Source organism: Carassius gibelio, chromosome B7 (assembly GCF_023724105.1).
Source record: "Carassius gibelio isolate Cgi1373 ecotype wild population from Czech Republic chromosome B7, carGib1.2-hapl.c, whole genome shotgun sequence".
NCBI lineage: Eukaryota > Metazoa > Chordata > Actinopteri > Cypriniformes > Cyprinidae > Carassius > Carassius gibelio.
In genome coordinates this window covers 18,087,741-18,231,919 of record NC_068402.1, presented here as the reverse complement: position 1 = coordinate 18,231,919, position 144,179 = coordinate 18,087,741, and the positions used below count along the sequence as shown (strand labels likewise).

Below are 144,179 nucleotides of genomic sequence, written 5' to 3'. Positions count from 1 at the left end.
TCAAAGCCATACACTTCCACAGGTCTTCATTCCACTTTCTTTGAGGAAGCCGGTCCGACACGCTGCACAATACAGATCACGGCACGGAGGAGCCGATACAGTGAGGCATGTTCACTCTAACTGGTGCTGAATGAATAGGAGAGTCTATCTTTCCTAACAGATCCAATGGGGCGGGACACAACGCCTCGATTTCAGCTCACTCAAACACAAATCCCCTCTCCGAAATAAGCTAGCATGACCCTGTTTCCTTAGTGTTTAAAAAACCACAGATATGGAGGGAAAGGGAGGGGAAGATGAGAGAAATAGAAAGAGAAAGAGCGAGCGAGTGAGAGGTTTGATGGGGGGGGGGGGGGTATGGGTGCTGAAAAAGGATGGAGGGATAACTTCAAAACCCCACATCAAAAGGAATAAATAATTGTTTCTGCTGGTTGTGTTGTTGTGATAGGGATCTGGAAGAGGGGTGCAGCAGTCTTTGATTGCAGGCTGCTCTCCTGGAGAGGCCTCCTTCTGTCTGCTGCTCCTGTGCTGAAGCAGGACCTGCTGATTAAACCCTGTTTGTTTTAATCTCCTCACAACCTCACGGGACCCCAGCTGAGGGAGGGAGAGAAAGGGTGGCAGAGGTGAGGTATGGATGGAAAGTGAGTGAAGGAAGTATAATGATATTGAGATGATAGCGATGGAACATGAGAGAGACAGACGAAGGTGTTACACAGGAGGTCTCTCAAGCAACTCATACCATTTGGCATAGGCGCGGGAACTGTTTTTTCTGTGGGCAACTGTAGGACTAAGTTAGGTTTAGAATGCACTATGCTTGTAACATGCTATGGAATTGGATGAGTAAACATATTAACTCAAATTGACAGTCATTGATGTCCACTCAAGCAATATCTTTGTTAATTGACTTTACTTTCATAATGTTAAAAAGGTTAAACATTTGAACAATGATACCTATACCTATGAAAGGCTAAATCAATCACATTTTAGTTTTAATTTTTTTTAGCAAGATAGATGTATTGATAGATAAGAGCCATTTAAAGAAATGTACATCTCTACATTCACCTATAACATTATTCGATTATGACAATGACATACAACTAACCTTTTAAAAATAAAATTTTTACACTTTATTTTAAAGTGCTTTTGTTACAGTGTAATTATACATTTAAGTTCTGTGTAATATTGATTAATTACATGTATTTACTATTTGGTTAGGGTTAGGAATAGGGTTTGGCTTAAGGTTATTTACAAGTGATTATGCATAATTTATTGTTATTAAAATAGTAAGTGCATGTAACGTCTAACAAGGACACCTTAAAATAAAGTGTTACCAATAAAAACATTAGTCTAAAAACAGAAGAATTTTATTAACTTTTGGTAAGAGTAGTTATTGCGAACATGATTTAAATGTTTATTTTTACCCATTATACCGACAAATACAATGTCTGAATTCAAAGTATGGCAAAGTAACTGGCAAAATAAGTCACATGACAGTTAGAACATGGTGCATGTACAGCTGAATTTATGTGTATACTAGTGATGCGCGGGTCGTTTTATAATCCGCAGGCCCTGCGGGTAACCTTCGGGTCAGGTTGGGGTGGGTTAAGAAATTGGGACTTTATTGCGGGGCGTGACACTAAAAACAAAATCCCTTTATTTTGCATGAAATTTAGTGGTGAAAATTTTGATTCTTTCAAGAGATTCATTGATTTTAAGTTCGTTCACCAAAATGATTTGTTCGCTGATTCATTCAGTGACCATTTCTTCATATTACACAAATACGCCAGCAGTTGGTGAAAAAGAGTGTCTTATGTGTTATGTCGAACGTATTTACTTGTTTCAAACTGATTTGGCTTTATTAAAGTGTGTGCATGATCACATTAAATAAATAGTCTAAATAAATTGTTCAGATTAACAAAGCACGAGGTTTAATCAGGGATTAAACGTGGAGTTATGTTCTGTATTCTAAATATGAAAACAAGCGTATATGTGCACCTATAACTGCGCTTTGTATCTGCTGATTGCTGATCGAGATTTACATGCTTGGCCGACTGACCCTGTATACTCTCATTCATTTAGAACGAGATCACGTATCAGTTCATTCAACTCGATCACGAACGAGAAGATCTTTGTAAAAGAAATTGAAATAAGTACTCTTATCTATCACAACACAAGAATATATAAATGTCTGTTTTCTTTTATAGTGCTTCAATCCACATAATTTCACCTTATTTCTAAAACGTTATGATATAGTAAATTATTTATCTCATTATATATTCAATTTAGACAAAGAGTTGGGCTCATGTGCTCCAACATAGACAGCAAGCCAAATATATTTACCATTATGAACATGCAAATATTTTATGATGACAGTTTCTGAACAAAATTGATGGATTATTTCAATATATAGTTCATGTATTCCACACAGCCTCTCTCTCTCTCTCTCTGTCTTTCCCCTCATGCTCACTTTTCAGAGCTGTGTTTAAATAGGCTGCTGAAACAGATGAAAAGATGAAGCACTTCAAAGCTTCAGCATTGTTTAGAGAATGCCTCCTGCTCAAACATGCCCCCACACCACATTCAAGAACACAGAGCGGTACAGCAATCCTTCTGCAGCTGACCTTGCCACAGAAATAATCCTTCTGCTGCTAAGGTCAGCTGGACCTTTAAAGTTGCTTATTTATATATTTATTTACTGCAAAAATAACAAGCACATTCCTTTCTCCCACATTTCTTTTCTTGTTCTATTGTTTTTTTTTTGTGGGCTTTTTTCTTTCTTCCTGTTATCTGCCTTTACTCTTTGTTTTTTGATCATTTTCATAGTTGTAATGCATGTACTGTAGAGCACCTTGCTATAATGACTGTGAGCTTCACACCTCACAGATTACTCAGATATCAGCACTTCTCTCTCCTTCAATGTGTAATTGAACTGTGTCTATGAATAATCAGTGTTGAGCAATTCAGTCACTTTCAAAGTCATCAAAGACCATATCAAATCATTAGGTTTGAAAAAAAAAAAAAAACTAAATTTAGTCAGACAACACATGAGTCACATGAGTCACACTTAAAACAAATGAATTTCAATGTAATTTGATGCCTGTTTTCTAAATTCTAAGATCGATGTGTTTGTTTCTTCAACTGAACAGATTTTGTGGAGTTAAGCAATACATTGCACCCCAATGGATCTAGTGCAGTGAATGTGTGCCGTCAGAATTAAAGTCCAAACAGCTGATAAAAACATCACATGATTCCAGTCCATCAGTTAACCTCTTGTGAAGTGGATAGCTTTTGTTTGTTTGTAAGAAACAAATCCACCAATAAAGCGCTTTTACTCCTGTCCATAATAATGCATACATAAAAAAAGCTAATTGATGGACTGGAGTCATGTAAATAATTTGTGGATTATTGTGATGTTTTTTATCAGCTGTTTGGAATCAATTCACTGCAGAGAATTTATATTGCTAAATTTCTATTCTGATGAAGAAACAAACTCTTTCCTTTTTACATTTTCTAAAAAATGTCAACAAATGTACATTTTTGGGTGAACTATTCCTCTAATTATGTTTCACTATGTTTCACTAACTTTTGACAAACAAACAATTGTCAAAATTATTTTTCTCCCCTTATTTTTCTTACCTTTTTGAAACCTGAAATGATCTTGCTGCATGGTTTACTTAAAAGGTATATGCTATTGTAACAATCAGAAGAATTTGTAATGCTTTTTATTGACATGAGCACCCACGTAGCTGATGCTCCAGCTCTATTTTAACCAAAAACGCTGATTTTATTAAACAATGATTAAATGAAGTATTGCATGTCATACCATTTCAACTAAAAGCAAAGCATTGGTGTCACTGCTCTCTAAAACAGCCTTCACTAGGAAGAATCTAGTTGATACTTTCACTTATTCTTCATTTGGGTGACACTGATAGGGACAGTGAGAGGTTCGAATATGTTGTGAAAGAGTTAAAGGCTGAGTCTGTAGCGCTCACAAACGGCTTACATTCTCTATAACACTAACCCTTCTCTCTTCTTTCATCTTTTAATCCTGCGCTCATAAGGTTGCTAGATAAGTGGCCATGACTAACACGTCTCTCTCTTTCTGTCTCTCTCTCTCAGCCCTTCTAATGGGAAGAAGGGGAACAGCCCACATAATGAGAGACTTTACCTTCTTTTGAAGACAAATTGGACTGAAATTCCATCTTTGATGAATCTCCTTTTCAAATGAGCAATGTTTAAAGACGGAAGCACTAGACAGAGTAAGAAAAAGATGAAGGAAGGAGAAGGACGTGGGATACATATACAGAGGGGTAGAAGGAAAGAATGAGCTCCGCTTCCTGCTCTGTTTCAGGCTTACATCTTCTGTTTGTTTGTGTCCTGATTTCAAAGCCTTCAGAAACAGTAAAGGCTAAACTTCATGCATCCTGAATGATAAGATTACTATGCAATTCAGGATGAGCATTCCACACAATGCAAAATACATTTGATCTATTATATGTAGGCAGGCCCTAAAATTAACCTGCCACTTGTGCATGAATTTAGTACCAACCATCAATAGCTCTCTCTAGACATAAAACTTTATTTTCTTAATCAAACGTATTATATATATAGTCGTTTAAAATTTAGGGTTTTATCCTTGATAGTCATGTTTTTTTTCTTGTATTTTAGTTTTAGTAGCTTAATGTGATTGTAGTTCCACAACTGGTCAATAAAATAAGTCTCTTATGCTCATCAAAGCTACACGTGTTTGATCAAAAATAGAGCAAAAAGGGTAATGGTAATGTTGTAAAATATTATTACACTTTAAAATAACTTTTCTGTTTCATTATATTTTAAAATGTAATTTATTGGTGTCATCAGGGTTTCTGCAGGATTTTTAAGATAGAATTTAAGACTTTTTAAGACCCATTTAAGACCTGAACACATAAAATTAATACCATATGTGCGGGGTAGGGCAATGTCTATAGTACCATAAAATTACTGTAAAAAGCATAATTTACAGTATTGTCACATGTCTGTTAGTCTTTTCCCCTGTGACCTAGATTTAATTTGCCTCATAATTGTCATTTCGTTCACCTGTGTTTGATTAATTAACTCATTAGTTATTTTTGTTTGCTCAGCTACAAATACTCTCAGTTTTCCTTTAGTCGGTGTCTGTTCTGGTTGATGCGATGTAGATTTATTTGCCTGTCTCCTGGATATTCTAATCAGGGCCGCTGTTGGCCAAATGGGTGCCCTAAGCAGGATTGTATTGTTGTGGTCCCCTTCCTCAAATAAGATGATGGAAAAAAAAAAAACCTACTATAGGGGTGAAAATTGAACTTTAATAAAATATAAAAGTACCTTAATTTCCTATGATCGCCAAACCCTTCATGATTTACAATCCACTGTCAGGGATATATGCGCTCGAAATCCGAATGGAGAGAAATTATTCTACATCTGGAATCTCAGCATTCCCAAAGGCCACTTGCCATGTTGGCTGTTCATTTCACCAGAAAAAATGCCATAGAAAACCAGCCCTGAAGAAATTACTCATGTTACTAAACTGGCTATGGTAAACTCAAGATCTCTTCATAATAAAACTTTCATCTTAAATGACTTTAAGTCTCATGACCTGAAATGTTTATTTATAATGGAGACCTGGCTTCACAATGGTGAGTTGGAGCCCTTAATTTAACTTTCCCCAAATGTCAGTTTTTTAGTTCGCCTAGGACTATGTGGCGAGGTGGAGGTTTGATGTCATTTTTTCGGAAACACTTTGTGCTGATTGCTGCCTACAGATGTGACGATAGGGGACCCAGTCAAATGCAGGAGATTTTAGATCCAATCGCAGTATGGGTTTTATTGGGTAAGCCAAAGAGACATCAAACAAGCAGGGGTCTAACCATAAATCCATCCGACAAAGAAACCAACAGGAAAGGAACAGGAACGGGAACAGGAACTCGGAAGACAAGGAAACTGGGTAGCAGAAGGAGAGGACTCCATGAAGACAAACAGGAAAAGACTGGTTAATAGAGGGAGGATAATGACTAACAAGTGCAGACACCTGAGTGCAATTTACAGGAGTGCAATTACTGTGATGAAGGGACAAGGCTTTGTGGGAATTGTAGTGCCTACGGTGAGGTGCCTATGGGGAAGTGAGACCACTAGTGGAGACTCAGAGAAACAGAGACCAGACAGCGTGACATTAGCCCCTCCCCCACCCGAACCCAAGAAGAGACCAAGGAACACAGAGACCAGGAGGGAGGTGGGCCAGCAGTGGATCGGGGGAGGGACAGAGGGCCAGGTAAAATGGGGAAACAGAGAGAAGAGGAGCAAAAACAAAAAACAAAACAACAACAAAACACAAGTCCAGGAAGGACATAACTTTCAGTCCCCAGGGCCGAACCGACAGGGCAGGAATCCAGAGAGGTGCAAGGTGGAATTGGAGCCCTGCTGTTGAGACAGAAGCCCACCAGGGCGGCGCAGAAGACCATTGCATCCGTGCGGTCGAGACAGAAGCCCACCCGGGCGGCGCAGAAGACCACCGCATCCGTGCGGCCGAGACAGAAGCCCACCCGGGCAACGCAGAAGACCACCGCATCCGTGTGGCCGAGACAGAAGCCCACCCGGGCGGCACAGAAGACCACCGCATCCGTGCGGCCGAGACAGAAGCCCACCCGGGCAACGCAGAAGACCGCCGCATCCGTGTGGTCGAGACAGAAGCCCACCAGGGCGGCGCAGAAGACCTCCGCATTCGTGCGGTCGAGACAGAAGCCCACCCGGGCGACGCAGAAGACCACCGCATCCGTGCGGTGCAGAAGACCACCACATCCGTGAGGTCGAGACAGAAGCCCACCCGGGCGGCGCAGAAGACCACCACATCTGTGCAGTAGGGTCAGAAGCCCACCAGGGTGGCACAGAAGACCACCACATCCATGCGGTCGAGACAGAAGCCCACCAGGCCGGAGCAGAAGACCACCATAGTGGGATCGGTGACACAGGAGAGCAAGGTTGGTTAGGCAAGTCTGAAACAGAGAACATGAACAAGTTAAGGGTTGCTTCCGTGGCGACGACAGGATCAGTCGAGCACTCAGAGAGTTCGGCTGAGATGTGACGAGGCTCTGGAAGTTCCGCATAGATGAGGAGAGACTCTGGTAGCTCAGCCGAGACGTGGAGAGGCTCTAGTAATTTAGCAGAGATGAGGAGAGACTTTGGTAGTTCAGCCGAGACGAGGAGAAGCTCTAGTAGTTTAGCAGAGATGTGGAGAGGCTCTGGTAGTTCAGCAGAGACGTGGAGAGGCTCTGGTAATTCCGTGGTGTTTAGATTGGATTCAAGAAGATCAATGCTGACTTGACTCTGCGCATTAAGACCATTGGTGACTTGCATTTGTTCATTTTCTGTAGCAGGTCCTAGACTTACCTCTAGACATTAGATCTGCGCCTTCCCTTCCTGTTTTGAAATCCCACCTTAAGACTTATCTGTATTCCTTGGCATTTGGAAGAAATGTATGTTTGTGTATGTTAATGTGTTTTTGTATTGATTATGTTTTGAGTCATTTATTTTTATTGTCTTAATCCCCATATTTAATTCATTTGTATATGTACAGCACTTTGGCATACACTAGATGTTTTTAAATGAGCTATATAAATAAACTGACCTTGACCTTGACCTAGACCAACTCCTGTTGCACGCTCTCACCAGATTTTATTTTACAGGTTTCTTTGATAAATACTTCAGAAGAACAGCATTTTTCTGAAATAGAATTTTTTGTAACATTATAAATGTATCATATTTTTTTTTATCAATTTAAAGCAGAATAAAAGTATTATCCCCCCATCACCCCCACCAAAAAAATAAAAAACAATAAAAAAGAAATTATACTTAGTCCAAGCTTTTGAATGGAATATGTAAATAAGTAGTATGACACAGTAATGTGTCTATGGGTCCGACACATGTCTTTTTAAAATATAAATCTAGCTTTATTCGCATTGGCCCATGGAAACCTCTATGAACACACTTGACTAGACTTGGCCAAAAAATAGCGGGTAAGATTTTTCAAATTATGCTATGTAGATAATATGCTGTTATAGACTATTTCATAGTAACTTTATTTTTTCCTTCCTTCCTTCATCATTTTCAAGGCCCAGACATTGGCTAAGATTTTTCTGTGTTTATTTTAGTGGGTCATCTGTAGAATAGTTTTGAACATGCTGATCAGCACAGTCAAATTAACTAGTTAAACAATATTTAGTAACATGCAAGAAGTGGAGAACTTTGGGAATGACGATTTGGCTCTGTGGAAATCATCAGTTCAGACCAGATATATATATCGATATGGTTCACTTTACAATCTTTCTGTTTCTATAGCTCTCGTTCCACACACATATATTCTCTCTCTTTGTCTTCGTGTCACAGTCTCTCTCTCTCTCTCTCTCTCTCTCTATCTATCTGTCTCTCTGGCAGAACAGTTATTTACATCTCTAATGCTTTCATCTGGTATTCCCTTTGTGTCGTTGTTGTGTACTCACAAACTCTCTAAAGTCACATCTTAGAAGTCTTCGCTGGCTTAACAAAGACGCCATTTCTGTTTTCACCGTTTTGATTTTCTCTTTCTTCCCTCATATCTCAAGTTGTCTCAAATGCATGATTATGGCAATGGAATGATTACAGACTTTATGTGGAAGGGCAAAGACCCCGGTATGGTTCTGGTCCAGACTGCAGGCCTGGGCGGCACTCTGGGGACATCTAGATATAATATATTATAGCAAGGCACTTCAGAGGAAGTCACAGACGCCTGCTTGCTGTAGCTAAGCCTTTGAAGCTACTTGAAGTAGAAGAGCACCATTGTCCTCAAAACCCTGTAGGCATGTTGCAGGAGAGAGAGAGAGAGACAGAGAGCTTGAAAGAGAGATTTCAAGAAAGAGAGAGAGAGACTTTTGGAAGGCACTGTAAATGTCATCCCCATGTTGACGCAACACAAAATTCAATGGCCACTCGTGTCTCACTTTGTCCCTTTTGTCCTCTCTGAAGTACATACAGATATAATGTTTGGAGCTGTGTGTGTGTGTGTGTGTGTGTGGAGGATTTGTGATATGTCCGGCATGCACCTGTTCAGACTTAGACTGCTCTACCATGGCAGACAGATTAAAACCCTTTACCAGAATAGTGTAACAGAGGCTGGTAAGCTGCAGTAAAGTGAACTGTAATGACACTGGGTTATTCATAACTGTTTTTAGCAGCTTTACAGCAAGACAAAGACAACTGTGGGGAAGGAAAGTTTTTAGGTTGGAAAGAAGAAGAGTGCTTCTCATTGTGAACACCAAAAGAGAGAGATCATGATCAACAATAAAAAAATATATAGAAAAATTTTCACTCTAGTAAATTGCTAGTAAGTTTCACAATACATTACAAAAAAAAAAGCAAGTAACTCATTGAATTAAATTAAATATTTTGTGGTAGAAATACAGATTACATTTTCTAGTAAAATGTACATCTACAATCTTAGTTTTATGTACATCAGTGAGGTGTGGCAGAGAAGCGATCAGCTTGTGGCACTGCTCAGGCACTATTGATCCTTCAGCTCATCTGTGTTGTTGGATCAGCGGTTTCTCATCTTTATCAGAAAATTATTGTATCTGGCCCAGTCTTCTTTATGCACCAAGAGTTTGTAACATTCCAAAGAGAAAGGAAACATTTAAATTGCATCAAATGACCCCTTTAAAGGTGCAATAAGCTATTTTTGCCAAACAATGTTGAAATTTGAAAGCACCAAAACAAACACACCCATAGGCCAACAAGACCTCACCCTAATTTTGAAACTCAGCCCCACACATACGTACAGAACCATGGCAATGACTATCGCAGAAACAAGTGAAGATGACACACAATATTCAAACAAAAACCAACAAACATAAGTTATGTGAACTGAAGCCAAATCAACATTACTCACCTATAAAAAGAAGAAACAACAAAACCTCGGCACCCGCTTCCAAGCCTTCTCGCTCTTTGAGGTCTCTCCACCACTGGAAAGCTGCTCCAGTATTTAGGCGGGTCTGACCTCTTGCCTGACTGTAACCCTTCTTTCTTTTGTTTCACCGATATTTTCCTCTTTTTTATCTGTCATCTTTCTCTCTATATATAGGAGATATGCTAATATCCGTTGTGTGCACTCAAACTGAGCACTTTCTTCTCTCTGTCATTACAAGAGATGCCCTCTTACTGCTGATATGCTACAGATGTACTTTGGGACTTTTCAAAAATCGCTTAGGTTGGATGATTTTAAGGTTGATTTTAAGACCGATTTGCTGCTTCTCACAAAAAAAAAAAAATTATCCAAAAAATCCTGTATTGTGGTGTCATTACGATGATTTATTATTATTCAAGATCGAGACAGAGCGTCCCCGAAAGTAAATATCAAACATGTTTTGTTCTCTTGGCAGCCACAAACATGCCATGAAAGCAGAGAACATCACCCATATTCTTTTTTTATGCAGTACTTTGTTTTTCACTGTGAAACAGAACGTGCGCCAGGAGAGCCAGCTGACTATGTTGATTGTCCTCTATTTGCTTTTCTTCTCTAGTCACCTTATCTCACGAGTGTCCATAAGATCACGTGTCACTGTGAAATCGTTCCTACAGTCAACAAATGTGTGGTCTCGTAGTCTGGTCGAATCGTCCAGTGTGCGTTCAGAGGATAAGGCTAAAAATCTGTTGAACTGTTTTCATGTCTGTGGTCTCATGGTTTTGAAATCCTTCATGATTTGAAAATCATCAAGTGTGTGGTCAGCCTTAGTTCACCTTTAAGTCTGGAACTCATGGATCTCACAAAAAATTGGGTTTCCTCTTTTGTGATGCTTTGCTAGGCCTTTAGTGCAGCTGACTTCAGTTGTTGTTTGTTAGTGGGTCTTTAGTTTTGTCTTAGGTAATTGAAATGCTCAATCGGGTTGAAATCAGGAGATTGAATTTGCCTTTTCATAATATTCCACTTTTTTACCTTCAAAAACTCCTGGGTTGCTTTTGCTGTATGTTTTGGGTCATTGTCCATTTGTACTATGAAGCACCACCCAATAAACTTTGCTGACTTTGACTGTATATGGGCAGAGAGTATATCCCTGTACACTTTAGATTTCAGCCAGCTGCTTCTGTCCTCTGTCACATCATCAATAAACACCAGTGCCACTGAAGCCATGCAAGCTCATGCCATCACACTGCTCCACCATGTTTCTTCACAGCAGTTCAGTCAGTGTATTGTTTGAGTAAATGAATTACTCCGGGATATTGGTTTGTTTTAACTCAGAAGGAGTCTCAGCCACGTTAAAAAAGTTAACAGCTTAAGTCATATGTGGATTAATGCGTATTGGAGACGCGAACCATTTAAAACTATTCATTTCGATTTGGTGAACTGGTTCAAGAAGATCCGTTTATCCGAGTGATTCGTTCGCGAACCGGATATCATTAAACTGCAGTGAACGCGCTCACAACAGACCCGAAGAGAAGGCAATGCTGAATAAGTCGTAGTTTTTGCTACTTTTGGACCAAAATGTATTTTTGATGCTTCAAAAATTCTAACTGACCCTCTGATGTCACATGGACTGCTTTGAAGATGTTTTTCTTACCTTTCTGGACATGGACAGTATACTGACACACACTTTCAATGGAGGGACAGAAAGCTCTCGGACTAAATCTTAAATATCTTAAACTGTGTTCTGAAGATGAACAGAGGTCTTACGGGTTTGGAACGATATGAGGGTTAGTCATTAATGACATAATTTTTTTCAGTGAACTAACCCGTTAAATGCCAAATATTCTGCCTGATAACTCGGAGGTTTGGAAAAACATGAGGGTGAGTAAACTATGACAAACATCAACTAATCCTTTAACTGATCCTAATATGACCCATATGTGTATGTGTTTGTATAGGTATCAGATGTCTGACCACACACATGTTGGCACTGTGAGAGACCTGTTCAAATGTCTTTTACTGGCAATGCATTGAGCAGAGCATACCATTTGCTATATAAAATATTCACAGTCAGATGGAAAGAGGGAGAAAGTGACTATTGTAATAACTATGCTCCAAAAATTTTATTTATAAATATGCAAGATTAAAAGATGAATAGATAAATACATAAATTAATAAACTAGGTTCAGATTCTTTAAATTAAACGCAAAAGCAAGAAATGTTAATTTTGATTTTATTTATTTGATTCTGTTTATCTATTCGATTTCTATAGGGTTTGCAGTAATACAGTAATGTGGGTAATAGGAAAACATTTTTGAGTTTAATAAATGCAGGGTAAAAATTTAGAACATGCAATGAGATATTGTTATAGATTTTGAGAATAATGTTATTTGTAGTATTTCACAATCTCAAGGAATGTGATAGCTTAATATTCAAAAAGCATGGCTCATCTATTCTAAAAGTTATGTAATGAGACTGTATTCAAGGAATGTGTCATATGAAATATGACATAAATAAATATAAATAAATATATGCCATGTTTTCAGTTAAAATGCTGTTGCAAATCCTGTAATGGCATGTCTTAAAATCATTATAGATTGATTCAAGGTCTTATTTGTTTTTAAGGGTCTACATGGCTTGGCAGCACATTTTTCTTCCCTTTTACTATCAGGCTCCTTAGACTCAAAGGGAACGCAGTACTTCATAAAAACTAAGCTTAAAAGGTTCATTCACCCAAAAAGGAAAATTGTCATCATTTACTCACCCTTATGTCATTTTAAAACTGTATGACTTTAGTTCATCCATAGAAACACAAATTAAGATATTTTCTGAGATATTTCTGTCTCCTATTTGAAAGTCCATGCAACCAAAATTTCACAATTCATTCATTCATTCAACTTCACACAAATTCATTAAAACATAAACAGAATAGAGTGTTTGTTTTTATGATGAACAGATTTTAATTCAGGCTTTTATTCATTTATAAACATTGGTTGAGACACATTAATCAAAGGACAACTGTATTGATGCACAAGAACCATACCTCATTGATTCCGGCTACCATATTTTATGTGATGAATGTATATGCAATCAATGTTAATATATGAAAAAAAGCTTAAATGTAATCGGTTCATCATATAAATCAGTTGTTTGAGTTGTAATGCAATTTTACTTAAATGGAATTTAAATGGAGGGACTAACAGAACCTGATTTTATCCCAGTGTGATATGTTCCTATAGATCAACATCTTTGGTGAACCTGGAACAACATTGTGTTTAACCAGTCAGATGTGAAAAACCAGTTTGTAGTTTTTATGAAATTTAGGCTTTCAATCTGTGTGTTTGGTGCTTGTAAATCAGTGTCATTCATCTGTAATTTCCTCTGATTTTAGGTATTATTCATGGTTAAGTTATAAGTTTAGATGTAGGGGTATGGTCAAGGCTACATTTTTGCATTACAATGTTGTTCCAGGGTCAACAAAATATGTTTACCTAGGAACACATCTAACTCCCCAAAATCAGAATGAGTGGTGGAACTGCAGTCATGCAAATACTTTTCTGTGTGTGTTTGTGTTTTGAAAATGATAGAAAGCCTTATAGGACTAGACATGCTGGTGAGTAAATGATGGCAGAATTTTCATTTTTGGGTCAACCAACCTTTTAAATTAAATATAATTTCTTAATTTCATTTTTCAAATAAATAAAAGTTAATTGCTATAATTTCATTAACACGTTTTGACATTCTTCAAATGGGAGATTTGACAAACTGGGATTTGACGCGAACCATGGCAAATCTATCCAAATCAAAGGGAAATATTCAGCTTGCTGTGCTAAATGTTTTGGCTGAGCGTAAAAGCTTGGCATGGGCTAATTAACTTAGCTGTCATTTGCACAGCTGGGCGGGTAAACGGTATCAATATGACTCCAGACTGCTTTAGCCATTAGCCACCTGCAAGCACCGGCTGAGTCCCCATACCGCTGCTCTCCTTTCTACATACCCCATGATTTCAGCTTGCTGCTTTATGTTTGCTTCTCTCTTTTTTTATTTGATTTTGTTTGATGCTTGTTTTGCTGATGATAAAATATCAGCAAGAGCTGACCAATTAGCTGTCTCGTACTCACCAGGTGGTTGAGAGCATCTTAAAGCACCAGCTGCTTTTAAAGAGTACTTTGGAGAAGGAAAAAATAAATAAATGTGAGAACTAGTGTCCTGAACAAAGAGAAAAGAAAAAGAAGATGAGGTTCATAAAACACTTTTTGATTAAGTCTTAAAAGAAAGCAGATTCACAGTCCTCTTTGTCCTCGCTTTGACACGGGTCAAACAACAAGGCTTCAGTCCACACAGGCCTATCATCATAAGCCAAAATAATTAATATTATACAAATCCCCCACTTTGACAGCTGTAATGGGCCACTCTCATAGCACATCTATGAATCTGCCAGACTTTCTCTCAGCTGGCTGCAGGGTCAGACGGAGCAGAATATAATGTGGCGCTGGCTACCGGACAATCTTCTCTTTCATGTCTCAGAGGCTATGAAGAAACCAACAGAGTCTTACATCGGCCGAGAAACTCATGCAGCTTAAAATGGCAAAGGCAATGTTTTCCATTTGAGTTGCCCTTTCATTTTTTTCTCCCCACTAACCTTTTGATCTAAATCTTCTTAACTCATCTTCTTAACTTTATATTAAGTGCTGTGGCCTGCTTGAGGTCTTTCCAATCACTGTTCATCTGATGGATTCCAGCAAGTCTGAAAATGAAGCAAAAAATGTTGACTTGTGTAAGTTAAAGAACCTTGTATAAGAACACATACATTTACAAAACTCCAGAACTAAGATGTCATCAGTAGGATGTATTAGTATTTCAGTATGTATGTGTGAGAATGAGGCTGGGTGTTTGCATGTTTGCAGTATTGCTAATGACTCACCAAAAGAATGTTTTCTTTCTTCCTCTAATGTACGTTTTCTCTTTGTTGTTGTTCTGATGAACTTAGCATTGAAGTGCTATGGTGAGGTAACTGCTAACACAGGGACATAAAATGCATGCTATTCCTTGCAGGGCTCTGATAGAGGTCACGAGCTAAGGATGTCATTCCTCACATCAGGATTATTTATATCTGTTAAAGGTGCTGGGTCTTTGTTTTGTACAGAAGTACAATGCCTCTGTGTGTGTCTCCTTCTGTGTGATTAGAGAGATTTAAAACTTTAACTTTTTAACTTCCTGTGCAACATGATGCAACAGTTGCAATGAAATGCTCTGATATGGCTAAATGGAAGGTGCTAGCATCTGAGTGACTAAATGATAGCAATAGACTATTTGATTGCACACTGCCTGTCACTTTTCATTGGTCTTTGACTTAAGGACCTCAAAATCATTTATTCTTTTGAAAAAAAAAAAAAAAAAAAAAAAGTGAAACATCTTATCAGTAACTCATCTTAAAATATTGATTTAGTTTTGGAGGCATTTAGGAAGACTGTTGTAAGGTTCTTGCTAATAAATGTGTTCATAACAAACAATTTTTATGCTTTATTTTGTCAGTTATGTCTCTGTGTAGGTTTCATTTAGATCATATATTTTGAACTCGAGTATATTTTTTTTTTAGAAAGCATTATCTTTCTAACCACAGCCCTCCAGCCCAGGTGAGCCTTCCATTTCTGCCTGATCTCCATTTTCTTCTCGCATCCATCGGTTTCGGCATAAGAGTTATGCTGACATTGAGGCAAGTCATGAAAGCGGATATGAGAGGATTCCCCCTGTAGAAAGGGCTTTCTTTTTGTGGGGGAGATGTCCTCTCTTAAATCTCCCTCCTTGCCCCTTCAGGAAATACATCTCGCTTAAATGGCAAGGCAGGTCAGGCTGTGGATTCATTACACACAATGATGATGCTTCAAGCATATCAGTCTGATCTGCTAAAAGACCATGATAAAGACGAGGGCCTTTCTCTTGATAAGGTAGCCAAGCTGCGCCGCACCACAGATCCCTCTCTCCATGCTACCAAGCAGTCCACCTCAGCCATAGGCAGGACTATGGCAGCCATGGTGGTAACGGAGAAACATCTGTGGGTGAACCTGGCAGACATCGGGAAGAAAGAAAAGGCTTTCTTCTCGATGCTCAGGTTTGGCCTTCCGAACTTTCCGGTATCTCCGTTGAGATGGTAATTGAGATGTTCAGGGAGGCAAAGGCACGCTCCTCTGCTTTCCATGGAGGTCCAGGTCTGAGCCCAAACAACATAGTGGTCCTGGTCCATCTCTATCCAAGGATCAGAGATGGGCACAAAAGGCTAGTGTCGGGACTCGTGCTCCTCCACAGCATGCGGGTAGTGGTAAAAGGACTTGTGGGTCATGGGGAGGTAGGCAAGACCTGAGGGATGTGATCCAGACAAGGCATTAGTGTTCTCATCCGAATCAGAGTGATACTTAATATCAACTAGTTCTGTTTAGGGGTTTTTACATCTGCCCTTATCCTCCCCTTCCTAATTCCTCTGTAACCACCAGCTCTCCACCTTACCGATGGGAACTTCTTGCAAACAGTCTCTTATGCTGGACCTATGATGTATCGGTTGATTATATGTTCTTTACAGTGTTTACTAAACACTCGTCGGCATTATGTCCAACCGGTATGATAGCCCTGATTCCAGATACATGTTTCTGATATTGGGCGGCCAGATCACAGGTTTCTGCAGGAGCCTTCTTGATCATGAGGCCCGGCACGGCACTGCAAGGAATTTCATGGAAGTCTGGCCAGGTCACCCTGAGGGTCTTCCTGGCTGCTTGGTTGTTGCTGACGCATCAAGTGGGAAGTGGAGGTGGCAGTTACAGAAGTCTTCTTATATATGCTGCCTCAGGTGATGCTCCCCTCACCAAGGGTTTATAAATTTGAGCTTGCCTCTCCCATGCGGTTCAGTGTCTCTGTGATACTTAAGAACCTTTAGGTACACATGCTGAGCTGCACTCCCCTTTACCAAGAAGGGTCGCCTATGAGTGTGCTACTCTCATTCTGAATTCTGAGTTCTCCTCTCATGTGAGTTCTCTGTTCTTTCCACAGAGTGCTCCAGCACTATTTCCACAGATCGAGTTGATGACTCCCAAACATATTGTTTTGGGAAGCACCATTCCATTGCCACGAGAGCCCCCTGCCTTAGAACAGTATTTAAAATCCATGTTATGGTAAGTGTGTACGTGAAGTCTTTGTGCACTTTCTTAAATCCACACTATGGTAAGTTAGCACACTAGTGCTCTACGTTCCTTCTAAAATCCTATATGGTGAGGGCTTCGTCCTGTTGCTATGTGCCCTTTCTTGAGTTGGTAAAAGCCCCGTTCTTCTTGGGCACCACTCCACCTATGTATCCTCAGATACCTATCTAAACAGGATGTTGCTACTATGGATCTGTTGAGACAGCTCCTTCAGCAAGCTTATGCAAGAGCAAGCGGTAGCCCCTGTGTGTCAGGCAAGACTTAGTATAAAATGCTTGGCTCTTAGCCGTATCCCTTTAAAGGAATCTTTCTTGATTCCAAGCCTTCAGCTCTACTCCGGGCCGAGGCCCTAACAAAAAAGTTGGGTATGTAACCCAGGCCTTTGGCCGTAAGGAGTAATGTCACGGACAGCCGTCTAAACATCCCAGGGGCAACTCCCATGGAAATGGTAGAGTTGGTACTTAGTGTTCGCCATGATTCTGGCCTGCACTCCCCTCAGCATGGCGGTGTGGGTATACTGTTCCCCATAGCAACCCCTAGAGGATGTAGTTCGAAGTTCCCTTGAAAGGGAAGATCTCAGGTTACAAATGTAACCATGGTTCGGTGAATAGGGAACCAGACACTGCGTCCTCTGACTCCCTGCCATGCTTCGGACGCAAGTTTCAGACGAAAAAATTGTGTTTTTTCAATGTATGCTTCAGACACGGGTCACGATGAGGTGTTCCCCATAGCGACCCCTAGAGGACGCAGTGTCTCATTCCCTGTAAACCATGTTTACCTTCGTAACCTGAGATGTTTTAATTCGTCAACAATATTGCATTAAACATTTAATTATAGTTATCTTCACATAACCAGCATTTCCGTTGCATCTCGTTTGCATCACATGATAAAGTTTTGTTGATGATGATATTTAGTCATAATTTTCATTGACGAAAGCAACACTACTAATAGTGTTACTAATATAATACTAATACTAATCCTAATATAATCATACATTAGTTAATTCAAATTCGTCTAAGATTTCTGGAATCTGAAATTTAGATACTCAATCAGTGCATGTGCCTTACATCCACATGAGTTGCATTTGTCAGTCAGCTTCAGGACAGGTAACTCACAACAGATGCTTGAAGACTTCCTTTAACTGTGTCTGTGTGTGTTTTGAACTCCCACTGCAAGGCTTGCTGTGACTGCTCTTGACTGAGTGGTGTTAAATGGGCTTTTGTGTCTGATAGAGTGTGTGTATGTGTGTGTTTGTGATACTCTGTCATTGAGCTGTGGGTTCAGATGAATCTGTCTCTTTGGGATCGCTCACCACTCTGCTGCCTTTTCATCTCTAAAGCCACTTGGCCTGTGGACAGACAAGGAGAGAGAAAGAGCGATGGACAACAGGAGGACGAATGAATGAGCTGAGAGGGATTCCAGGCAGTGGAGGGATCGCTGGCTTCACTTCCCCTGTGATTGGGCCTTTTCTTATTTGTCCTCCCACCCTTGGCATTATCCGGCATGAATTCTTTGGAACGCTTTGGTACTGCTTAATTTACATGTATGCCAACAGGCTTTTAATGTATTTAAATCTTGGAAGATGTTCAAAGGGAACCCATAATTCCTCTGAAATAGGCCTTTTGAAGGTTTTATCTCGCTCTTTCTCTCTAGCTAATCTCACAGCCCCTCAGCATGCCACAGCAATTTTGCTAATGCCAATTAAGCTTTGCATTAGCATAAAAACAGCCTTTAAAGTTTTGCCCTTTTCATATGAAATAAAGAATAATATTGAATGCTTGACCATTTACAACTTAAAACAAATGTCTTTGGAGCTTTTCACTTACAGGCTACTTCAGGGAAATAAAGCGCTCTTTCTTCACTGTTTCCATCAGCTTTCCGGTGAACGAGGGAAAAGGTGGGAAGAAATCCCTTAATGAAGACTCAACAGATTTCCCTTTAATGAGCAGAAGCTGTTTTGAGACATATCAAATTCTTCTTTCTCTTCAAATGAAGGTAATGTTGTAAATGTTGTACATGCCGGCACACAAGAGCACACGGCTCTCCAGAAATGTTGTAATTGCCATGCAGTTTTGTTAGGAATCAATTAATTAGCATTAGGGCTACACTCCAAAGCACAGAGCAGCACACGGCAGAGTTTCATTAGCCAATAATGTGTAAATGCCACCCAGAGGAGACGCGCAAATTCTTTGCAAATTTCTTGCATGTTTGTGTGGAAGTTTAAAGCATTTCTTTTCTCCATGCCCTATTGTCTGGCTGGGAACATTCCTGTCTCACTCACTCTCCATTATTGTCTCTCTCTCTGTAAAATGGAAAACTGTGGGAACCAAGGACCGCTCCCAAAACACTCAAACCAAGTAAATCCTGCCCACTGTTTAAGTGTCATTTGTATGCTTGCATATACAGTATATAGGCATAAAGTTTTTAAAGGGCTCATTTGCCACAAGTTGATATGATTCTTTAGGGTCTTAAAAAATAATCGGTAACTATTTATTCTGTCAAAAACAGCTCTTTTCAGAGCAAGCTGTTTTGTAGCATTTTCCTTTAAATGTTAATGAGCTCTGCTGGCCCCGCCCCTCTCTTCCAAGCCGCTGTCAGAGAGACTGTTAACTTTTTAGCCACATTCATCGTGAAACTAGCTAGTTAGCACATTATTAGGAAAGGTAAGTTAGAAAAATTCATAAAAAAAAAAGTTGGTGTAACTGGATCACGAATGATTCACGCAAAGATAGATGCATTTAGGTAGATCAGGGGCACATTCCAATGTAATCCACTGCATCTTCAGCGGCTCAGATGTTGGGAATAAATGACGACTGTTATGTTCATTATTACATCCAACAACAAAACACCTCAATAGCTTAGGACCCATTCTTATCTACATCTGGTCTGGTGTCAAAACAATGGTGATCAACCAAAATATAGTGGGAGGGGCATGTCTGTGTGACGTCACAAAGACAGGAATCTTAGATCTGCTTGATTTGAGAAAGTGGTAAGGTTTTAGTAGAATAAAAAAAAAAAAAAAAAAAAAAAAAACACGGTAGATTTTTATAATTTTAGGGTAGTTACACACACTGCCAACACACATTTCAGTTGTAAAATTGCATGACCCTGATGACCCCTTTAAGAGTTTTCTTCATAATTTGTTTTCTCATCAAAGGAATTTTCTAAATTAGTGAATGAGGGATATATGGATAATTTAAAGCAGAAATATGAAGCTTATAATTGTATAAATGCACTTTTTATAAATGGTGCACGGTTTATATATTTATAAACCTGTGTGTTATTTGAGCTATATATTTTGTTCATCAATGTAAGACTTTACTTAAAAATTTAAAAAAAAAAATGAAGTAAATAATCTTACTGACCCCAAACTATTTAAATGATGTTAACATGTACAATGTTTAGGTTCTATGAAAACAGTGTGGATTTTAATGGACTGGCCTCATCCACTTCCATATTTTTAACTCACTGCAACCCAGACGACTTTAAATGAATTTTTGTGGAAATCCACATTGTCACAAGTGCTGTCAATACATCTTAACTTGCATTGAACATATACTATTTCTTTAATCTCGAGGATTGATTCTGAATATGTGTAATTTACTCCACCACGACAAGTGAACAATCTGTCTGGTACTTTGTAGTCCAGAATAAAGGGAAATAAAAGTGCTGCATTTGAGCATAAACACAAAATACTTTAGTCTCTAGTTTAAAAACGATGCACTTCGCAAATGAATAATTCTGACAAGCACAATAGGTTTTTGATATGTTTAAAATTGGGCTTCCAGAAAACTGCCAACCAAGTAATTGCCTTATAAATAATCTTATCAACTGAGGATGTTCCACTTTTTTCGCTTAGCTGTTGTCATGTAAGCACTTGTCATTATTTACTTGCGTTTACTGCAGCTCAGCGATGTGAAAAGAACCTCAAAAGCACCAAAGAGGAGAAAACAGAGAGCACAGAGGAGAGAATGAAATGTGCAACCTATTAGCAGCTAGTCACTGCGACTGACTGTCTGCATAAGGAAGTGATTTCAACAGCGCTGGCTGTCAGCTGGCATGGCAGCTCATTGCAGATGAGCACACTCTCTGATTTCTAACTCTGTGCTTCAGTCAGTATTGATGAAATCAGACAGACCCCAGATTCTTAGTATCTGTGAAGAAGGCATGGAGGATCAAAGCAGGCCAAGTGGCTCAGAATTACCTTGACCATCCAAAGCAGAGCGACTCTAAAGAAGGTAATTCTAAGCTGCTGTCTAGCGGTCGCTGAGCAGACCTCAGTTAAAGAATTCACATCAAAGAAGATTGGAAATCTTGTCCCTCTCCCTCCCTCCTCCGTGGGCTCAATTGAACATTTAGCCTTTGGGTTTTGCCTTTTCTCCTCTCATCCTGTTCTAATTCTCATTCTAATGTTTTAAATTACCCGTCCTTTTAAGTAAAAAGCTGTGCTGATGGAGGCCATTTAGATAAGTAACCTGCTCTTCTGTCCCTATAATGTCACTTCCTGCAGCATCACATGCTCTTTCTTATTTTAGCATTCTGCTGTACTAGAAAATTCCTTCTTTTATGTTTAATATGTTGCTTCTTATGGAAAATAACACACCACTCATGATACTTTGATATGAGGTGATAATTCCTGTGATACACACCTTTTAAATCTTTTTTTTCTCAGAGATTCCGTGTGTCCTAGCTATGATAGCAAAGATGCAAATAATCAACAGGATGAGTAATTTCAAGGCATATATTAGTATGCATTCTTTCACATATATTCTTGTTAACTTGTCACTGAACTGTTGTAAGACATGGTGTTTCTCAATGTGAGCTGTAGTGGTCCAGAACAAAGATTAGTTATGAAATAGTTTAACACTAAACCATGACTTCTGAAATATTAGAACAGAAAGTGTGTCTACACTTATAAACTCCTTCTCAAGTCTTTCAGTATAGTGTAATATACCAGATATAGCACTGATAATTGCTGATATCTTGGCACTGTCACCATATGATGGACCTCATTGGTGGCTTTTTGGCCAATTGAGCAAGTTGATTCAGCATTGGGCAGTCAGTGAGACAGATCACTCTGATTGGCTGTTCAGCTTAGCGAACAGTGCCCATGAAGAGTAGTGAAAGTGATGCAAGCAAACAACAAAGTCAACCAATCAAATCACTGCTTTGTTTATGGTTTGTATACTCACTAGGTACACCTTGCTAGTACCCGTTTGGACCCCCTTCTGCCTTCAGAAATGCCTCAATTTTTTTATGGCATCAGATTTAACAAGATGCTGGAAACATTCCTCTGGGATTTTGAAAAATATTGATATGAGAATATTATGTACTTACTGCAAATTTGTCAAATGTGACCATGGGGAAATTTACATAAGGGTAAATTTCTTGAAACTGAGATTTATACATCATCTGAAAGATAAATAAATAAGTTTTGCACTGCTGTATGGTTGTTAGGGTAGGACAATATTTGGCCAATATACAGCTTTTTGAGAATCTGGAATCTGAAGGTAAACAAATATTAAGAAAATTGCCTTTAAATTTGTCCAAATTAAGTTCTTAACCATGCATAGTACTTATCCATTATATATATATATATATATATATATATATATATATATATATATATATATATATATATATATATATATACTTTTTTTTTTTACAGTAGGAAATTTACAACATATATTCATGGAACATGATCTTTACTTAATATCCTAATGATTTTTGGTATGAATGAAAAATTGATCATTTTGACCCATACAATGTAATTTTGGCTATTGCTACAAAAATACTGGTTTCCAGTTGAGATGATTTGAGCTTTGTGACATGGCTCATTATACTACTGGTATTATCCATCACAAGATGGGTAAACTGTTGTATTAAAGGAATGGACATACTCACTAACAATACTCAGGTAGACTGTGGTGTTTAAACAATAATTTGGTACTAAGAAAATATCCCCCACCACCATTACACCAGCAGCAGCCTGAACCGTTGATACAAGGCAGGATGGATCCATGCTTTCATGTTGTTTACTCCAAGATCTGACCCTAAACATTCAAATGTTGCAGCAGAAATTGAGATTTATCAAATATAGCCACCTTTTTCCAATCTTCTGGGGCCGGTTGCATAAAAGGTTAAGACTAGTCTTAAAGGTTGGTCAGCTAATTTTTTCTTCAACACTGGTATATATATAATTTTCAAGTTTATGTCCACCCACTTTAATCTTCTCTCCTGTCTGGTTTGTTTGTCAGACAAAATGGCAGAGTCAACAATATGAGTGGTCAGTCAAGCTCCCTGCAAAGGGTCAATTTGGTGAAAAAAATGAACATATCTTGTGATGCTACTTCAAGCAGGATAATATACCATGTCACAAAGTAGGGCTGCATGGTAAATCGCATGCGATATTTAATGCGCATCTTGTCAGTAAAGACGGTTCTGTAATCAGACAAGCATTAACCACACAGAGCCGTTGTTCACTGACAAGCTGCGCAAAACATGCACAAAATATGATTGTCAGTGAACAATGGCTCTGTGTAGTTAATGCTGCTCCATGTGAAAGCGTGCAGGTGACTGAGATTTACCACTGATTACAGAACCGGCTTTACTGACAAAATGCACATTAAAAATCGCATTCGATTTATCGTGCAGCCCTATCACAAAGCAATAAGTTTACGAATCAAATGGCCTCCACAGTTACCAGATCCCAATCCAACAAAACCCTTTCGGGTTGTGGGGGAATAAAATATTTGCATCATGGAGGTGCAGCTGAAAAATCTACAGCAACTGCATGATATGTATGATGTCAATATGGACCAAAATCCCTGAGGTTTCCAGCATAATCTATGCCAAAAAGAATTAAGGCAGTTATAAATACTCAAAAGGGAGTCCAATCTGGTACTAGCAAGGTGTACGTAATAAAGGGGCCAGTGATTGAATTGTGATGCATGTGAATAGCAGTTAACTTGCTACTAAATGCATTAAACCAAATTCTGAGTATCTTTGGTTTAAAGTCAAATATTTGATTGCAGTAACCTGGGAGAAAAGTCAGAACAGTCTTGCATGCACAAAAATAGATACAACGCACTCAATGTTTTTATCACTAACAAAGCATCACTCCACATTTTAATAACCATGTATTAATTCTTGTAATCCTTCACAGAGGTCATTGTACTGGTTATGTGTGGTCTATAAACAGCCTGGCCTCGAGTCTGTATAGAGCTGTGCTTAAAAGGGTCCCGTGTTTGAAGCCGCAGCAGTGCCGTTCAAAGCTGCAGCTGTTTTGGCTGCTAGATGATGACAGCTATAACTGATGTTGATTTTGGCATTTATCTCCTGCATCCTCTCATGCAAATGAACCAGAGCATGGTGAAATGGGTCAGGGCAGGAACTGAAGAAAATATGTGCTGCACGCTGGGAGCGCTTGCATGACTAGATGCATGTGTTCATCTCCATGTTGCCTGTGTGTGTGTATTAAATGCCTGTTACAGTTTGAGCTCTGCAGTGTACAGAGAGCCTAATGAGATATTTAAATTTAAAAATCACTGAGTGAATAAAAGAGAGAGAGTCATTAAGACAGTGTTTATTGGTTCCCCTTAAGGTCTGCTCCACTCTGCTTAGTTGAGGGGGTTTGTCACATTAAGGGAATACCAAAAGCTTGGCTGTATGTACTAATTTTCTTCACTAATCCCACTTGTGTGTAGTGGAATAATATCTTGAATTAAAGTGAAGTATGTGGAACACAAATATCCTAACAGTAGCTGATTTACAGCCTCATGGCAGTCAAACATAATTGCCCTTAATTAGACAAGATGCTCTTTCCAAACAACTGTCAATTGTTGTGTAATACTCTACCCGACTGTCTTTTCAAACAGAGTAAGGTAGAGATAAAACAAAGTAATGCATCAGAGATGAGCTTGTTGGGGTTCCACTGAGACAATGAGAGATATAATAGAAGATATAGGAAACAATATAACCCTACAGCGAGAGTGCGTCCTCCCAGACATTCCGCTCTGCCGCACATTTCCCCATCACCCACAGACCGCCAGAGCTGACATCACTGTGGAAACACGCAGAGGCCACAGGCCCCTCATCGTCTGCTCTCAATTACACACACATTCAGTGAAAAATCCTCAGAACACTCATGGTTGGGAAATGGCTTCAGAAGGTTATTAAACCTGCTAGAAAGACCTCCTCTAAATAAACCTGCAGCAACAGCAGCCAGAGAACTAGGAGAACCTGGGAAACAGACCAAACACACTTTGCAGAATATCGAGAAGTGGAGTAGCAATGAGTACGTAGCATGTGCAATGCATATTGTCGTACATTGCAGTGTGGGGCTGTTATATTGAATGGATTGTAATATAGAAAAAATATTAATGTTCATATTCATGAACTTTCTGTTCATCATAAGAATTACTGAAACAAAATCATCACAGTTTTCACTGTGAAAATTTTAGATTCACACTGAAGGCATCAAAACTATGTGGAATTATATATGGAATTATATACATAACAAAAAAGTGTGAAACTGAAAATATGTCATATTCTAGGTTCTTCAAAGTAGCCACCTTTTGCTTTGATTACTGCTTTGCACACTCTTGACATTCTCCTGATGAGCTTCAAGAGGTAGTCACCTGAAATGGTCTTCCAACAGTCTTGAAGGAGTTCCCCGAGAGATGCTTAGCACTTGTTGGTCCTTTTGCCTTCTGTCTGCGGTCCAGCTCACCCCTAAACCATCTGGATTGGGTTCAGGTCCGGTGACTGTGGAGGCCAGGTCATCTGGTGCAGCACCACATCACTCTCCTTCTTGGTCAAATAGCCCTTGATGCCTTCAGTGTGACTCTACAATTTTCGTAGTCATGAAAATAAAGAAAACTCTGTGAATGAGAAGGTGTGTGTGTGTGTATATATATATATATATGATCCAATAAATGCACCCTTGGTGAGCATGAAAGACTTCAGAAACATTTCAAAATCTTAAACTCAAACATCTAAACTGCAGTGTACATTTTTGCATTCCATCACTTCTGCTTTAGCTGCTGTAGCTTACACTTGAAACTTGGAATTTCAGTGTCATGTATATTATTGAGCTGTTCATGATTAGTTATTTTGGCTAACAGCATTTGCTAAATCGATAAACATAATTGTAAAGTCACATGCAAGTGAGAAAGTAAACACAAAGAATGTACAACTATAAATTGGCCTTTATATGTTTACTGTGTTCTTTATTCAGTGTCTTTCAGAATACTTTGGAGTAGGCCAAAAATAATTATTTTTGTAGAAAAGTGCCAGCATTTGCCAGTAAGTTGTTTCCCAGTAGTGTAGTTAGCAAACTCGCTGGATCATTGGAATTCTGGGTGCAAAAAAAATAAAATGAAAATACCTTCATAATTCTTCTTGTGTTTTTCTTCCATTCTGCATCTCTTGGTCACATACTCACTCTCTTTCCTGCATTCTTTATTTTTAATGGCTGACTGGCTTCCATTTTCAGTTTGGCAGGGAGTGATGTTTTGAAAAGCATTCCTCTGATTGAACATAAAGTGAGAGGGTTTGAACTCATATCGGTATATTAGAATATTTATCTGGGATTATGGCAGAGTTAATGGGGAAGGATCAAAGTTCAGAAGCCTTTGAAAAGAGAGAACATACGACATTGCGGATAACTTGATGGATTGTTATAAACACTGGAAAGGTCAACTTCAACTGCAGAGTCAGTCATTACTGTTTTTTTATTAGTTCATATTATATACTGTTTCAGTAAGAGACCAAAACAGACTGCCTAAGATAGAGTTTAAAATCACTGTAATTTCTGTTTATTTGGCATACATAAAACTAGGACCATGGAGCACATTAGAAGTTTGGTCCTATACATTAATGCATGCATAGAATAAATCTGTGTGGTGACTAATTGTTTCTTTTATTTTATTTTTTAGTTTCCAGTTTTTTTGCTAGTTTTTTTCAATATTGAAATAGAAAATACACTGAAAATACCCTGATTCACTGGCTGACTGATTCTGCAAAAGGCCTGTTTTTTTTTTTTTCTCTCTGTTATTTCCCATTAGTTTTGGAATTCCTTTCGGTGACCATAATAGCACATAAATTACAAACTTCACCATTAAAATCAGATCGTAAATGGTTGATGAAAGTATTCAAAACTCTTAGACTATCCTAACTTAAACTTAAAATCTAACTACTTACAATGTTTCTGCCAATACCAACAATGTTGTTGATTCAGGAACATTTCATTCACATTATACATCATCATATCAAAGTCAGCTTTGATGCCAATTATTATTTCTGCTTAAGAGTATTGTGTGTGTGTTTGTGTGTGTGTGTGTGTGTGTGTGTGTGTGTTTGTGTTTGAACTAGATATATGTTCAGTATTTTCATTGGTGTTTCTGTTCTGTCTGATAAACAGCAATAAGAGAGGGACTGAAGTGGAGTGATCATGGGAAAGAGAAAAAGAGTGACAGTAAGAAGGAAGGAAACAGAGGAGGACCATACGTTCTCCAGATGTTCTCCTACACACAACTGAGACATGAAGGAGAAAAGCTTCACAGAGGCTGCTGACACACACACATACTCAAGCTCTCTTTATGGTAGAACACGGCTGGTTAGCATCATGTCTACCTTCAGAAAAAAGCTCAGAAAGCTCCTCTTTCACATGTGAAACCCTGTGAAATACAGACTTGCTCATTATTTCACATTTCATGAAGTCATCCCAAGCATGCCGGACTTACATTTTTGGTCTGGTATCAATTTTTTGGAGCATTTAATAATAAACCAACATCTGTATGAAAAAACAACCAGCTCTCAACATCTCAATAAACACCCATGCGTGCCTCATTTTGCCTTTCCATCCTTCCCACATTCCTTTCTCTTCCCCTCTCTCTCCCTCTCTCGTTTTCAGGGAATACATTGAATAGCATTGTTTCTTTGTTCAGGCTTTGTTTTCCCTTAGTGCAGGCACACACACTCTAACAAACACATGACCTAACACACACACACACACACACACAGAGAGAGAGAGAGAGAGACGCTGTTACACTCCGAGGAGCATTTTCCCAGGCCTTGAAGGGGCAACACAACACCAGCCTGATGCTAGGGTTCAGATGACATCATCAGACCCTTCAAGTAGAGTCCTCCCACACCTCCTCCCCTCCATTCACACGCACTTTCTCATGCATCCCTCCTGCCCTCTCACTAGCTATAAACACCATGCCGTTTCACTGTTAGTGGATCATCACATGTAGGAAAACCAAATCAATCAGTCTTCCAGCATCCTTCTGGATGAGAAATTATCTTCTCTCTTCTCTTCTCTTCTCTTCTCTTCTCTTCTCTTCTCTTCTCTTCTCTTCTCTTCTCTTCTCTTCTCTTCTCTTCTCTTCTCTTCTCTTCTCTTCTCTTCTCTTCTCTTGTGAGTGTATTGTGAGAATGCTTCAGGGAATATGTGTGTGTGTCCTGGAGGATTGCTCAGTTGGGTGTGCCCATGCTGGACATCAGGGCATCACACGGTGACCTTTCTTTCAAGGGTCAGTGAACCCTGTGTGTATGAGCGAGCTCATGGAGACTATCCTAAGAGCCTTTATAGAGAATGAGAGAGTATCTGGTTTAGAATATCTTTCATGTTCTGTCTGAAGCTGAACAAATGCAAATTATATCGGTGGAAGAATATCACGTAACCAGTTCAGCAAAATTGGTTTCCAAATATTGCACAATTAGAAAAACAAGCACCTATTCAAATTTGTGGCTGTTTATTTCTTTATTATAATTTTTTTGCCGTTGCTTTGGAAATGTTGCAACTGATGCGCAGACCAGTAAAGCACTTTGAAACTGAAAACTGAGAGAATGAGATTGCTTTTTCTCAAATAGGTGCTTCTTTTTATATATCTGAGCAGAAAAAAATCATGAATTATATTAGGTGGCCTTAACTACTATGTACAATTTCCTTATTGTGTTCATTTTGTATAGCAAAACACTTCTGATGCTATTGAGGTGACAGGTAAAGTTAGGGACAGGATTGGTGATAGGGGTAGGTTTAAGGGTGTGTTAAGGTTTAAGGCATTGGTCAACATTTTAATATAAATTTAATTACAGAAATTAATTACAGATGTAATTACATGCTGGTATTTTTTTTTAAATATATACGTACAATGTAAAAACATGTACATGATAATTGCATTGTACCAAATTATTAATTTAAATCTAAGTACATTATAGTTAAAGGGTTAGTTAATTATGTTATTAATAACTCATCCTCATGTCGTTCCAAACCCGTAAGACCTCCATTTATCTTCGGAACACTTCTTAATTAAAAATAATACTGTCAGCTTTTACATTTTAAACTGACTTGTTCCTTGTGATTTTATTTCTATTGTTTCTATCACTTTTAATTTCATTTTTTTCACAACAGTTCAGAGATCCACAATCAAAAATGCTAAATTTAACTTTCTGTAGAAGGTTGGGTTTTACGGTGAGCAGTAAAACTCTCAATCACATTCTGAAACATACAATGGGACACAAAGTATCATTTGGTTAGTTATTCATTATGAAGTGTCTGTTGTCCAATGAAGAACAAAACATGCCCTGAATGAATAATTCTCTTAGGCCATGAAACAGCTGGCTCACTAGACCATTACTTCCTCTAATGCTCATACATCTGTCTTTCACACCATTCCCTCTTTTCTCTGCTGTCTCTTCTGATTCTTTGACACCTCCTCTCCTGTTCTCTTCTCCCACTGCCTAATGTATTCCAAGGCTTTAGTTTTAAGAAACCATGAACTCCTGGGTTGTATTTAATGGCACTGTAATAATAGGAATTAAAAGATGTAAAGTATACTTTATATATCATATATCTGTATAGAAAAAAAAATGTTACTTGATTGTTACTTGAAGGGATAAGAGAGAGTGGATAGTCATACAAAACTAAATTATTATTTTACCTGATACAAGAAGTTAAATAACATTTGACAGAAAAAAAGTGTATAGTCCCTTTGACATTATGTTCTAGGTTAAAATTAAGAATTCCCTCTCATCACTGATGTTGTTCCCTTGCTTAAATGACTTTCAGCTTTAGAGAGAACTCTGTGCAGCTGTGAATAGGCTTTCACTTTGTAAAGCTATCAAAAGTACCATTACATTCAAAAACATGTCAAAAACAACTAGCAGAGACCTGTTTCATACATGTATTGATTATGGGTCACTTTAGATAACTAAATAAGATAAATAAATATACCTAAACTGCTACAGTGACAATGTACAATACCGTTCAAAGATTAGGATTAGGTTTTTTTATTTATTTATTTATTTTATTTTATTTTTATGAAATAAATTGATGCTTTTATTGGAAAAGGATGCATTGAAACAGATTTTTTTTTCTTCAACGTTAACAAAAAAAAAAAAGTTACTTAAGCACCATCTGACGCTGAATGTAATCACTTCTGAAAATTCACTTTTGCCGGAAGAGGAATAAAGAAAATTTGAAAATATGTTAAAATAGAAAATACTTATATGCAATGATATTTTTCAATACTAATGTCCTTTTAATTTAATAAATGCATGACTGGTGATAATTAGTGAGCATAAAAAACATATTTTTAAAAAAATAATTAGTTTATTTATTAATTATGATTTTGACAATTAATGTTCATTTTCTCTCTGATGCATGCATAACTTTAAATAATAAACCCCAACATAACAGTAAAATCATTATTATTTTTTTCCTGTTTTGGTATGCAATAGGTCAAGGTTTAGTTGTTTAATGTTGAATAAAAAAAAAAAAAATGTCTGGATATACTGGTGAAAAGGTAATGCAAAAATAAAACCCAAACTGGGAAGAGTATGTTCTAAAAAAAAAAAAAAAAGAAAACTATAACTATAACTTCTCTACAATGCTATTTAAAGTAGAAGAGCTGAATGTGCCCATGGATTCAGTGGAGTATGTCAAAGAGTGTACAGCCCAGGCTCCCTAGTGCGTGAGACTAAACCATGTTTTTCTTCCTCAATATCTTCTGAATACTCTCAGAGAATGCCATGACAGTACAGCATTTGCATGTACACACTCACAGACAGTCACACAAATAGTCAAGTGATTTATGTAAAGGGAAGGTAAGTCCACACGCAAGCAAAGGAACACACACATCTGCTGTGTCAGGCGGTGAAGGGATTCTGGGTAGAGGTGAGAGATCTTGCCAGGCGTTTTAAATAAATCCTAGAGGAAATTGTGACTTCCTCTTGCAGAGGACAAGGTCCCAGATCAACACACACACAAAACTAAGTGTATGCAACTGTATCCACCCTATAGATTATAGACACAAGTGGAGAACAAGTCAAACCTTACAGAAAGAGATGACAGTTTGAAATGCAGAATATGGGAATATATGGAAAATAAAGCTGTTGTATTGTAATGAAACGTTTAACATTCTGTGATAAAAAATAAATAAAATAAAATAAAAATCATTCTACCAATTTCCTACATCTTTGCTAGTTTCTCTTGTCACTCCATTATCTCTTTTGTTTTACCTCAAACTCAAATCAATATTGTATTTCCATATTTTGCTAAATGTAAGTGGGGTTGTTTTATCAGCTAGTGATTATCACAAAATTAATTGACTCTTTTATCATAATTTGCTATCCACCTTTTTCTTTGATGCAGAATTAAGCCTATTGGCGAGACTTAGGGTTCATTAGTCGCTATAATTAAATAATAAGAATAACAACATGCAGTAAATGGTAAAACTGTTTGCATGACAAACCAGTGTGTTCATAATTAAGATAATATATTAAAATAATATGGCAAGACAGGCCAATTTTTAATATCATGCAGCAAAATGAACTGTTTTGTACAGCTAAAAATAGCTGTTCGCATATGAGAACAAAAACCAGACCCATAGAATTTAAAATTGCCATGACCATTTTTACAGCAAGAAAAAAGTGGATACTGTATAATCCCTTACTTAGTTTCCAGTGACCAAATGTTCAATTTTATGTCCATTTTGCAATATTATTTGTCTTTGAATTATGACATGAAGACAGTGAACAGAGGTATTGGCAGTATGCTTCAAACTTAACTTTAAAAATTTGTTTCAAGCCACCACAATTTTTTGAGTTAGAAACAACTGAGCTATAGCCCTGTCCTGCATTGCACCAAAATGAGAAAAAAAGAGTTATAAATTATATTTTTAAGCATATGTTTAACAGTGTTGCTTGTAGTGGTATTACGCATGCAGAAATAGGCTTTCAGTTTTAGGCAAGGACTGTCTTGTCTGTACATGAGCTTTTTATTCTAAATGTGGTTCATATAACAAGTTAAAGCAACAATGCTGCCAGGATTACCATTTAAAGATTACAAAGAGCTCAAAAAGTCTCTTACTTAGTTTTTGTTTAATTTGTGCATTGATTATAAAATCATTGAACGTAAATTCAAGATCATTTGTTTAGAATGTATTACATGCTTTATTTTAAATCAAATTTCAGTGTTCAGTGAGTTCGTCAGATCATTTCACTTAAATCTGTTTCTCTTTTGCTCTGTTTGCTTTTCCTGCTATAGTAAGATCATTATAAAGACATTCAGCACTCACACGCTTTTATGAGGACATTCCATACACATAATTTTTTTTTTTCTGATGTACAAATAGTATTTTCTATCCCTTACCCTGACCCTTATCCCCCACAGAAATACTGACAGTATTAGATTTTCAAAAATCTTCATTCTGTATGATTTATAAGCTTGTTTCCTCACTGGGACCAAACATTTCCCCATTAGGTCAAGATTTACTGGTATTTCTATGCTTTTGGAGACGTTAGGTCCACATAACGCACTGTATAATACCAGATATTACATAGATGTAATGGTTTACACACTATACAAACTATTTTCTGTCACCTTACCCTCAACTTGCCCTTCACATAAAACTACTGACATTTTTCATACCGAAAATACTTCATTCTGTATGATTTATAAGCTTGTTTTCCGCATAGAGACCTAAAATGTCCCTATAAAGCCAAGGATTTTGAATATTTCCATCTATGTTGGGATGTTTTGTCCCAATAATGTATTGTATACCTGACTTATACACAATATGCAGTTTCCATGAAGTACAGTACACATAAATATATTATCACCTTTCCTCTTTTTCTTAATGTATCTCTTCCACACAATGCCTTCAAAGCAGTAAAAGGTTAAAGGTCAAATATTTGACTTCAAATAAACCATCAGACTGCTCACAGTAATACACAAACCTTTGATCACAATAGACATTTTTAGGCTTTTAGTGACTGTCAAGGCCCAGGTATACTTCATTTTCTGTGCAGATGTATGCAGACATAAGTATTATGTACTATTAGTTTAATACTATGAAGACATAAGATTAATCTGGTTCATTTCTGCTATTTGCAGATCTGTACAAACCAAACATTTTCTTAGCATTTTAGCAGTTTGTGTTTCTGTCTGAGTTTGAGTGCTGTGGATTTTCAAATATTCTCATTATGCATATACTTTTTGTAGTTTTTGTGCCGATCTTAATGTTGCATTTACTTTTAAGCTATGTGGAAAGATTCATGTCACTTCATGGAAGAATAAGCTCAGAGAGAGAGAGAGAGAGAGAGAAATAAGGCAGGATGCTATGGGATGGCCAGTGTTTGGATAAGGTGCAGGATTTGTCTCTGAAGCCTTGGTTAAAGGTTTACAGTGCAGCGGCCCCCAGGGAGCGTCTCACACTTTAAAGCCTCGATTTGTCTTGGTGGCACCTCTTATCTCAGGAAACTGTTTATCTCTGGCTTCCCTTTTTCTTTGCTTTGTTTCTTCCCTCTACCTTTGCTTCCTGTTTAGTCGTTGTTGTTGTTGTCATTATTTCTGGGTTTCCCTCTCTGACCATCTGCTCCATTCAAAATAACCACCAAACTCTATTTAAACTTGTACTAACCAACATTTAATTCATCATCATGTCTGTCTTTTTCCTATTCACCACATGCCGTTTCCCTCCAGGCGTCTGCAGTCTACCACTCACCTACATCCACCCACTATGCCATTACAGTAGCTTTCTTTCATACTCTGCCCTTCTCTTCCTTCCTTTCTCCTTTCTCTCCTCCTCTCTATGGCCTGTGACAGAAAGGATAATTAACGAGCATCATAAAGCGCTCTCTCTATTAGCCGTGCTGTGGTGAGTTTGCCAGCTCTGTCATTCTGAACAAAACCATGCGGCTCTTCTATTTGATCCACACTTCAAAGAGGGATCCCCACTGTTCTCCGCTCAGTGCTCTAATTGTGTCCTCATTTTGGATGGGGCAAAACCCCCAACTGCTTTAAAACCAGCCAGTGCAGGGCACAGATAGCACAGAGAGGGGACACACACTCAGATAACCATTTTGGAAGAAGTTTTACTTTTATGCTGCCCAGTGATCGATTTTGTGATTTACCTAGTAATGCTTAAAAAAAGTATTATATGCTGCAAAACTGGTCTTGGATCAGTAATATTTACTTAGTTCACACAAAGCACATAGTGTTGATTGTCTCTGTGACCCAAAGGCCACTGATAACCATGAAGGAGACATTCTCAAATGCCAACTTTTTAGTCAGATTAATGTGTATATACATGCTGGATAAAGCCATGTTACAATTACATTGTCTGTTAGTCCCACTTTACAAAAACCAACGCTCACAATACAATTTCAGTCAGACTAAAGAGTTTGCATGTAAAAAAGTCGAGTTATTGCTTCAGTCTGACTGAAATCCAACTTTTAAAGTGTGTATAAATGCATCTATATTATAACCAGAGTTGTGTTAAATGCTCTCAGCTGTGATGCCTGATTATGAGAAGCCCTACATGTGTTTGAGTATGTGTATGCGTCCGGATGTTTGTATGCTTGATCAGATAAAACGGCATTCTTAAGTGGGACACCACAGTTTCCCCTTTTTACACCAGGAGCCCTTAAGTTAAAACACCACATCAGCATCCTTTTAATTACAGGATGAACCTTTAAAAAAAGCTTATCCAGTAAGATGCTTTACTCCTAGAGCACAGCATACACTATATTGGGCTTCAGTGCATCTTTAATTATTTGTCTTTTAAGCAATTTTAATCAAGTCGGATAGGACAATTAAGGTTTATGTAAACTTTCTTAAAGGGATTATTCACCTCAAAGTAAGCAATGCCGACATGTCGTTCCAATTTTACATCAGTAAGAAGATATTTTGAAAAATGTCTCAGCCACCCCCCCCCCCACATATAATTACATTGTATGTAAAAAAAAAACGTTGTATAGGTTTGGAATGACATGAGAGTAAATAATTAATTAATTTATTTTTATTGAACTTTCAATTTAAGATTTTCTAAGAATTCTAAAGTAAATAATATTCATACAGGGTGGCTTGTTTTACCCATCACGTGAGAAGCCCGTCTTTGACTCTGTCTGCACTCATTGCACAACGGGGTCATGGTGCTAATCTAGTGGGCATACACACTAAACACATGCCAGCCTGCTGTCTCTCACCACCCTCCCCCAACACACACAACTGTCCCAGATCCCCCTCTTCTGACACACAGCATGCTGGGTCTTTACAAAGCCTCATTCTGCAGCCGTCCCAGGACTCTGCACTGTACTGCCGGACTGTTGCCCTCTGCCCTCTTGCACACCCAGCACTCTTTTGTCCCGCAAGAAAAAAGCAACGGTCACATGTCCACTGAAGACCCCACAGCTGCTGGCTTTGTGTTCACAGGTGATTTAAAATGCTAAAATATTTTGTATCATTCCAAGGACATTTTGGAATGTAACAGTTTTACTGCAGGGACATCATGAGAAGAACCACAGGATGTGTGGTGAGATGGAATAATTTATTTGATTAGCTATTGCGAAAGACAAAAACGTTCTCCATGCTACTTACGTAAATCATTTCAGAAAAGCAACTGATGAGCCATTACAATGAATTAATATCAGTACCTCCCTTCCCCCATACCATGTATACACACACAGCCTCCTCCTCACGCAGGCTTCAAAGGCGATGATGGGAAAAGCCATCTCTCCACTGGCCGCTTCAAAGCACAGGAAGTGTGTCAAAACGACTAGCTGGCTGGTTCCCAGCCCTTGCGTGTGTGTTAGTGTATGAGCAAGAGAGAGAGAAAATATGTGTATGCAGGGTATAAAACATGCTCATTTCTGTGCGTGTGTGTCTGGAAGATTCAAAGCCAGCCAGAATCCTCTGCTTTGAGAGGCAGGATGTGAAATCTGCTGTGGCATTGATGCCCCACTCTGGCATATCCACATGTTTGTTTGCATGTGCAAGATTTTTTCCAAGACCGCGGACACGCACGACTTGTCTTGGAAAAGGTTTTTCTTGAAGGGTGGAGAGTGATGCACCGGAATGTCTTTCCTCTGAACTCTCTCAAACCTCATTCAGCTTTCATTAGAAAGATTTTAAGGAGTTCAGTTGACTTGTTTGTTCGGGTTTGGCACCTAATATCAGTGCTTTATTCACATCACTCTTTGCTTACTTACGGCCAGTTGTCTGCACCTTCACTGGCTGTGAAGTGAAGTTCTTTGTAGATACAGAATTGCTGGATATGTTTTTCATGAGTACTTCACTGCATCATTTTAAATTATGGAATCCAAGTAATGGGTTTCCCAAAAGCATAATGAGCTGCACCACAAATACAGTTAAAGTTTAGATAAACAGACAGACAGATAGATGGATAGATACTTTATTGCTTAGAAAATGAACTTTACATTGCCATTAGAGTAAAATTACTAAACCTAAAGGAGCCTTATAAAAACTTTCATTATAGATGGAAATTTCAGAAATCACTTAGAGGCTTTTGCATCGGAACTCTTCATATGTTTGTAGGCTAAATACTGTCTGTGATGTTTGTTCACATCTAGCCTAGACCATTACTGTAGGCTACATAATTATTGCTAGCCTACATTACATAGCTAGTTAAAAAAATGTTTTTCAAAACAGTTTCAGCCTTACTAGAGAGGAGTTTACAGTTCATCTAGACAATCGTTTTTCACACTTTAATGTAATTCAGCTCTTGTCCAAAGCAGCGATTGGTGTCCGCTCGGCTGGACGTGTTTAGCTGACGTCCTGCTCATGGCGCCCACGGGGGACTTTGCGCTGCTCTTTTTATATTTGGAGACTCCAAAAGAATCCCGCTTCCCTTTCATGTGCCGCATCGGTCCAATCAGATTGTAGGAGAGGCGGCCTGCGCGAGGCGTCAATCACGCTCGCTGAGTGGCTGCAGCGCCTCGCGTCTGGTCCGCTGGAGCCGCAGATCACTCGATCCTCCACCGCTGCTGGATGTGTACGGACCCCGCGCGCTGTTCCTCACGGACGCTCACAAATATCGCGCTCTTTCTGGATTGTTTTTCATTTCTGATGTTTCTCACTTGCTCTCCGATGCAGAGAAATGGGTAAACTTCATTCCAAACATGGTAAGACGGCATCTCTTTGGTGTTAAACAGCAAGTCTTTGATTTTAAAGCGCTTGTGATGTAGTTCTTTCGAGTAGTCCATTTATACGACGTCTTTTTATTTTTTAAAGCTGCTATTTGTAAAGCGAGGGAGAGTCCTGAAGGTGAGTAACTTTATTTGTTATACAAATAATAACGCTTTTATCTGAAACGTTTGAACTGGCTAAATGACTAATAAAACAAAGCTGCATCTTTGAACATTTGGCGTAAACTAAAAGAAAAGCGCTAGGAACAAACTTGAAAGCTGTTTAATTGATAAATACACAACGGTATTATGTATAAATTGTAATTTCTTGCCCTTTTAGGCGATAGTTTTGTAGTTAACGCGTGTTTGGCGAGGAAAGGACTGGATGACTGGATGGTAAAGCAGAAGTATTACTGCCCGAGCTCTCGTGTAGATCAGCAGGACTGCCAGCAGAAAAATACCTGCGGACTGTCTCCACGGGTACGTGAACGTTATTACTGACTTCTTATCACACATGCATGTTAAATGTGTGAAGATTTTGGACTTTAAGAAAGTGAACTTGTCTGCGCTTCACCATTATTTCTTTCCAAGACTGTAGGAATCAACTGTTTGGGTTAAGTTATTATTATTGCCTACAGAAATGTTGCGCACTTTGAAGTAAGGGGTGCATGCATTTCGCTATTTAAAGCTCGGCCTTCAACTGATCAAAAACGTTGTTTTGTTGTGATAAACATCGTTTTAAAACCTGCAATACAACCATTATCTTTCCTTTGTTCTGCATGATTTCAGTTCATGGGTAGTTGACATGAAATAAGCTACACAAGCATGCAATGTCCGATGTGTGACGCGGTGTAAGTGATCTAAAACTATTTTAAACAACTATTTTATTCCAATTATTCTGTAATAAATCATGTTTAAAAATGTAGAGAATAAATTGAATAGCCTTTTTGTACATTTAAGAATTCAGTTGTTGCGTCACATAACTATTTTAAATGATTTAGTGAAGTCAAAAATGAGATTTACAATGGTGATGAACACGAAAGAAATGTTTATGCTTTAGAAAACATACATTTCTTTACCTATGCCTACATTTTAAAGTCCATGTTGAATAAAAAAGTTAAAAGTCACTTATTGGGTTCTAGATGAAAAAAAGCGTGTTCGAGGCCACACGCGCTTCCAGACCACCCAATTCACGCGCTTTGAAAACGAGCGTGCCATTGTTTTGTGACGTCACCACGAACAATAGTTTACACTCTGGAAACACTCTGTAGTTTGAGCCTAACTATAAAAGCCAAAGGCGTTATTACCAGAAGTGATTAAAGGAGAAACATTCTCTGAATACACGTTCCCCTTTAATGATGTCTGTTAAAACGCTCTCCACGGTTTCAGCTGCTGCCTTTGAAGCCAGAGGAGGAGATTTTGTGTTGTTATTCCTTTGAATGATAGGAAGAGGGAAAAGTCAGGTTTCCAGTTTCCAGTTTCCAGGTTTCCGTTCAGGCTGTTTATTTCTGGCAGGCACATCATTTTGAGAGGAAATAAATATAAGTAGGTTTGGGATCTTAAAGGCGGCATATGTATTTGAAAGCATATATTTGGATTTTAAGCACCTTCTTGCATGGAAAAAGTTATGCATCTCTATCTTGAATCTACCCAACAAGGAGAATGTTTCAGCAGTCATGTTTAGACAAAAGGTGCATCAACTTTTTCACTGGCGGCTCACATGGGTAAATGGTTTATTTGAACGTGGTGGGAAGAGCTGTGTGAGGGCTAGGAACAGATGCAAGTTCTCTCTGTAGGTAATAGATCACGGTGGGTTGAAAGCATTGCAGGCTGACAGGCTGGTGACAGCGCTGTATTGTGAAGTCGAGAAAGGGGTGGAGGGAGGGCCAGTCTGTCTAAGATTTGGCATCCTAGTAAACACATAAGAGCACTGTCGTTTAGGAGAGGAGGAATCCTCTGGAAATACCTCAGAGTAAGCCTCTTTTGGCCAAGGGCTGATGCAGTCTCAAAAGACTTTTTTGAGGGTTGGAGAGATAGTGAGAGATGCTGAGAGTGGCAGAAAAAATGAAAGGAAATCCAGAAGGCTGCTATTAAAGAGCCATCTCAAACAGCATGAGAATGCAGCCACAACTTCTTAAACCCAATCCTCATATGTGGACATCCAAACACAAACCTGACGCTCTTAAACTTTCAGAGTCCGGAGTGTTGCTGGAGAATTGCTGCATTTCTTTTCTAACTCTCTAAGAAAGTTGTGGCAATAAACCTTTATTTAGCATGTAAGATGCATAGTACTGCACTGCAAGTAAAGAAATTGTAACCACATTGGTGTGGACTTTAGATCATGTGATGTGAATGGGAGAAAATAAGTTTAAGGAGCATGAAACAGAGTTCTTGCCTGGTTCAAAGTTCACACAGTTTGAAGTTTATTACTTTTTTCACGCTCTGCTGTGAGAAGGAGGTTTTATTGTTGCTGGAGAGATCATAATGCACTGAACAATGGTTACAAAGTCTGAAATGACTTCATTGAGTTACCTGTTTTATATTTATTCAACATCATAAAGTCATAAAATTTTCCCTTTTTCTCTTTTAACGTTGCCTATATTACTTAAATACAATAATCTGAAGAAGTGTTTGTTTTAACACAACCTGATTGTTTTCCCTCTGATGAACTAATGAGGAGTTTAGAAACAACAGCAGTACTAAGGAAAGTGTGTGCGCGTGTGTGTTTTTCCAGTTGGTGTGAAGTGATTTGGCCAGGCTGGGAAAGCATCCCCATTGAACGAATTCAAACATTTGAACAGTTTTGAGTAACTGAATGGTGTGTGCTTAAATGGAGCATTGTGAGAATGAAAGAATGAGAGATAAATATTTATTTGGAAATAATCATTTTGTTTTGACAAAACATCTCTGGGACTATTTAATATTTTATGTAGTGATGAAATTTGAGGCTGGTTTAACTGGAAAGAGGATTTTCATCCCTTTGTTAGTCCTCCCCTTTTGGTTTTGATTTGATTGAAAGTGATTGAAACTATTTGAAGATGTTATTTTTATTATTCCATTGAGATTGATTGGATCAGTGTGTGGAGTCATTATTAAAAACATGTTGTTGTTTTTGTCTTTCACTTTATTCATTGGTTTTCTTGATCTTTCTGGAGTTTTTTTTTCTGGTCTTTAGTGGTGCTTTAGAGTAATGTTGATACTACATAATACACATCTTTTAAAACCAGCTTGTCACATGTTATTAAGTTAAACTATCTACTTTTCATAATTCAGATTTTTATTATTGAGAAAAGCCACTGAGTGGAATTCAGTGGAATTACCTCACTCCTTAAGCATGAAGAAAGCACAAACCTCCCTCGTAAATGCAGGCTGATAATACAGGGATTAATAGAGGCTACCTGGAGAGTTAGTTATTTATAGTGGCTGTGCGTAAGTTCGGACAGTTGTGTGTGTCTGTGTTGTAAATGTGGTTCAGACGGTATGGACAGTGGGAAATCTGAGTAAGGAATCTGTTTGATGAGCGTGTTTGTGTTGTGCTGTGTTAACTGGCCTTCACACACAAGACTTTATGTAGCACTGCCTATTACTTTTTCCAGTCTGGTTTGCATGGGTCTTGTGCTATTAGTAAATTACACTAGAAGTTCTTGTTCAAAAATAGGTAGGGGTCAGATTTGTGGCCTTGCTGTTAGCATGCTGCACTGTGGCTCTCACGTGGGCAATTCAAATTAAAAGTCTAGCTCCATCATTACCTGTTCTCTATATGAAGACTTCGGTTTTCCTTTTGATCGGTGTTGTCACATGGTGCAGTTTTGTTATTGAGTAGCTTACATCTGCAGCTGTAAACAGAAATCTGTACAATTGATGGTAAAAAAAATGTCAGCTGAGGTTGCCAGAATTTTGCTGTAAAACATATTTACATATTTAAATTAAATTTCCATTTAAAAACACTATATATTTTGTAACCGATATAATGTTAATATATAAAAAGGAATCCTGGGAATGTCAATTTATGGTTATTCACTGTAAATTTGACTTTAACTTTCTAAAAATGGCATAATGCCGTTAAATTACATGTAATGTCCAATACAGTTCAACTTATAGGGGGACTGATCATTAACTTATTAATAGGTTTTTACTATATAATTTCTATATTTCTGTAGTCTTTTACAGTGATCCCGGACGTGCTCTTGGTCAGGTTTGAACGTGAAGCTCTTTGTGGGGAAGTCATGGCCTAGTGGTTAGAGAGTTTAACTCCTAACCCTAGGATTGTGGGTTCAAATCTCAGGCCGGCAATACAATGACTTAGGTGCCATTGAGCAAGGCACTGAACCCCCCAACTGCTCCCCGGGCACTGCAGCACAAAAAATGGCTGCCCACTGCTCCGAGTGTGTTCTCACAGTGTGTGTGTTCACTGCTGTTTGTGTGGATGGGTTAAATGCAGAGCACAAATTCTGAGTATGGGTCACCATACTTGGCTGAATGTCACTTCACTTTATTAACTGGTTGTTCAGTTTGTGTTAGTCCCATTACATAGCTGTTTTGGACCTATGCCAGTATAGTCATCAGTCAATCTGAGATTGAACCTTCTTAAGCAATGTCCACACGGCATCACAGCTTTCAGTTAGTTCACATCAGCACTAAAACTAGTCCGAATTACACTATAAAAGAAGAAACTCAACATCATAGCGCTAAAATCAGTCTGAATCAAAGTGCCAAGACCAGACGTTGTTACTACTTTGAAATCTGGCTTTTGAAATCCACTCTGACACCAGTTGGCACAACTGTTCTAAACTAGGGCAAATCAGGCAACATCACAGCTTTAAACACAATCTCCGGCACAGTCAAAAGTGGCCAATAGGTCAACTATAAACCAGGCTTGATCATGACTTTGAAAGCATTCTGTATCACTCTGTGTGTAGTATCACTCAGAGACCAAACACTTTGAAGCCCAGATCAAATAGAGAGCTGTAATTCTAAAAATATATATTTTTTGCAATTTCAGAACTTTTTTGGGGGGGAATTTTTTTGCTTGCTATTTAAACCTTTACTGACAACCAACACACTTTTTATTTTTCTTGCTGTCTTTACAACAGAATGTTCTTTATTGTAGCACAAAGAGTGACAGTATATGCACTATATCCTTTGTCTCTTTTATTCCCTTCCCAATATCCAAAGTATTTCTTTCACTTTAAGCTTCAAGTGTGGTTGTCACACACTTACCCTCAGACTTCTTTCTCTTTCTGTTCTAGACGTCAGGTTTACCATGTCTCACCAGGGCTGGTTGAGAAAGGATGACAGAAAAAGATTGAAAGACAGAGGGTGGGGGCGGAAGGGAAAGGCTATGTTTCTCTCTAAAAGAGAAAGAAAAGGGAAGAGGGTGCCTCTGGGGAGTAGGACAGCACCTGGCTCCAGTGTAGGGCTGTTGAGGGGCTCCTATGAGAAAGGAGAAGAGGATAAGAGACGAGAAGGGAGGAGGGGAACAGACATGATGTAGATTGTTCTTCCAGGACAGGAAGAGTAAAGGCCTATATCAAGCAGTGAATGAACTCATTTTTTAACTCATTTAAATAAGTAGGCCTGAGTGTTTTAATTACTATATGTGTTTATTACTATATTTTTTTTCTTCTTTTTTTTTTTTTTTGATGAATATAAAGTTCAAGAGAACAGCAATTATTTGAAACTCAATGTTCTGTAACATTGTAAATATCTTTACTGTCGGTTTTGAATAATCTACTCAAAAGTATTATTTTCTTAAAAAAAACTGAATGATTAGGTCTGATTACATGCAGTCGTTAGTCCGACTTCACAAAAAAAATGGATTGGCTAAGTGTAATTTGGACCCGAGTATGGGAGCAGAGCGAGGAGTGGAGTGGCGTGATTTTGCCTGGAGCTAGGAGTGGATTTTTTGAAAGTCAGAGCGTTGAGGTTTTCACTCACTCCGAGAACACTCCTCTTCCTCTCCGTCACAAGCACAAATTATGCCAACTCACACATTAAACATAATTAGGGACGAGTGCGGGAGGTTAAAGCATGTTGTAAGTTTTACCGTTTGTTAATCTCCGCTGCATTTAGATCACATTTTATAAATAACTGTTATTGACTCAGTCATTCATCAAGGTTTTTTAAATGAGTCTGTATCCTGGAATTGCAGCACATGCACTAAATCTAAGTTGAGATAACCTGTAATAAGATGGGAAACTTGAAAGGCAGGTCTGAGGTAACTGGACCTTCCTCTCAAATTACTCTTGGTTCGTACACATGCAACGCTGGTTTGTAGTACAAACAGAAAGCACTGCAGTCATGTCAGTTGTAGGTGATTTAAATGGTCTGCCCGTGTTTTTATGTGTTTTTCCATTTAACTATGTGTAAGTATGTGTGTAAAAATAGTGCTTGGGTATGTGTGGCATGGGGGTGTGCTGAGGGCAAGGATGGCGCCTGGCTAGGTGCATCAGAGAGAGAGAGAGCGAAAGTGTGTGTGTGTTGTGCATTAAAGCACGTCTGTCCGGATGTGCTCTAGAGATCAAAGTGCATGGTGGGAATGTGTGGACTGAGTTGCCAGGATTAACAGCTGAGAATTGGGTTGTGTTTTCTAAATTTCCTTAATAAACACACACACACACACACGCGCGCACACACACACACACACACACACACACACACACACACACACACACACAAGCGCTCGCACACACACACAGACTCCACAAGCAGCAGGGCTCAGAACAGCGTTGTTCCAACCTCCTCAAAACCCTTATTTATTCAGCTGCTCTGACACATTTATGTTTCTTCTGTACTTCAAAGTGTATGATCGAGGATCTTGATTTGTTATATGTAAGTAAACATTAACTGGTGTGTGTGTGTGTGTGTGTGTATACACAGAAATGTTAGGAAGGATCATGTGACACTGGAGTGTAATGGCTGCTGAACATTCAGCTTAGCCATCACAGGAGTAAACTAAACTACACCTTAAGCTTTAAAATATAATATTTTAATAACATTTCATAATATTACTGAAATGAGTAATACATTTAATACTTTTAATATAAACTACATAAAAACAAAACCTAAAATATATTACAGATCCCATATTTCTTTGATAAATTGTATAATTTGTTAGCTCATCACATACAATAATAGAAAACATTTTAATTCATGTTTTTATCACTGTCTATCTGTGTTTTGAGTGCTTATTAATTAGTAATATTGAAGGATTTTGTAAATCTCTTACTTGATGTTTCCACAGATCTCCAGCTCTCTGTTACTCTGGTCTTTAAAGTCCTTCAGAGAGGAACAGGCTGGAGTTTCAAACAATGTTTGAAAAGTCTTTTCTCTGTATTTTTGGGCCAGTTTAGTTATTCCCTTTCTCTGCCTTTAAAGAGAAAAGGAAGAGGGGAAATAGGGAGAGGGTAAAGGAGGGATCACCTTAGGGGAAGAGAGAGTAGAACAAACGGGGAGTGCTGCTTCATTTTCAAGGCTTCAAAGCACTCTTTCACTCTGCAGCTTTCATGCTTTAAAGGTGTCTCCAGTAAATGAGAGCGTAGCCTCACCAGTACTGTATGTTTGCTTCATTTTATCTCAATAAGTGTCCTGTTGTTGCCTGCAAAGTGGTAAGATTGATGCTTTTATCTCTCACTAACTATTCTGCAAACAACCTCTTTCAGTTGAATGTGTCAGTGATACTGATACAGGATGGGTGTGAAGTGTATGAAGTGAAATGTGGCCAAGTATAATTTGTGCTCTGCATTTAACCTATCCAAGTGGACACACACAGTAGTGAACACACACACATACATTGAACACCCCCCATAGCAGTGGGAAACATTGTGTCTGTTGTATCTGAATCGGCTACAATATTCTTCCTTAAGCCTAAAGTCATACCCCAATTTTCTGTTTCATTAGGAAATACTGTTCTTGTTAAGCATTTTCATATTTATTTTATGCAATAAAATAGAGGATCAAACAGACTTGATAAATACAATCATGTTCACATCCAGTTTAATAAATCTGCATTTTGTTAAGCTTTTTGTTTTTATATTAATGAACATTATATTTGTATCTTTATAGACACAGAGAGTGTGTATGTGAGTGCATGAGAGGCTACAGTGCATGTGTGTGTGTGTGTGTGTTTTTCTATGGACAGTTAAGTGTGTGGTGACATCAGTGTAGAGCGCTTTGATGTGGATGAGGTAATGTGTGAGGAAATATTTGCAACGTTAATCTCATCTGAGAAATTACTACGGAACCTACACCGACACTGACACAAGCAGCTGCCCACACACACTTTAATGATTTCTTTATGTCCACCTTAAAAAAGAGCATAAACCACGTGTAAGTTTACAATCTAATCACCAGTATCGAGGATACCAGACACAACACCTTCTCCAAACACTGCAACTGCCAAAATGGAGCTGATATTAAACAGTATTTTGCAAATTGTTTGACTGCTTGGCCATACTCAACATCTATAAATCCGACAGAAGTGAGCTGTTCACATGGACACACTACTGTATAACACGCACATGCACATACTTTACTCAGTTATCGTGGATGTGCATACACATATGTACTTTATTTGACTTGACAAATCATAGACAACATAATTTATTTTTACTTACAACTGATTTTATCTATAAAGCCGAAAGTATACTTCAGTTTAAATGTGAACACTTAAATAGACAGCATGCATATGGCTGACACATGCATATGATAGGTCTAGTCTTGCAAAGTATACTGCATTTAACAGCTTACTGAAACACTGGTATTTATTGTGTACATGCTAAAAAGTGTCATCTTTGGTCAGTGTGTGCAATCTTCTTCAGATGTTATAAATGACAAAAAAGTATTTATACCCTCCAAACTAGAATTTTCTGTATCTCTTAAAGTACCCCTATTATGCTATATTTAAGGTTCATAATGTTGTTTTGTGAGTCTCCTACAATAGATTTACATGCATGGTCAAAAAATGCTTTCGTTTGATCAGAATATGCATTTAATATCACATCGTTTTTTTCAACGTTTCTCAAACGATTGGTTCAAAGCAGTTCTAAGATTCAGTCTCTCTAAATCCCTCCTTTCCCTGAGTCTTCTCCATTCTGACAACAGTCTGTTGGAATATGCTCATTGCTATGTGCTCATTGCCATAGTTACATATTTTGAACACTCTATAGAAAATAAACATCTATTATTTATCATACTTACAAGTTGTGATTCATTGGAGCCAGCTGGTCCAAATAAACTGGGTACTGAGCCTTCTTTCAAGAGCAAGCATTTTGTTGAATCCTGTGTTGAACTCTCCGTGATTAGAGAAGCAGTCATCAGTAAAATGGCTTGTTTGAGTCGGTGATAATAGCCTTGTGGGCTGCATGCAGATATATCACGCTGTTGCGCTACGAGCATCCTGAGTTCGAATCCTGCCTTGAGGACTTTTCCCGTTCCCCCCTCTCTCCCACTTTGCTTATATATATATATATATATATATATATATATATATATATATATATATATATATATATATATATATATATATATATATATATATATATATATATATATATATATATATACATATACATAATATATATATTACTCTGACTAGCCACAAACATCTTAACCCACTCTTAAACACACACATACACATATATATACATATACATAATATATATACATTATATATATATATATATATATATATATATATATATATATATATATATATATATATATATATATATATATATATATATAATATGTGTGTGTTTAAGAGTGGGTTAAGATGTTTGTGGCTAGTCAATGTAGAATGGTGGGAATTATGTAAATGTGTTACCCCGTGATGGCAAATGGGATTCAAATGACCAACGACTCATTAAAGTTGTTCTTTCTTTTGAGAGACAATAACTTTATTTACCATGCACTTTTGGCTTTGCAACTTAGCAGATCATTGACATTTACATATCGCTACATTACATATTGCCCGAAAGGCAATATTCGAAATGGCAAAATAGAGGTATTTTAACCATCTTGCACAAATGCTCATCAATGCAGGCATCCATTGTTTTTACTTCTCCAATAACCAGCAATTTTTCTTTGTGTGTGTAAATAGTCCCTCTCTCTTTCTCTAATCCGTCCGTTTTCTGTTGTGGCTGTTTGATGAGAGGCATATATTGAGACTAAAGTGATGTTTTCCTTCTTAAATAAAGACAACAATGATACATAAAATGCTAAACGTCTAATAATGCTCTAATTCTTCTATTATCTTTGCCTTCAGGCAAGCTAACCATCTGAACAGACACACATATATACAAGCTCATTCACTGCCTTTCTGCTGCTCTGCTTGACTTGATTTAGAAACCTGTGATTCAGTAAATTAGCAGCATGTGTTTGGATTCTGAATGCGTGGAATTAGCTTTTTATGCCAGGGCGGGTATACGATTATCAGAACTCGTAACTTTAAAATGCTTGAAATATTGAATCAAGGGCTATTTTACACACAATTACTAACAGTCCATCTTCTGCCAATCTCTCTGCACCAGATCATCTGGTTTCAGTCCAGCCAGAATGTGTTTTTTTTTTTTTTTTTACAGTTTGAGCTCACTAACTGATTGTTCCACTGACTTTCAGCCATATACCTAATCGTTCAAAGCAAATCGAAGTTTATGTGCATGACCGTGTCTGTCAGCAGGTGAGCATTTACAAACCCTCCGACTCAACTTCCTGCTGAGTTAATGGCCCAGCTGACTCTTTTAGGGGTTCAGTGGGATCTCATGGCTCTGGCATTGTCCACTGATCATATTCTTACCTCCAAATCGTGCTGAAGAAATTATGAACCATATTGTTTGCAACCTAACATGTACAAATCCATCACAAATGCTGTGTCACTGAGCACTTTCTTGGCATTCACTTAAACGTGAATGAATAATAAAATAAGAAAGAAGAATGTAAATCTTTTTCTCTGTGAAGCTGACAAGCGCTCCCGGCACACATGAGCATATACCTTCTACGGCAAGCCCCGAAGGGACAAATACACATCACACACATTCACAGGGTGAAGTCACTTCATGAATTACATCCTAATACAATTGGCTTCATTTGCATGGTGCTTCTTGCTTCGCATTGATAAGCTGCCAAAATGGGGTGTTGCAATACATGACAGGGAATCCGAGAGGAATCTCAGAGAGAGTTGTTTAATTTGTTACCTCTCTTCCTGTCTCTTTCAGTGAGCATGACAGAACCATAAAATTTCAGTTACAGCAGTGAGACTTTCTCTTGACTTTTTCGTCTGTGGAAGGAAGAGTGTTTTTGTTCAAAACGTATACTTTCAATGTATGGACGAAAAAAAAAAATCGTAAGGCAGAATAAAGTGACTGGTGTAGAAAAACATGAAGGTGAGTTTATAATGACCAAAATGTTCACTCTTTTTCAGTGCAACACTGACCATCCAGTCAGTAGTTCAAGTTGTCTGGGTTGCCTGTTCTGCTCATTATAAAGCATGAGGTGCTTATGTAGGTCACTGCACTCCGGACTCTTTCATCCTCACATGTAGGAAAGTATGTAGGGTACTGGGGGGAGTGTAGGGAGTCATTTTTGGATTGGCCCTGTAGCTAGCGAGAACCGGTTTTGACATCCTAGCATATACATCCTCTCTCCTGAGATCCTGCGCATGTAACCATATACGCTTAAGCAAGATAACAGACATGCAAGATTAAACAGGAATTCAGTTGCGAGTCTTTTTCTGTCTACGCTCGTGACTATATGTTCGTAGTTGATTGTCTGGCCTGTGAAATATGGCACCTGTAGGTGTATGTGTCTTTGTGAAGGCTTAAATTGTCTTAAAAATTGAGTGGTTCTGGTTGGCTGTGGTTCACAGCGCTGAAACCCTCCATCTTTCATTCCCTGTTTTAATATGATTAGGACTGTGGTCTGTGAGTGTGAAAACCGAAGGTGACAGAGAAGGAGAGAGAAGGCGACAGGGAGAGACGACAGTCTTAATTAGGTTTTCCCAGGTTTGATGACATTCCAAGGCCGTGGCCTAGTGAAGGCTTGGCGACCGATCGTGTCTGTGTGTTTTATGTGTGCGTGTCTGGCCCGTGATCATGCAGAACTGTCATCAGCGGTGTAAATTGTCCATCAGCCCTTGTGGCGTGGCGAGCAGACAGAAAATACAGACACTGAATTGTGTGGGACTTTCCACAACACACACACACAAACACACTCCCTTAGCCACATACATTCAAACGTACCGATACAGACACGCACATACCCTAATGACAAAATGAACAAGGCCACATTCATATGTGTAATTTAATTTAGACACACATCCTCATACTTAACTTGGTTGAGCAATCCCCCTGGGTTTCTCTTCGCATTTTTCGCTGTGCATTTTTTTTTCATGCTTACATATTAATGTGCCAAACACTTGGGGTTGACCCTTATACACACTTACAGACACTTGGCAGTGCGTTTAAATGTGTTTCCAGGTTTAAACTGGCAAGAACCAACATCTAATCTGTGCTCTTGCATTCGGCACACAAATCATTATCTTCAAGATGTGGTTATTCCTTTTAAAAACAGCTAGACCAAGCGTCTCCAACTCATGGTGGGCAGACTGGGCACTATACTAAAGCCAGGTGGTGTTTTCTGTCGTTGAGTAGTTGGGCAGTTTAAACAGAAATTAGTTAATTTTTTTATTGAGTTATATTTCCTCCAGAACTGCTGCTTGTTTATTTATTTAATGAGCACTAATTCATCCAGAACTGTATTTTTTTTATTTACACATTTTTAGATCAATGGGAGATAATAGTCCTATCAGAAAAGTTGCTGTGTTTTAGGGCTGTAATAATCTATTTTTAAAAGGTATGTAGCTTATATTAGATAATTTCCAGGCAGGGTTGAAGGATATGCAATTAACATCTGAGAAATTGCATGATACTGTTTGGCCTGCGGTACAGTAGTTGGAGACCCCTAATCTAGACAGGCACCACGGACTTGGACAAAAGGACCTTAAAATGAGTTTATAATGAAAGGAGTTGTTCAGAAAAGCTTGAACTCTATAGCATTAGGCAAATGCATACAACTGTGCACACAAGATAATGATCCGGCTCCTAGATGAATCAGATTAGTCCATTGTTTTTAAATGCTTTTAAACGTATTTTCATCACAGTGGCACGATATGAAAGTCTGTCTATCACTTAGACCAACAAAAAGCATCCTTTGTGAAAAGTCCTTCCTTGCTCTATGTCTCTCTCCTGCTCTTAGTTTGTTTTTAATTCACTCTTGTATTTGTCCTTTCATATTGAAAGATTCATTTAGGCTACTACCACTGATCACAGGGCCAACAAAAACATAGCACTGGAGTGTTTGATGTACGTGTTTATGTGTTTTGGCAAATCAGTTATGTTGCACTGGGTTCTGTGGGCATCCATTTGTAGTAAAGCACTTAAACTTCTCTTCTTTGCTGTTTTGGCTTGCGTTTAAACAAAAAGATCTGGTTGGTTTTCCGCAGAGTGTGAAACATGGTGTCTGGGAAAGAGTTTCTGGTTGCTGGCACAGATTGAGTGAAGCCCTTGTTTATATTTCACAGGCCTTTTCATGATGCTGCTGAGGCAAAAGACCCACAGCAGAAATGTCATTGTTCCATCTGTTATAAATATTTATAAACACAAGCCAGTAACAAATATGGGCATGAATGTGTTCATACGAAGAGTTCGTCAAAGGACGCAAATTCTCTCAGATGTTTTTTATTCTTTGTTTAAAATGTCGCTCACAAGACTTCATCTGTGAAATTACAAGATAATGCTTTTAATCAAAGACCCTATCCTTTATACGCAAACATTGTCCCCTTTTATCTTAGCGATATAAATGGCACTTGGTCTCCATACATTAGTAAGTGACCTGAATCACATGGTCACCCTCACACACGCTGAGTGTGTACAGATCCCTCTTCAGCCTCTCATTACACCACTGAAGAGAGATCAGCCTCTATTGATTACACTCCACACAGCCAATTAGCCTCTGATGTTATCTGGAAAGTGTTAAAAAACATGCAATTTAAAAAAGAGGGACCATCTCAGAGGTCAAGGTCACTGCAATGCACTTTCTCAGTGTGTTATGTAGTTTATGTTGCTAAGCACTCCTGTTTGAAATGTGGCTAAATGTCATTACTGAAAGTTAACATGGACATTTACCATAAATAGTCTTACTGTGCTTTCACTTCACCGCCATCAAGAGCGGCAAAAATTGCCCCTTTGCCGCACTGCCAACAACTCTGTAGAAAGCTTTGTAGATGCTCTGACGTAGATCAGATGCTTATCTTGTATTTCAAGTGGCCACAAAGCAAACAAGCTTGTTGATCTTGTATAGACTGACCACAAGGGGGGTAACGATATAAGTGAACCTCATTAAATATGGTTGTGGATTAAGTATTAAGATCCTTTACCTAATGAATGTATAAAGCACTAATACCACACTGTAAAAATACTCTATATTTGTAAAATACATGTAAAAGTCCTGCACTGAAAATGTTACTTAATTATATTCAGATATAAACATTACTTAATATAAGTATAATCAGGAAAAAAATATTTAAAGATTTAAAAGTTAACTGGGACTATTATACTGTTATTTATTATATCATTAGATAATTATCCCTATAACGTCAATGCACATCAGCAGCTCACCAGGACACCAACAATCTCAGACACTTTGGTCCATACATCATTTTTATTTATTTATGTCCCTTTATGCAAACAGGGACACGCCATAGTTTATTGGAAAATCCACCAAAGCAATAATCAACTTCTCCTCCATTGTTTTGGGGAACTAATGCGTTCGGAACCAACGTTTACAGGGTTGTGTTCTCTGGAATCCTCTCAAGCGGTGGACTTCTATTTTTCGATTCGTTTCTGCCCGAAATGCGTCATGGCTCATTACCATTAAGTTAACCTGATTTCAGCTCTTCTTGATGCTCTCAATGGCCAAGTCGCCGCCGTGCTGCGCCGCTGCATGATGTCCGCTTACATTGAAAATGAATGACTCTCTGGATGGTGGCAGTGTGAACGCACGGTTCTATATTTGAATTAATTTGATCTTTTTATGTAATGTATTTTAACATTTTATGTTATTCATTGTCATGTGTTTGATTTGTTCATTTTTTTAATACATTGTGAGACATTCTTGGGTTTGTGAAAGGCAATATTTAACTAAATATGTTTATTATTATGATTATTAGGGCTGTGTGAGACATTTTCATATATTGCAATGTGGTGGAGCCACATAATATATGGGGGTGGTTGGGACTCTATAAAGCTTTTTAAGAGTGACTGCGAGGGGTCGACAGCACTGCGGTGCTTGTGTTTAACTCCACTTAGAAGTGAAGTCCAGGGATTAGTCAATTTCTCACAGCCCTCAATGTCCTGTGCAGCAACACATAGCCACGTATCCATGCTCTCAAACACAGCGCACTCATTTAAAAAAAGGCCAAGTAGTGCTTTAGCCAAACTTGACCTTGAATGATAGAGAGAACAAAAAATAAATAAAAGAAAAATAATTTCTGCTGACCGATTCTCGTTTCAACCAACTGAGAAGAACTCATATTTTAAATGCAGCCCATCCATCATCCAGACAACACATAATTAGCTTGTTCCCCTCACATGCTGTCGGCTAACCTCTCGAGCATTATGGTGAACGTGTGTGTTTGTGTGCGCGGCTTTGTGTCTCTAGCGGCCAGTGTATGGCTTGAGGCACTACAGCAAGACGTTTAGTGCGGCTGTCTAATGTGGATGAAGACAAAGCAGCTCCTCATTGGCAGAAGCAGCATGTACACACATGCAGCTGCAGAGCATCAGTGGAAGCTGTACGGTCAGTCTGTAGGCCAGAAAAATTAATTGTCAGTATGCAGACAGCTGAAGCGTTGAAATTAGACAAAGGTAGCAGGTGTGTTGAGACAATAGTCTTCTTCTAGACTGATGTTTGGTTTTGAACTTGAAAGATGTGTTATAGACAGCTGCTTGTGTGTGTGAAGCATGGTTTAATATCTTCGATGAGACACTTCCAGTATCCACACCTGCTCATATTGTCTGTTAGGGGATGTGCAGACGGAATTGCGTCAATTTGATCTATTACTCTGTAGGATTTTCAATCTACTCTATAATGTCATTCATCTAGTCTTTGGAAATGTTGACACCCATTGTGAGGTGCTCAAGTAGGGAAGCAAGTTTCAACCCAGCCTGCATCGTATAGTCATACAATTCACCCTTTTCACTCTAATGTTCAGATTTTATAATATAAATCGCACAAACATTTTTTTTTTGTCTCAAATACGACCATTGCTTGTCTGAGATATGGCATTTTATCTTCTTAGTCTTTTTTTTTTTTCTTTTAAGAGGCCTAACTCTCTTTTCCATTGTCTCTGCAGGACCTGTTGGATGAAGGTTATGCTGAAGGTATCAGTGACGAACGTTATCGTTTAGAAGGTAAATTATCTCACTGTATCCCCCGAGCAACTGCTGTTCTCTTGCATGTAGTTCCTGATCTCTCCACTACTCAGTTTCATTATTTATTCTGTTAAATTATTTGCACAACCTTGGCACAGTATGATTTGTTTCTAGTCATTTTTGAGACATTAGCCTGTAAACTGAAGGTCATAATTTGCTAATTAAACTCATATTTGCATGTTAAAAGATTTATTATAAAAAATCAGATAAGGTTTTTAAGCTGATATTCCATCTCCTGTAGTTGTTATAATAGCATCTGGTTGCGGATCAGGATTCTTATCTAGGGTTTAGGCAAAAGGAAATCTAATCATTTGACTGTCATCATGAAGAGGCAGCAACAGGTCAGATTCCTGTACAACCAACATTTAATAGCTTATACGTGCTTGAAAGTGGTCCACTCATATATGTGTGGGTCAAAGGTCACTCAAGTAGAGATATGATTGGCTAGGTGTTTGAGTTGTTATTGTTGCCTCATAGTTAGAAGTTAAACTGTACCATGACTGGCAACTCTGGAATTCAATGTGATGGCTTTTTTAATGGATCTATGAAAGTGTAAAACAAAGATTTTTTTTTGTTGTCATCATTTGTTTACACAGACAGATGTCATAGCAGTATTTTTAAAGCAGCTTTTTCATTTTAATGGGAGCAAAATAGTTTTGTAGTTTCCACCAAACCTGCTGGATTCATCATCAGGATGTCATAAATGGCTCATTAAGCTCATAGCAGTATGTTAAAGGATTGTTTAGGCAAAATCCTACTTTTGAAGGCAAGGATGTAACATTTTGACCAAGGAACTTGAAATTGGATCATTTGTTGTTACGGTTATATTGCACTTCAGCCTGTACCAAGCATCCACACTGAGGAAACACACTCGGCTTTAGCTATTAACCAGTCACCACACAGTTTACTCTGAACTCCAGGTGAACCTTTAGATTCAAAGCCACGTTTGGGACGCTGCCAGGCTGCCCTCTGTGTTGTATAGCGTGGTTTTTAAGCTCTGTCACCGGAGCTCTGTAGCGGGTTTGGCTGTCTCATCACTCTGTGGGAAAGGACTTTGACTATTGCTGTGAGAGTTAGCACTTCCTTTGTGTGTATGGCGTATGTGTGTGTATAGTTTCTTTGTGACCATTTGTTAGTCCTCTAGATAAACAGCTCCTGTATATTGTGAGCTGGCTGGCATGCAGGCTTTGGCCCCGGAGCTCAGCGTTGCCTTTGAGTTTCTGGCCCTGATCAAAAGCCCTGATCTGACGCTGTTTCCCTCCAAAAAACCTGTAAAAGCTCCCTGGGACGACTACTCTCATCCTCTGGTGCTTTTCTTTTCTTTTTTCATCCTCCCTTGCCTCTCGCTGCAGAGGGACAAGACAGGTCCTCTTTGATCTAAGCGGATCAGCGGAGGAGAAGTGAATGAGAGAGAGAAGACAGAGAGAGATACTGTTGTGTCTGCCTATCCTTTTGGCTCGTACAACAAACACTGTTTCAGATTTGACTTTGCTTAATTAATTAGAGATTCTGTTTTACAGACGGACTGATCCTGGGCCAAAAGGTTTGAGAATGGAACTTCAAAGCACAGGGATTTGGGGCAGGGGGGAGGATTTAGCCTGCAGGACCCAGCCTGGTGCTGAGCCGTGTCCTCACTGAGCAGAGTTAGATCTGCTCTCGTTTAAAACATCTCCATCTTATTACCCAGAATACACAAAGAGACAAACTGCCTCTGAAATTTGCATATTGAGTTCAGGATTGATCCGGCATTCTCTACGTCAGAACGGGCCGCTGTTAGACTTCATCTTTCTCGGCGACTATAATGACTATGGCGACTATATTTCAGACATAAATAGGATATCAAGGATGTTTGTGAAGCCTGGCCTTAGAATGTGATGGCAGCAGCTAGGCCTGTTTACACACTTACTTGAAGCTTTAGCAAGGCAAAGTGTTGATTTACCATAGTCTGCTCTTAAAGGAACAGTTTCCTGAATGATTCTGTTGTCTTGTTCCAAACCTGTATACATTTTTTTTCTGTGAAAAAAGAAAAAAAGGCAGTTAAGCTCAATGTACAGACACTGTGAAGCTTCAAAGGTAAAACCGCATTATAACAACTCTATATTCCAAGTCTGACAATAGTTTTGTATGAAAAACAGGCCAAAACTCTCAAGTGGTTATTTACTGAAAATCTTGCCTTCAGCTGAAGAACCCAAATCTCAGTTGTGACATATTAAACTCAGCATGTCATAATCAGTGGCGTTTAATATCATTGACATCATTACTATTGATTTAAACTGTGCTTTCACCCCTGTAGATCTATTGCTTTGTTCCACAAACAGGGATTAAAATTATTACAGTGTTGCTTTTTATATATAGACAAAAATTGTTAATACAAGTCACGTGCGAGTAAACTGTCCTCTCAAGTTCCACGGTTTATTTTCCATAATTCCGCTCGTAGCCGTCTTCCATCAGGATGGAAACAGCTTTGATGGAACTTCCACAGCTTCGAGGGCTTATTGATGCATTTTTTTATAGCTGTAGTTTTATTAATTTAGCATTTTGAGCAGGAGTCACAGATTTTATCGGGAAAACATTGTTAAAATGCACCTAATACAAAGAGCATTAAGACAGTATTATAAAATGAAAAGGCGCTCTTTGATTTTGAATGGCGAAGACGTGCTCACCCATAGACATAGTCTACTGCTTTTCACGAAACTTACGTAATTATCCATTATAGATTGTGATATAACCTGGTTTGTTGGTCCGTTGGATCGGATTGCTTTCTCACTACAATCGAACTGAGACCACCTCGTTCAGGCAATCTCAGACTGATTGTTAAGTCATTAGGTATTAAACGTCAGCGATAATTTGCATGATATTCGTACAGATGTAAACGAGCCTTAAGAACACTCTTCTTTGTAAAGCAGCTTTCCGACAATCCATTATGAAAGTCCTGCCACTGCACAAAAAATGTATTCTGAATTGTGATGTGGAATCATGAGCTACTTGTGAGCCACATGTCCATCATTGCTTTCCAAGACTCTAACAAAGTGTGTAGAGGAACATGTACTTCTGAGGTTAATATTCAGGGTGTGACTGCAATTTTTGCCTGAAGGTTTATATCCCATACTATGAGACTTTATGAGTGTCTTCAGTGTAATATGTCTGTTTTAGTTTATATATGCTTATAAAGCTGCATTTCTATATGTTTTTCCTCATTAAAAAATTACTAATTAATAACAATTTTGAACAATGTTCAAAATGAGTTAGTCACATGAGATGAAGACAAAAAACATTTTTTTAAGTATGAATGTGTGCCCCCCTGCAGTGGCCCTGCCCCCTGAGAAGACTGACATCTGTAATGTGGAAGAGAGAATGCAGGACACTGAAGGCTCTGCCACTGTCGGCCCACACAAACAATTACAGTTTGAGGTCAGTATAAAACAAACAAACATATTTAGTTGGCTTTTTAAAGAGATTAAAACGTTTATTCTGCTAGGATTAAAGCATTAAAAGTAAATTGTTTAAAAGTCACACTAAAGACATAATGATACAAAAGATTTCTATTTCAAATACATTTCTATTCTGTTGAAATTTCTATTAATCAAAGAATTCTGAAAAATTTGCATCATAATTTCCATCAAAATTATGCAGCACAGTTGATATCCAATGACATTTTTAATTGATAATGATCATAAATGTTACTTGAGCACCAAGAAAGCGTTTTACTATGATTTCTAAAGGATCATTTGACACAATGGCTGCTGAAATGGCAACTTTGCTATGAACAAGAAAATGTATGAAAATGGATAAAATAGTTTTTGGTTTTTTTACTGTTTTACTGTATTTTGGATCAAAATACATTACTACTTAAAAAAAAAAAAAACATGGCCAAAATGTATGACCAGTCTTTTAAAGGAGTGTTACAGTGATTATCCATTGTTGTTTATTAATCAGGAGTTGGAGTGTGCTGTATCAGTTGAAGAAGATAACAGGCAGGAGTGGACTTTCACCCTCTACGATTTCGATAACAATGGCAAGGTCACACGAGAGGTAAGACTGAGACAGAGATAACACTAAGAGGGCATACTAAATGTCTTTTCTCTTCCACCGTACCACACAGTTCCTGTTTTCCTCCGCTTCATAGTTGCTCTGCATTTACATTTCATTTCCACATGCTAAATAGCCTCAGATGTATAGCATGTTTCATGTTTGTGCACACGTGCTCTCCACTGCTGCCAACATCTGTCTTCCCTCCCTGAGGCTAAGTAGACTCTGATTAACACATTATTATGGACATGTCTGTGTATGAATTATGAATAATGCATGTATCTTAGCATATATCATGTACAGGCTAACACAGCATATAAAAGACTAATAGACCGTCTTGTGTCAGTGAAGATCTCTTAATTTCATGTAATTTTTCCCTCTCTATCTCCCCATGTTCAGGACATCACCAGTCTACTGCACACCATATATGAGGTGGTGGACGCGTCAGTGAATCACTCCCCCAGCAGCAGTAAGACCCTCAGGGTGAAGCTCTCTGTTGCTCCAGACTCCAGCCAGAAATGGAGGAACTGCACCCAGAGCAACACAGGTACACAGAGAGAGTTTGCTCAGAACAACAGAAAATTAGTTGTTATCATTTACCCACCGTCATGTTGTTCCATACCTGAATGATTTTTTGTGTCCATGGAACACAAGAGGAGTTTAGCAGGATGTTGACGCTGCTCTTTTCCACACAGTTATAATGAATAGTAATGGGATCTATCAAATTTGTTCAAAAAGACATTAAAATGCAGTCAATATGATGAGAGATTTAGTGTGATGGTCAAACTTGCGATGCGATGTGTAATTGTTTTTTTTTGTTTGTTTTTGTTTTTACTTGACTGTCTCAGTTTCATTAGACAGGTACATCCTTGACATTTTGTGAAATACTACATTTTGTGTTAAATACCACATTATTTTGTGTTACATTATAAAAGAGAAAAAAAAATAAAAACAAGGATATGAGGGCAAGTAGAAGATGAAATAATTTTCAGGATTACAATTCTAAGTTCTTGTTATGCTGTCTCCTACACTATTGCCCTCCTCCTTTTCCCTGTCTTCCATGTCATTGCATCTCTTGTAAGATGAGTTCATAGTCAAAGGCAGAAGATGAGAGAAAGAAAAAACCCAAACCTCTGCAGCTCTGAGCTTTTGGATTCCTTTTGGAAAGTGCTATCTTATCCCTCTTTGCTCGGATAGTCTTTTGCTGTTTGAAAAATAAATAAATCCACATTTAGCCACTTTCTAACTGTGTTACTTGGTAAAAAAAAAAACAATGTGAAGGAGAACAGGAAGTACTCTGAAGAAACCGAAGTGTTTCTGTTTGTTTAGTGCTGTCATTTGAGCTATTTATACCCGTCATGTATTTGAAAGAAAAGAGCCTTTGAACAGCAGCTGTCTTCATGCAAATTCACAAGTGTGTGTTTTTTAGATTTATATGAGGCCTGAGTTTCAAAATAGAATAAATTAAGCATTGTTGTTTTTTTCTTCTTTTATGAACCTTCAAAGTAAATAGAAAGCAGGGAACAAAGGTTTCTTTCTTATTTTGGTTGGTCTTTAAAGCTGCTTCAGTATATGTGCATGTGTGTGATGCTGTGCAACTCAACGCCGTTCTCTTTGATAAAGACCCCCCTTCTCTCTCTCTCTCTCTCTCTCCCTCTCTCTATCACTCACTCTGTCTCCAGCAGACACTCCCCATCCCAAACATAAGGGAGAAAAGTGTATCGAGGACTCCAAGACTTCGGAGAAAAAGTCAAGAGCCTTTCTTAGGTACTTATGAAATTAAGCTACATAAACAGACCCCATCATATGTAAATCAATTTAACACATTAGTGTCCGTAATTGTTAGATAAAACTGCAATTTATAAACTTCGGAAGAACATGTCACAGAATCGTTAAAGCAATTAATGTAACGGACAATGATTGATTCAAGCCCCCTTTGTTGTCACAATCTCACAATCTCAGAGCAATGTACTTGCAGTCATGACAATGTGATGCTGTTGTGTTAGGCGTTACCATGCTGATCACCACAACCAGCAAGGTTGCCAGCGGCACTGTGTAGATGAGAACTTGGAGAGAAGAAACCATTACCTTGACCTGGCTGGCATTGAAAACTACACATCCCGCTTTGGAGCAGGTACAATCTTAAAGGGTTAGTTTACCCAAAAATTTTGATTAGGCTGCATTTTACTCACCCCCGAGGCATCCTAGGTGTATATTAGTTTCTTCTTTTAGACTAACTCAGTCGGAGCTTTTATCTTTCAAGCTCTATCATTGCAGTCAGTGGATGTTGCATCGCTTCAGTCCAAAAGACGTGAAATAAAAAGCGCCCTACCATAAAAAAAAAAAAAAAGTGTCTCACATGGCTCCGGGGGGTGAACAAAGGCCTTCTGTAGCGAATTGATTAATTATTTAAAGAAAAATATCCATATTCAAAACGTAATAATCACTTGAATCTAGCTTGCACTCACTTTTGTAAATGAAAGCACTTCTGGGGAAATTACGTATGAGGTCAGATTTTTGCATGCACCAACAAAACAACGGTCACTAATAAGAAATACAAAATGAGGATTTGTAAAGAAGAATGTAAATGGATTTCGATATAAGCCAAGAGGTGACTGGTTTTCCTTTGCTAAAGTAAGGAAACTTTGCTTCTTTTGATCCTGTGAACAAACGTTGGTTCTGGCGCATACGCACCGATGACCCATACGTTATGATCCCGGAACTGCTTCTGCGTATAACTGTTGACGCAAACTAGATTAAAGTGATTATTACATTTTGACTATGGATATTTTTCTTACAAAAACTTGTTTTTATTGAAGGGCACTTTTTATTTATCTTACTTTGGACTGAAGGAATGCAACACCAAGAAAAAAAACCCTTTATTTATGCAGAACCTGGATGTGCTGCATCTTGTTTGCAAGCAGAGGATTTGACACAAGCATCAGTTCTTTCATGAACAAGCAGTGAAGACTGACATGGAAGAGAAGAAATTATTGATTAGTCTTTTTTTTTTTGCTCAACAAAAAGTAGTCCTGTAGCTTCATAAAATTACGTTTGAACCACTGATGTCACATGGACTATTTTAACAATGTCCTTACTACTTTTCTGGGCTTGAGCGTTGTACTTGTTTTGCCGTCTGTGCAGGGTCCGAAAGCTCTCGGATTTCATCAAAAATATCTTAATTTGTGTTCTGAAGATGTTATCTTTTTTTTTGGTAAAGGCACAATTATTTATGTACTTATAAAACATATTTATAATAAACCTTAAAACAAATAATTTTGTGTTCCCTCTAGCAGCTCCTGCCGCAGAACCAGCAAAACCCAACCATACCACACGTTCATCCAATCAGACACGCTCACGTTCTCAGGAACCAGAGAATGTGCACGCATACTCTGTTCACCATCGGCGCTCACAGACCATCTCCACAGACCCTCCTGCCATCCTCTCCCGGCACACACACGCACTTCGTTCACCTAAAACGCACCGCACGCCATCCACACAGGCCTCTGCCGGTCGGGTGATAAGAAGAGGAGCGCCCCCTCCCCCAGCGGTCTCCAACCAGACCCCTCCGCACCAAAGCTCAGGCCCGTACCGACGACACAAGCAGAGGCCTAAAGAGGGCCTGCACTATCGGGCTCTTGGGCCGACCGTGACGTCTGGCCCAGTCGTGGAGAAAGAGCATGTGAGGGATCTGCCCAGTCTGGTGCTATATGAAGGAGGACTAGCTCAGGTGGTCCAACGACATGAGCATCATCATCATCACGAACATCATCATCACTACCATCACTTCTATCAGTCCTGAAAAGTAAAACACAGATGGGCTACAAAAAGGATCAAAATAAGAATAACAATGCGGAACATAACAATTGAATGATCATTGCATGGCCACATTGAGGCTGAGAAGGACACAAAGCATCATGTTCATGCCAAAGTGGCAGACAATATGTACACATTTGTATATATACGTGTGTGAGTGTGTGTGTGTGTGTGTGTGTGTGTGTGTGAGAGAGAGAGAGAGAGAGTTTGTGTGGGTCGGTTTGAATGTGTGCTGATGTATTCAGTCCTGTCGTTGGCAGCAGGAGAGGTTTACTTACTACGTAAGGGCTCTATCTTCCCCTTTTCTCTTCTTTTCTCTCTCTATCATTCTATCTGCCTCCTTTGTTTTTCTCTTTCCCTCTCTTCATTCTTATCCGATTGGTCTATTTGGTTGAAAAGGTGGTCAGTCCTGTTAAATGAAGAATTTTGATTTGTCAAACCACTTTTGAGGGAATACAATTCCTTGGTTTTGTAACTTACACTTTGTGTGTGCATGTGTGCACACAATCTGTGCATCTGTGTGCCTATGGTGTCTTTTTTACTTATCCTTTTATGTTTTCATTTTTCCACTGAAGACCACTTGAAAAGCACTTCTTGTGCCGTTGCATTCGAGACACTTTATTAAGAGCTTCTCTCTCCGAAACCACAAATCTGAATCGACACCTTTAAAAATGCAATACAGGACACATGTACATAAGAGAGCCAGTAAAGACACTCAAACCATCAAATCGGACTTTGTTGAAGGACAGTATGAGATCTACACACTACCAATCAACATGAAGAAAACAGAGCATCATAATCAGCTGCTACCTCTAGTATTATTATGATTATCGGTATTATTGACAATTTTATTCAGAATTTATGTTTTATTTGTCTGTCTGTTGTAATATGCCACCAATCTGCAGTCATGTTAAGGTGTATTGGATTGAAATCCATTGTAAGCTTTATTACTGAAACTTTTTGTTTTGTTTTTGGTGTTTTCCTGTCCCTGTAACTTTAAGCTAATTTCATTCTAAGACCACTAGGCATCAGAGTTTATAGTGTAATTATGTGTATCAGACAATATGAAATCTTAAAATAATCTTCTGATTATTGTAGTATAATGTTTTGAAGCTTGTTTAAAAAATAATTTATTTGAAAAACATATTCCTGTCAGGTTTATGGCAAGTCAAAATGGGTCTAATCAAATGATTGGAAAACAATGAATACATTATACCTGATATTATTGTATTTTTTGCTTGTTTAGTTGTGGTTTCAACTTTTTCTTATCATTTCAGTCAATTCAGATAATTCAAGTTTTAAAGTGTTAAGGAATCTATGCTGCCAAGGTAAAATAGTATTTTTATTTCTCAGGTTCATTTCACGTTTGAGTCACTGAGTCACAAAACAATGTTTTCGGTTTTGAAAGGAGCTGTGAACCACTGGACAGAATCACCCTTTAGAGTTTTTAATTTCTTTCAGAGTCCAAAAATATGTTCTCAGACTGAATTAGGATCTTTTAGACAGTATGTTAGTGCCTTTAGCTCGGTATTGGCTGAAGTGAGTTAGGTAATGAGAAAACAAGTCTGGTTAAATAGGAGTACATCTGTTCCCATGCAGCAGTTTAAAACAGCATTTAAATAGTACATTATGAATCTATTTTAGGCTCGATGTATCCCAAGTCACCTAGAGGGTGTGTGAGTGAGTGTGTATGGCAGCTGACTCATTCCTCTGGGGCAGGATGACCGTATCGCCGCCTACAAGTCTCCAGTCCTCCATAACTCAACGATACCCCACTGACAAGAGAGTTAATGCGTGCATGTGTATCTGAAACCAGCACCACTGAAGATTATGAAACAAAAAAACCTTCGTTCAAACTCAGCAAAGCAGGTGTGTGTGTTGAAGATCACAGCAGGTGTTTTAATACTCCACGTAATTGTTCTCATCCCTCTTTTTTGATGATTTTATACACACAGAGAGAGAAAAAAAACTTGTATTGAAAGTTATAAAAATGTACACTTGTACTTGCAATTTTGGGCCCCAATGAAGAATGAGAATTTTGTCAGTGATGGGATGAGTTAATTATGTTTGCTTAGAAACTGTTGGACTTTCTGATATGCTTAGAGTGAGATCAGCTGACTCTTCTGCTCAGGAGGCAGTGGAAATGTGAGGACATCACACTACACTAAACTCTGGAAAACTAACCCATCACAGCTTGTAAGTTAGCCTCATTCAGTTTTGCAGTTGAGTGAATGTGTTATGGAGCTTAGCTTTCCCTCTCATTCTCTTTCTGTTTGTGGTGAGATGTTGCCATTTTAAATGATTCTGACCATTTCTTAAACATATATTGCTGCTCAGAAAAAAACAACAACAAAATCTATGGCAACATGAGAAATTTAAAAATTTAAACATGCCTCATGTGCAAAACTTCGTAATGCACAGTAGATTCATTTGTTATTTTCTTATTGTCCCACAGTGTTCTTGTTTATCCTTTAAAGAATCATCACACTAAAATTGCTTCGATGTTTGATAGGTTCACCTGCCTGATGGTTGTAAATACATCATGCGCGGACAGCTGTGGGGATAACAGTATGTTAGTTGGATTCTTCACTATTTATCTGGAGGAATAGCTATTTTGTATAGTGCCATTTGTACTTACAACATTTCTTGATTTCTGTTGTGCTTTTGTTTAGTGTGACTGAGTGAGTGTGTAGGACAACACACTCAGGCTCACAGAAAATGATTCATGGAGGTGCTTGTACATAAATAACATGGTAGCATTACATGCCACACCCGAACCCTAGTCCAGATCATTTGTGATTTTTCCTAATAAATTTTCATGCTTTTTTGTTTAGTTTATATAGATGGATGGAAATAATTGCTTTATTTATTTAATAGCAAACCTGTGCCAAGAGAAAACCTTTCATTAAAATCTGAACTGTTGCTTACTGATTGGATGGCTGTGATTTTGTCATTTCTTTGGCTGTTGGTTTTTCTTTTTTATTAGAACGTTCTGATGATTTCTTTGCTTGCATGTACACTCATCATGACTGCATGCAGAGATCTGTTTCTCCTTGTGAGTAGAAATACTTTTGCATGGACTTTGTTAATATATGTTGTTTGCATGTCTTGCTTCAAATGTTTCAAAGAGTTGCAGTCTAACACATGGCCAAAGAAAGTAATGAAGTCCTGTAAGTTTTAAGTTACAGCTAGTTATACTAACACATCTCAATCTCCACATAGACTACCGTTTGGAATCGGTAAGATGTATGTTTCTGGAAAAATTAATATGCTCATCAAGAAAAAAAAATCCTGCAAGGCATTATTGTAAAATAAAAGTTGAAGTGTTTTTTGTTTGAATATATTTCAAAATGTAATTTCTGATTTTGATGGCAAAGCTGAATCTTTAGCATCTGTACTCCAGTTTTCAGTGTCACATTATCCTTCAGAAGTCATTCTAATATGCTAATTTGCTGCTTAAGAAACATTTCTTTATCAGTGTTGAAATCGGTTGTTTTTTTTTTGTTTTTGTTTTTTTTAACTGTGATACATTTTTGATGATTTTTTTTAGAAGATATAGAAAAGAACCGCATTTGAAACAGAACTTACTACGATCAAGTTTTAATGCATCCTTGCTAAATAAAAGTATGAATTTATTTCAAGACTGCAAACTTTAGAAAGGTGCATTACGTACTTTAATTTGTGATAGATATATAAAATTAGCTGTAAGCAAGCAACACTATGGAAATACACCAATTAATATACTGTGCTTGTACAGTCTTACATTCTATCTACAGAACAATAATTTTTATGTCCCAGTATTGTCTACACAAAAAGCTTACATTTAATTTATCAGATGTAGCAGTGCATTCAACCTAAATTTGTTATCAGCATGCATATTGCCTGGGAATCGAATATTTTAGCATTGCTAGCGCCATGCGCTAACATTTGAACTACTAGATAAAGCCTACTTTCCTATCTCCTAGGATGTTTTCCTCCTCAATTAAACAAACATTTTCCTCAAGAGTGTAAAAGTGACACCAGGTTCACAATGGGTGCTGAATTTGTGTTGGGACTGTATGTATGAAAGAGCCATATCTCTGTGTCACAAAAACAAACAGACAGTAAGCGAGCAAGCCAGCGAATGATGCTATTGACTTGAGCGTGAGTGAGGAGGCTGCTTCCATATGTGTGGAGTGCGCTTTGTCTCCTGTAGATAGACACAGTTCTTTGAAGTGCGGATTGGCCCAGTGGGGTGCTAGCTTCTGTTGAGAGGAGATGCTAAACACAGAGGATGTGAGGGACACGCGACTATGCGCTACACTATTACCCATACAGGAGCAAAGAGGTGAAAACGCAAATCCAATGATAATGTACATCTGTTCCAGAGTATTTAGAGGCTTTGAACATTTTTTTTTCTTTTCTGCGGGATAAGCGGAGCCCTTTTTCTTACAGTATCTCACAACTTCAAAGCAGATTCTCTGGATAATGCAAATGATTGGAATATAGCACTTTCTGCAGGCTTGAAAGCATGAAAAGAAAAGAGAGAGGAGAAAAAAAGCGAATTAAAGCTAATTGGTGTGGAAGGCTTTTATGTATGAGAAGATGGGTGAAAATAAAGCACTTTATTAACTGTCAAGTTCTCTGAATTAGGCGAGACGCTGGCAGAGTGCTAAAGTTCACATTCCCTCCATCTGTCTTTGAGGTTTGTTTGTAGCACTCAAGGTCTCGGTGCCCTGTTGACATTTGCTCCACAGCAAGGGTTAAGGGTATGATGAGATAAAAGTCATTGAGATTAATAGCATCCCGTTGTAATCGCAAGGCCGTGTTTGACTGCTGAGAGGGAAATGGTAATGGAGGTTTGAATGCGTCTGGCTGCATACGTCTATGACTATGATTTATATATTTTTAAATAAATGATATTAACATAGATAAAAATAAAGTAGTGATGAATGAAAATTAAAAATAGTTGATGATGAGTTTTATTGAATTTATTTTGTTATTGCTGTTTATTACAATTTATGGGATCCCTTCCAAATAATGGTTTTGACTAGTTTTGTTGGCAAGACCATTGTTAAAAAAACAATGGTCTTGGCAACTAATTGAAATAAGTTAACGTACTAAAAGAACAACAACAATTTTAAAAATAGAATAGAGGAAATTTGAAAAGCAAAAACTTATATACTATAATAGTAAATAATACCAAAATAATCCTTACTGTAATAGCACTGTGATATTTTGATACAACTGGAGAATGCACTTACTTAATTAACATAAATAATACGAATAAAATAAATAAATAATAATAAATAAAATCATGCATGTTTAATGCTGATTTCTTACTCTCCAGAAATACATCAGAGAAACATATTCAGATAATGACCTCCATCTATTTGTAATATTGTTTTCGGATGGGTTGCTCCATCGTAACTATCTCCACATCGGCCCAGGGTGTAGTATGACTGGAATGTGAGGGTGTGTGGAAACATGGAGACATTTTTAAAGCCAGGAACCCAAGGGCTAATGAACTGTAGTGAATTATTCAGAAAGAGAGAGAGGGGGGAAAGAAGAGAAAATGCTTGAGGGCTATTTTTTACAAGACCCCTGTAATTATAGCATTTTAGATGGTAAATTAAGACACAAAATATGACATGATGCCATTAATAGATTAGTTAATTTGCTGAGACCAGGCTCTAGTCTTCCTACAAGAATTAAACTCTACTGTCACAGCGTAACCACGCCTTTATGGATATTAAACACTTTTTTTTTTTTTTTTTTTGGCTTGATACAATGAGTTATGAATACTGGACATGAGCAAGTGGCCCAATAGACCAGATCTGGACTTACGTACAAATCTTAACTCTCAGCTCAATTAATTGGATTTAAATGAACCCCTGCTTCAGATTATATTTCGTCTGCCCTTTTGTTTCTTCTGTTATTCTCAAGACACTTACTTTCTCAAAAGTCTGCAGGATCTTTTATGAGTCACTTGCATATTCTAGTTTTGAGCGTTTCCTCCTGTGATCCCTCTATGGAGCCACATCCATCACTTCAGCGTTTCCTCCCGAGTCACCTGCTATTCTTTTCATGGTGAATCAGTCTGAGATAAGCAAAAAAAGTGTTGACTCGCACCTTTTCAACCTTGATCCAAAAACTGCACGAGTCCACCTGAATTGGTAGTCCCTGATGTGTATATTTGTACATGAAAATATGTGCAATGTTTTTTTTTTTTTTTTTAGTAAAAATTAGCAGAAGAAATTAGCATTTTTACTTTCATATTCTGTTGAATGTTTTGTACAACGATTCTCCACAGTAAACCAATGAGGGTATTGGGGTATTAACATGCTCAAACTGCACTTTATTCCAAAAATGCTGGTGTGTATTTTCTTGGTGGTGCAAGGGTTTTTCAGAAACCATAAAGTACCTGAGAAATGCTTCCACCTTATTTACAAAGTAAGAGCAGGCACAGGCACAGCCATTTTTAACTTGAATGTGCACGGCTTTCATCTGCATCCAATTATTTTCATGTACAAAAACAGTCCATTATGATGTTGCAAACTTATTTATTCTATTATTTTAATTTATTAATGTAATCTTAAAAACAAATAGTTTAACATTTTACACCATTTTGTTCTTCCATTCTTACTGTATAGCGGAAAACATGTCAGAGGTCCAAGAAATTCACACAGATAAAAAGAATCGCAAGGCCTTTAATTCTGCCATATAGCATACAAACTTTGTAGAATTCCCACTTTTTGCCATTTTACCTTGACACAGTTCATAGTCGGGATGCTGTAGTTAGGTTGGGCGCATTGCATTTTCACAGTGAGTCCAATTAAATTACATTCCAATTATTCTGCTTATCTTCATCTGACATTACATATAGCCCTCGATTGATATGTTAATTCAATACACACACATTGTTGACACTTTTTCAAAGGTGTAAACGGCTGTTGCTATCATAGTTAGCCCTGGTTATCTTTCTCAAACTCCGATGCAAAATGAGAAAGAGAGAGATAGTGTGCGAGTGCGTATGGGAGAGAGGCACAAAAAAAGTTTCATTGGTTTTGAGTAGATCATTGGGGCTCTTTATTTTTGCAACATCAAAGCGCTTGTGTCTGCTTTGATGTGGCAGCATGCTGTTTAAGGTACAGAGTGAATGGAAAGATGTCAAGCTGCAAGGTGCCTCTGTAGTTTGCGAGGAGGGCTCTGCAGAGCAGCAGATGAAAGGACCAAACAGGGTTTGATAATGAATGTCCAACAAGTAGCCCATCTCAGACAGCGCTGGCGCAGCGGGAGCCAGAGCTAACCTTCAACGACGCACACAACGCCCCACACTCCTCCTCTAACTACTATCGCTCACTCCCTCGCTCTCTCTTTTTAGCCGTCCGCTGAAAACTCCTGAGAAGTGAGCTTTAATCTTCGTGTCAATTAAAACTCAACACAAAGCAACCGCACAAACACAGATAAAGGCGCGTGCCTGCTACTGCGGTCGCAGATGCGCTGCAACACGCGCTGGCACTTCTTCTGTTCCACTCTCTATATCTGAAAGACATTTGATCTCTTTCTTTTTGACAGAGCATGCCTCTCTAAGCTCCGCGCTAATTGGCTTCCAATTTCACCAAGACTCGACTCAATTAGGACATCGCTTACCGACTTGCCTCCCCGGTTTGTTTGAAGCCATTGTCCACCGCTGTGCTGACAGAGTTTTACATCAGACTCTCAAACAGTGTCAACTCACCTATTTCTTTGATGTGCTATTCCAGAAAAAAGTGCAAACTGACAATGTCCTGCGATGCATGTGTGATGAAGTGTTGTTAGGCTGAACGCAGCTGAAGTCTGATCAAACGGAGGAACAAAGTATCTTCATTGATGGTTTTTATAAAACCAGATGTTATATAAATTGTGTTGTCATGAAGGTGTGCCGGACAGAAATATGAATTTATGGCTGTTTTTATGGGATGAGAGAGATGTGCAGCAGACCTCGTCTTTAATAATGTAAATATCCTACTTCAAGCGGGAGAACACAGTCCAACACTTTGAGTTCAGAGACCGGCTCTATTAAAGATCATCTATACAGAAAATATGAGGGCTATTTTAGACTTGTGAAAAGTGGTTATTCATTTCATGTTCTCTGAGGTGAATGTGATATGGTATCCCCATGCCTCCTGAAATTCCCTGGTGTGCTGCCCTTCCAAGCAGCGGTAACCACTCTGTGACAAGAGGAGCTCACCAACATGTCTGCATGTGGTAAAATGAGACCCCTAATGATAGTTAAGCTAGAATACAGAACCTTCAAATGAAGTTATTCAATTATTTGTAATTAGAGTACTATAAACCTGTCAGAAACATTCAATGTGTCACCTACCAGTAAAGAATCCCAAACATAGTGTGATCAGTGTAGTCTGAAACCCAAACAAATTACTCAACCATTTAGTTGAATCAAAAACATTGAGCATGACCAGTGTCACAGAGCTGATTCCCGAGAAACTGACTATTTTGAGCCAGTTCAAACAGATGAAATTGGGCCGAAAAAATCACTCTCGTGTTGTTTCAAACCTGTAATCATTTCTTCTGTGGAACACAAAAGAAGATGTTTTGAAGTTTCATTTCCCATTTCAAGTTTCTACTTCCATGTAATTTTCTTTGTCCGTACAATGGATGCCAATGGGAACAAAAGCGTTGGGTTACCAGTATTATTCAAAATATCTTGCATTACATTTCACAGAGAGGAAGTCATACAAGTTTGGAATTTCTTTCATTCTTTTTTTTTATTAAATTATAGACTAGCCTATATATAGTAAATGAAGTACAAATGTCAGTAGCTATGTATAGCTGTATGAAATACTGATGTGTGACTATACATGTCTGCGTCCACTCCACATGTATCACCTGTTAACGTTAGCCTATCATGATCACACCATCATGCTGAGGGGACAGTTAAAATCCTGCATCTCTTCCTGTCCTTCAATATTTACAATTAGCATACGAGTCACAGTTTTACAAAATGTGAAATGACAAGAAATGACAAAAACAATTGTCAATTCATGGTACTTCTCTGATTAGGATATTAGCATTTCTGTCAGAAGTCTCCTCTCTGTACCCCAGCAGTCTTTGTGGAAAATCAACATGACAACCCACACCTCACTGTTTGTCATTACATCTGTCATCGTCGGACTCATCAGAGCTTTATATTCTACACAGATAAGATGACAAAATAAGCATGGCACATGAGGAAATATGAGATAAAGCAATCATGACAAAACAACAGGCAATAAAGGAACAAAACAAATCTATTTCCCAAGTTTTTATTATGTGGATCAAAGACAAAGACAGACTGGAGAAGCCACACTGTTAAAAAATTACTGTAAATTTTACAGTAAAATACTGGCAGCAGGGTTGCCAGCCAGGTACTGTAAATTTTACAGTAGTCGTACTGTAATTTAATTTACAGATTTTTCCTGTATTCTCAATTACAGTAAAATTCTGTAAATTAAATTACAGTAAGACTACTGTAAAATTTACAGTAACTGGCTGGCAACCCTGCTGCCAGTATTTTACTGTAAAATTTACAGTAATTTTTTTATATTTTGTATACTGCATTTTTACAAAAAAATATATTATATACTGCATTTTAAATACATTGTATATGGCATTTAACAATTATTTAAATAGCAAATGCACACTTTCAAGTAGTTTACTGTGCAAAGCAATTCTTTGAAAAAAAGCATATGTGTATTTGCTATATTTAAAGTATGTAAAATGATAGCATACAATATATTTTCCCTATTGCTGACTTAACTTTAACTGCATAAAGTGTTATATAATGCATAACTTAATTCACCAAAAAAATATAAAAAAATAACATTTTTAAAATCTAAAAAAAAACAGGTCAAAATGTTATATATCACTTTCAAATTTACATTAAAAAAATGACATAAAAAGTATATTATTTTGAACTCATTTTTATTTATTTTAAAATTATTTCATTTTTTTTTAAATGGATATGAAATTTTGGCATGATTTCTTTTTTATTACTTGGAACATAATGGCCATCATGGACCTTGACACAAAGAAATATTCAAACTGCGTTATAACCGAAACATGACCAACATGGTCATATTAAAACAGTTCACCCAAAAGTGAAAATTCTGTCATTTCTCACCCTCATGTCATTCCACACCCTTAAAACCTTTGTTCATCTTCACAACACACATTAAGATATTTTTTATAAAACCTGATGGCCCAGTGATGCCTACATTGCTAGCAAGATCATTTCCCTTTCCAATGCCCAGAAAGGTACTAAAAACATATTTAAAACAGTTTATGTGACTACAGTGGTTCAACCTTAGTGTAATGAAGCAATGAAAATACTTTTTGTGTGCCAAAAAACTAAATAATGACTATTCAACAGTATCTCGTGATGGATGACACTGCTTCATGAAGCTTCAAAGCTTTATTAATCTTTCAGTTCAAATCAGAGCATATCAAACTGCCAAAGTCACATGATTTCAGTAAATGAGGCTTCGTTACGTCATAAGTGTTTTGAAATTTCAATGGTTCGTGTGACTTTTGCAGTTTGATACACGTTCTGAGCAAATGATTTGAAACAAAAGATTCGTAAAGCTTCTAAGCTTCATGAAGCAGTGTTTTGAGATCGCCCATCACTAGATATAGTTGAATAAAATCGTTGTTTTGGGAGATGGGGGGGGGGGGGGTTGGCAAAAAAAGTATTCTCGTCGCTTTATAATATTTAGGTCGAACAACTGTAGTCACATGAATTGTTTTAAATGTTTTAGAGGCTTTCTGGGCATTGAAAAAAAGAAATGATCTTGCTAGAAATGCACGCTTCACTGAGCCACATCTTATTATGTGTTGTGAGGATGAACGAAGATCTTACGGGTGTGAAACGACATAAGTAATTATTGACTTAATTTTCATTTTTGGGTGAACTAATCCTTTAAAAACCACAAAGACATTTTCAGATAGCTATCATCATTAAGGAATAGACCAATATTGCCAAACAAGTCATACAAAAAAAAGTGATGCATGACTGACCGGAAGGAGCCGCGCACTTGCAGAAGTCATACAAACTTTCCATCAAACAGATAAAAATCAACCAAATAACAATTATGCTCCAGATGAAGTTCCATCCCAGGATTCAAAGTGTGACTAGAAATATTGAAAAGAGTAAAGAGGACAATACATTAGATATATTACAAAACATAATAATACTTTCAGAAACAAATAGGGGGAGGACAGATACAGTCAGAGACAGATACAGGGATGAGAGGTACAGTCAGAGAGAGACAGAGGGATGAGAGGTACAGTCAAAGGCAGATAGAGAACAATAAAAGGAAGACGCAATCTTGGTGTGTGTGTATCCTTACATTTCAGAAATTCCATTGGAATTTGCACAGAAGAGTGGCAACATGTGGGTTGACTGCCACACATTTTCTTCTGTATCACTTGTCCTGTTTTTATTTCGATGGCACTTTTCCCTTGGCTTTGGGTCCTCTCTCTGGATTTATGCCCACAAAGCACCTAAAGGGTCATGAAACAGACAATATGTAATTAAGAGCGGTTTTAGGACCTCCAAGAAAGTTGGAGATGTCCACTAATAATAAAAAAAAAACATATTTAACTCAATAGCTTGCTGGTGTTAAATAGGGAGACAAATATATTCTCTTCTCGAGTTAAGACACATTGTTTTAAAGGCATCAACAGAAATAACACTGATAACATAACATTATTAAAAGGAATGTTCTGATATAACTTATCTATAAAATGCTGGTTCTGAAGTTGTTAGAATTCAACCATTACCTTTGAATGAACTCCAAGGTACACACTGCTTCCTCCTGATACTCAAGATTAAACTAGTAATAAGCAGCAAACAGAGTGGCAAGGCCGGACAGGAAACTGGGCTGAGTGCCCTCACACACCACCTCGCCTTCAATACTCAGCATCCAGTGCCCACTTGTCAAAGTGTCTCCTAAAACAATCAATATCACAATAGTAATTAATACCTATACCATTTTTTTTTTTTTTTTTTTGTATTTCAGATTTTTACATTTACATTACATACTATATTTAGTAGGGGTGGGATAAAAATGTGATTCTTAAATGTATCACAATGCATAAGCAGACGATTCTGAACTGATTCACAAATGTCAAAAATAAATTTTCTAAACGTTAATTAATGTAATGTTGACGGAAAGTAAAAGGCGGATCTCTGAAACGCGGAAGTGCATGCCCAGACAGTCTGTGACATGCACATATTTCTTTTACTGTCTATGGTGTGTATCCACTGGCGCAGAGCAAGCGTTTTGAGACCTATAACGTTACTTGAGCGTTTTCAGTCCATTTAATGGAAGTTGAGCTTCCATAGTTGCATATGGTTTGTGGTGGATCGATTATGCAGCAAAATGCCTCCTAATGTGAAACAGACTGCAAGCACTTTGTTTTTTTCTTCCTGAACCTTCTGGTTGTTCGTTCATTTGAAATGACTCGAAAAAAGATTCGTTCATTTTGCTGAACGAGACTCAAAAGTCCGATTCGGTAAAATGATCCGAACTTCCCATCACTACAACTGATGATAAGATTCAAGTCATAGACGCAATAAAACAACTCGTTTGTTTATTGGTCAGTGTCGCGCATGATCAGTTCATTTGTTCAAGTGTCACCGCACTGATAAGGTGCCTTTGTGCACCCTGTGCCAAAATACACACAAGATTTGCCGGCCGACATAAATATAGACACATATATATAAATAGCATATTTAATAATTTCAAGGAAAACGTATTTGGTCGCCCTAAGGTAATAAATTAGGCTAACTATACAAAGCAGACTTTATATCAAACAGATTTGTTAAAGTTTTCACATTAACGTTACCTGAAGTTAGCAAATGCTCAAAAAAAATCTACATCTCACTGGTTACGTTAACCTCTTAGAAAAGCACCACTGAGAATTTATATGACACACACATCCTCCGTGAGCGGGCCTGACTGACCGCGAGGCTTTAGAAACGCGTTTTATTTGGGCGCCCGTGTTAACAGATGACTGCATGTGCAAAGTTGTTTTACATCATAAAATAATCACGACGAAGTGTGCTGATAAACACTAAGTTACAGTGAATATAAACTATTAGCACTGAAACATGTCATTCATAACGAAGGATTCCAGAGATTTTCTGTCCATGGCTGCTATAGCGCCGGGGGATGTGTGAAATCCTACCGCGACCGCGCTACTGAAACCCCGCGCAATTGTGCCTCGCGCCCCGCGGACGGATGATGCTTGAATCTGGGGTTACCAATATAATCCGCGAATGTAGATGCATTCATATACTATAAACTACCAAACAAGAAATATAAAAAACTGAAGTCACTTACCACAGTTGTGAATCACTCCTCTTGTCTTTAACGTTAATCTCCTCGACCGTTGACGATGCGGCTCCGAAGATTTGAAATTTACAGCAAAATTCTGTAAATTTGAGTCAGACCTACACGTGACCCCAGAATGCATTGCAGTTTACAGCAATATGCTGTATTATTAAAAAACAGTCCGCGGCTGTAAAATAATGCTGTAATTTTTACAGCAATTCATTACAGTGCACATATCTCTGACACACACACTTTACGTATAAAGAATATATTTCAGAAAGTATTATGACAATAAGCCTGATTTGACCAGGACGTCTAATTTCATTTTCATGGCTAAAATCCTTAATTTTTTCCTCTAGTTCTGAAGCTTTTTGATTTTTGATTTATTTAGTTTTGGGTGTACAGTAGTACAACAACAGCAAAAAAAAAAATTAAATAAAAAAAAAAACAGGGATAAAAACTAGAGTAAGAAAGCTGTAGCACACTGAAGGTAATCTGTTTACAACGTCTGTCTGCACACTGCTGCTCTGTTTCTGAGTCACTGGCTAATTGTGCTGTCACTGTCAGCACATGTCAGCTGGCCACTGCATGACTGTTCCTCTGAGTCCAAAGCAATGCCAGAAATGCACCACATTCAGCATGATAGACAAGTTCATTGAGAGACACTAAAGAGAGTGAGTCATTTAATTTGGTTGTCTCTCCTTAATGGAAGAAAATGACCATTGCTGCAGAATTGTTTATCATGGTCTCCATTCTGCCAACCAGGGTTGTGTACCATTCAGAACTGAATTGAAAATCTTCCTAAATTTGAATTTAATGTAAATGCTTAAATTGAGAAAGCAAACAGGATGTAAAGTTGCATTTAAAATTTTAACCTATGGAGACACAGTTCAAATAAACTGAAATTAAAAGATATCAATGTAACTGTATTTCTTTAGACTGGCCAAACAGGCTAGTCTTTTACACTGTGGACGACAGAGCTACAGAGAGATGAAGACATCATGCTGATGAGCTCTGGTCTCATCAAAGCCAAACAGCCCCCACACAGGATCAACACCAAACCCTCACAGCACCTTCCACTGCCCACACCACCATAAATGTCATTTTGAATTTAGTTGGTTGAAACTGGCTGAAAATGTTTATTTAACATTGTTAATACATTATAGGAAATGTAATAAATTGGAATTGGAATAAATGTACCTTTCAAATGAATCTCTTTTACTGGAATTCTGCATTGTCTGTCATTGGTTATTCAATTGTTCATCTAAACTGTCAATGCTCAATTTAAATAGACTAACTGATTTAGTATTTCTCATTAATATAAATTATATCAAAAGTTTTATACATTATGTAATGGTTCTTGTCCCAGGTAGGGGGCCATTTGAATGGTAAATGGTCTCTTTAAATAATTGTACATTTCGTGAGACCTCTATTTAATTTCCATTAATAACACATTGGCTGATGCACCATCAACCTTTAAATTCTAAAATAATTTCTAAATATTTAGCAGTTTAACAGAAAATGCACATTGTTGTCATCTTCCCCAGTGTTTTACATGATGTTAGACTTCCCTCTGGTGTTTGAAGGGTGGTCCTGCATGTTTCTTTACAATTGTGGAAGTGAAGTTTCTTGTTCAAAGCAGAGAGACGGCAAACCGTTGCTACGTTTATTATTTTGTCAGTCATCGAAAGAGAATTTGTTTAACTACAGTATTCACTTCCGCATTAAAACGCTCCCGAAACTTTGCCTATATAAGACCAGTGTTGGGGAGTCTCGGGGAACACCTCTTGATGTGACAGAAGCTGTATAGCTTTATTTTAATAAAAATATTTGGGTTTACAGGATAAAAAGTAATTAGTAATATCACTCTTTGTACTTGACACTAACTTTACGTTTTCTATGTAACAACTTAAACAAAGACTGGATTATGTGTAACTGACTTGACAGTAAGAACTTCCTGAAGATCGGAAAGCAGCGCCTCCACTTTCACTTTCAGTTCGGACGATCATAAAGTGGCTAAACGGTCTGTAAGGACAGAAAAGCATGTCTGTGATGTTTTCATATTCTGGGGTATTTACCAGTTACTTTATATCTAGTGAAATAACTAGTAATCTTGTTTCGTTTGCGAAATATTTTCGGAAATTTAAATAACACGCTTTTGTTCTGAAATGATAGGTTACAGGTAGCCTATGATCATACCTTAGTGGGGGAGCAATGTCATTCAGGATATATTTTAGCTATTGTCTGGTGAGTGTTTCTTAAAATTACGTTTCCTGATGCGGAGTATATATTTATATATTTATAGTATATTTTGATAATGTGCCTTATTTAACTACAAGTACAATCATCACGCCCTAGGCTTAAGTTTAGGAAAGTAAACAATGAGAACTCGGTAAGAAGGAGGAAATGGGTGTCCAATGGAAATGTAGCTGTTTAGAGTACACAGTGCATGCCATCTGTTTGATATCTAATAAATGCCACAATATACATTTACAAAAGAATGTTTTTGGTCTTCATCTTGTCCCTTTAGCAGGGTTCTGATTGTGGCTGTTGGCTTTGAGACAACACTGAGAACCACAATGACTGCTCACCAGTTGATCCTAAAACAACGAGCAGAGCTTCTGGCGGTCCTGTGTGGTGGAGGCAATGCCGAACCTCTGGACTGTGTTCTGGACCTGCTCTTGGCTTGTGAGGTTCTTGTCTGGGAGGATTACCTAAGCATACGAGTGGCGGAGAAACCTCTATGTTCCAATGTCAGGCACCTATTAGATGTGGTGTATGATAAAGGAGAAGATGCTTGCAGCCTTTTCTTGGCTGCGATGAACCAGGTCGTACCTGAGGAGCAGAAGGCTGGCCTGTGTTTTGGGAAAGAATGTGCTGTGGTAGAGAAGAACAGACCAGACACTGCAACTTTAACGCTACTGGCTGACAGGCCAGTGTTAGTGAGAAAGCTCAGAGATAATATTGACGGAGCACTGAATGCTTTATTGACAACTGGCTGCTTCACCATTAAAGATTGTGATGCGGTGCAACTACCTGTATACACACCCTCACAACAGGTAACTTGATTGAATACTACTTCAATCCATAGTTTTTTTTTTCTTTGTGTTATGAAATTTAGTGTTCCCCATAACTACTCCTTGGTACTGACCAATTTACTGAACAATTTTCAAACAATTCCCAAATGAAATGTGTTACGCTGTGATATACGTATATCTCATACATACTCGAAATGAATCAGTTTTCCTGTAGTACTTATTAAATGCAAATATTTCAAGCTTGTTAACAGTAAATGCCCATTACATGTGGATAGACAGTGATCTTGTTGGATCGTTGCAGGTTCGGCGGCTGTTAGACCAAGTGAGGTTTAAAGGGGAAACTGCTGCAAAGACCTTACTACAGTATCTAGAACAAACGGAGACAACCAGACCAAACCCTGAAGATAAAGAAAATCATCTTTCTGCCAGTATGAAACATTTTTCAGTTGTGTGGACAGAGTCTCTTCACATTTCTTTGCATTCGGTGTTACTGTCTGTCAACTGCACAGATATGGCCATGATTATGTTGCAACCCATAATTATGTCATCACTGTATTAAATATAAATAATTATGAAATAATATATTTCACATTAATTTCCTTTTTTCTCATAGTTACATACTCAAAAACATAAATGTAAATGTACTGAATACAAACTGTATATTTGTCTTTTACTTGCATTGTTTCTCCAGATTGTCTGCTCTACCAGAAGAAGCTGCGAAGCTCTGTTGCTGCCCAGTCCCATTCCCTTAGCACCTATGGTGGGACAGGACGTTTCTCCTTGGATGACATTTACACCGACGGTCTTCTTGAAGTGATCGATGGCTCTGGTGAAACTCTTACGCTAGGGCTGGAGGATGTGGTGGGTCCCTTGGGGACTCTTAATGAGGAGGCTGACACCGTTCTTGTGTCTGGGGAGGCAGGAAGTGGCAAAAGCACACTGCTCCAGCGACTGCACTTGCTCTGGGCAAGAGAAGCTTTGCTCACAAACACTTTCCTGCTGTTTCCCTTCAGTTGCCGCAAGCTAAACGCAGAGCAGAGAGAACTGTCTCTGAAGGAGCTCCTTTTCCTGCACTGCTGCTGGCCTGATCGAGGTCAGGATGAGGTTTTCCAGTTCATCCTAGACCATCCTAATTTGGCTCTCTTTACCTTTGACGGGCTCGATGAGTTTAAACAGGGGTTCACAGATGAAGAGCGCCACTGCTGCCCCACAAAGCAAGTGCCTATACCTGTTCTGCTTTTCAATCTGCTGCAGGGTACGCTAATGAAGGGGGTTATGAAGGTGGCCACTAGCAGGCCACAGGCTGTAGGCCCATCACTGAAGCGCTATCTCCGCAAAGAAGTGCTCCTGAAGGGTTTTTCTCCTGGAGGGATTGACTGCTTTGTTAAGAAGCATCACAGTGACCCTGCTATGGCTAGACGTGTCATAGAGTCCCTCCAGGCTAACACAGTGTTATTAAGTCTTTGCCACATCCCAGTCTTCTGCTGGATTGTGACCAAGTGCCACCAGGAGCTTCTAGGTGGTCAAGACGTTATTACCCAGACGATCACTGATGTCTACCTCCTGGTTTTACAGCATTTCTTTCAGCGAAAGTCACCTCAGTCCCAAGGAGTCCTGGGAAAGGCCTGGTTGGAGGAACATTTGGACACAGTTTTAAAACTTGGACAGCTGGCACTGGAAGGTCTTGAAGCCTCTTGTTATGTGTTCTCAGGATATGAGCTCCAAAGAAATGGACTGACAGAAAAGGAAGTCAGCCTGGGTTTTCTCATTTACTGCAATGACCTATCTGTTACAGACTGTAAACGCTATGAATTTCTGCACATCACCTTACAATGCTTCTTCGCTGCTCTCTATGTCGTTCTCAATCGTAACATCGATCGTTCTGCTGTCTCCAGACTCTTTCATCCCCAGTACAGGCAGTTGTCAGGTCTGTCTCAAAGATGTCTGGGACATTGTATTGACAGTTCTGTAGAGGAGCTGGAATCCCATGTGGCAGAGACACCAAACCTCCAGATTACAGCTCAGTTTGTGTCAGGACTTTTATCCCAGCGGCACCATGATCTCTTGCTAGAATGCTGTCCTATTGCTGTGCGGGAACGCAAGGTAAAGCAGGTAGTGAAGTCTTTGTCTAAAGGTATGCAGAGGCATTTCAAGTCCATTCCTCGTCCTGTAGAGGGTGAAAAGAAGAGCATGCACGCCATGCCAAGTTTTGTTTGGCTAATTAAGTGCATCTATGAAATGCAAGACAACAGTATTGCTCAAGATACCATGGCTAAGTTGGATGTTGAGCACCTGAAGCTCACCTACTGTAACATTGGTCCTGTGGAATGTACTGCGCTGGCGTATGTGCTGAAGTACCTGCGGAATCCTGTTGGGCTCCAGTTGGACAACAATTCAGTGGGAGATGTGGGCGCGGAGCAGCTTCTTCCATGTCTACATATTTGTCACTCCCTTTAGTAAGACGAGAGGTTATGCTCATTGTTGTGTTTGAAATGTTGTTTAAAGAAATTGTTCACCCAAAAATGTAAATGTCATCACTTACTTGTTTTCAATGACTCAGCCTCTTGTCACTCCAAACCTGTATGCATTTTTTGTGGAACATGAAAGAAGATATTTTGAAAAAGACTCTTTTATTTGTCCATACAATGCAAGTCAATGAAGTACAATGTTGTTTGGATCCCCAAAATAATATTGTACATATCTTATAGTATGTTCTGCAGAAGGAGGAGGTAATACAAGTTTGGAGTGATGTGCTGAAAAAATACATGGTGACAGATTTTTCATTTATGGGTGTTTATAAAAAATTTTTCTGAAAACTTTTTTTTTTTTTTTTTTTGCAAATCTATTTATATGAATGTGAATCCTTCAGTTTAAGGAACAATAACATATCAGATGAAGGAATCCGGAAACTTCTGGAAAAGGGAATGAAGTGTGAAAACTTCCAAAAAATAGCGTGAGAATATCTTAACTCTGCATTTTATGAATAACATATTTTATTGTTATACTTTCATTACTACTTCAATATTTCTGCAGGCTTTTCAACAACAACCTCACAGATGCTTGCACCCAACACTTTGCTTTGCTGTTAAAATCAAAGCAGAACTTTCTGTCTTTGAGGTCAGTGGTTATTTCAGGTCAGGTAATTATGTACTTTTTCTGGCCTGTCCGATGCTGATGATTTTAATAAAAAAAAATATACTGAAAAAATATATAAAAAAATATAATTCTACATGTACTGCACATGTAGAAACGGGTTTCTCTTTCAAAATATATAACTGCTTTGTAGGCTTGGAAACAATAACATCACGTCGCAGGGAGCAGAACAGCTGGCAGAAGGCCTAAGCTACAACCAGTCTTTGCAGTTTCTTGGGTGAGGTCAATAATGAAAGGGATTATTTTTTTTATATACTATATTAAGCTATATTTTATTGTATTTCCATTCTGACTTTTCATTTCCAGATTATGGGGTAATAAAATTGGGGATAGGGGAGCTGAGGCATTGGCAGCTGCACTGAAAAATAGCACAACGCTAATATGGCTAAGGTAATCTTGTATAGCACTATATTTCCATAATTCTGCATTCCATTTAGAAGTATAGTATAAAAAAAAATCCAGTTTAAAACAAACTTTCAGCTTGTTTATTCTAAACAGTGAAAAAAAAAGGTTGCCCAGTCAGATCTAAGTAAATTTTAGTGCTGAGCTACGCTACAGTATGCAGCAGTTGATCATTTTTGCGGGTAGTGATAATATTGGTTTGTTTCAGTCTGGTGGATAATGGCGTGGGCAGTGCAGGTGCATGCGCTCTGGCTAAACTCATCAGTCAGGGCAAAACTCTGGAGCAATTGTGGTGAGTAATCCACTTTGTTTCTTATTTATTTATTTATTTATTAATTTAGAGATTTACATGGCTGTATATTCCTGAGATTTACATGCCATGTCTTTCTTTCACTTAGGCTAAACAAAAACTGTATCAACAGAGAGGGGGTTGAGTGTCTAATAGAGGCACTGAAAATGAACTCTAGTGTTCAGGAAGTGTGGTAAGGTATTTCTTTCTTTTTTTTTTTTACTATTTTTGCTAACTCTGTGTGCTTGTTTTTACTCAATAAATTCATTCATTTCACGCAAGCATTAATTGAGTTAAAAGTCGAATCAGACAAATGTGTGTTTTCTCTAAGAGAGGTATTCTACTCTGATCATTGTATATAAAGGTGAACACGATAAGAGCACAACAGATAGCATACATTCAGTCAAGACTCAACAGGAGTGTTAACACACAAGTTAAACCGTGTACTCAGGTTGTCACATCTGGAAGATATACATTTGCATTACATTATTTCTGGCCAAAACAATAGTTAAACATTTAGACAATTTTTTGAATGTATTTTGCTGTTTAATTAATTATTCATAGTTGTTTAACTATTTGAATTTTCCTGAAAGTATTATAGCCGGGTGTTTAACAGCGGGTTCTATTGTTACTACTTATCCCATTCAGTTTCAATAGAAATTAATTGCTTTATTAACACCCATGCCCGATGAATGGTTTGTGTTGTGAATAATGCTCTCAATACAAAGCCTTTTTGCTTTGTGCCCTTAAAGGCTGAGAGGAAACAATCTGAGCCCAGAGGAAGAGGAGGAGCTGAGCAAGCAAGAAAGCAGATTGATCTTCTGAGAGCAAGATGGCTCTGTAATGTCTGCCTTCAAACTCCCAAATGCAAAGCTCATAATTTTTCCTTAAAACATTTAACTGAGGCAGACACATGCAGGAATCCATGGCTTAACTAGTCAAAACGGCCTGTCTTGTAGCTAAAATGTTTATATGGGGTTGAGGTATATCTTAAAAGCTAAATATCTACGATACCAATCAGGGCAACATTTCCCAAAAGCATTATAAGCCTAAGTTGGTCATAGATCCATGGGGCTGGACAATGACTGTCTGAGATCCTGTGCTAGCATTGTGTCTTGAATATGTCCTATATTGCTCCATTGAGATAAAATTACTGTAACAGAAAGAAGAAAACCACACAAAATGAATACGTAACATTCAACCTGTCAAGCCACGGTACACAAACTGAACTTCTAAGAGTGGGACAAGTAGCACTCAAGATTTTTTGGCACTATCCCTGAGCACTTATTTTCAGTTTACATTTATTGTACATAGTTGTTTTAATATGTGAGTTTTTATTTTCTATTGTACTGTATATGCATAATTCATTTAAGGTCTGTTACTTGCATCATTTTCTTATGATGGTTTTGAATGCCTTTGCTTTAATTACACATTCTATGTTTTATATCGAGCTGCATAATAGCCATAGATGTATCATTAAACATTTTTTTTTACTAAAAAAGAAGCTCCCATCTAGAATGTATGTAAAACATGCTGTAAAAAGTAAAAAATGAATGATAAAAATTGTTTTACATTTTAATTAAATATGCATTTATATTTGGGGTATGTATATTTAGAACTAAATGCTTGGAAGAACTGAGAGGAAATATACTGTAATGTACAACCTGTCACATTGCCAGTTCCTCGGCCAAATCACTGGAAAACCCCAACAGGCGGGGCGAAAAAAAGACATCCGAAATGACCAATGAAAGATCTAGCTGTCGCTCATTGGCCAATAGGAGAGTACGTTTCCTTCCACTAATGTAGCACGTTTGGTTGAGCCGTCAGATACACACATTTACACACTGTAAATAATACTCACATCGATTTCAAATGAAACAACGGCCTCGGCTCTACCAATATTACCGGACTTATTCTTGTTTCCCCTCAAAGTCTCGCCGAGATTTTTTCCAGCGGATTTTAAAGTGCACGGAGGAGACGACTGTCTCCCCATTAACCGGTAGTAATGCGGAGTGTAGCCAGCGCTGGCTTCAGCTAAGACCATCCGACAATGTCACATAAACACCACCATCACTAGCAGCGCCACGAGATCTTCACTGGAATAATCTTTTTCCAAATGCCATCGAAGACAGACGGGTGAATACCGGGATATTTAAACGTCAGGTAAGTGCAGTCTGATCGGCTTGTGCTGATGTCACCTGTTTACCTTTACAGTCTGTCTCTGATACATGACCAGCTTTAGATCTGTTACTGTAACAGGACCATTGATTATACATGACAACACAGCGTTATCCAGCGATGACATTATATCTAAACCGAGCTCAAGGACTAAGAATAACCGCTAATTAGGAAGCTGTTAGTTTGCATCCTGTACCTGATCATTATCATTTAGTGTAAGGCCTGTCCATCTCTGCTGCATCGTCTTCACCCAGCAGTCACACTCACTGTTTAGAGAAAGTGCATAGCGCTGATGTGATGTTTACATTGATGTATTACATCATTAATTCAGTAATTGCACTTCTGTTCATATAGCTAATGTATTGGTATTACAGGTGGGTGTTCCCAGCTCTGCATGACTGTGTGTGTGTGTGTGTGTGTGTGTGTGTGTGTGTGTGTTGACATGGCATAAACTTCTCAGATCACTGTCTGTTGAGTATTAAAGGACGGATGATGTGGAGGGAAAAACAGTCAACATAAACCATGATGCTTGAAACTGGAGACACTCACAGTGATTTATTATTTTTCCAGAGCTGTGATCACGTTTTCTTAAGGTGGGGGGCGGGCTTTACATGCTTTACATGCTTTACATATCATGGACTTCACAGCTCACATTATTGACTTAAAATAAGAGGCGAACAAGTGCCATTGAGATGTATTGGAATGCTAACAGATTTCTTTGTCCAGGTATTATTGACCTCCTTGATCCTTTCGGGCTGAAATCAAATCAAGTAGGCTTTGCTTGACTTGAAACCCTTTGAATTGTTTGCCCAGATTCCCAATATTTACCAGATTACCCAATATTTTATGCCAGACAATGTGTGGATAGGATGAAGAGTTATATTTTTCAAAACCTTGCTGGCCTTTTTAGGATGGCCCAAATCTCTGCCAGACAACCTGAGCTGCTGGATTTTTCTTACATTTCAGACAAGAGATGACGTGCAATATCAGTAAAAGGTCATGCAGTAAAGCCTTCTCTGTCTCGTCTTGTATTCTCAATATTAGTCAGTATGCAGTAGTGGCATTTGTTCACCGTTATTGTGCATACAGGAAGCTCTGAGTGAGATTTAATTTGCTGCATGAATTCCCCTGCTGCTGGGGAAAAACCAAACAGAAACAGTCACACGGTCTGTGTGTTTATACAAGTGTGTTCAGCTGGTTAGTGTAGTTTCATGGTCATTGATGAAGTATGCCATTAAGCCTAGTCAGTGGCTGGCATGTGATGTTGCTTAGTGATAGTTCACCCATAAATGAAGTTCTTTAATCATTTACTAACCCCATGTTGTGTCAAAACTGCATGACTTACTTTCTTCCATAGAATACAAAAGAAGATATTTAAAAGATGCTGAAAACATACCTTACCTTACCATACCTTTCATTGAATGCACAAAAAACACAGAGACATCTTCAATATACATTTTTATGTGTTTTACAAATATTTATGTTACAGTTTGGAATGATTTGAGGGTAAACTGAGATTAACTGTTTTAAAATATGGTGTGTCAAATTGTTTGATGGGGGAAAAACAGCAGAGGTTTGGTGTAAAGTCTTGTGGTGTATAAGCGGTTGAGTGTCCTGTAGCAGTCTGTCACTTCACTCATGCATTGCTGTTAGGACAGCTTTGTGTTATTTAAGAACAGAACCACATTCAATGTGCTCTGAATGTGTGTGTGTGTTTCATTTTACACAAGTTCATTTCATTCATTTGCATAAATTACATTGAATATACTGTTTTTTTGTTATATTTTATATAAAAAAGAAAGAAATGGTGACAGTATTTAACAGTACTATTCTGATAGTTGTTGACATTTTTGATTTATTAATCTCATGTCACGTTTAGGCATATCTGCAGTAGTTGAGTCTGCATGCATCCTTGCACAGTGTCCCCAGCCATGGCCCTGCAGTTGCTAATTAGTATGGTAATACTATGGCAAATGCTAGTGGGTCATTGCTAGTTCTCAGAAGGGAAGCAGGAAGGATTGGTCAGAGCTGGTAATTTAAGGTGGCGATTGGGTACCAAATTCCCCTTAAAGCTAGTCAGTTCACTCGGCAGCCAGAATAGTAACACCCCCAGACAGCTAGCTATTTTCAGCCATTCAAGTACAGCTCCTGTTTATCGCCTTGAATTGGAAAAGATAAAATCTACATAACTGTTTGTCATCATTGCATATCAATATCTTATTTGAATTGTATTGAATCTTTCAAGAACAAAAAAATCTAGCTAATGCACATGCATTATCTAGTATAATTAAAGAGCCTATTATATTTTCTCTTATTGTGTAAGGCCAAGTTTAAATGCCCTTCCGAAGCCACAGACCAGAGTTAGTTGGAAGATGTATACCAGCTGGAGTAAACTTTCCCGGAAGTTTCCTTTGGCAAGCTGTTTCGAATTCCCCAAAGGGACTCAAAACAAACTTCGTTTTGGCCTGATTTTGTAAGAAATGACATCACACCAGTTAGTTCTCCAGTTTAGCTTCAAGCATATTTGATCCTTGACAGAAAATCAAAAAATCATAATCCACAAAATCTTCCACACTGGCGAGCTAACTTTTTTGTGTATGGGTTCGAGAGTCTCGCTTTTGTCTGTCATCTCCTTTGACATGAATTTGTGCAGCAGTACGAGCTATGAGCTATACACTGTCTTTTTCTTGTGTTTTATGTAATGATGACTGTCACACAGAATATATGTGCAATGCATCTATATGTGCACCTATTATGTTGGAGTGTCAACCAGATAGTTACTGGCACTAGATAATTATAATATATATATATTTTTTTATTTTTATATATATATATATTAATATCACAGTTTGGCTCAATACTGGTATATTGTGACCCCCTACTATTTTCACCATATTGTGGCTCAGGTTTTCTTTGTTACCGGCTGTGACAAAATCTTGAGCTAAAAGACACTAGACAAACAAAAACTAGACTAACTTTGTTCTTAAACTTTCATACTCTCTTTCTGTTTTTGTTTTTTAATTATTCCCTGTCTCTCTTTTTCCAGCTCTTTTTGTCAATTCAGTCCATCCATCCCATTGAAAAAGTCATGAAGGCTTCCTCTTCCTAGTCCCACTGACCCCTGATGACCCACTAACCTTTGACGTGTGTTCCTGTCATCTTCAACCCTCTCCTGCTATGCAGCCATGAGCTCTGCACTATGGAGCCAGGAAAAGCCAGCAGGCAGTTTCCGAGACGACTGGCACTTCTACATTGTGGTGATGGAGTGCACTGTGGAAAAGCCAGGTCAGAAGACTCTGCGCATCCCACGTGGCAGCCTTGGCCAGGCCTGCCAGGAGCGCAACAGCCTGGGTCGCACAATCCCCCCCAGCAAGGGTAAGCGCAGCTTACGCATCCTGGACCAGACTAATGTGGTGGTGAGCGTGGATGAACGGGACGTTATGGAGCTTGAGGAGAAGCTGGCGGAGCTGCTGTTCCCCATCACCAACTGCGAAGAGCGTTACAGCCTGCTGTGCAACAGAGCGCGTCTGGACAGGGCCCGTGACATCAACTGTGGAGCAAAAGTTCGAGTGCAGCTGAGGTCTGGTGACGAGCCTCTTCCAGGTGTGGTCCGCTTTAAAGGACCTTTGCTGCCTGACAGAGCGCTGAGTGGTATCTGGTTTGGTGTTGAATTACTGGTGAGGAAAACTCTTTGTCTTGTTTGACGTTGTTTGTCTGGTTTTGGGTTCACCTGGTCTTTGAGTGTGTGATCATTACAGAACAAAGCTGCGTTTGTCTCCGGGGCTGAGCTGGGATATTTGGACAAACATAATTTAAGCCTGTAGGCTGCTTGTGTGGGTGAAGGCTAGTCACAAATCCACCATCACATGTCTTTTGTTTATATGGCACAATGCGTGTTGTTATTTATGTGAGTTTTGATGTCTGTGTTGTGTATGTAATGTCCTTTTCTCTTTTGTATTTCAGGAGGAAGGCCGGGGTCAAGGTTTTACGGAGGGCTCTTATCAGGGTCAGCAGCTGTTTCGTTGTGAAGATGAATGCGGTGTCTTTGTTGCACTGGATAAACTTGAGCTCTGGGAAGATGAGGTGGAACGTGTGATGCTGGAGGATAATGACACGGAAGTGGAAGGCGAAGGAGCGCCACTGGAGATCAACTCTCGAGTGTTGGTGCAGACACGGGATGGCCCGGAACGGGGCACTGTTATTTTCTGTGATTTACTGCCTGGCAATGAGAGTCTTGGATACTACGTTGGTGTTGATATGGTAAATGAATTAGACGGTGGTGGTGAATAGCTGTTTTTAGCTGCAAGTTACAGTTGCATTCTCTGTATTAGGGCTGGGATAAACGATTATTTTTTAAACGATTAATCTAGCGATTATTTTTTTGATGCATCGATTAATCTAACGATTAATTTTTTCAAACCGATTCGATTTCGATTATCTCCCCATTAATTGACTACTAACAATTTATACATGTTGATTTACATACCTGAATGAAAAAAAACATTAATTCCTTAACATTGCAATATATGTTTATTGCTCTTAAAATTACAAAATAAAAGACTGACTAAGAATGCATTACTTTGACCTTGTTTAGAGATAGCATTCAATAAAACCTTGAAGCCTTGAAAACACATAGCTTACTGAAACAAGCTTACTGAACACATAGGGCCTAGTTTTCTGAAAAAAGTTCTTCTTTCAGATGAAAATAACAACAACTTGATGTCTAGCATTCAATAAAAAAGGTCACCCAAAATAATTGTTTAGAGCAATTGAAAGAATACAGTAACCAATGTAAACTTGAGGGATTTAAGCTAATACAGAGAGTGCTTTTCCAAAAAAAAAAAAAAAATTAACAGTGGGAGCCAGCAGCCTGTCATGGAGAAAAAAAAAATCTCAGAATGCTCCACGTGAAACTTTGACATTCCGCCCTTTTTCTATCGTGTCTGATGATTTTGGTTAATATGCACAAGGGAGAGAGAGAGAGAGCAAGACAGCGCTCGTGTAGTTTGGAGACTGTGAGTGCGCGAGCGCGCGTGAAACTTTGGTGTTTCGCCCTTTTTCTATCGTGTTTAATGATTTTGATTAATATGCACAAGGGAGAGAGAGAGCAAGAAGCACTCGTGTTGTTTGAAGACTGAGTGCGCGCACAGCCGAGGCTCTCTCTCGTACGCGCCCTGTCAGGCGCAGCACTCATTCTATTCTACATCACTCACCGATCAAATAAGGCTTTGACAGTCGGCAAAAAAAAGATAAATGCTGGATTGGTTATATAACGTTGGACAGAATGTTGATCCGGCCATTGCGTATATTCAGCGCACATAAGGTAAACGTTTTGCAAACGTTTTTTAGAGAAATAAAAACAGGTTGACGAATCGATGCGCATATTTTGCGTCGACGTATTTTTTGCTTACGTTGTCCCAGCCCTACTCTGTATGTTTAATATTACAATTTTCATGAAGCAATATCTTTCTTCAGACAATTCAGATATTGTAGGAAGTGCTATTTAAGTTGATGATTACGTTTATTATTCATAAATTATCAAGGATGCACAATATACAAATTCTGGCTGATTAGGTAAGACCTTTGTTCAATTTAGCAAGGCAACTACCACATTCAAGGCTCAGAAAGGTAGTTAGGACATTGTCCATGCCCTCCTAGAACGCCTTGTTTAAACACGCCCCCATATGTCTATGTCACTGTGTGGGAAGTTTTGCATAACACCACCCAAATGTTCATGCAAAGAAAGGAGTAACTTTGATTCTTGCTGTGGTATTGTTGCTCCCGCTGCCGCCTTGTCATAGAGGCACTGTGTGGTTCGTTGTGAAAGCGAAAATTCTTTGTTTGGTCTTCCAAAAGAGGATATGACTAGTAATCAGTGGTTAAGTTGTATTCACAACACTGTTCCAGAACAATTCAACCTAAATATAGGACTGTTGCCTGAACCTACAATGCTGGGTGTTCTGACTCGCAGCATGTAAGTATGTTTTCATATTTAAAGAATTTGCCATTGATGATTCAAACGCGAGTTTTGAGCAGTGTAGAGAGTATCGCTTGTTGTTTGTCGTTTCTCTGATCACAAATGTAGTCATGGTTTTATGTTTACGTGGCGCGATACGAAACGTAATGCATTAAAACACTGTATAAGTCATTATAATCAGTAATTATGTCCCCACTGGATGAAACAAATGGCTCGTTTGTAATGGGTTTTATTGGTTTTGTCTCATTGCACCGGGACACACCATCACAGTATGTTAAGGGGCGTAACATTTCCATCACACACTTGAGGTATTCGGCCAATCACAATTCACTGCATACCTGTCCAGTCAGAGCAAACCTTGCTTTCAGAACTATTAGCGTTGTAAAAATCTATGTGTTTCAGAAAGGCGGGGTATAGAGGACAAACAACGTTTTTTTTTTTTTAACCCTAAACCACATAAACACATTGCATTGCACCAAATACACAAAAATAATGTTCTTTTTAGCAACATTGTATGACCCCTTTAAGGATGTCCTTACTATGTTTCTGGGCCTTGAACATGGCAGTTCCATTGCTGTCTGTGGAGGGTCAGAAAGCTCTCGGATTTCTTAATTTGTGTTCTAAAGATGAATAAAGGTATTGCAGGTTTGGATGGACACAAGCATGAGTAATTCCTGACAGAATTACATTTTTTAAGTGAACTAAGCCTTTAATTCTCTGTTATTTTGTCTAAATAACATATTTTTGAGATTTGATAAAGATTACATTTAACAGTGTTATCAAATTATAAGCGTTTTTAAACATTAACTTGAAGTGATGGGACCAATATATTGTGCATCTCTTTAAAACACACTACCATTAGAATGTTTAGGGCATTAAGATTTTTAAACAAATACTACTTCTATTTAGAATGGGCATATTAAATTTATAATGACATTTATAGTCTTATGAATGATTTCTAAGATAAATGCTGTTCTTTTGAATTGATCAAAGAATCTCAAAGGGAGGGGGGCTAATTAGCATACTAGAATGATTTCTGAAGGATCATGTGACACTGACGAGTGTAATGGCAACTCATCACAGGAACAAATGACATTTTACATTACAATAGAAAATAGTTCAATCATAATATTTCCCAATATTACTTTTGCAGACTTTAAAAGCATTAAAATATCTTTCCAACCCCAAACTTTTGAATGGTAGTGTATGTCAAAATAGTTTGGATGTTCACCTCCACTGAGACCGATGTCAGCGAAGGACAGATGTAGAGACAGCTCAGTTTTCTCTGTGTGACCACCATAATGGCAAACTGCCAAATGCTCACACAAGACACAACCAGCACACGCCATTCCACTGTTCTCGTCTTTTCACCCTTTGTTTCTCTCTCTTCTGTTAAGCTGTCACTGCTCTCTCAGCAGAGCTCAGCTGGACTCGCTATCACTGACATCTAAATAGTGTAGATGTGGAAAAGTTTAGCTTTTGAAGAGTTTTACTTATTTTTCAGGACGGTACTTTACATTATTTTGCTCTTGGTCTTTTGAGTAATATAGATTAGACTTAAAATATATTTGGGTCTGTTTAGTAAGTCAATGCATGTATTATTATAACTGTAATGCACTAAGAAGGTTTGGTGAGTTTGGTTTGATTTGTTTGAACATACATAACATAGTACCTAGAAAAAAGGCTATACATTAGAATTAAATGTAGATTAAAAGACAACAGTAGAGATCTGGTATGTAAAGGCTGTGGGTTTAGAGTCCAGATACATCAGTCGCTCTGATGATAGTGTAGGTTGTGTAGTGTAGCCATTAGAGAATTACAGCTCTCAGTTAGTGAGACGGGTCCTGTCTGAGTCAACAAGAACACCGATGGAAGTTTCCATTAGGAAGCCAATAGAGACAGGCCAACCTTTGTTTGGCACGTGTTTATTTTGAGATGGAAATGACAGTGTTGTAGATGCTAACGTTTATGAGATGATCTAGGTCAGGTGCAGTAATAGGGTGCTGTACCTCTCGCCCTCAGGACAATCCAATTGGAGACTGGGATGGGATCATCGACGGCAAACAGCTGTGTAATTTTGCTAGCCTTGAACACACCCGTCTCGTCCCCTTCTGTGATGTGATGCCAGGTAAGGGCTCTCACTTCATACTTCTGTATTCTTTCAGATGAGGGTATTAGATCTTATTCTAAACTTTGCTTACGGCTAGTTTGAGCACCTCAGATTCAAAGTACAACAAGTATCTTGGTCATTACAAAAGTTAAAACATTGCGTTTTATAAAATATAAATGAATTAATATTTTGAATTTACAATTTTTTTTTTTAATTGTAAAAAAATTGCTTTTCTTTAGGGTGTTTAAGGATTGTTGATATTTCTTTGTTTTAGATTTCAAATCAGGGTGCAGGCTAAATATTTGTTGTTAGAAAGCAAAGGGCTGTAATGTTTGTGTCATGTTAAAACGCAGGAAACAAAAGCTCTTTTGTCTAATGGCCTTGTTTTTTTGTGAGTGGAGTGTGTGGAGCTCTCTTTGTTCCCTCTATTTATTGATTTGATTGTTTGTGTGCATGTGTATGTGTGTGGGCAAAACATGTTGTCTTGGTTAATATCTTAAAGCTAACACTCTTCCTTAGTTTATCTTTGAAACGAAAGGGATCTGTAAGTGCAGTCATCTAGGTGAAAAATGCTGCTTTGTCTGTGATGCTGTATGTGATATTACCAAACTTGTACAGTATTGTTCAAAATAATAGCAGTACAATGTGACTAACCAGAATAATCAAGGTTTTTCGTATATTTTTTTATTGCTACGTGGCAAACAAGTTACCAGTAGGTTCAGTAGATTGTCAGAAAACAAATGAGACCCAGCATTCATGATATGCACGCTCTTAAGGCTGTGCAATTGGGCAATTAGTTGAATTAGTTGAAAGGGGTGTGTTCAAAAAAATAGCAGTGTGGCATTCAATCACTGAGGTCATCAATTTTGTGAAGAAACAGGTGTGAATCAGGTGGCCCCTATTTAAGGATGAAGCCAACACTTGTTGAACATGCATTTGAAAGCTGAGGAAAATGGGTCGTTCAAGACATTGTTCAGAAGAACAGCGTACTTTGATTACAAAGTTGATTAGAGAGGGGAAAACCTATAAAGAGGTGCAAAAAATGATAGGCTGTTCAGCTAAAATGATCTCCAATGCCTTAAAATGGAGAGCAAAACCAGAGAGACGTGGAAGAAAACGGAAGACAACCATCAAAATGGATAGAAGAATAACCAGAATGGCAAAGATTCAGCCAATGATCACCTCCAGGATGATCAAAGACAGTCTGGAGTTACCTGTAAGTACTGTGACAGTTAGAAGACGTCTGTGTGAAGCTAATCTATTTTCAAGAATCCCCCGCAAAGTCCCTCTGTTAAAAAAAAGGCATGTGCAGAAGAGGTTACAATTTGCCAAAGAACACATCAACTGGCCTAAAGAGAAATGGAGGAACATTTTGTGGACTGATGAGAGTAAAATTGTTCTTTTTGGGTCCAAGGGCCACAGGCAGTTTGTGAGACGACCCCCAAACTCTGAATTCAAGCCACAGTACACAGTGAAGACAGTGAAGCATGGAGGTGCAAGCATCATGATATGGGCATGTTTCTCCTACTATGGTGTTGGGCCTATTTATCGCATACCAGGGATCATGGATCAGTTTGCATATGTTAAAATACTTGAAGAGGTCATGTTGCCCTATGCTGAAGAGGACATGCCCTTGAAATGGTTGTTTCAACAAGACAATGACCCAAAACACACTAGTAAACGGGCAAAGTCTTGGTTCCAAACCAACAAAATTAATGTTATGGAGTGGCCAGCCCAATCTCCAGACCTTAATCCAATTGAGAATTTGTGGGGTGATATCAAAAATGCTGTTTCTGAAGCAAAACCAAGAAATGTGAATGAATTGTGGAATGTTGTTAAAGAATCATGGAGTGGAATAACAGCTGAGAGGTGCCACAAGTTGGTTGACTCCATGCCACACAGATGTCAAGCAGTTTTAAAAAACTGTGGTCATACAACTAAATATTAGTTTAGTGATTCACAGGATTGCTAAATCCCAGGAAAAAAAAAATGTTTGTACAAAATAGTTTTGAGTTTGTACAGTAAAAGGTAGACACTGCTATTTTTTTGAACACACCCCTTTCAACTAATTGCCCAATTGCACAGCCTTAAGAGCGTGCATATCATGAATGCTGGGTCTCATTTGTTTTCTGAGAATCTACTGAACCTACTGGTAACTTGTTTGCCACGTAGCAATAAAAAATATACTAAAAACCTTGATTATTCTGGTTAGTCACATTGTACTGCTATTATTTTGAACAATACTGTATGTCAAAAGTATTAGTTTTTTTTTTTATAACCGTAAACGAATATATCAGGTTATATTTGTTAAATATTTTACCCCAAAATGTTTTACCTATTTCATAATTATAAAATAGTCCCTATTTAAAAAAAAAAAGAAAGAAAAAAAAAAAAGAAAAACACACAAAAAAACAATTTTGTTCTTTTTATTTGGAACGTACACCAAAGGATCAGATTAATATATTTTTAATGTTATTGGACAAATCCACACAATAAAATAACCTTGAAAATCTAATTTTAAGTAAAAAAAAAATAAAAATTGGAATGATCTTGTGGATTCTGAACAACGTGAGAAAAATTTGATTTTTTGTTTTTTGGCGAGCTATTTTCTTGTATTGAAAGTTGTCTGTCTTTATTTCGTTTGCAGAATACTCGATGCAGGATCAGAGGCTGCCCATCAGAAGCTGCAGGGCCGGCAGTGACAAACCTGGCAGCCAGAGCAAACCAAAGAGCAAAGGTATTATTCCTGTTATGTATTTAAACAGTTAATAGTGGTTGGCAATATGAGCAAACTTTTATATATGAGTAATTTAATTTCATCATATAGGTTTTTTTTTTTTTTTTTGGCTTCTGGAAGTCATTTTACAACACCAACATTTAGATACCAGTGGAGGTTCACTATTTCAATACTAGTGTAAAGACTACTCTAACCAATGTGAGAAAGATCTCAAGTAATTATAAAAAAAATAAAAAATAAAAATCAGCCAAGAAAAATGAGTGATTTTTTTCTCCTTTTGTTTGATTACCACTAACAGCATAGACAGGATCAGGTACTGTATATTAGTCTGATGATGCTTTCAAAGCTAATACAATTTACTTTATTTCAGACAGTTTGTGATTTTGAAAACTGCTATTTCAAAAGATTAGTTTTTTGTTTGAAACACAAAAGAAAGAAAGTAAGAAATAATTTTAAAGTACTGATGTACATGCTTTTAGGAAGAAGCACTCTCTCTCACACTCTTGTCTCTTGCTCTTACTGGCTCTAATGTCATTTGCTGCTCTTTTGCTCAAATTTGTAAATTTGCCCTAAATTCCGGTCTGATGCATCATGTGAAATCTTCACCAGACATGTGATTTCGGCTAGAATGCACACACAAATAAGTTGTTGACAATGTAATCCCACATATATTCCCTCTTCTTCTACCTTCCTATACACACACACACACACACACACACACACACACACACACTGTTTACTGTCTTCCTGTTTTCCTATCTTCCTATCGTGACTGTTATTCAGGGTTAGGCCTGCAGCCTGGCAGCAGGAGCAAGTCTGAGTTTTATTATACTCTGAATGGCAGCTCGGTTGATCACCCTGCTCAGTCCAAAGCCAAAGGCACATGGTACATAGATGAAGGTAATCAATAATCAATACAGATGGACAGACTGGGAAACTCTAATAATAAACATCTTAACAGCAAGGTGCCTTTCTGCTAATATTCAGCCTAGAATTAGACCACACTTAACTTAAGTTACCTTTACTAGTCTTGGAAAGAAAAAGTCACGTGTTAATCAATGCCTTTGAATGCATCAGTGGGGATTTGAAAAGGCAACTTGGTGCTGAGATCTTTTATCGGGAGTCCGGTTCACTGTGACATCATAGCATGACATCATTGATCAGAAAGTCTCAGGTGTCATTCTGAATTTTCTGTGCTACAGTCATTTGTGTTTGAATTTTAGGTTCAGTTTTCAACTAAATGTAGTTATAAGGCAATAAGAAATAAATTAGAATAAATAATTGAGAAATTTATTTACTCAGGTCAGTTATTTTCTATTTTTTCTTAATCTTTATTTTGATTATTATTATTATTTTTTTTTAGAAAACTTAATTAATTTGCATCACATATAATGCTTATTATTTATAGCCAGTTTTATGCCATTTCACAAATCCTGCATAAATATACATAGATATTTAATATAAATCCACTGACCCATTGTGTAATTGTGTCTGTTTGAATGTTTGTATTTGGCACTGAACACACTGGGAGACTGTATTCCTTAAATATTGCTTTCATCTGTGTAATTATTTCATATTTCATGTCACTCTTTACTAACGTGCACTATTGGGGAATGTTCCAGGGGCGGTCTGTGATTGGTTAAGGGGTTTATAATTGTGTTTGTGGCATGTGCTGCTTTCATTCTCTTTCACCAGACTGTCATTCTTCCAGTGGTGACTTTTGTTTTTTTTTCTGTAGTCCAGTGTTTCTCCAGTATCTTCATATTTCATGTGTTGGTGTGTGCTTCAGTGAGGAGAAAATAGCCAGCACTAATCAGCTTTGAAAGGATGTCATATTTTGGCATAGTTAAAGTATACACTACTGTTCAAAAGTTTGAGTCAGCAAGTGTTTTTTTTTTTTTGTTTTTTTTTCGCAAAAATGCATTAAATTGATCAAACGTGACAGTGCATGCACACACACACACACACACACACACACTTTGAACTTTCTATTCATCAAATAATGCAAATAATTAAAAATTGATATTTTACCCACTGTCAGCGTATATTAAGAAATGTTATTTGAGCATTACATCAGCATTATTCTTACTTCTGAAGGATAATGTTACACTAGAAAACTGTTCTTAAATTAAATTAATATAGCAGTTTTACTGTATTAACTATCATAAGAAGCTCACCAAAAAAAATGTAAAAAGAACCCCAAACTTTTGAACTGCAGTTTAGCAGTATATGAATGTAAATATTATTAATGACAGATGACAGATGTTAATAGGATGTCATCTGATCAGTTTATATTCCTGGTCCTCCACACTGATGCAACATCTGGTTATCCTGACCTCTTGGTACAGCCTCTTATTTCTTTGTCTTTGTTTCTTGATAGTCGGCGAAGACCCGGCCAAATCCCTGACAGACACGCCCCCAGACCTCAACCCAAGCTCGTCCCCTTCTCGAGCTCCGCCCACAACCTCCTTGCTGTCCAATGATAACAAGTTCCACTCCCTGCCCTTCAGCTTGAGCCACAAAGTTGGCTCCAGTGGGAGCATGAGCCACGGCCCTCTCTCCCTGTCCGCGGGCTCAGTGATGGGGGAGCAGCAAGAGGTCCTGCCACCTGTTACCACTCCTGTCCAGAGGCCTCCCTCACCACCACAAGGCCAGCCAGGGTTAGAGGTCGGGTCATTGGTGGAGGTCAAAGAGAACCCACCGCTTTGCGGGGTCATCCGCTGGGTTGGTTTACCTCCAGGACTACAAGAGCCACTAGCTGGACTGGAGCTGGTCAGTAGATTTATGTCTGTTTGTCAGCAACTATATTGTAAGTTATAGGCACCAAATCGACATATACGTATGATTTCTGATGATAATTAAGCTTTGCCCTCACAGAGATATAATGTATAAACATTGAAAAAACATTTTCTCTCTCTCTCTCCATATATATTTATATAACATTACTGTTTTACTATGTTTTTGATCAAATAAATGGATCTTTGAGCATAAGAGACATCTTTCAAATTGAAAAAAAAAAATATTTTGGGTTTGTTTAGGAGGAGGAGTGTGTGGGCTGCACTGATGGAACGTTTAAAGGGATTCGTTATTTCACGTGTCCACCGAAGAAAGCTCTGTTTGTCAAACTGAAGTGCTGTAGACCTGACTCACGATTCCCATCCTTACATCATTCACCCAACCCCATAGAACGATGCAACTCCATAGGTAAGAAATACACTTTAATTGTCAGCCCATGTCCCTATGATCATGATATCTTACAGTAATCCAGATTCAGGGGTATGTAATGCTCATGTCCAGTGCTATTCAAGCTTTATAAATAGCATTTGCTACATAATTTTATCTAAAAATAATTTAAAAATCTAAATGGACTCAGATAATTTAGGAGCAAAAACTGCAGTTACATTAACACACTAAAGCCCTTGGAATACTTCATTTTCTGTGTTCTGCTCTGTCTAGTGCATAATTGAAAGCACAAACCCTGTAAAACTATACTCCATTGACCCTGAATGTGGATATATGCGTTCTGCTTGTACAATGTGCTTTGAGCGCTGAGATCACTAGTACATACTGATGATGTGATTTAAGCACCACACACACAAAAAAAAATAATAATAAATAAATCGGGCTCCACATGGACATTGTGTGCAGACAACAGCAGATTATTCTGACAAAATTTACATCACATAGACTGTACATGAGCTGGAGTGCATGAGCAATGCCAGTATGACAGAGCAGTTTGACTTACATTTTGCAGAGATGAGAATAGGAAGTGATTCTGCCATACTAGCATTATGTGAACTTGTACAATAAACAAATCTTGTGGCTATATGTTGAAAAAAGCATGTTTTCATCATTTATATTTTTATAAACTGATAGTCAAAGTTTGTTTTGTGTAGGATTCATTAACATTTGCACTGTAGATCCTGCAGTAGATCTTAACTTGCTCATGTCAGAACACAATTTATAAAACCTCTGAGCACTGAAGTTCACATTGTAATTAATCTATATATGACTAACCTGTTTTTTTTTTTCAGCTTTTGGGGGTTACCTAAGCGAAGTAGTTAATGAGAACACTCCTCCTCGGACAGAAAATGACGGTTTAGAGGTGATGGTGGGGAAAAAGAAAGGAATACAAGGGCATTACAATTCCTGCTATCTGGACTCTACTCTGTTCTGGTGAATACACACACACACACAAAGTGTTTAATTTCTCTGTATCTCGATGATATCTACACTGAGAGTTTAAAGTAGGAATGACTTTACACATTACATTTGTTTGACACTACTGCAGTGAATTTGCATTAAATATAATTTATGTAAAATCCTGTCTCTTTCTGCATGTCAGTCTTTTCTCCTTTAGTTCTGTGTTGGATACGGTGCTCCTGAGGCCAAGATCTAAAACTGATGTAGAATATTACAAAGAGACACAAGACTTACTTCGCACAGAAATAGTCAACCCACTTCGAATGTGAGTGGCATACAGTTTATTACTGCATGTTATTTGGCTCATAGAACTTGTAAACATTCTACATTTAAGATTCAGCCAAATATTCCCCTTTACTCATTCTGTGTGACAGACCTGGTTGTGATCTTTTATTAATCTGTGTGTGTGAATTTGTTAGACATGGCTACGTGTGCGCCACTAAAATCATGAAACTCAGGAGGATATTGGAGAAAGTGGAGGCAGCGTCAGGATTCACTTCAGAAGAGAAAGGTCAGAAAATAAATCTATTGATGAAGAAATACTGCCCTCTAGAGATGCAAAAAGAAACTCTTATGCACTTGTTTTATTCAGCTTTTGAGATATTTTCATGGTGAGTGTTTGTAATATTGAGGAAAAACACAAATGGTTGGAGCATTCATTATTAGATGTACGCCTTTCTGATTTTTACAGGAAATGTTTATACTGTACTGTATTGCTGGGAAACAATACTTTCCTTTCAAAATGTTAAAAAGTAATGTTTTCAGCTACACAGTATGACCGAAAAATAATTATGTCAGACCTGTTGTAATGTTATTATGTGATTACACGCTCTCTCCTCAAAAACTTTTATTATGATACCAAATAGTTTGGGAGTGTTTTTTTTCAATTACTTAATAGAAGCTTATAAGGATCTTTTATCTTGAGTACATCCTGGTTAAAATTGTGCTACCATACTGAAACCCAGGTGGCACCTAATATGTCCACTTTGTGCTTTTCTAAAGTTATCACACACAGTCCTGATATGACACTGAGAACATTCCAATCTTAATAAAAGAATAATAGTTTTACACTTTTATACTTTTATAATAAGGCTCCTAATTTATTGCACTCTAAATTGAATTGCAAATAAAAAAATATATATATATATACATAAACCTGATCTAGAGTGCCAAAAATGTATTAAATGCATAATATTTACTTTAGAGTAAGTTTATATTACCGTAGACAAAGTTATCATGGTAACACTTTATTTTAAGGTGTCCTTGTTGAACGTTATATGCACTTACTATTATAATAACAATAAATTGTGTATAATTACATGTAAGCAACCCTAAGACAAACCCTAATCCTATCCTTAACCATATAGTCAGTACATGTAGTTTATTAATGTTACTCAATACTTAAATGTATAATTACACTGGGACAAGGAAACCTTAAGATAAATTGTAACTGTTAGCATATTATGGCCCCACTTTATTTATTGTTTTGTACTTATTTATAGTTGCTTTAATGTCTGTGTACTAACATTTAAATTAGTAAATTGATATGGTGCACTTATTATGTGCATACATATTTTTACTTTGTACTTATAATAATAAATAGTCTCGGCCTCAGACGTTATGCCCACTGACTGAACGTCTGACGCATATGGGACACAAAAGTGGAAACACTTCAGGAATGTCGAAGTCGTCGTCGGATTGGTTCAATTCTACAGGATTTCGGCGAGACGTATGTGTCGCGTTCTTTAACGTTCTGCCTTGGAACAAAGATACCGTGGCGCCAAACCCCCTCATGAAAGAAGAGAGCCGCCCTGTTTACATCTGTCACGAATGCTTATCATGATCAAATAAACACAGGGTTTTCAAAAGTATGTGAAATATTTAAAGTTCGTGGCATAGAATTTTTTACACACCCGTTTGTTATTGTGGTGACATCTCCACGCCTCGAAACGTGATGATGAATGAAACAAACTGTGATTGGTTGTTTGACATGTCGGTCAAACGGCCTCATGGGCAGGCGTTAGCCAATGAAAGCTGCCATGAATTCCAGACCTTTGGCTGTCAGTCTGAAGGTCTGACTACGTGAGACTAAATAATAAAAAACTGGAAATATTACGCTGTTAATTACTCCGTAATTACACTATTAAACCCCCTTTAACCCATGCCAGTAAATATGTCCCTAACCTTACTGTACATGTATCAAAAATACATTGTACAATTTTTTGCCTTAAGTAAATACATGTTAAAGGCACCTAACATAACGTGGGACCTCGTGACTAGGTACTATATGTTCAACACCAAAAAAATATATATAAAAAAAAACACACACACACACACTTTCAGGATGATCTGCATTTCAACTACAAATAATTGCAAGATGAATTGTAATAAACTGATTTATTGCCACAATACAAATATCTAAATGTGTTACAGTATATCAGAGCTTCTGTGTTGAGAGACATAGTAAGGTGTTCTCTTTCTGTTTAGATCCTGAGGAGTTCCTCAACATCCTTTTTCATCACATCCTGAGAGTTGATCCTCTTCTCAAACTTCGGTGCGTCTCTGACACCCTTTAAATCCCAGCACTCTTGGGAACTCCACAAAGCTGTTATTAAAAAGTGCTGTTTTTGTCTTTGTCAAAAACATGGTTGTATTATTTGCAGGTCTGCAGGACAGAAGGTTCAGGACTGTTACTTCTATCAAATCTTTATGGATAAGAACGATAAAGTGTTGGTGCCAACCAGCCAGCAACTTCTGGAGTGGTCCTTCATCAACAGTGATCTCAAATTTGCAGAGGTATGTACAACAGAGTATGTTCTGGATCTTAACAACATAATTAGAGGAGAGGCAACTTAGACTTCCATGTTGTATTGTTCTTTACATATTCTTTTATTTTCCTGTGAAAAATAAACATCTTAAATGTCTTTACTGTCAATTTTGATTCATTTAACGTATAAAAAATAAATAAATAAAAGAGAATTAAGATGCATTTAGATGTTTGTTATTGTGGTGTAAGGACAAATGAAAGGCACTGTCATGTTCTTGTCTGTTTGTTTCTGTCCAGGCCCCTTCTTGCCTTATAATTCAGATGCCTCGCTTTGGGAAGGACTTTAAGATGTTTAATAAGATCTTCCCTTCTCTGGAGCTTGACATCACGGATCTATTAGATGACAGTGAGTCAGTTCAATAACTGATTTGATTTGTGCTGTCATTAGAATACCATTGCACATACCAAAATGATATATCTGGGTTTGAGATAAAGAACTAATATTATTGGAATATGCATCATTCTGGCTGTACTCTGTTTTCTGTGTTTAAAGGAAAATGATACAACTAACGTTTTTGTCAGCTCCTAGAGAATGTCGAATTTGCGGTGGCTTAGCTCTTTATGAATGCAGAGAGTGCTACGAAGATTGTGACATCACACCAGGAAAGATCAAGCAGTTCTGCGAAAAGTGCAATACACAGGTAGGACACAAGACCCAAACATGTTTTTCTTCCAGCTCTGAGAAAATGCACTTATCTTTAGCTGCAGTACCTTGCATATCCACTAGATGGATACATTTCCAAACGAATAATGCTCAAACACACTTGTCTATAGCATTTCCTTTCTGTGCATGAATATACTTTAATGTGCATATTTATGTGTACATGTTTATTTTCTATATATCTGTCCTTGCATATGTGGTAATTTCCTGGACCTTTAGGTACATCTGCACCCACGGCGTAAGTCTCATCGATATGTTAAGTTATCTATACCGAAAGAGCTGCAGGAGTGTGTTTGGAGACAGGGATCTTACCCTCACCAGCAGATGGAGCTGTTTGCCGTGCTCTGCATTGAGACGAGCCACTATGTTGCCTTTGTCAAATATGGATCTGCAGACTCGGCCTGGCTGTTCTTTGATAGTATGGCTGACCGCGACGGTACAGAGCACTTTCTATTTGATTTCATTTCAATATAATCTATCCTATATCATTTTAATAAAGTCTCACCTCTTGAGTTTTCTTGAATAAATTGCCTCTGTTTTTGGTGGCAGGCGGTCAGAACGGGTTTAACATCCCACAGGTGTCCCCGTGCCCTGAAGTAGGGGCCTACTTGAAGATGACCCCAGAGGAGCTCCACGCACTGGACCCCAAGAACATCCAGGGCTATGCACGCAGACTTCTCTGTGACGCCTATATGTGCATGTACCAGAGTCCCACCATGAGCCTCTATAAATAGAGAGGGAGAAATAAAGAAGGATGGAAAGGTAGGAAAGGGAATGGCTGAGAAGGAGAGAGATGAGGGAACGAGGGAACAGAGGAAAGAGGCTGTGGTGAAGAGGAAAAAAGTGCCCAGGAAAATGCACTCCCACGTCCGGCTGCCTCATCCTCTGTTCTGCATCTCTCTGTACATACCGCAGGGTTAATACAGTCATGAGAGCGGAGGCGAGATCAAGAGAACGAACGAAAAAGCCTATTTGCACTGTGTGAGAGCATATGTGTTTGTGTGTGTTTATTGAAGTGTCGTTGTCGTTTTCTCTGATTTGTGTCGTCTTGGGCTCAGCTCAAACTCTCGAGTGTTCGGAGCGGTGTTTGGCACAGGGAGAATTCGCTATCTTTCCAGCCCTCGCAGACGCTCACTCACTCACCTGATGGCTTCACATTCGCCACCTCCCGCCAGAACTGACCCCTCCAAACAACAATTCTACCCCTGTAAATGAAGCCTTGGATGACTGACCAAAACTGGATGTTTCCCTTCTGTGAATTCTTCCATTCGTCATCAACCCATCTCAATGCACTGCAGCGTCCAGCATTAATTCTAGTTGAGATGCACTGTGTGTAGTCCCTGTTTTTGCCTTTATATTTTGCTGTGAAGTCTTTGTCAGGTGTGTTCATATACAGCAGAGCCCTTGACTGCCATGCACTGGTCCCAGATCAAGACAGAAGAAGGAGATGATTAAGCACACTTTTTTGTTTTTTGGACATGACGAATAATATAATTGAGCTTTTTCTTGTTAAAAAAAAAGGTTTTATTATAATTTGGTGTTTATAAGTGTGGAAATTATTATATTATTTTAAATACTGCAAAAAAATACTAGCAGCTTCCAAGACCATGCTCTCAAAATCATAAATTAGTGGTAAATTGCTTATTACAGATACGAGTCAATTTTGCAAATATTATGATTATATGAAATTCCAAAAGTTACTGTTTTGCAGTCAAGGACATGTTCCTGTTATAAAGAACTAATTCCAGTTCCTGTTTGTAAATGCCATGCTCTGGTTAGAGGCTGAATGGGCAGAAGCTGTTTGACGCTAAACTGCTGTGCTGTTGGCTAATTTGCTGTAACACTGTTCATGGAGATACTGGATTGATGATGTACTGTGCACATTTTTGCTATGGGTTATCGGATTGTTTACATGGCCTGGTTTAAACTGAAGGGTTATGGAAAGAAACATGCATTGGGATTGTTTTTAATCTCTGCTGATGTAACCGTACACTATGGGAGAGATTCTCCGTGGGCGGCTGTAATGGGAGAAAGGATGACGACTGGTGTACTTGTGTAAAATGAAGCCAGGTGGACTTTATTATCTCTGTGCTGTTCTCTTAAATGTTAACTAAATTAAAACGCCATTTTGAAAAAAGCTTTTGTGGTAATGGCTGCACTGATTTTGTTTGATCATTTGGGATTGTTTGTTAAAATGTGTGTAGTTGTTTTTTTTTTAAATAGAAGTGAAGACAAGCAAGAGGAAGGAGTGCGGTTTCTGTGTGTGTGAAGTGAATATTTACCTTGAAAAGTTGACAGATGTGCCACCAAGGTGTGAGAATCTCTGTCTTCGCATGTCACTGAGATGTGTGCAGCATTTGTGCTTTGATGCCAGCAGTGTTTTCATCTGCCATGGGAGTGTGTGTGTGTGTGTGTGTTTGTAGACGGTCTTCGGCAGGCAGACGGGCGAGGTGTGTTTGGATGTCCGTTGCCTTTGAGTGTTTGTGTGGGGATTTGTCAACTGCCAGCGGTGCTGCTTTCACCTGTCACCTGTGTGGATCTCATTAACATGGTGTCACGACCAGGGCATGATGTGGTCTCAGACGCAAACACAAGCTGGACAGATGGGGCTGATCTGTAGCGAAGGCTCAGCAGATGGAGACACAGACGCGCACACACACACACACACACACACACACACCACATCAAGTCTCCACCCCTGATGACCTCATATGTTCACAGCCATCACATGTTCAGTTGGACCAGTAGATTTAGTGATATAAATCGCACTATATGAATCTTTCATTGTTAAGTTCTTTGCACACTGAGAACAAAATTCTCATCCGAAATGTTCGAACGTTAAAAAATAATTGCGACCTCATGTTGTTACACACTGCCTCTGAAACTTTCGTCCATCATAATAATAAATTTTTCTGCGTTTTCACATCAGTAGCAAGCATTTTGAAAGGAAAAGCTTAGACAAATAAAAATAAATAAATCAAAGAAAAACCGCATACTATTATTTAAGATGTTTAGTGTGTAAGGTCCTTAACAGTCTTGATTTTACAAATAAGTTTTGAGTAAAATTGTGGCTTCAGGATTTGGTTTATTGTTAGTTGTTAGTTATAATAATACTCTCACTACTAAAATAAATACAAGTAATCTTTAAGAAGGACACAAAAGTGCTAACAAATTTCCCAAATCTTTGATTGTCCACTACACATTTGGATACTGGTAATAGGTCTGTTAGTGCTTCATAAATCATTGGTGACACTTTACGACAGGGTCTCATTTGCAAACATTAATTCATGCGTTATCTAACATGAACAGTGAACAACATATGCATGCAACTTGTATTAAACTTTGTTATTAGTGTTAATTAACAAAAGTCACAAAAAAAAAAAAAAAGTTAGTAAATGTTAAGTTTAATAAATGTTGTATAAGTATTGTCTATTGTTAGTCCATGCACTGTACGCAAACTTTTTTCGAAGTTCTAAATAAAACAATAAAAAGAATACCATTTCAATGTTTCCACTTCAAAATTTCATTTGTGTTGTTTTGTAAGTATTTGTGAAATTCACCAGCTATTTCTTATTGAAAATTGTTTCTAGATCATCTTTGTTTTAATTTTTTTTTTTACCTAATGTTAACAAATAAAACCTTTTTGTAAAGTGTTACTAAATCGTGTTTCTCCCAAATAAAAATGTATATACTCCACTTTGAGTGAAAAGCACCACTGCCTCTTAGCCTTGTCATCTTGTTCACTTCAAGCCTGTGAACTGCACAATTGTCATCACAACAGCTGGCACACAATGCTCTCGTGTAGCTTTATACTGTGGCATATGCCTGTTGTGCCACGTGCTAATTTAGCCTGCGCTGGCGCTACCTGACCAGATGGAGAACAGTATTGTCATTCTCACCATTAGAGTATAGCCTTGGGGTTAATGTTAGATAAAGCATATGGATTCCTTTTCTGTCGACTTTGATTCTGATAAGCGTAAGATCTGCTGTTGTCAGAGGTTTACCTGATGAGGGTTCAGGAATGTAAGGATTAGTTTTGTGTGTGCTTTCTCTATGTGGATGGATCGTCCATGCACTGTACACTCACTAAAAAAGATTTTTGCCTCTTGTTCAATTTACTTAATAAGCTAACGGAACACAGTTCTTGAACATTTTATCAGCTCAGTTTCACTCTGTGCAATCCACCTAAATTCATAAATTAGAAGTTTACTTAATCTGTTTATGTCTGGATGGCCCGAGGATTTATGGTTCCCAGCATGCTTTGCATGAGACTAGATGGGCAAAGAAAATGTTGAAATGAAGTTCTATTTTATGTGTTTTTCGAGCATGATGAAAAAGGGTGAAGCCGGTGGTTGCCAAAATGCTGAAAAGTGGCACTTGTGCCTGGGTTGAGAATGCTAGCTCGTGACTGTGGTATACATAGCTTTGCTAAATGAGAAATTGGACTCTATAAACAAGAGCTTCCACCTTTCCACTGCCACTTTTGGTGCAGTTCAGTGTATGGGAAATCTGAGGAAATTAAGCACAAAATGAGATCTTGTGTTCCACAACAGGACAAAGCAAGAATTTAAAAACTCTGGAATTCATTATTAAAAAGTTATGTTTGACTATAATTTCATGTCTTAAAAAAAAGTTTAAGGATAAAGTAAGATAAAGTAGAGTCTTACATTGAAAATGAATGAAAATAGCCTTAAGAACACTGTATGTAATTACGCATCTCTCACAGGTTGACAAAACTCATTGTGTTGGGTCAGGCCTGGGTCTTGTTTTCCATAGTGAGTGCACATGTCTATAATCTGTGCACTCAGAATGGAAATATACAAACACTGGCTGTGATTTGACACTTGTTTTCTGATTCACCCTGTCAAATTCTTTACCTATACTGCTAGTTAGTTGAAATTCACTCCTTGAGCTGTTTCTTCTCACGTTCCCAAGGGAAAACATCCACAGTGAGAGAGAGAGAGAGAGTAAATGTTTAACCCTACTCAGACAACAGGAAAACAGTGATTTCCAGCAGTAAAGATGAAAGGGATTCTCAAGACAGAGCAATTTAAAGCCAATCAGTACTAACCCAATATAAACCCAGAGAATCACTTTAACTTTATCCTAATAGCAGCTTTTATTGGCTGTCTTCAAAGCTCAAAAACTGGAGCAGGTAATGCAGGAATGATGAATGATGATAACATTAACAATTCTTATTCACCCTTCTTTAAACGATCTCTTTGATTAAGTTTCGTCTTGAGCTCTTAATGATCATCTTGATGCCTGTGATCAAACTTAGATCAAACTTGATCTGTATGTCATTTTAGTTGTAAAACACAGTCTTCACTAATCAAAGGGGAATTTATAAAGGTTTACGAACACCAAAAGGTGTGAGAGATAGGAGAAAAATACACATTGTGCGCTTTTCGTTTAATGCATTTGGGTGTGTATCAGTGTGTTCATTAATGAGCTGTGTAGCAGACGCTGCTGTTGGCTCTGAAGAACAGGTGCTGCAGAGCTATGCGACATGCCTGTGTAAAATATTTAACCTCATAACAGGCAGCACACGCATACACACACAGTGGCATGTGTAAGGTGCTAAAAGCAGTTAGCATCCTTGTGTGACTTGTGGCAGGACTGGTGTGTCTGACTGCACACCTGCACACCCTTCATTCCCTCTTCTCTCCTTTCGTCTGTCTCTAACACTGCATTATTTACAGGTACTTACTAGGACACAAGGAAGTCGTATGTGATATTTTCCAGTTCGAGCTGCTAGCTTTTTATTTTGATAGATTTCATACAGCCAAAAGTTTGGGATTACCATCGTTTTTTTTTTTTATTTGTGTTTTTAAGAAATCAATACCTTTATTCAGGAAGGATGCATTAAACTGACAAAATGAACATTTTCTATTTATCAAAGGACCCTGAAAAATGTGTTGTGGTTTCCACAAATATATTAATCAGCATTCATAAAAAAAATAAAAATAAACAATAAAAAATAACAATTATGATAAAGAAATTTTATCATATTAGATTGATTTTTGAGAATGAATGTGGCACTAAATACTTAGTGATATATATACAATGCTGTAAAAAAAAGTTATTGCCCCCTTCCCACATTTTTTTATTTATTTTTTTATTTTATGCATATTTGTCACACAGTATATAACATTACACAAAGATAAACTAATTAAAGACAAAATGCAGTTTTGAAATAATTATTTCATTTATTAAGGGAAAAAAAGTGTCCAAACCTGCCAGGCCCTACAGTATGTGAAAAAGGAAATCTAATAACTGGTTGTGCCACACTTTTCAGCAGCAACTGCAATCAAGCGTTTGCGATAACTGGCAATGAGTATTTTCAAATCGCTGTGTAGGAATTTTGTCCCACTCTTCTTTGCAGAATTGTTTTAACTCAGCCACATTGGAGGTTTTTTTTTTTAGCATAAATGGACTGTTTAAGGTCATGCCACAGCATTTCAATTGGATTAAAGTCCAGATTTTCACTTGATCGTTCCAAAACCTTAATTTTGTTTTTCTTGAGCCATTCAGAGGTGGACTTGCTGGTGTGTTTGAGCTTGAGGACACAAACTGACGGCCTTCTCCATCGGGATTTTCTGATAGAGTGCAGAATTCATGGTTTCATCAGTTATGGCAAGTCATCCAGTTCCTGAAGCTTCAAAGCAGCCCCAGCCCAATTTCGACTTTTGCCTCATCAGTCCACAGAATATTTGCCCAAAAGTCTTCGGGATAATCAAGATTTTTTTTTTTGCCAAATGTTGAGACGAGACTTTGTTCTTTTTGGTCAGCAGTGGCTTTTGCCTTGGAACTCTTCCATGGATGCCATTTTTGCCCAGTCTCTTTCTTATTGTTGAATCATGAACAATGACCTTAATTGAGGCAAGTAAAGCCTGCAGTTCTTTAGATGTTGTTCTGGGTTCTTTCATGACCTCCTGGATGAGTTGTCACTCTTGGAGTAATTTTGGTAGGCCAGACACTCCTGGAAAAGTTCACCACTGTTCCAAGTTTTATCCATTTGTGAATAATGTCTTTGACCGTGGTTCGCTGGAGTCCCAAAGCCATAGAAATGGCTTCATAACCCTTTCCAGACTGATGCATGTCAACTGTTGTGTTTCTCATCTGTTCTTGAATTTCTTTAGATCATGACATGATGTGTTGCTCTTTAAGCATGCTTCACCTTGTCAGACAGCTTCTATTTAAGTGATTTCTTGATCCAACAAGTCATTGGCAGTAATCAGACCTTAGTTTGGTTAGTGTAATTTACCTCTGCTTTCTAAAATAATGTGGTTAATCACAGTACTTTCATGATTTTATAGGAGGGGGCAATTAATTTTTCATATAGGGCCAGATTGGTTTGGCCAGCTTTTTTCCCTTATATGTCGCACTTTTTTTCATAGTTTGGCTGGTCCTGTGACTTATAGTCAGGTGCGACTTATTTATCAAAATTTATTTGACAAGAACCAACAGAAATGAACCAAGAGAAAACATTACCGTCTCCAGCCACGAGAGGGCGCTGCTGCTCATGGCTCCTGTAGTCTACACTAACCAGCATAGAGCGCCCTCTCGCGGCTGTAGATGGTAATGTTTTCTCTTGGTTCTTGGTTCTAAATAAATGCGACTTATAGTCCAGTGCGACTTATATATGTTTTTTTCCTCGTCATGACGTAGTTTTGGACTGATGCGACTTTTACTTAGGTGGGACTTATAGTCCGAAAAATACGGACGGTAAATGAAATCATTGTTTAAAAACTGCATTTTGTATTTTAATAATATTTCACAATGCCACATATCAATGCATCTTTGGGTTGTGCATAAGACATCTTAAAACCTCTTTCAAAACATTTCGAAATGTACAGACTCCAAACTTTTGAAAAGTTATGTATGTATATGTATGTTTATATTACATTTAATTCAACTGTAAAAAAGGCTCCCAAAGGCCCAACATGCCAGATGTCTCTCCAGCTAAGACATCAAGGCCCATGTCTACAACTTTATGACAGACTAGTTCATATATAAGGGTAACACATTCCTCCTTATGTCATGAGTTAGTGTGATTCCTTTATATATGATCCCTATGAACTGTATGAGACCTATGGGTAAATTTACATGTATTAATTTAGCAGATGAATGCAGTGCAGTGTCTCGCATGCAGAAGCAGAGGACCACACAGGGCCTTCAGAGGAAGACAGAAGCAGGAGCCTCATCGCCATGCAGATGACACGAGTCTATCCCTTCGACTCAGAGGTAAAACTCATAAAGAGTGCTTGTACACACACAATAGCATCTTCTTTCTGTGCTGGCAGTTCTATTGTGCTATATGGCGAGAGGCCATGCAGAGTGCAATTATTCGTTTGTGATACATCCTTTTTTCCTGTCATTCCCGTTGTGGCGCAGAATGCTGGTTTTGTTCCGACACTCAGCGTTCCGGCTGGCAGCTGTCAGCTCCGATACCGTCTACTGCTCTCAGTGTTCCCAGCCGCTCCAGTCGGAATTCCTAATTAGATTTGCCATTTTCACGCATCTGATTGCCATACATAACAACACAAAGAGGCCGACATCGCCGCACACACACCTCTAACTGTAACAATTCATAACAATGCTCATTAACATGTTTGGTGTGGAGGCATTGATTATGACATTACCATCTCAATGGATGACCTGCCCATGCAATTTCATTCCCGGCTTGTAGATATGGATTAATAAACTTCTTATTCTGGTCCAAGGCTGGTTATTAATTACACAAATTAGTGAGGGCAGGGTAATCAACTTAGGTCTGTTTGCCTTATAATAATTGATCTAAGTTTTAGCGAACATTGCTGTTAGGCAAGGCTGAGAGATCACCTCGTTAGCAAAAGTTTAATTCTGATCATAGTTCATGAGTCGTTTGCCTTAAGGTCAGATCTGAATGTCAGAAGCGTTTGAAATTGATTGGTGTTAAATTGAATCAATGTCATGTTCAGGAAAAACAATAACAGTTAATGGATGAGGCTGAAACGCCATCTGCAGAGGGAGGGAGAGAAATGAGAGAAAGAGAGAGAGAGAACGAAAGACGTTTGGGCAGTAATGATGGAAGGAAAGGAAACGGAAGCATGGATATGAAAAGAAATTTAGAGGCAAGAAAGTGGGAAAGAGAAAAGGTATAGGCTGGAAAGGAAAAAAAGGAAAAGAATGAATAAAAGAATGAAAGTATTGCTCAGGAATGAAGGAAGGATCAAAAATTGTTTCATATTTGTTTGTGTGCAGAAAACAAACAGACAGAATACTCATAGAGAAGTTCACGGCACTTCAGCCCTTTATTTCTCCAAGAGTGGCTGTAGCTAATAACTAATATCACAGTGTTTAGAATGCAAGCGTCTGTCGTTCTCTCCATCAATCCACTGCCCCCCCCCCCAAACTCACTCTTTGTTTCAAGTGACTGGAAGAATGCCAGCTGTTACAAATCCTCCTGATCCCTTACAAAGCTAGCGCACACTGATGGAGAAAAAGACAGAGGAGGAAGATAGAGAGAGAGATTTACTAGTTCTGTGAGGTCTCCACAAACACCTGGCTTCTCTCTCTCTCCACCTGGAAGAACAGCAGTCGTTTTCAGAATTGTGTGAAATTTCACACTCGTTTTTCACAACACATTTTAATATGCACTGTGCTTTTTCTCATTCCTACTTCCATCCGTCCCTCCCTCGCTCTCGACTCCCGAGTATGAAATCCTTTCATTCTCCTTTATTCGCTGTTGCCAAACTCGGCCTCCCTGCCAATCATGGCTGAGCGACAGCACATACAATTTTCCGCCAGCAATTTGCCCCCTTAAGAGGAAAATTGCTTTGGATAGAACCTCTCCCAGCAAGACAACCACAATAAACAGCTACACCTGTAATGGCATTGGTGCTGTCAGCCCCGGGCCGGGACGAGCGTTCTTACACACTGAGGAGAGATGCTTTAAACCCACCCTGCCCTGTAATATCCACACCTGCGCAGAGCCGAGCGCTCCGCCAATCCTCCTTTAAACATAACTCACTGCCATTGTGCCAGAATGACTGCTATGAAAGGCTTTTGTCAGATATGCCACGGGACGGCCTGTGTGCGTGCGTGCACGGATTGTCATTTATTATATGTTGTGTGGTTTTCTGTCAGTGCGCGTATTGATTTGAGCGCCGGCGGAGAGGCAGAGGTCACTTTGATCGGCGTGAGATGAGGAGAGGGAATAGCAGAGAGCTGACATTCCATTAGCTGAGAAAAAAGGACTCCAAATAAAGAGGAATATGTTAAGGACAGGCGGCGGCAGAGGGGTGATATGACTGTAATTAAGAGAAGAGAGAGAACAGCAGAGTGTCTGCTGCAGGAGGCTATTGTCTGACGGAGACGGCCGAGATCCTGCTCTTATATTACATGCTTGACCTTTCGGCAGCTGCACCCCCACCCGTCCACTCATCCGTTCTCCCTTAGATTTTTTCGCAGGTCTCACTCACCATCAAACTTTTGGCTCTCCTCATGTGCCCTTTTATTTTCGGAGGCCTCGACCCAGAAGAAAACCCAGTTGTTTTATTATGGTCAGATAGGAGAGATTGGTCATCTGGACCATGTGTTGTCTTTTTTGGTCAAAATGGTTCATATTTGAGGGTGAGTATTAGGGTGCATTCTGGACGCTTCATCTCAGTGACAAAAAGTGGCCCATTAACTCGATTTCACCTTACGCTGACCCTTTCCAATGGCACTGGGGAAAACGTGTGATACCTTATAAACAATATTCTTTGAGAAACACACTGAGCCATCACTAACAATACCTTTCATATCTGTGTACACGGGTGTGTGGCAGTCAGACAGCGTTTATTAGTTAGCCGTTTTGAGGTCTGCATCTCCTCAGAGTGTCAAAGACATAAGAGCACTACTTTATCATTGTTTGTCTGACTGGGGATCCCACCGGGGCTGAGTGTGTGTGTGTGTATGTGTGCGTGTGTGTGTGTGTACAAGTGAGAGAGAGAGAGAGAGGGAGACAAAGAGCAGGCCCTTTGGATGGGTTTTTTATTTTGTTCTGAGCTTTCAATTTCAGGCTTTGCAACAATCTGGATATTCATTTAATATTTAGCATATTTGTGTTATGAATGTGTGCGGTTCAATGCTCTTAACCCTGCTGGGGGGGGGGTGGTGAGAAATCGAATAAGCAAGTCAAAAAATAAACAGAAAAAAATAAAGGCAGAAAACTGTGCTCTTATGCCATACCATGAATTCTAATATGAATGAATCATGATGGAAACTTAATCCAGAGAGTGAATCATAACCGTCTTGTTGTTTCTTTAAAGGTTCCTGAGTGTGGCAGATTTTGGAATAAAACAGGAAGAAAAAAGTTTAGATTCTGGGTTTGTAAATAGTAAATTGGCTATTTAAGTTAATATTAAGTGTGGTTTTAGACACACTATTGTAAATATTGACCGCTGCTCTATTCCACCAGTGAAAACAGTTCCAAACAGAAGGAGACACAGGATCACATTCGCATCTCTGCAAACACAGTGGTGTTCATTCCTGAATGATTCCGTGTTTTCAAATGAATCAGGTGAGTCAGTTATTCAATGACCCATTCATAAAGATGATCACTTGCTTGGTTCCAGAATGAGTGAATGAACCATTAAGACAGTAACTTGCTGCCACTTACTGGTAGTAGTTTCATATATGAAGTATAAATATATATTTTTTTTACATTTTCATGTTTCTGTTTTTAGTATATGTTTTTTTTAGTGCTGTCAATCGATTAAAAAAAATTAACTAATTAATCACACAATTTTTTAAAATTAATCGCGATTAATCGCGATTAATCGCAATTAAAAGACTGAAACTTTTTGGATATGTAAATGTAAAATGTAAATAATTAATGTAAACTCAAGACAAAGAAACTATTTAAATTCAAAATATGATTGTTTATTGGAATTTTTGTTTAACTTGTAACACAGATTTTCTCATGTAAACAACATACCTGCAATAAACCATCAATATCCTCCAAATTAACTGTTGGCTTGAAAGCCATATTTATTACAGAAATAAAAACACAGGCATGTAAGTACCATTTGAATTTCAAAACAATCAATGCCAATAAAAAACAAAAATGATTTCCATGTTGAATTCTAAGTGGACTGCAAAAAAATTCCAAAGTATAGTCATTGTCAGTGCTTTAAGTGGGCCGGTACGCACCGGTACTCAGTACTGCCACTTCCAAATATAGCTCTTGAGCGTACCGCCACCTCTCCGTGCGCCCAGAACGTGCTTGTAGCGTACCGGTGCGCTCATTTGGACATCTGTTTTAATAGAGGTTTTAATCTTTTACCTTCACTGCCGATTTTCAGAGCGCCCTTCACAATGCAAGCTTCCTAATTCATCCCACCCAGAGCAGAAACTACATTACCCATTCACCCTTAAGTTATACAAGTGAATAGCGCATGTGTCGCTTTTCCCACTGTTAAGTGTCAACAACTCAACGTGGCCGGAGAAGGTGTGTGAAACTCGTTGTGAGTTATACTAAAGCAAAATCTTGAGTATTTATTGTCTGATAAACATTAAAAACTGTCTGCGGAGGTTGAGTCGTCCTGCAGCCCCCGCTGGCTGTTCATTGGCTGCAGCATCTTTTTTCTAAGTTCTAAACAAATACCGTAGACGGCAAGGCACAAATTTAGATATTCATTTATCTAATTAATCTATAGCCTATGCACAAAGACAATATGATATTTTTGTCCCCTTTTTGTTTTAAAGCTTGATGAAGAGAGAGAGCGCAAGTTGCTGCAGCTGAGGAGGACAGTGATGCACGCGTACAGGAGTGATTGACAGTTCGCGGCACTGTGTACAAAAAATACTCCGCTACACAATTATTTCGTTATTTTCGTTTCAGCTTATTAACGGTAGCATTACAGAAAGGTCTGATTTACGCACTGTTACAGTCATTTTTTTTTTTTTTTTTAAACAATGACATTTGAGTTCATGATTTTAATGTTGCTGTTTCTTGTGGCAGACTAAATGAAGAGTAATGTTTCTTGTGGCAGACTGAAGAGTAATCCGGCAGAGTTTTATACTGAAACTTTCCGTCTAAAAGTCCTTCCTTGGTCTTATCCATATTTCTTTGCACGTTGAACACACATAGGCCACAACTGGAAATAAAAAAACTGCAACCGCGTTAATTGCGTTATTTTTTTTTTAACGCGTTAAATATTTCAAATTATTCGAATGCTTTAACGCGCTAATTTTGACAGCACTTTTTTTTTTTCTTTTTTTTTTTTTAAACCTTCTAACTTTATTTAAAATCTTATAACATTACACTTATAAGATTGTACAACTGTCAGTGTAAATACATCTAAATTCCATGCAGCTTTCATTTAAAAAAGTGGCAGCTTTCCAGTGCAAAGACTGCTTAAACTGATTTTATTTGTAAGAGCCCTAAATATTAATAATAACAATGTTTTCCTATTTCAGTTGCATTCATTGAATAGATTTACAAATTTACATAAAAAAGGGAAGCACATATTTAAAAAGATTAGAAAAGTAAAAAGATAAAAGTATAGAGGTAAAAATTGTTCATGCCATATGTCTGGGATTGTTTTCAGTTTTTACCCTGGCTTCACTAAGTGCTGTGAAGTGCCTCCTTTTTGGCCACCATGCTGCATATAAACCACACCACTGTGAAACGAACCCAAGAACCTCACCAGCTCCTGGAATATTTGTTAAAAGGTCAAAGAGAGCCTTTGTGATGATATTGAACATAACTGAATTTAATTACATTTATAACTAATTCACACAGATGAATCAATTTCATCCTGTCACCCTTTCTGTTCTCTATTGTACAAAGGCCAGACACAACAATAGCTGGGTCACGCACAAAGACCAGTCTTAAATTGTAAAGCAAGTAAATGCTTAAAAAAAGCAAACGTTACAGTCAAACAAAGAAACAAGGATTGCTGGGGGGAAGGGTTACATCACGCAAAAGTGATTAATATTTGCTTTCAGAATGACACTGGCATGATGCATGGGTGCTTCAGTCATGCAAATGAATATCTTAAAGTGACGAATCACAGCAGCACCACTAAAGTTCAACAGGCAGATTTGCATATTTATATTAGCTGTAACAGATAGTAAGTGCATCAGGGAGGAGGAAATATAATGCATTTGTCAAAGTACGCCTCTAACATGGCCGAACACTGAGCTTATTAACTTCTAAAATTCTGATATCTTCAATTATTCACACAAAGCATGCCTCACTAGATGTATTGTAGGACATTGACAAAAGGAACAGGCATTAGAGAGAACATAATGACCCAAATGGAGCCTGTACTTATTATAAAAGCACAGATATCAAAAGCAATATACCACTGATACAAAACAATACAGCTATACCATAACTTTACCGTTGTGATGTAATCATAAAACAGCCTAGACAGTGGGCTTGTGTCAGAGTTATGGTTAAGGCTACACTCCCTGCATTAAAAGCAAACTCAAATAATTTATTGCTTCCTCTTTTAACATATATTAATCTGAGCAAACCATTCAAACAGAATCTCTTAAAAAGGGGTGTAAATGGAAATCTCTCAGCTTTTGCTGTACCTTTAATAACAATCCAAACGTTATTACTACACAGCTTCTGCTGGTATGAAATAACTAAAACACATTTCGAATGATCCACTTTAAACTTTAAAATACATACACACTACTCTGTAGAAATTAGTTTTTGGTTGTGTTTTTGTAAGAAGTAAAATGCTCATCAAGGTTGCATTTATTTGATCAAAATGCAATAAAACTAATATAATTATTACAGGTTAATTGTCATACACTTAAACTATAATGCTTCCATGTTTTCACAGCGATGTCACAGAAGAACCAGTTTTGGTTCCCCGAAGAACCTTTTAGTGGACAGTTTTTAAAAAGAACTTTTTTTTTTAAAATTCCCTCTGTGTGAGGAACATTTTAATCTAAAGAACCTTTTTTCCAATGTAAAGAACATTTTATGGAATGAAAAGGTTCCATGGATGGTGAAGGTTCTTTGTGGAACCATTGATGCCAGTAAACAACCTTAAAGCATGTAATAAGTAACAATTTAGTAATTACTAGAGTGTGATTTATTTTTTTGTGATGGCAAAGCTGAATTTTCACAAGGAATTGCTCCAGTATATATTCTAATATACTGATTTCCACCTCATGAAACATGATTATGAGCTCATACAGTGATTTTATTTATATAAACTGTGATAAAATGTATTTCTAGATTATTTGATGAATCAATTTTTTTTAAAGGAAGATTATTTATTTGAATTATACATCTTTTGTAACACAATAGATGTCTTGACTGTCACTTTTGCGAAATATAATGCATCCTTGCTGATATAAAAGTATTAATTTCTTGCAAAAATAAAATCAAATAAATAAAAACCTTACTGATCCTAAACTTTTGAACAGTAGTGTATATGATGTCCAATATAATCAGAAATGCTCTCTTTGAACTTTTTTAAACCAAAATTTCCATATATATTACAGAGATCTTTTTCAATCCAAATATGGTGTGTATTATATAGATTTCACATGCTTTCTAACAAAATGTGATATGCCATGAGTTAATCTACTCATCTTCATCCTCCCACACTAATGGCCAACTGCCTCCCTATTCATGATTACAACTGATAATATCATGTGACGCTACATGTAATTTATGGACGGAATAACATATGCAATATGTGAGTGGTTGTATGCTGCCTTGACGAAAGGTGATACACAAAATGAGAGACGGAATATTCAATTAGTAATCTGCTGAGCCATATGTTAAGCACTCAAGCCGTTCCTTATTCTAAAGAATATTTTGAAAAACAACTCCATTTTGAGCCATATCAATGAACGCCATTAGTTTAATGCAGTCCAGAGGAGTGAACTGTAATTTTATCTGTGTGCAGTTTGAATGGTTGGGTTTAGTGTTGGCAGACACTCAATCTCTTGGGTTTGCTCATTGTTTTCATCAGGTGCACTGTTCCTATTCATAGTGTTAAACAGGCCATTATACAACTGCAATTACAACACACTCCACCGCTCTGCAGGTGCTAGGAACCCTGGCAAAAACGGCAGTTTTAGCTTTGCTCACACTCGAGGTGAATGGCAACCCAGACTTTGTGATTGCCAGTTTTGTAGTGTTGGTTCACTGCATCAGTGTTGCCAAATTAGGATAGTTTTACACCACTGCTTGCTTTACACTTTGCCATGACGGTAATGAAACCCTGAGGAAAAGGTTTTAGCGTTGTGCAAAATGTTGTGCAAGTCTCGCGTGTTAGTTTGACTTCACTGCAGGATTTTGGCTCCAAAAATTTGGCAGCCCTAAAATACTTGCAAAAAATCTTATGCTGTTTTTAGATTGTGTACACTGCTGGTCTGTAGTAAGGGTGCATGCATTTCATCCAAAAAGAATAAAAACATCACTATTGTGAATTTTTATTACAGTATAAAACACCTTTTTTTCTGGCGATCAAGAAACATTCCTTTTTCGTTTATGAAACAATTTTATTTGTGGAGTCTTTCTATCTGTCTGTCTGTCTATTTTCTTTTTGACAAATAGATTGAAATATAATTATTCTGTAACGGATGGATGAGGGAAATAAAGGAACAGAGTGGAAGAAAGTCGTAAGTGACTTGTGGTTTTTGTGGCAATATTTCTTCATCAGCCTTAACTGGAGCAGACAGGTCCCAATTAGCTGGATTTACTGTATGCTTTTCTTCAGAAATATGAACAAGCTACAGTCGTTTCAGCACTGCAGTGATGATAACACCAAATCGAATCAGAGAGAGCAAAATGGATTTTAAAAGCCTGTTGCTGTAATGCTTCTGCTCATAACTGACCATTTCAACCACATGCTTAACTTAATTCCCCTCAGAGAGACAGGCTGCCTCGAAATATACCCGGGTCATACAAAGAGACTCCTTCTCTGTATTTAACAGGCAGAAGGACACTTCGACTTAGTTGTATGATGGGATGAATTACAGACTGTGAGAGAATAACAAACAATGCAGAAATTTCATTACGGTTTCCCACAATAACTTAATTATGGAGGACAAAACTCCCACAGATAAAAAGATGGAGAGATGGATTGATGGGAAGCAGTATGTTGGTTATTGACAGGGTCAGATATGGCAGTTCTTGGGATTCTTAAACACACTGATGTTATTCAGCTAACGTTGAAAATGGAGACTCCATTTTGCATGCCATTGAGAAGCACACGCAAGCAAATATGATGGGATTGCATTCAGGAAAGTAACTTTCAACTCAATAGGATGGAAAACCAACCAGACACATTCACTCATGTGCATGTTCTCAAACATATCAGGCTGATTCACACTGTTGTTGTGACGTAGGTCTGCACAACTTTAGCTTATATTCTCTGATGGAAAGGTTGCCAAACTGTGGGTAATTACTGTATTGAGCTGATATGAAATATCAAATGACTGGTTCAATAGCTCCCATGGTGGGTGAAAATTCACTGTACACTTTATGAGCTCATAAATCAATAGAAGAAAAAACAGCAGTTAAGCATCCAACAGAAGCTATTAAATCACTTAGCTGGATATTAAGTCAGGCTATGTCAGCTGCCAATACTTTTTAACACCTCCTGCTAAGCAAGCAGTATAGACCGGTGCTGATTGCTTCAACTTTTACACATACTGAAATATTCACCAAGGCACAGTGTGCTGTCACAACACTGGCAACCAAGAGATGATTATTTGCTATATCACCGGGTGAAGAGGAAAAGAAAAAGAGAGAGGTGGAATTTATTAAGTGGGATTTTAAACTTGAGTGTCTCATGCCACATTGGAGGAGATATGTGGGAAAAACAGGATAAATGGGTTAAATATTGTATAGATCACAAGTACAGACATAGGCATTTAGATGCACTTTAAAAGTTTGACTTCAGCAAAGCAATATTTCAGTTTTTTTAAATGTTAAGCAGTCTGACTAACTGTGCTGATAATGTTTACACGCTGGCCTCACTCCAACTAGCATTGTGCACTTGCTCCTAAATACAGAGGTGATGTGCAAACTGTATTTAATACTTCAGTATTTTATTGTGTTTTGTGTCTTGTATTCTTTGGCAGTTGAAGACTGTAGTTTGAATATGGGTTAAATGCCATTTTGAATTTAACAAGGATGGACATGCTCCTAATAATAGTACTAGATCACATAATTTCACAAGTCACATCTTTTGTTTAATATTACTATGTTTCAGAAAGACATTTCATCAGCGCAAGAGTTGATATGTTGTTAAACTACATGACAATCCACTGGACGTCCTGATCTGCACTTCTTCCCTCTCAGCCTCATTTTCATTCCAGTCAAAATCTAAATATGCCACTTCTTGCTGTCTGTTAAGTCTGTTTTAGCTTGGTTATAAACATAAACACACGATGTGTGTGTTGACTCAATCATATCAATCATTATTGTGCTAGATGTAATCAGTCTTACCCACAGTGCACTGGGGTCAGGTAGGAAACACATTCTCATTTACAATCAATTACACCTCATCAGAGAGAGAGAGAAGGAATAAAAGAGGGAGGAAGATAAAGAAGGATGGTGTAAGGATGTTTCTTGCTCTACCTCTATAAATACCAGCAGGAGGGCCTTGGCCTGCAGATCAATGCAGTGCAGTTCTTCTGTCAGGACTGTAATGGTGTAATGGCAGCTGGCTCTCTCATTGCTAGAAATCAATAGCCCGTCTCTCCTGGCCTCAGACCGGGGGACACGCTGTATGTGTGTGAGACGCTGGATTGGGGTTAAATGACAACCACAGGGCTCCTGACTAGATTTTAGCCTTGTTTTACCTGGTGACCCCTACCGGCTTTACCTCGTCTCCGTCTGTAGACCCCTGAAGCACAGAGGTGAGGAGAAGAGCACCTGCATCTCCACATCCACAGCATGAGCTACTTAAATACTATAAACATGCTGATCTAAGATTTTATTATGATCATTTAATATTATATACATATTAATATTAAATAATTGAATACTTTACTTTAGTGCTTTCATGAAATCCACTCTGCAGTCAAGGCATTCCTTGCTAATTTGGCCAATTATTGTCAAAAGTGAGTCAGTTCACGTCTTTTTGTTCGAGATCAAATTTAAAGACTACCTTCTGTCTCTATCGCACTTGCAGTCTCTCTCCTTTCCACCGTCTTTGCTTTCCTCTTATCTATTCACCTATTAGCACTAATATGGAGAACATCTCTAAACTTGAGCTAGAATTTTAATGAAGACAATGCATTCAAAAAGACGGGAGACAGAGAGCAAGAGAGAGAGAGAACTGAAAAAAAGCATCAAACAGACAAGAGATGGACAGATGAGCACACACTTTGAGAGACTGATACACAAACTGACACAGGCCTTCACTGATAGACAGAAAGGTACACACACTCGTACTCACACACAGACACAGAGGACAGTAGAGGGAACCTTCTGGATTCCCGACAGAATAGTTTTTTACAATATCGCCTATGTAACAATCTCCAAGTTTAAAGGAATGAATAAATGTGTATTGTCTATATACAAAATATATATATTATTATTATTATTATTATATAATTTAAACTTTTAGCAAGGATGCTTTTGAAATTGATCAAAAATGATGGTAAAGACATTTATAATGTGAAAGTTCAGCGTTGCCATCACAGGAATAAATTACATAATAAAATATATTAACATTTAAAATTTGTAATAATGTTTAACAATATTATTATTATTATTTTTTTCATCTTGGAGGCATAAGTGACTTCTCTCCTGCCCAAAATCCCTAAATTTGTAAAAAAAATTTAAGTGTGCGTGTGTGTATGATATTTTCAGTTATAGTATAATTATATAATTTAATAATAATATATATTATTATTATTCTCATTTTTCTCAGTTCTAGTAGCTTTATAAGCTAACTGTGTTAAAAAGGTGTGTGTTATTGCCTATCCTGAACTTAAAGAGCAGTTTTCTCTCGTTTCTGCAGAATGCTGCAGTCCTGTAATCCAGTGACAAATATATATCTGCGTACAGGGTAGTTGAATCATGACAAATTATTGCTTTAATATGATTTAACCTGAACCTTTAAAATGCATGCAATCGTGCTTAGACTGAAAAAAGAAAGAGAAAAAGAAAAAACAGACACAACTGAGACTAAATTTGCTCTGATAGCCCGGGGTCTAAGAGGGATAACGAGACATTCAGATTACACCAAACAATATAAAAAAGGTCATTTCTTTTTTTTTTGGTGCCATTGTGATCACATTTAGTAAGAACATTTAGTATTTTTAGTGGATTGCACTCACAAATAACTGGCACATTCCTAAGAGGTAAAAATTGTTTCCAAGTGCATATGTGTGCTTTTGTTCTGTCCAGCACCCTGTGTTCCTGGTCTTAACCACTCTGCTAATGAAGTTTATTTCTCACTGCTGTCACACATCCAGAAGAACACACTCCCCCTTCTTTATATAATGATGTACAGCTCACTGAGTTCCCCACCATATCCTTTAATCCATACACACACATATAGTCTTTGCTACTACCATCACTCTCATGTTCTTACAGCCTTACTAACACCCACTGTGCTTCAAGAGAGAAAAAGAGGGAGGGTGTGTGTGTGTGTGTGTTTCTGCAGTGCTCTCTCCACAGCATGTAGACCACTGCAGTGAGCGGGATGACACTTTAGTATGTGTGTGTGTATGTTTTGAGCAAGCAGTGGTTAAAGTGACACACTTCCAGTCAACAGGTCTTAGTACAGTGTTCAAAGAAACGTATCTAGCTAACAAGTGTGTGAAACAGACAGTGTGAATGCGTGTGCAACTGTGTTTGTGAAAGACTTAAAAGTGTGAGTGTGTCTGAGAAAGATGGTGGGGGAAGGGGAAAGAAAAAGTAATAAAGAGGAACGGCAAACAGAGTGTCCCTCTTTTTGACATTCAGTGTCATTAGTTAATGAGAAGTGCCATCCTTTTTATGTTTCACTTTATGACTTGAATAAGCTTTTTGAGAATTATAAATTTGTGGTTTCATACCAGGAATAATATAAAAAATAACTGAAGAAAAATCTAATTATGAATAATAATAAAATAATATAAATGGTTTTGACGTGTAGAGTTGAGTGTGCAGTGGAAGCAGGTCTGTCTCACTCTACGGCAAGGCAGCATTTGCTGACTCTGTACACTGTCGCGATTTTTCTTTATCTTTCCAGGTGTTCTGACAGTTTTAATTCTATATTCAGAGACAGACAGCATCTAATTTACTCCATTTAGTAGTAGCTTTTGTGAATTTTTATTTTTGTGTTTAATAATTAGACTGCACAGATTTGTTTTTATCATGAAGATGTTTTAGTGCTGTCTCACACAAATATACCGAATGCATTGAGAGGGATGTGTGTTTGTTGTTGCTAATTCTTGATAAAAGCTCAAAAACGAGACTTTTGTTAAGTTGTATCTGTATCTGACATACGGATCGTAAATGCATTTACAAAGGAAATAACAAGTGAAGAAATAATTTTTTAGAAATAATAAACAATTTAATTTGGAATTAAACAATTCATGAGAACATGGAGTTACCAGTAAAAAAAAAATAAAAAAAATTATATATATATATATATATATATATATATATATATATATATATATATATATATATATATATATATATATATATATATATATATATATATATATATATATATATACACATATACAACATTACAATTTTCAAATATATATATATATATATATATATATATATATATATATATATATATATATATATATATATATATATTTGAAAATTGTAATCAATACAGTGGTAAAGTTTTGTGATGCTGCATTATATTTACACAGAACCAAAGCAGAATCAGAGCTGCATTTGATATTAGAGGATGTGTGATAATTATTTAAACTTCATCGATCATTATTCATGAACGTCCAAAATCAATGAAAATTAATTGGAGTTGCAATTAAAATAGCTGCAGTGCAAGACACAGCTTTTTGTTTACAAAACAAAAAGAATCAATAATAAAATAAAATAAAATTGAGAGTCAAGACTACTAAAATATGGTTCACTAGCACGGACAGAGCCTGCTCACCTTATGTATGACTTTTCTTTCTTTCTTTCTTTCTTTCTTTCTTTCTTTCTTTCTTTCTTTCTTTCTCTCTTTCTTTCTCTCTTTCTTTCAATTATCTTATATATAATCTTACTTAAAAGCAATGAGACTACCGGGAGAAAAGAGACTAAAGCTTGCCATGAATTGCTCCAGTCTAAGATTCCCTGGATGTGATGTGGTGGTGTGTCAACATTGGCTACTTCTAGCTCTAAGATCAGGTTGTATTTGAAAAGTTAATACTACCATAGTATCATTATCTGTAGCTCATCTGCTCTTTTGTGCTGTCTTCATCTGCATTACACCTCTGTAGCCAAACGCTGGAGTCTCGCGAAAGCAATTATCAAACCCTTCACATCTCATTCCAGCATACGTACAGTGAGTTACCTCACACACAATGTTTTCCTCTGGCCCTTCTGTTTATATCGCGCTGGATATATATATATATATATATATATATATATATATATATATATATATATATATATATATATATATAACGAATTTTATTATGTATGATGTGTGTATTTGCACTCAAATGAGAACTCTTATCTACTAATTGCATGCTATTCCTCTCACATCTGCATTCCAGCATCTCTCCTTCACACAAGCACACACACGCACATTAATGAAGCTCCCGCCGCGGAACGTTAGATTTGAATTAACCGAGCATCAGTCATAGCTGATCAAAAGATAAACGGCACCGGCGATCTCTCGTGCTTTTATGGAAATTCGCTCTTGATCTCGGTCTTTACGAACGCGCAATTTAAAGACTGGAGAAACGAGTCGCGCACCCATTAGTGGCCACTAGGAGGCGTTGCACTCCAGTCCACAGCTTGACTCAGTACGACTCGAAGTGTGTTTTCTTGTTTTTTACACACGTGAACACTGCGAGACTTGCTTTAGATGTAGAATCCGGTTATTTTTTTTTATTTAATTGTATCTATTTTTATTTATTTATTGTAAAATGTAATGTCAGGAGTGGGTTCTATTTTGACGGTGTATTTGTCGTGTGTCCAGTTTCACATAGCTGAGAGGATACAGCTAATGTCATTTTAATCTGCAGACAGATGTCATTGTCAGATGGGAATGTGCTTAACTTGGAGAAAAGACAAATTGCATATCACTTGAAAACAAATAAAGGGTTATTTTGCTCAGTGAAATATCTAAGTCTGCCTACAGGACACTAAATTAAGCAATTTAGTTCACCTGTGCTGATTTCATTCTGATTTTATTCAGCTTCAGTTTCATGGATGACAATGAAGATCAGGATTACCTATTTATTTATTAAATAAAATCCATATAACTGTGTGTTAAATAAATGTTTTAATATAGGCTAAACATTTTTGCAAAAATTCTTAAAGATGATCATTAGTCACAAAGTAATTGTAAAAAAATAAATAAATAAAATACATTTAATAAGAAAGGAATATATATATATATATATATCTTTCACTAGTGTACTGTAGATATTTAGCTTATAGCCTAAACGGCATATTAAGATGCAAATAAATGATGAAAATCGCATGGTTCTAAGATAATAAAATACAAATAAATAAATACAAATAAATGAAAAAAAGTAAAATAACATTAAACCAAAACATTTTCTTTACTGTTTTCCTAGGTTTGTGGGAGTTTTAAATTTTTTTTTTTTTTTTAATTATTTTAGAGGTAGTGAATGGAGTAATGGCAGAGGAATGGCAGGGCGGATACATGGCCAATTTCAGCACAATTACACTTAGTTGACCTCTCTTCTAGGGCAATTTACACGACTCCCAAAGTGTATGCATGTTTATGCAAGACTGGCATGATGGGTACAAAACCCCAAGAGTCCATTTGTGTGCCTGTTTGTTTGTGTGTGTGTGTGTGTGTGTGTGTGTGTGTGTGTTGTGCAGGTTTTAAATGTCGTCAAAAACGGGAGGGGCTTTACCGTAAATCTCTCTCTCTGTTTCCAAACCAAAACACTATGAAATTATTCTCATTAAAAAGGGTAAAATCAGTAAGAATTGCAAGTATTATGAACTCATTTTTACATTGAAATAAAACAGTGCAGCACTTTTAACCCTTTCTCACTAATAAATCCACGACGTTTAAAAAATAAATCTTTGCATTCATATTACACTCATTTGATCACAATCAAGTCATGAGTCTTAGCCTCTGATGCTTCTACTAGCATACCAAGGGTTTACATTTTGTGTAATGAAATGCGTTTGAGCTAAAAACACGAGAAAATTTAACAGTTTAACAGTTATGATTTGTTACCCAGCATACTTGTTTTATATTGGATCTAGATTTAACCCTCCACCTTAGAGGAAATTAAATGTAACACTTAAAAATATAGCATTTACCCATTTTACTTAGCTTAATATTTCTAAAATACTGCTCTCGCTCACTTATTCCCTCTCTTTGCAGCATGACGTTGGGAAACAAAGGCGTGTTAATGATTTTCGGAGGCCACGGTCGAGCTGGAGAGCACTTCAGACTCAAGAGCAGGAAACACAGGGTTCCCACAGGTATGAGGGTCTACAAGCACACACACACACACACACACACACACACACACACACACACACACACACACACACACACACACACACATCCTCACAAACACTAGCTCTCACATACACTCACAAACAAAAAAAGAACAACAAAAACAGATTGTTACACAAAAGTTACAATAACATCAGCAGATTAGACCTAATTACATATTTACCCAGATTTTTCTTCCTGGTTTAAAAAAAATTCGGAGGATGAGCTATACATTATATATACATAAAACATGATTTACATGTATTGTAGTTGTTTTCAGGATGATATTTTTATTGTCATAGCAGGGCACATTATCAAATGTAATTCGAGTCATGTATTGTTTGGTCATCATATTATACAGTTTTTTTTTGAATGAGTGTGTCTCTTCACACAGAGTGGATTGAAGAGCTCGACACTCTTTCTTAAGAATAGGATGGTAATAGTAGCTGGCTGGTGTGTGAAGTTAAACTAAAGAGTGTTAACAGCTCTTGTTAATTGACCCGACCTTGCTTGTAATGAAAAAGATCCATGCCGTTGCATATGGTAGTGCAAAGAATTATGGGAATCATTGTGCAATAGGGTAAGGGTGGAAATGAAACCGAGTATATGACCGATGTCATTTTATTAGCATTGATTTTATTTTATGTATTTTGTTGCAGCTAATGATATTGATTTGCGCCATGCATATTTAAGGTCCCTGTAAAGGTTAAAGGATTATTTAATCATTTGTGCTGTGCTTCATGGTCACCATTGCTAATAAAATGTGATTTGAGAGTGACAAATAGCTTTGAACTCTTGTTCACTCAGAAAACAAAATGAACAGCCTTATTATTGAATTTAGCATTATATTCCTTTATAATTCCTAGATACAAACAGGCCAACTATGAATAAATATTAAGTAATTTCTATTAGAAAAAAAGGAATCCAGTTAATATTCAACAACATAAATGGTAGTATGTATTTGAAATCCCTCATAGTATGTGTGTGTTTGAGCTATTTCTGTATCGTGTGTATGCGATGTCAGGTCCTGTTCTCCTACGTATCGCCATGCTCTGACAGCAGGGCAGGGAACAGAGTGTTTGTTCTTATAGGATCGAACACTGGTTCACTCTCCCACATCCTGAACAGCCTCCCACCATGCTGCAGAATACCAATTAGCATGATGACGCTAGGCGCTAACCGCTCACGCTAACTTAGGCCAATGTACTGGGGTGTATCAGGCTGGAAGCATCTTAATGGGTCCCACAACAAGAGCAATGGGCAGTACGGACTCGTTGTGTTAAGGAAAACAGTAAGGATGTAGGGTGTGAAATTTTGAGGGGAAGCGCAAACACAGTGGCTGATCGATTTAAATACATTTGTGCAATGTGTGTGTGTGTGTGTGTGTGTGAATGGCTCAAGACTCCAGAGATACTCAGAGAGGGACAGTTGACAAATACTGCCACGGTCTACATGTCACCTGATACCTGTCAATAGTCCGGGTGGAGCTTTCCTCTCTTGCCCTCTCTTTCTTATCATTAATTCTCTCTCTATCTTTCTATTTCACACACACACACACACACACACACACACACACACACACACACACACACACACACACATTCAATAACCTCTGATACCCTGAGGTCCAGCTGCTCTGTAGGAGCGTTAGTGTGTTTACTGGACGAGAGAAGAAGCCCTCACCATCACGGCTCACTGGCTCCCAATACTACCAGCATTTTCTTTAACAGAGCAAAAGTGAATAGATACAATTTCAGCCGGCGTAGAGAGTGGCACATCCCAGACAAAAGAGACAAGATCCTGCAATCTGGAGGTCGCTGACACTGTCCGAACAGTAATTACTACACTTCCCAAAACACTAGCACCAGCAGCTCTACCCCTATACTCACTCTCCAAATGCCAAGCTAGGCATATTAGCAAGAACACATGTCCACAATGTGGCTATACTGTGAATATATGGTTCAGTCTACACGCGTGGAGATTGCTTTATAAAGGACGTGTGTACTCATCAATTGGGCACTAGGTGAGAAAAAGAAAGAAAACAGGAGAAAGCGCGAGTGAGGGGGAGATGTCCATTTCAGTTGTATGCTTTGAATGAAAGAGGGGACTAAAGTAAAATTGACGCTCTCGATTCTCTGGGTTGAGCTGTGGGTCTATGAATATGTCAGAGGCATTTTAAAAAGCCATACGTTATTGTCTGGCCTGAGCAGAATTAAAGAAAATGAATGACCAAAAGTGTGCCCTTCTCTCTCTCTCTCTCTCTCTCTCTCTCTCTCTCTCTCTCCCTCTCACACACACACACACACACACACAATTTTGCACAAAATATGTATGGTTGTTTTAAAATTCACTATGTGGCTACCTTCATAATTGTCAGGTATTTGAATGGTGTGCCAATTGGAGTAAATATTTTAACATTTATTTAATCAAACACAATGTGCTTATTTGACTACAAACTTATTTTGCATTTCAGCTATTGTAAACTATAATAATTCACAACCAAGATGTATGCAGCAGGAAAGGGATTATTATTAGTATTAATACATTTGAATATTGTGTGTTACACGTGTATTATTCGTTTGTTTCTTTCATTTCATATAATTCAAATATATTGCTTTAATGGTTTATGACAGACATATTTATTATTATTATTATTATTATTATTTTCACGTTTTACTGGATGCCTATACTGAAATATTTCTATTTCTCAGATTTTATGTGAAAAATGTATTTGATATTTACTCCGCAGTACAATATAGCTGACTGTTGATATCATGGCTGGTGATATTTTGAATAATTACTACTTCAGACTAAGACAAAGAAACCCCCACAACTGCAGGGAAGCTCTCATTTAGTTGTTGTTTTGATCCATTTGTGTGGGCTGTTTTTTCAGAAGTTCTACTTTGGTGAAAAACACAAAGAGCTTGTGTTTCCCCCAAACCAGTGACATCCTTCGACACCAGGGCGAGCACTTAAGAGAACTTTGAAGATGAATCAATTTCTATATTATAGCAAGTCCGTAAGGGTGCTGAGCGGGAATCGAACCTCCTGCCTGCACTTCATAGCAGTCAGGCAGCATTGATGAGGTGATTGATCTTGGGATGGAAACGACGGGGAAGAGGAGAAGGATTACGCTTGTCAAATACAGTCAATACAGTGGGTTGGATGCACAAATGTTTGCAGTAAATCTTAAATAGTGTCTGTGAAAGCTAAAAAGACTGAAAACGGCAGCAGACAAATGGAAGAGCCACTTTAGGGTTTGGTTTCTCCACTGTCTGTCTAATAAAAAACTGACAGAACTGCGAAAGTTGGTGGAGGACGTGACGGCAGGTCTGTAATAAGCCCACGGCAAAGTGCTGAGTGGCAGCCGCGGCAGCCGGTCATACGCCGCACCACGCATTCATCCTCACGCTGCGTCCACCCAGTTATTTACAGCTGGCTTTTCTTTTATGGAAAAATCAAGACGTGATTGATTCAGGTTAATGTGACGGCCAGGCTGCAGCAAGCTGCATTTGAGAGCTCAGGTTAACAGAAAACACTAACTTCCATAAAGCACTACGGGGATAAATCATGCTTATTCAGGCCGGCCTGACAGCCGTTTAAGCTGTGGCAATCATCGAAAGCACCTCTGCCGCCCCTCCGCTCCGCTCCGCAAAATGTCGAGGGGGGAGTGTTGGATTTGATGGGGGACGAGGGAGGGGGCAGATGAAGGGAGATGGAGAGCGTGAGAGAGAGAGAGTCAGATAGAGGTAAATGAGACCGAGGGAGATGGTCATATCAACGAGCCATCAGCAAGCGGGTGCTTTACATAAGCATCTCGGTAAGCAGTAAGCAAATTCTGTTGACAAAGAAACGCAATAAAACAAAGAGGGTTTGGAAGGAAGAGACGTCCCCAGTGCATTCCTACAGCGCTGCCTCGCTCTCTCCTTCTCTCGCTTTCTCTCTCTCAGGAGCAAGATTATAGTGTTTGCTTTTATCTGTCAGAGATCAATATTTCAAACGTCGGATAAAAGAGGAAATTGAACTGGGAATAGACTGGAGTGCTGTAAAAGTACAAAGCACAATTATCAAAAAGCACTTAAAGAGCTTAATAGGATACACATATTAAAAATGCCCAAATGGATGTCGCGGAACCATAATGAGGAGTCTTCCTCATCCCTCCTCTGCCTCTCTCCACCTTCGGCTGCAAGGTGAAGCTTTTGATCATAATGCAGGCTGAGGGCAGGGGGTTTTTGATGGTCTGAGGGTGCGATGCTATATGGACCCCTAGAGGCCTCATGTTTTAACATTGCACCATTAGGTCTGACAAGCCGCACACTCTGTTTATGTGCCTACCATTACAGTTGCGTGCGCCTGAGAACGGGGAGGGAGATTTGGCAGTCAAGGACGTGGCAGACGGAATAGGCAACTGAGCCGAAGCCTAGACAGGTGATGCATTTCAGCACACACGTGGGTCAGGAGCTGTTCGGGATCACAGGACAGACATTTTCAACATTAATCTTTCCGTTCCTTTCATTACTCGTTCCAGACCAAGCGTACAACACATCTCAGCCTATGTTTCGGATGTCCGACCTCCATCCTAGCAGTCAGATCACTCAGATCAGTCTCATAGAGTTGGATTTACACTCATCTGAACACCTCTTCCCAGTCTGTAGATGTCCCATGACATGCAGCGGTGTGTTCCGGGTACCGGCTGTTTGACACCTGGTCTGCTGTGCGTCTAGTGTCATGTTTGTAGTGGTCTTCATTCATCGGCTTCATGCACACCCACTCACCATGTGGAAACTGTCAGAGACCCCCTCAATACTGAATGTTACACATACGCCCCTGGGATGTCTGTCAGGCTTCCCTTCTGGCCCGGGATGTAGCTGAACCCTGTCCTCAAGCTATTGAACTATTCTCCATTAAACAAAATTCAAACCACTTATGGCCTTTTTGTGTTGTGAAACCCAACACCACTCTGGAGGGCCGGCGGTCTGCACAAACACACAAACACACCAGTGGAGATGTCAGCAAAGTCTTGCCCACAGTCTGATGCTCATCTAAAGATTAGATATCTTATATATAAACAATATATATATATATATATATATATATATATATATATATATATATATATATGATTATATCTCTTATATCTTATATACAATGCTAAATATACACTATAGTTTAAAAGTTTGGAATTAATAAGATTTATGTGACCTTAGGGAGTGTGATGGGTTGTAACGTGGTATGAGGCTAGTAAGGTACGCAGGAGCTAAACCATTTAGGGCCTTATAGGTAAGTAATGATATTTTGTTACTGATACAGAACTTAATAGCTTAATATATATGTATGTATGTATGTATGTATGTAATTTATTATATTCAATTCAATTTATTCCTGTGATGGCAAAGCTGAATTTTCATCAGCCATTAATCTAGTATTCAGTGTCACATGATTCTTCAGAAAATGATTTTAATATATCTATCTAAAATTCCTAAATTGATTTTGGAATGCACTTCTCAGATAACCTAGCGATCATGTGACGCATACAAAAGAAAACTAGTCATCTTAGCAACAGAAACAAAGTGCATCTGAGACTGAACCCTGCTATACTCTTCTTTTTCTACTAATCTTCTTTTCTAATTTTACTGCCTGATTCTCTTTGACCTGTGTTTTACTCAGCTGTGCTTGTTTAAATGAAATCTCATTTCTCACTGAAATGATTCCCTATCAACACAAGTAAATAAAAACTAAATGGAAAAGCCAGTGTAAAATATAAGAAAGACAGGGAATGAAACATTTGCTTGGTCAGTCATTTAGCACACCTGCCCGCTGCTTTCCCCCCTCCAGAGCTTATCATACTTTTATATGCAGAGGAAAAGAGATGAAATAGTGTTGTAATACCCAAGCAGTGGCAAATCAATAGCATTCTAGACATAACAAGAACATTAACTTATCTTAAAGAACAGATAAAATTAGAGAGCAGTTGTAACAGAAGCGATATCATGAACATCTCTTGATTGAAACATCCTATTAGCTGAGAGCTCAGTATGATACGACAGACCATTCATTTCAGCCATATCTTAATGGCCCATCATTAGTCATATAATCAATAAGCTTCTTGATTAAGAGAACTCAAGAATGCACGTTTCATCTACAGGCATTTTTTTTGCAGATCGATGACAGGGTTATCTCGCAAATGACGAGGATGCAAAAGGAGGATTATGTGCGTGCATGGCCGCGCGCACTCAAACACACAAATGCTGCCGTGTAAATCATGAAACACTTTGATCAGTAGCCCGGCATAACTGGAGGCAGAGCTTTTAATCGCCAGCGGTAAGTCATTAACTAAATTAGTTTTTAAAGATTTAGGATGCTCTGCAGATTTCATTCTCAGATAGGCCTGAAGTTTTGTGGCTTTGAAATATCTGTATAGGTTCACGTTGATGGATGAGACGCTGCTGAACGATTTCCCCTACAAGTCGAGGCATTTTTCAAAGTTCCAAACAATCTTCATGCCACCTGCTAATGTCTCGGTTCCTGTCCAATCCCCTGAAGGAAGTGCACTGATTTTTCAAATTTCATTAGCCCATTAGTTGAATAATGTAAGACTGGTGTTCAGATTTATCCAGTGCACTAACTCAATAACCTGTCCAAAGTCCTTGTCCAAGGACATTAGCCATGCTAAAAAAGATCACAAGATCCATTTTTCTATAGCTAAGCAGAAATCAAACATTTAAACATTTATAGGTCGTCCTGTTAAAGATAGGCCACCAAAGTCACTCTCCCAGACTTCAATTAACCTTCTGGGCTGTTAGCCTACTGTCTCTCCCTCCCTTGCTCTTTTTTCTTCATCTCTCTCCCTCTCTTAGACATGAGGTCTTTACATAAGGGAATACTGGAAAGCGAGAGAGAGTCGGCTCGTTTGATTCCAATAAAAGAAAACTGAATGTGCTGTTGAACCAGTTTGTCATTTTGTACCTTTTTCCTTTGTCCTTCAGGGATAATTTTCCCTGACATTCAAATCACATTTTTGATATTTGCTCCGTATGATGGGAGATAAGATGAAAACAGCCTGTGAAGTGTACTGGGAGCTGTCTGTACCCTTGTGAGGGGCGCTTGGGGAGTTTGGTCTTGATGCGTTGAAAGAAAAGGTCTGGTGTCTGGTGTCTGGTGTTAGAAAGATTTGTGCTGGTGCATTTTTACACGTAAAGACTGAGTTTAGCCAGTCATCATCAGTGGAGACATATAAGGTGTGCAGCATATGGGACTCCAGAAGTGAAATGCTTTAAATGCTGCCTCGAGGGTGCTTCTAACACCACTTTACCTCAGCCACCAAAGTAATTGTGTGTGCTTAAAGATAAATTAGCTAATAAGTGTTTTAGAAATGTCAACATGCAAAAGATTTTCACATATTTTTAAGATATTAGATATTATTTTTAAATACTACTGCTAAAATTAATATGCATATATGTTCTCAAGACACATTTGGCCCATTTTCTCAAGTTTTATAATTTTCTAGTTAGTAAATTGTGTATATTAAGATCTGGAGCCTTTAGTTTACGTATAGGTAAGCTTATACCATGTGATTTTCATAGTTGTGCTCTCTTGTATACACATTAACAGTATATTATTAAATATCAGCCATCAGTTTAACACTTTAATTTACTGTGAATAATTATAAAAAAAAAAAAAAAAAAAAAAATAACACAAGTAATCATGCCCCCCGAACCATATGTAAAACCCTTACCATCACCACACTGCTATTAAAGGCAACATGCAACACTTACTATTACTAAGAAAAGGCAAAGTTGCTCATGAAAGAAATGTTCTTATGTTTCAAAAAAAAAAAAAAAAAAAAAAAAAACCTGGATGGAGTGCAACCAAATGCAAAGATCTGGAGATGCAACTACTTTTAACTTAGACCTAACTTTATCTTAAAATTGTTTGCCTAGGACTGTTTCTGTGTGATACACCTGCATATGGACAAACAGTTAAAAATAGTGTTGGTAGGATGCACTTTTTAACTTTAACGAATATTAATGAAGTTCATTGTGTGAAAACTTAAAAGTAAGTTCAGAGAACATTCATAGCCTGATCCATTCTCAGAACAAGAGAGCCTGTATGTAGTGTTCATGCCTGTCTGTTTTAATGAGCAGGCAAATACATTTTGAACACAGCTTATGTAGTTGGGAGGGATGAGAACGGCTCAATAAAATACACACCAGAGGTTGAAACGATGGGGGGAGTAAAAAAAGCTTTTTGACAATGTTAAGCCAGGCAGCTGCTCTGAGGCTACCAGGGGGTTTTTATCATCTCTTCAGATGTTGGATCATAGGGAGAGAGAAGCTTTCCAAGGGTAAGCAAAGTCAGGCAAGCCCTTACAGTAACATCAACATACTACAGCTACAGACAGACTGCTGAAGCACAGTCTCACTGGGGTCTTGTTAAAGCAGAATGGCACTACAACACATTGAAAGAGACCTCTGCAGATTTTCAGGAGACTGATTCACATAGTTCTACTGTTCTTTGCTAAACTTCCCACAGACTACGGCAAACATTGAGGTCAACTGACAGTAAAACTGTCAACACTACTGATTACCAAAAAAATTACTCCAACTTGTCCCTCTTTTGCTTAAAAAAAAAAAAAAAATGCAAATATCTGAGTGACAGAAAGGCATGTAAGGGCCAATCCACTGTTTCAGTAGTATAGCCGCAGGACGTAAACAATGTAAGTTAATCTGTTTTAAGTGTGAAAATAATAACCCTTCTTAGTTATATTCAATATAAGATGTAAAAACTTGCCGTAAGTTAAAAGATTTACCATTAAAATAATACACAAGTTAAACAGCAGAATTAATGAACGTGTTTTATTGTAAAAACACTATATTGTGACTGTAAAAATGTAAAATGTAATTTATTCCTGTGATTGAATTGTCAGCTGTCGTTACTGCAGTCTTCAGTGTCACATGGTCCTTCAGAAATCATTTGAATATGCTGATCAATGTTGAAAACAGTTGTGTTGCTTAGTATTTTTCTGGAAACAATGATAGATATTTTTTCATGATTTTTGATTAAGTGAAAGTTTAAAAGAACAGTATTTATTTGAAACAAATCTTTTGTATCATTATAATGTTTTTTATGTCACTTTTGATCAATTTAATGCATTCTTGCTGAGTATAAATATACATTACTTCCCAGCCCCAAACTTTTAGAATAATTGGACGCATTTACTTCCATTGTAAGTGCTTCTCTTTAACCTCACTGCTTGCCTTTTTATTTTGAAGAAAATGAGGGATCAGTCAAAATTGTTCTTTGTAATAATCTGCATTATCAATTGATCTTAACTTGCATCGAACCCAGAATATTCATTTAAAGTCATTAATTCTGAGATTTCCTAACATTAGAGGATAGAATTGCACCAAACACAAGTCCTACAGTACACAACAGCTCACATTTCTGAGTTCAAAAGCAGCATATGAGAGCAGGAAGTCAGTGTATTGATGCACGGCGGTGTCTAAGAAGTGTGTATTAAAGAACAGCTCGAGTCCCCCCCCCCTTTTCTCTGTATGGCATCGCCTCTATCCCATAACAGCCCCTTGCTCTCACCATGACAGAGGTTAATGATTCTACACCTGGCCTTGGATGAGCAAGTGATATTTTACCTCTTGCAGGAAGAGGGTGATATATGGAGACTGCAGTTGTTTTGGGGGTGTATAAATTAAAGGAATAGCCTGTATTGGCGGGCAGGATGATGAAATAACAGGCACTTTAGGTAATTCCTCTGATAAAGCAGTCTGACCCCCGAGCAGAGCGGACGATGATAGAATCAAATGTTCTGGTAGAGGTCAGCCGTTGGAGCATCAGTCTAGTCAAGCCATTACAACAGAATACAAAGACCCAGCACCTGTCAACAGAACAGGCCAGGTGGGTGAGAGAGAAAGAGTCTCAGTTATCTTTCTCTTTTTCAAACCAAATGAGATTAATTTTACCTTTGCAAAGAATCCGGGTAGAATCAATGGCAGCACAATTCTCATTACATTAAAATATTTCTATAGTCACTGCACATGTGCTGAGCCATATTGCTATGTAGAAAACTGCATATTAGTTCAGATAGATTTTCTCCAGAGAAGTCTAAATAACCACATCTACTGAATGTGAAATTCACTGAATTGATTTGTATTTCTGGTATTTGTATTTAATTACAATGTTGACCCATCCCTTACACCTTAACCCACCCTTAAACCCAAACCACCAAACCTGTTCCGAAACTTACCCGTATCCCACCTTAATACCAGCAGAATTGTTTTGCAATACAATACGAACGCAATAAGTACAATACATTGTACTTATTTTTTGATGTAAGAGGAAAGTTGTCAAGGTCAGCTAGTATAAAATTGGGCTGATCACTTTTCACATGGAATTAAGAAAGGAAGAAATATAAAGGTGTGCAAATGCTCCATTTTGGCTATACTTGGATTTTCACAACTTAAGAAAAGAGATCTATTTCTCTCAATAGACTGTTGTATCAGAGCTATGTTCCTGAATACGCTTACAATGTTATGCACATGGCACTTACAGTAACGTATAAATAATGCAAATAAAAGTTAATCTCAGCAAAATAAATAACGGTCTTACTTGTGACTGTAATTTTCCTGCAGAGCTTAGCAGGAGAGAACTGTATACGTGTGTGTGATATCAGGATGTTATACATTGAAAATGATGATTCTGCATCAGACTACTAAATAAATGAATAAATATGTGGACGGAAGGCAGATGATAAACACCAGTACTTTTGCTAACCCATTAGCAGTTGACAGCTCTGCTTCGGGCGCAGGGTTCTGGTGGGTATGGAGCCTGTATATCAGCCTTATTACACCCCCTACTTCCTGACCTGGCCTTCTAATTCATCCATTATAATTTGTCCTGTCAGGGGCTCTTGTTTTATCACTAACTAACCCAGGGATTACGGTCTTGATTTACGGTGCCGATTGAGTGCTAGCAAATCATGGAATATTTTCATTGATTACCACAAATTGTCTAATCTGCGCTATGTTCGTAGGCCTTGATTGGGTGGTGCTTACCGATTGCTTCCCGCTAACTTAAAAATCAATCAAGGGACACAATGGTTAGAAGGCTGGATGGATCCGGTTCCAAGCCGGTGAATCATCCTCAATCAAATTTGTTGCAAATTTAAATCCATAAGTCATCAAATGAATTCTAATTTGTATGATGCCTACATATGCACTTTCTGGCGAAGGAGCCGAGAGAGCATAATCTATGGCCTCTCTGCTGCGTGCTTAAATGCAAGCAAATACGGCACATTATCATTATACTGTTTTTTTATGTAACACAACCGAAATCTTCTGAAGCAAGAGTCTATAGTTAAGGACACAAATATATTTAAAGGCACTTAGAGTGTTCTGTTTGATACGTGGGGTTTGACTGGAGGTCATTTTTTTTGCTCTATACACTTTTAAACTTTGCCTCGTGTGTTTACCCGTTGACATTTGTCATGGACACTAATTATAGATCACAAACAGGTAGACGAGATTCAGACAAACAGTATGCAGTCCCATCTCATTTGTATCAATGCCCAGAGAGTGAGACGCATCTGGAGGGGGAATCTAAAAAGCATCAGATGCATCTTCTTGAGAAGTTAGCAGGGTTAGGGCATGTTAGCACCTCTGAGGTGCTCCGGCAGCTAAAACATACGTGAGTGCTTTTGTGTATTTGATATGAGGGGCGGATGACAGGTGTTGAAAGGTGACCAACTCCAGGAGGCAGCTCACCTAGCCACATATTAACATCACTGTCGCACTCCCAAACATTGTATTTGTTTACTGAGCCTACTGAGCCTTGGGCATTATGAAGAAATATCCAGTGATAGTGAATCAGAGCTTTTTATTGATAGCAGAACGGAGAGACTGACTGTTGGATCTTCAGCTCATGGATCACTTCTAACAACTCAGCCTTCACAATTGCATCATCTTAAAGCTCAGCAATGACAGGCACCAACAATATCAAGCAGTCGGGATCATTCTGAATTTCAAAGAGCAAGGCGACAGGACGGCATGTCACATCCCAGGCTGCGATTAACTGTGAGAAAGTCAGACAGAGAAAGCAGTAATTGCACAGTAATTTCCTCCTCTCCTCTCAGTAGATTGTGGGATCGTTTTAAATCTGTGGGTCTGAGATGGAAATATTTTAACTTGCTCATTAAAAAGTAAGAATTCATATAACTTTGCCCATTCAGAGGTTTATAGATTCCAGGTTGCGAATGACCTTGAAAGAAAAGTAGATAAAGACATGATAAAAAAAAAGCCTCTTAGGGAAAAGTGTCTACATCAGTGAAACATCAACTGGAAATTCACCTAGTTTGATAGTCAGAGAAAAGGAATGATTTAAAAAAAAAAAAAAAAAAAATATCCTTATTAAGTCACAGAAAAGCATTTTTAAATGAAAATCTCAAGACCCCCCAGTTCTGGTGATTGGCATGAATTTGTATTTAGTGTACACAAATTCCATTTTTAACTCTTACAGCAGCTATGACATTCCTTCTAAAAATATCAGAGGACAAGGCATTATCCATCATTATGTGGGAAATTTGGAGCCGTATGCCATAATCTGTGTTTCCATGTACACACCCACACAGCTGCAGTTTTGAACTGATTAAAAGTGTATTCATGATTCGCTCTTCCTATTTTGTCTGGTGACAATAGAGTGATGTTTGTATTGTGTCTATTAGTGCATATTGTTTTTGTATGATATGTACATAGTTGGGTGTATGTGTGTGTGTGTGTGTTGTGCCTCCACATTTGTAATTTTCCTGTTGTGACTTATTTTTGAACAATTAGCATTCTTGTAGCTCAAACAGTAGTGCATGGCTACTGTGAAAATATGACTCAGAAAATGTGTATAAAATGTGTCAGAATTGATGTGTAACTTGTAACTTGCTTTTGGGGTGGTCTCATATATATATATTATGCTATTATGACATGTAATATATATATATATATATATATATATATATATATATATATATTACATGTCATAATAGCACATGACTATTTTAGCTTTAAAAAATTGCAATTATGGATCACTGCAGTTGTAGAGTACAATTTATTTTGCTGTTTACTTTTATTTTACTTTGTTACAAGGTTATTATATGGTGAGTGGAAACTGCAAAATCGTGGCTTTGTATGAGGTTCAAACTTACATGTTTTATTAATGTTTTTCCAAAATAAGTTTGAGTTTTGAGTTTGAGGATCCAACAGAGTTACTAGTTGTTTTTAATACTTTTCATTGGCTAAATATTTGTAAAATCAACAGACAAATGGAAAGGTTGACCAATAGGACTGATAAAAGTGTATACTGTATAAAATTCTGAAATTTGGAGACGCAAGATTTCTGCCCAGACAGACACACTGTACATCAAAATAAGAATAAAAATATGTATCATATACTACATAGGACTATAGTGAATAACAATCAGTCAGTCACAGACAAATACCAAATGCAACCATACACTAAATGTTCATCATTATTGTACAGATTTCTCTGTACAGATGTGTTTAGAAAAGACCTACATAAGTCATTGCCCCCATATATTCTGTGATTTTCCTCATGCAATTTATATGTGCATTTGGGTTCTGTGCAAATGTGTGCTGTGAGAAGACAGGCTAATGTTCATCCCATCTTCCCCATCAGCCGCCTGACTCATCAATAGATCCATCCAACCAATCAATGGCCTGCAGAATCACTCAAAATGATCAGCCCAAGGCCTGCTCAATCTGCACACAAAATCAGTATGGACATTCATCTTTTGAGTCCACACACAGGCCGTTGTAGGCAGCACTACGCTAACACACGTTCACACTCTCTCCCTCCCACTGGGGCCAAAACATTAGCTACAACCGTACAACACTGCCAATATGGGCGGTTGCTTCAGCCTAAGCACGGATCCCATTTTGCAAACGTAAATGAGTGTTTAAGGGTCTATTAAACCCACGCACAGCTGAGCGATATGGTCCATACACAGGTGTGTGTGCTAGATCATCCTATTAAAGGCATCCTCCGTGTTTAGCGAAACATGTCCAATTCCCATTTTCTAATTTTTTCCCTCTCTTGTTTCTGCCAAATGCTTGTGCTTTCTGAGCCAAGGTGGAGCACTGGTCATGACATCTGCTACCCTGTCAAGCATCAAACATCAAACCCATCCCCCCTCGTCCTCCCCTGACTGAGCGCAGGCCCACCATCTCCTCTGAACGCTGGGGAGCGATGGCTTTGAGTTTTCTCCCCCAGGGTCATTATGTTAGCGGTGATAGAGACCCTACTGACTAAAAGAGAGTGAGCGAGGAAAGAAGAAAGAGCAAATCTGAGTGATGGCCAGAGAGAAACAGAAATGGGAAGAGCAGAGTAGAAGTTTCGTTCTCCCTCTCTCTTCACTGGACAATACACCTGTTCAATAGCGAGGGGGCAAGAGTAAGAGAGTGGGACCGCCTGAGACAAATGAAAGGTGCAGTTGCTCAGTACACAGCGGAGATTGCTTATCGATCCAGATGGCAGTATTCAGGCGCGCTCGTGAGAGCCTGAGAATTTTCTGAGGGAGTTAATAACCAGGCAGCTCAGCTGTCCTGTCCAATTCAGCAAACTCTGACGCCTAATCACACCAGGATCCCTTTTTCTGCCCTCCCTTCTTCTTGCCCCTGGGCCCCGTACCTTCCATCCATCCTTTTCAGCTTTATGCCGTTTTTTCTCGCTCTCTTTCTATCACTCTATCTCCCTCCTTCCCCTCCCCTCCTCTTCCACTCGGATGGTTCACTGAGAGTGATTGGACTGACAGCCTATAGAAGGCGGCTAATCAAATTGTTTATTATCAGTCTGAATCAATATGTATGGATTCTTAAAGGATCACAGACAGGACTGAGCGCGAGAGGAGATCAGTGCAGCTGTGGGTTCAGGCCAGGCCCCTCTGACCAGAGCTCTTCTGTTTAAGCAACTTCACTCTTACTTAAGTCGTGACGACCCGGAGGGGTCAGCTGCTGTGGAGGTGGGGGGGGGTTAGACAGATTGGATATTCCCCCCAACACACGCACAAACATGTGCACCCTCCAGCTTTGAAAGTGTCAGCCCCAGCTGCATGATAAACAACCTGTCAATCAAATTACCGGCGAAAACAACGGAGCCTGAATGCCGCGCTCAATCTCAACTGGATGTTGGGGTCACGCGGACATTGTCCATCACATCTCTCTCAAAATGTGGGAAATTTTTGGAGGAGTCGGGGCACTCAATCTACTTGCGGCCTATGTCTATACCATTAAGGTCACACACAGCAATGAGTTCCAGGGATTGTGGCGAGTAATTAGACAATGCCAAGCCACACTGAGAGTGAGACATGTGCAGCAGACAGCGGCTTATTGTGCTCTTGGTGGTCTCACCTCTTTCACTGTAACAGTGAATGTGGTTTATAAAGAGACATCAGTGCCGCTTATGCAAATATACTACCTCGTTTGCTGAGCACCATAGCATAAAACAGAATATTGTGTGATATTTGGTAGATTAGTTTCTCATATCTGAAGAACAAACCTCTTTAAGAGATGTGATTGGACCCTGTAAAGAATGCTGCAGAGGCAACACTGATCAGAGATATTGATTTGCTCAAATCACACAGCAGGGAGTCAAAAAAGTGAAACGTTTCTCTGTTACCGATAATTGGTATAATAAGCATGAAGAAGCGAGAGAGACAGAATAAGAGAGAGAGAAAGGCTCATCTGTGGCATGGCTGTTGACTCATGGTGGGAATCAATAGGTCCAGCCTCAGAAGAAATCAAAGATTACCGCTAACACATTTACATTTACAAAATGGTGGAAGAACAGCACAATGAAATGGTTACACTTTTATAGACACAGATTTTGAGTAGTTATATTTTATATTTATGTTTTATTTTTAATAATATTATAATAAAAATATACATATACATATACATACATTTTAAACATCAACCACCAGGGCCATAGCTGAGGTTTGCAGGGCCCTGTTTGAAATTGTTTAATTTGTATGTTCGTTCTGTCTTATTTATTTGTGCTATTAACACAATAAGTTATTATTATTATTATTTTAAGTTTGTAGGTGTCCAAGTACAGAAAAACTAATAATTAAATGTAAAATAGCACTGCATAGTCTTCAATGTAAAAGTTAAATATACAGTCAAACCAACATTTATTCAGACACCTTCAACATTTCTCACATTATCAGTTTCCCTTTGAGTTGATAACTCTTGACGTCACGTCGGTGACTGACGGATTGGGATATCACTTTGACAGACCAATCTACTTTGAGTGTAAACTAAACAAGCCAATGCACATTGCATCCAGCTGCCGCTGATCACAGTGTGAGTATAAGAAGGCTGAAGGTAGAATGCATACCAGCTTTTCGCTTCGGAGCCGAGTGGCAGTATCGTTCTGCTCAACTGTGTCTTCTGTGAACTATGAGTTTAGCATGCTCTCAGAAGCTTCCTGTGTTGGCAAGATGGCGCTTCAGTGGTGATCGTTCCAGTGTCGAGAAGATTGTACTACCTCCTGTCATGTTGCAAATGGCCATCTTCCCTGTAAGCCTCAGCACTGAAAGAGCATTTCCTAAAAATCAATTTCCACTGGTGCGTCTTTAAAAAGATGACGGATCGTCCTTATAAGGATGCTGTTTCACCTGTGCGTTTTGGGGTAAGATCA

General features: G+C 38.1%; 3 protein-coding genes and 1 long non-coding RNA gene across 16 annotated transcripts; 3 read left to right on the top strand and 1 right to left on the bottom strand.

Annotated features, from left to right (window-relative positions):
- Positions 1-37,295: 37,295 nt before the first annotated feature.
- On the top strand, positions 37,296-64,822 carry LOC127962653 (protein naked cuticle homolog 1). 7 transcript variants are annotated; one of them, XM_052562285.1, is made up of 10 exons: positions 37,296-37,560; positions 37,670-37,702; positions 37,904-38,043; positions 53,972-54,029; positions 57,358-57,461; positions 57,987-58,082; positions 58,479-58,626; positions 59,765-59,846; positions 60,086-60,228; positions 61,373-64,822. In XM_052562285.1, the coding sequence occupies exons 1-10, from the start codon at positions 37,536-37,538 to the stop codon at positions 61,879-61,881; spliced, it is 1,338 nt and encodes a 445-aa protein (XP_052418245.1). In that variant the 5' UTR covers positions 37,296-37,535; the 3' UTR covers positions 61,882-64,822. The 7 variants fall into 7 exon arrangements, with proteins under 7 accessions (XP_052418245.1, XP_052418246.1, XP_052418244.1 ...); XM_052562286.1 differs by having other exon boundaries at positions 37,297-37,560; positions 59,762-59,846; positions 61,376-64,822; XM_052562284.1 differs by having other exon boundaries at positions 37,297-37,560; positions 59,762-59,846.
- A 7,818-nt stretch (positions 64,823-72,640) lies between these two features.
- On the bottom strand, positions 72,641-75,473 carry LOC127961279 (uncharacterized). 3 transcript variants are annotated; one of them, XR_008154414.1, is made up of 4 exons: positions 75,263-75,473; positions 73,698-73,866; positions 73,265-73,418; positions 72,641-73,046 (listed from the first exon to the last, which is right to left on the bottom strand). It is a non-coding gene; the product is annotated as an uncharacterized LOC127961279 (long non-coding RNA). The 3 variants fall into 3 exon arrangements; XR_008154413.1 differs by lacking the exon at positions 75,263-75,473 and adding an exon at positions 73,960-74,857; XR_008154415.1 differs by lacking the exon at positions 75,263-75,473 and adding an exon at positions 74,220-74,857.
- Positions 75,474-76,877: 1,404 nt separating this feature from the next.
- Positions 76,878-83,731, top strand: nod2 (nucleotide-binding oligomerization domain containing 2). Of its 4 annotated transcripts, none has more exons than XM_052560761.1 (12): positions 76,878-77,323; positions 77,429-77,500; positions 77,784-78,312; positions 78,593-78,719; positions 78,983-80,747; positions 81,161-81,244; positions 81,325-81,408; positions 81,578-81,661; positions 81,751-81,834; positions 82,055-82,138; positions 82,245-82,333; positions 82,888-83,731. In XM_052560761.1, the coding sequence occupies exons 3-11, from the start codon at positions 77,833-77,835 to the stop codon at positions 82,330-82,332; spliced, it is 2,880 nt and encodes a 959-aa protein (XP_052416721.1). In that variant the 5' UTR covers positions 76,878-77,323; positions 77,429-77,500; positions 77,784-77,832; the 3' UTR covers position 82,333; positions 82,888-83,731. The 4 variants fall into 4 exon arrangements, with proteins under 4 accessions (XP_052416721.1, XP_052416719.1, XP_052416718.1 ...); XM_052560759.1 differs by having other exon boundaries at positions 76,880-77,323; positions 77,787-78,312; positions 82,245-82,328; XM_052560758.1 differs by having other exon boundaries at positions 76,880-77,323; positions 82,245-82,328.
- Positions 83,732-83,937: 206 nt separating this feature from the next.
- LOC127961586 (ubiquitin carboxyl-terminal hydrolase CYLD) lies at positions 83,938-104,966 on the top strand. 2 transcript variants are annotated; one of them, XM_052560762.1, is made up of 17 exons: positions 83,938-84,298; positions 87,360-87,990; positions 88,277-88,573; positions 92,313-92,418; positions 95,048-95,137; positions 95,921-96,037; positions 97,518-97,909; positions 98,176-98,341; positions 99,172-99,313; positions 99,483-99,605; positions 99,760-99,851; positions 101,828-101,894; positions 102,004-102,136; positions 102,405-102,513; positions 102,690-102,808; positions 103,048-103,264; positions 103,378-104,966. In XM_052560762.1, exons 2-17 carry the CDS (start codon positions 87,499-87,501, stop codon positions 103,560-103,562), a joined length of 2,847 nt encoding a protein of 948 aa, XP_052416722.1. In that variant the 5' UTR covers positions 83,938-84,298; positions 87,360-87,498; the 3' UTR covers positions 103,563-104,966. The 2 variants fall into 2 exon arrangements, with proteins under 2 accessions (XP_052416722.1, XP_052416723.1); XM_052560763.1 differs by lacking the exon at positions 95,921-96,037.
- The last annotated feature ends 39,213 nt before the right edge of the window (positions 104,967-144,179 follow it).

Coding starts and splice junctions, on each gene's coding strand:
- LOC127962653 (XM_052562284.1), top strand. CDS start 37,536: ATGGGTAAACTTCATTCCAAACATG. Junction 37,561..37,669: donor TAAACTTCATTCCAAACATG/GTAAGACGGCAT, acceptor TATTTTTTAAAG/CTGCTATTTGTAAAGCGAGG. Junction 58,627..59,761: donor CTGCACCCAGAGCAACACAG/GTACACAGAGAG, acceptor CTCTGTCTCCAG/CAGACACTCCCCATCCCAAA.
- nod2 (XM_052560760.1), top strand. CDS start 77,833: ATGACTGCTCACCAGTTGATCCTAAAACAACGAGCAGAGCTTCTGGCG. Junction 81,409..81,577: donor CAGAACTTTCTGTCTTTGAG/GTCAGTGGTTAT, acceptor ACTGCTTTGTAG/GCTTGGAAACAATAACATCA. Junction 82,139..82,244: donor AAAACTCTGGAGCAATTGTG/GTGAGTAATCCA, acceptor TCTTTCACTTAG/GCTAAACAAAAACTGTATCA.
- LOC127961586 (XM_052560762.1), top strand. CDS start 87,499: ATGAGCTCTGCACTATGGAGCCAGGAAAAGCCAGCAGGCAGTTTCCGA. Junction 92,419..95,047: donor CTTCTGTGATGTGATGCCAG/GTAAGGGCTCTC, acceptor TTTCGTTTGCAG/AATACTCGATGCAGGATCAG. Junction 99,852..101,827: donor ATTCACTTCAGAAGAGAAAG/GTCAGAAAATAA, acceptor CTTTCTGTTTAG/ATCCTGAGGAGTTCCTCAAC.